Source organism: Chamaea fasciata, unplaced genomic scaffold, assembly GCF_029207755.1.
Source record: "Chamaea fasciata isolate MVZ Bird 193981 ecotype frontalis unplaced genomic scaffold, bChaFas1.0.hap1 SCAF_9, whole genome shotgun sequence".
Classification (NCBI taxonomy): domain Eukaryota; kingdom Metazoa; phylum Chordata; class Aves; order Passeriformes; family Sylviidae; genus Chamaea; species Chamaea fasciata.
Genome location: NW_027094094.1, coordinates 92,292 through 203,670, shown reverse-complemented (window position 1 = coordinate 203,670; position 111,379 = coordinate 92,292). Strand labels below are relative to the sequence as shown.

The following is a 111,379-nucleotide window of genomic DNA, read 5'->3' as shown; positions in this document are numbered from 1 at the left end:
CGGGCACGGGGCTCACCTGGGCAACGACTGGTGCCTTCCTGCAGAGGAAAGTAGCTAAGAAATGCTGTCACCGGTAACTTTTGTCCGCGTGTTGAGAGCTTCTAACTTGAAATCTTTTGAAATAAAGCATACACCACCAGTGGCTAAACCTTTGGACCAAAGCAGAACAAAATGCCCAAGAACATTGGGGTCCTATCTGCCGGTGCGGGAAGAAGTCGGAGGGGAGGGGAGGGGAGGGGAGGGGAGGGGAGGGGAGGGGAGGGGAGGGGAGGGGAGGGGAGGGGAGGGGAGGGGAGGGGAGGGGAGGGGAGGGGAGGGGAGGGGAAGAGGAGAAAGATGCTTTACTGCACTGACATCAACACATACCAAATGAAGTGTTTTAGAGTGTCACCACTCCCCCTCAACTACTGAGTCATACTAGATTCTTTGAGGGAAATCATTGAGGTCATGAGGACAATTCAAAGGCTTACAGACATAAATTCTATTTTAAACCTAAACCCTTTGCACTTCGAACTGGACTGCAACTCTATACCAGTAGGCTGTTCCAGTACAAGGGTCTGTAAAGAATTCAGGACCCGACTCAGTTCCCACCTGTACTACATAACCCCTCCCTGGCCACAGTGCCCATTTAAATCAAGTAACTGTCTTGCTTCTATGAATATCAAGGAAGAGAAATAAAACTAATCTGAAATTAGGTGGGCAAGGAATAAACCCCGATTGCAAACTTGTGTTGATTTCTGAAGTAGAAAGCGATATATTTGTCTTGTGTAATCATATTAGATAATAGTAATAATGACTTACTGTGGCATACCATGAGATATATATATATATATGATATTTGTATCCAAACTTTGCAGCGCTCACTTGGCTATAGCCCGGACACTTCTGGATGTCTGTTTGCAGAATCCCACACTAAGGTAAGACTAGTGTCTCCTCATATACAAATAAGTATGTGAAAGCTCAGCTGACTCAACTGTCTTCTGTAATGTAGATAGTAGCCAAAATGGCACAACCATAATATAAACATCCAAAATTTTTCTATTTATTATTCATCCTCATGAAATATCTGGGTGATATGATCCGATTTGAACCCAGAAGAGCAACGAAAATTAAGCCTCTGTGTATAAAATGGAAAGAACTTTGAAGGTTCAAAATATACCCAAAAAATGTGACTAAAACCAAATGAGGTCAAATGTTATTGCCAAAAAAGTGATCTTTTATTTAATAGTAAAAGAGAGGTGAAGAAGGAAGGAAGGAAGGAAGGAAGGAAGGAAGGAAGGAAGGAAGGAAGGAAGGAAGGAAGGAAGGAAGGAAGGAAGGAAGGAAGGAGGGAAGGAGGGAAGGAGGGAAGGAGGGAAGGAAGGAAGGAAGGAAGGAAGGAAGGAAGGAAGGAAGGAAGGAAGGAAGGAAGGAAGGAGGGAAGGAGGGAAGGAGGGAAGGAGGGAAGGAGGGAAGGAAGGAAGGAAGGAAGGAAGGAAGGAAGGAAGGAAGGAAGGAAGGAAGGAAGGAAGGAAGGAAGGAAGGAAGGAAGGAAGGAAGGAATGTGCATGGGGGGTCGTGGGGGACAGGGGGAGACTGACAGGGGTTAGGTGGAAGCATGTTACCCATGTGAGGGTCGTAATGATGTCTTGTTGTCCCCTTCCATCTGGTCCTCTTGCTGGTGAGGATCCCCTGTCACTGCCACGCTGCACCATGCTGCGCCACGCCGAAGAGTAAAGAATCCCATGGATTAATATACGAATAAATAAATGGATAAATTTGGGCCAGGTGGGAACACCCACTTGCCTCCCGTGCAGGGGGCCAGTTTGACACCGTCCCATGCAAGGCTCTGGGTTGGTTGCATCGTGCTGCAGTGCTCTGGTGCAGGGTCTGGGGACCCTTTTGGGGGTCCTTTGATGGGCCACGACGCCCCTTCTGCTGTCCTTCACATGGATGCGGCTTTTTCCCCGAGTGAAGGGGCTCCTCAGCTGGACTCCTCTGCCCAGTGGGCGGTCACCGCGCCTCTGACCAGAGGATTTTCCAACACACGCAAAGCCTTTTTCCTCCCACCCTTTGGTGTTAGGGCTCATGCGAAGCCTGGCAGCTGGTAGCCCTGGGGCTGCGATCTCCATCCTGAAAGTGTTAAGCTTGTGCTTTCTGAATGCCCCCAGCCCTGAGTTGTTACTTTGTCTTATCTTCATCATCGAGCCCTGTAAAGCCTCTGTCAGGACCCCACTCAGGGCGTGGTGTTCTTCCCTGCAGCTTTTGTAAAACAATTCAGCTACAATGGGCAAAAGTCTTTCATGAAAATGTTTAAGTCATAAATTAATAAATTATAAAGTTCAGTCTCTGACACTGTGCTAAGAGTCTGGCTGTATTATCTCCAATTTCAATGGAAAATTATTGGTTGCTATATAATGAAAAATGGTTACATGGTTTGTAACTGTCAAAACCATCTAATTATGTCATGGTAAAATGACCAGGAAAATATAGAAAGGGAGCAAACAAGACCAAGTTAAAATCAGTCATTTGAATTAATTTTAAAATTAACTGAAAGGAATTAAATCAAGGAACTAACAACAACAACAACAACAACAACAAAAAATAATTGTATATTTGGGTGATGGTAATATATCACCTCACTAAGCTTTCTGACTTCTAAAATCATAACCTAGTATAGAATGACTGGTATTCAAATCTGGAAACTTAAGAAATAGGTATTCATCCTCCCAGTTGTTACCCAAAACCAGTTATGATCTCTTGATACTTTATAAAATAGAAAATAGTGGCAAATTGCTGTAGCTTTTGCTAAAAGGTCTGTGTCTTTTACTGCCACTAAAGTCACCTGTCTCTACAAATAAGAGATTAAAGTGGTCATGTTAACCCACACAGTAAAAATTTTTAAAATAGAACATCTCTTGTAAATGGTAGAAAGAAAATGCACCAGGGAGATTACTTTACAGTCCATTTGCCTTCTATAGGATGTCTTTTATTTTCCTTGAATAGATGAGGTACTAGATAGCATGCCTGATTCCAGTCCTCCTACAGGCAAGGTGAGTCTAGAGCATATGAGAAATACTGCAGACCAAATACTCTCTAGAGAGAATTACATAGATGTCAAAGGAACCACTGGTTGGTCCATATGCTTTTTTATTATACTTACCTCCTGATTCTTTTGCACTCTGCTTTGTAGGTTCTGACATCTCATTCACGTGTTACATGTTCGTCCTTCTCAGTGGGCTTTGTTTCAGTGTGCTTTTTTAACATGTAAGAGAATACAAAAATGGTTTTCCATGACATTTTTTCACCTGTTGCTCCTTTCTTTCTGTTATGTCCCAAGGCAGCTTAAGGCCAGCTTCATTATCTGTGCTGTGGATGCTGTCCCTTCTCATTGCATACCGTGGAATTCATGTGTGACCCTCAGAAGACTGGACATATAGATTCTGTATATTCCCAAGCAGCATATTAGTGTAGAGCCATGAATGCACATAAAGAGCAATGACGGGGAGAAACAAAAGTTTTAGGCCACAAGGAGATTTAGACAAACTGGAAGCATTATCTGCAGACATTATGCATCTTATTCTCTTTGTTCAGAAATTGATCATGATCACATGACTTGTATTATTAAATTATTTTCCATTGTCAATTCTCTGAATAAAAGCTTAAATCAATCTGTTTTTGTTCAAGTTTAATTAGTTGTTCCTAGAAAGCACTTTCAACCAAATCACTGAAGCAGTTAATCTACTCAGGAGTGGGTGTATTTTCTATAGAATGAACGACAGCAAATGATAAGTAAATATCCAATGACACAATGCCTCTGTTGTCTGTGCTGTCCTTGCTTGTCAAGAAAATAATGGCTTAAGGTATCTCTTCTCCATCTTGGCTTCTGATGCAAATCTAGTGCACATTAAACGCAGGAATGGAACTGGATCAGAACAAAAGCCAGTGAGCTTTCCTTTGACAGAGATGAGCAGTAGAAGGCTATGGAAGAGTTTCGAACAGGGTATTGCAATGTTTCCAGATAAGAATCCCTGAAGCCTCCAACAGCTCAAAACCAGCAAACTTGAGCGGGCCGTGTTACAGTACCTGCATTTTTATTGCCCTTGACATGCTTCCTTTCATGAATTTGCCTTATTTGACTCTATGAACACATAAGAATTTTTTAATCTCCACTATATTGTGCAGGTCAGATTCAGATGTTAAATAAATACTGCATGAAAAAGAACCTCACAAAAAGTACCTCGAAAAACATTTTTATTTAAAAGATACAACTATAAAAGCCAAACTCTCCAAGGACATATCTGTGTGGGATTTTAACTAAGCTCTGGCATTTGTTTGGGAAAGATTTTCAAAATTAAGAATCTTCTCCCATCTGGTCCACTGTGTAGAAATGCTTGTGACACAGGATCTAGAATTAGTGAAACACTGTGTTTTTATACAGGTAACTCTGCAGACCAATTTATGTGCTCTACCATAATCTAAAGCAGTGATTGCTTAATGATCCACTCAATTTATATCACTTAAGTGACAGCAGAATAGGGTAGCTCATGTTGCAAGGTAGACACAACTGCTCTTAACGCAATCATTATGCCATAATATGAATTCATTAACAGAGGATGATTTCTAGTAGCTGTCAACAGAGTAGCTACAATTACCTGAAATTAACTCCTTGAAACGTGCTTTTTCAGTGGAGCGTGACCCCGCCTCGCCCGGCGCGGCCCGGCCCCGCCCCGCCCCCTCCGGCCCGGCCCCGCCCCACCCCGCCCCCTCAGGCCCGGCCCCGCCCCACCCCGCTCGGCCCCGCCCCCTCCGGCCGCGCAGGCGCTGCGGCTCCGCGGTGTCCCCGGGGCCGGTGTGCGGCCATGGGCGGCTGCCGTGCGCTGCGCCTGGCGCTGCTGTTGGCGGCGCTGCCCGCCCTCTGCCCCGCGGGCGCGTCCCGTCGCTCCGGCGGCAGCAGGTGGGTAGGGACGGGCTTCTGCCGCCGCTGGCGCCGGAGCGGGCCGAGGCGGGCCGGGAGGCCGAGCCGGGCTCCCGGCGGGAACCGTGGCTTGGCCGCCGCCTGTGTTTCGCGGTGGCGTTGCCGCGCCCCGGGCCCAGGACGGCTTAGCGCTGGGCCGGGGTCCGGGCAAGGCTTCCCGCGGCCGACAGCCCGGTGGGCGAGATGAAGCGAGGCTTGGTCACTCCGTGAGGAGGCAGCTGGCGGTGGGAGCTGGGAAGTCTGGGTTTAAGAAAAAGGAGCCTTGGAATGCTCTGAGGAGACGGGCAAACAATTACAGACCGCGAGATGCTGTTAGTGAGGAAGACGGTCTCAGCCATTGGAGAGTAAAATCTGTTTTTGCAGATTTCGCTTGAAATGAGGACCTAGAGGAGCTGCAATATGTGGGCACTGATTTTGTTTTTAATCACTTTTTCTTCCAGGAAACGTCAAGAGTGATTTCTAATTGCACTAACCGAGTGTCCACAAAATTACTACAATGATAAGAGAGGCTTTCTGTAATTGATTATCAATGCGGATTGTGCAACAGCTCATCTAAACTGATGAAAAGTAATACTGTGTTGTGTTGTTGGCATTATTTAATGTGAAATGCGAAATTATGCAAGTGTGGTCCATTTTACAGTTTGCTGAGCGGGCGGGGCTTGTCTTTACAGGTCTGTGAGTCAAATGTGTGTGGAAAAATCACTGATATTCAGAAGTAACACCCCTTACTCTACAGACATCGTTTCTGATCCTGGTGGACGTGATCTGCTGTTCTGTGTGCAGCTGGATGACAGTAAGCAATCTTTGCACATATTTTGTTCATAGATTGCTTCTGCTTAGGGAATTTTGGTTTTGATCTGCACGTTTTAATTGTTTTTAATTATTTTGGCTGTTACAGGTTCAGAGAGACCATAGTGAATCAGGGTATAATCACCAAAGACAAAACAAAGAAAAATATTATTGCCCTATTAAATAAGGGCAGGGTTTCTGGCTGATCACAAATAAGTCTTTATCAATTGCTTATGTATCTGAGATACCTTACATAGTTGGCTACACATAGAGCAGCAGATAAGGGTTGACATTTGAAGTATCCCACTACTATAGTTTTCAGAAAGTGTTTTCTTATTGTGTCTTGGATTCTTTATTAAATATGCTTATTTTCATCCTTTCTTCTCTGCTGGTGATGATTTTTTTTCACTGGTAATCATATATCCTTTAGGATGTGCCGTTACCATTCTTTTCTCTTTCTGCTTTCCACGTTGTGCTTCATTTGAGTGATTCAATATCCAGTTCCTGGATATGGAATGCAATTGCTGAATGCAAATACATTCAGTGCAATTGCTGTGGTCTCACATTTGAACACTTACAATTTTCTCTTATGAGTTATTTGTCTGGGAGTTGTGACCCACAGTTCCATCTGTTTCTGACCTAAATCTTTGAGTATGTTAAGTTGGGAGTGACTCAGGAGATTAACAGGTACAACAGCTAGTCAAAACAAGATTATTTTTTTATTATCTTGTCCTCCTTTCAGCTCTTTACAGATTTTGCCTGAGTGCTTTGCATACAGGGAAGAACAAAAATTATGAGAGCATCATAATATGATAGGTAGTAGCATTAGAACTTTACCCATTCCAATTTTTAGTAGGTCTCACAGTAAAGATGAATTTAGATTAGGGTGTAACCACAGCTTAAAGTGGTGTCAGGCTCCTAGGCTTTTCAGCCTGTTACTTGGAATCTAAATTTTCCCCTTTTCCCACACCACTCATAATATTCTAAAAGTAAGATTAAAAAAATTCTGAATTTTTAATATTATGCACAGAAAGAATCATCTGTGTCCAGATTGATGGCACTAGATTTTTTTAGTCATTGATATTTGGGCCCTGTATCTTATCACGTGACTAGGCCCACTGAAGAGGCCTAAACATTTGACTGTATGTGTATGTTAGGGGTACACCTGGGAGCAGATCCACTGTTCACACAGCCTTTTCCTTTTCTGTGCTTGTTGGAAGAATGTATGGGTAGGACTTGATTTGGGATCACCTGAAGGATCATTGTGTTTTCTGGGAGAAACAGCCTTCTCCCATCTGGCCTTTCCCATGGAAATACAGGAACACACATATTTTCTTCTACTAATTGTGGCAGCAGCTTTTCCAGGATGGTGTGACGAGCTACCCCTGCCTGAGGTATAATTGAGCCTTAATGAATTATCGTGGCTGGTGAAAGTGATGCACAGATTGACTTCACCTTGTTGAAACCATTGCTAACTGATTAAATCTTATTTTACCTTTTCCTACAAGATTAAATAGCCTTTAGTATCTAAACTTAAGCAGTTTGAATATCTAAGGTTTTGCTGCAGAAAGTATTTCCTTCCAGTTTTCAGGTATGTTTTGCATTATGTAATGTTGTTAACCTGTGGTAGAAAGTATTCAGCTTTGATAGTGGAAGAGTATGTGATGAACTGGATCCCAGATAAATTAGATGGCTGTGAGTAGCACAACTGCAAATATTTTCTTTTTTGGTCTAATGATGGTACTCTCAAGTGATTATTTAGCGAGCTGCTCTGTGCACCTGTTTTTGTGAATCTTGTAGGAGCTTAATATTCCTTCGACTTTTACCTCCTTGAAAGATTTGACTGCTTGATTAATGGTGTATTTGGGTATTAAAAAGCTTTTGTTTCTGCTAGCTGTGCTGTACCTTTGAGCATCTGCTCTGCCCTTGAACAGCAGAATTACATTGAGAGCTTAAGGTTCTTTTTTTACTGTTCTTTTTCTTTCCCCCAAATCTACTGGATTACATAAATTCTTTTTGATACTACTGTAATTGAGAATACTGCTGCTTGTTCCTGTTGTCAGTAGGATATGGAATCCTTGAATCTTCTAAGGTGCTTTATTTGAATACATTGAAAAATTATCCGTATTAGGATGAGTCTATGTAGCATGTCTTTAATAATTTGTCATTTTATAACTGTGCTTTAGCAGTAATGAATTAATACATATTAAAAATAAATAATAGCATCATAATAAATTATTATTAATTAATAAATTATAGGATCATGACCATACCATTAAATACCACCAGATCAGGAAGGTATCACTGTAGGATACCAATAGAAAATCTGGATTTTTAGGATGACTATTGTCTATTCATACTTATCTTGAGCTTTACCAATTACCAGTTTTACTTAATTATCTTAAATCCATTTAATGTGGCTTTTAGTGAACTCATAAATGGGTAGTGCTTTGTAATTAAAATTTCATGTGTGTCTAATTTGGGCATCTCACAGAAGTTACAGCACATTTTAAGATAGCTGTTAAGGAGTCTCATGCTTTTTGGAAAGTCACTTTGTGTATCAATATCCGTTTCCCATGAACCCTACTCATGATATCATCCTGTTTACAGATCATATTAGCCTATTAGAAGCGCTACCATGGATTACTTCATATAAGGCATCAGCTAGCTTACAATTGCTTAAGTTATTCCTTTTAAAAATATTGGCACAGTATTTACTGTTATCTTTTCTAGTAACTTAATATTGGTGGATTTCTTTTCTTTCTCTTTTCAAACTCTAGCAAAGCTGAACTATTTTCCACAGCCGCAGGATATCAAAGAATCGGATTTTGTGGAGGTCTTAGAGAAGTATGGCAGGGACTCTTTCTTAGCACCATCACAAGTTCAGCCATCATTCTCTGCTTTTTACCGTGTGAGTTGAAAAAAATAGCAGTCAATTTGCACGTATGCTTTTACTAAAGCTGTCTGTAATGTCATCTAATGAGAGCAGATCGAAAGGCTTTTATTTTGTACCTAAATGCCATATTATCACAGGATCATAGCATATCATGAGTTGGATGGGACCCACAAAGATCATCGAGTCCAGCTGCTGGCACTGCACAGGGGAGCCCCAGCAATCCCACCCTGTGCCTGAGAGTGTTGTCCAAATGCTTCTGGTGCTCTGTCAGCCTTGGGACTGTGTCCATTCCCTGAGGAGCCTGTTCAGTGCCCAGCCACCCTCTGGTGGAAGAATCTTCCTGTATCTAGCCAAAGGCTCCCCTGACACACTTCAGCAATTTCCTTGGGTCCTGTCCCTCATCACAGAGAGCAGAAATCAGCGTCTGCCCCTTGGGAGGAAGCTGCGGAGTACAGTGAGATCTCCCCTCAGTCTCCTCCAGACTGAACAACCCAAGTGACTTTAGCCATTCCTTGTTTGGCTTCCCCTGGAGACCCTTCACCGTCTTTGTAAGCCTCTTTTGGATGCTCTCCAATAGGTTTCTGGCTTAAAAGTGCCCTCAGGGCTCAAGGTGAGGCCATACCAGCATGCAGAGCAGAGTGGAACAACTGCCTCCCCCTGGCAGCTGGTGATGCTGAGGCAGGTGCACCCCAGGACAAAGATGGCCCTCCTGGTTACCAGAGCACATTGTTGATCTGTTTATCTCTCAGTACTTCCAGTCTATAAAAAGTTTCGGGTCAGTTGCCTTATGTTTAAGAGGTTGGACAACCATTTAGACAAAACTGGGTGTACACAAAGAAGTATAGCTTTGTCTCTTGCCTTTGGCCTTTGTATTCCACTGTAACTTTGTGATTTCTCCAAATTGTCTTTCCAGGCTGGTGATCCAATCCTTATCTACTTTGATTCGTCATCTGTATTGAGCATGCTTAGGCAGCCTGTAAAAATGGGAGCCAGTGGACTTTGTGTTGATGGAAATCCTGCTGGTAAGTAAAAGGGGAACAATATCTTAGGGTGGTTTGTTTCTGTTTTATCTGTTGTCATGTCTTAACTCACCCAGGCTTCCTGGACAGTAAAAGCACAAGCTGTACTCGGATTTTTGCCAACTTGAGCAAGAGCTGCATGAGTGACCCTGCCCTAAATGCTGCTTCCTACTACCGTGACTTCACTGTGCTAAAGGTGCATTTCGTATTTCTTGCTTTTGTTCAAAATCTTAGTTGTTTGCCTTCTACTGGGACTTCAGGTAACTGTACAACTGAAGGTCATCTGATACGTCATCCCTGTGTGTCCCCATGGCTGAGACCTTCTTGCTGGAAAACCTGTTAAAAATGTCATGACTGGTGATAATCCTTCAGTTCAACTACTTTCCAGTAAATTTCTGTTATTAGCAAATTCTTAACATATTTAATAGGTACTTCATTGATAATTCATAGTTCTAGTGGTTTATCTAAAATGCTCTCACATTTGAAATGGATTGTTTATCAGAGTATTCCTGTCTGTTCCGTCAGCTTGATCAGTCAAGCAGTACATGTTCTCAGTAAAGAATTAGGGTGGGGTTTCTTGTACATAAGGTGTTATCTCTAAAATCATACTGATGGCCCCTTATTGATAGTAGCTCTATTTATATCGGTATCAATTTCTCTACTATTCAGCCTGACAACAAATTTAAAGTAACCAATTTACTGTTCTGGGTTCCTCCTACTGGTCTTACTGAATGCTTACATGAAAGTGTCTCCTCTCACCTTGTAGAATTTTTCTGCTTTTCCAAGGGAAAACAACATTGTAAATAGAAGTACTTATTAAGGCTGATGACTCAGTTCCCCCTTATACTGGAAATCTAAATCTTCGTAATTAGTAGAGAATATTTTATCGATCAGATTTAACTCATGTTTTCAGGGCTTTCTTTGTCACTGTTTCCAAAATTCAGTTTTTCCTTAACTGGACACTGAAGTACTTACTTGATTGCAGAAGATGGAGTTTCAGGAATGGATCAGAAATGTGACACTTTAAAGTACCTGCATTCTGCAGGACATTAGCTAGGCCAAGCTTAAATTTGTCTTTTGGTATTTTAAAATGCCTTATGTGGACTATGTCTGTGATTCATAGATTACAAAATGATGACAAGTTTTCACATATGGAATAAACAAAAGTAATTTTGTCAATATAATAATGCTCAGGTTCTTTTGTAATGATTTTAGGCTTTAGTCACTTGCAAACACAGCAATTTACTCAGCTTTTTATTGATATTGTAAAATGGTTTACTTATTTTCCCCAGGTCCCAATTAATGACACGGTTATGCAGTCCATGAAGGTCAGTCTGTTGCCAATGAAAAGAACTTCTGCTTCTGAAAGGAAAATGGGAATGTGCTGTGTCTGAGACAAGATTTTTCTTGACAAAAGTAGGACGTTATAGGAAAAAAAGGACATAAGTAAAGGTGTATTTTTAAATGAATGGGCATAAATAGGACTGAAGTCAGGGAGGTGGCTTATTTTCCTGGGAAAAGATTGGGGATCTGGAGCAGTGTGATGTGCCCCCCAGATCACAGCAGGGAGGTAAATCTGACTTGGATGGAAAAGCAGTGAAAAATAAAAATGCACTCTCCTTTTAAACAATTACCAATTGTTGATATGCCTACTGTTTCCAGGTAAATGTCACTGCAGTCTCACCACCTGGAGCTCCCCACATGAAAGACAACATATGCACCGATGTTGTTTCTGAGGTACGTGAATCTTCTTTCCTTTTAGAGCAGCTTAACACAAGCTTAAAATCATTGCCCTATTACCTTACTCTGGCTCCTGTTATTCTCTAAATTTGACTTCCAGGTGATCTATGAGATAGAATATAGTGGCACAAGTGGGATTCAGAGTGTTTCTGTCCAGTTCATAGTGACCAACATCTCTGAGAGCTCCAGATCCTCTCTGCAGCAGCACTTCACCATGCACTTCTGGGTTAGTATCCCCATCCTCCCTGGAATTGTACCGAGTTTGTGGTCTGTAGCTTGTGACTCATTTTTGTTCAGATGAGACCTGAAAAGGTTAGAGCAGTGTCACTGTGATACAGTAGTGACAGAACCCTGGGGTGCACATGGTTGAAGACAGGAGGGGAGACATTTCTGGTCTCAAATAAACTGTGCTAGTAGAAAAATCCAGGCTCAGCACAAGCATGCGGTCTTTCATTGCACAAATTTCATGGAGCTGATTATTTTTATACGACTATTTTTGCTCTTGGTTTGGTTTGGTGGTTTGGTTTTAGGTGGGTTTTTTTGTTTGTTTAGGGGGTTTTGGTGGTTTTTTTGAGAGTGGGTTTTTTGGTTGGTTGGTTTGGATTTGGGCTTTTTGACGTTTTTTCATTTTCTTTGGGGTTTTTTTTCTTTGTTTTGGGTTTTTTGGGGGTGATGTTTTTTGTTTTGTTTTGTTTGGGGTTTGGGGGGCGGGGGGTTGCTGGATTTTTTGGTTTTGTTTGTTTGTTGGGGTAGAAGGGAAGAGGATGAGATAAGTCAGCAGCCTGGCCTTGTGAAGTAAAGGGTTGATGCTAGGGCTGTATCTGACGTGTTCAGTGTTTGTGAACAAAGTTACTAAATTTATTCCAGGTACTTACTTAACTTTGCTTGTGCAGCAGGAAAGAAAGTTACTTTGAAGGGGGTGGAAATCTGGGAAATACTAATGTGTGTTAAGTTCACATAAATCATGTCCCACAGAGGTAATGTAAAATTGGCTAAGTGGTGACCTCAGGGGTTGGTAAGTGTGCAGTACAACCTTGTTGAAGTTATGCCCAGAGGCTCTTGACATACAACCATTTTGAACTGGAATGGTCCTCTAAGAGTCAGGGTCAAGGCAGGAAGGCTTTTCTGCAGTTCTTCTGTAGAATTGCCCTGACTTATCTGTTCACTTCCTCAGAGACAAATGTTAAGCAATAGCAATTCATTATATTGAGAGTATTCCTGGTATTATCCACATTTCAGGATACTTACGTTTAGTTTTTTACCTCCTGGACTGCAAATGAAATTGGCTAGGTAAGAAAGAGTCCTTGGAAACAAATAGTTCAAGTAGTGTATAATAATCGGTCATTCAAAAAAAAAGCTTACATTTACATTTTTGGGAATGTGAATTTGATCTTTGGAGATGAATGGATGTCATCGGTGCTAAGATTTTCCTCTTTCTGTATTTCTTCCCTTTGCATCTTTGTAGACCAGGACTCTTTCTCATATGTTGCCTAGAAGTGGAAACCCTGGCTATATCACTGGAGCACCACTGTTGATTGCAAACAGTGGTGCCATGCAACATGTATCCTTTTTCTGCTGTGAGTTTTTATTTATCTCGGGGGAAGTTGTTTGGTTGTGTTGTTTTGGTTTTTTTTTTTTATTTCTGCACTGTCTGGACTTTTATAGTGCCCTGATAGGGATAAGGAGGAATATGGGATGAGTGGATTGTTAAGTACAAGATGAGTGTTGTATGTTGTCTGTTTATACTTTTGTTTGGCTTCTTGACGTGCAGTCTGTCAGATGAGCATATTAAGGAGTGAAAGTGATGGAAGCTGTTCACGGTTCCACAGACACACAGTACAATTTGGAAGGAATATGAGAACAGGCTGCAAAGTAAGGTAACAACACACTCTGCAATCATCCGTTCTGACGGTTAGAAGTTGTGGACTCAGCATGTTTTTCTGTAGTCTCTCACGTACTGCTGTGGAGCCTAGGTCCTTCCCTGAGATCACCACTGGGTCTCTACAGATCTTTCATATACTCCTAAAAAGAACTTGAATATAGGAAAGATGGTGGACTGCTAGAATAATCTGAACATTGTGAAGGTCTTCCGGGACATTTTGGGGCTCTAGTCTGGCAATATGTCATGGGCAAGAGTAGAGTTGAGGAGCGAATCTTAAAAAGTCGTTGTTTTGATGACTTGGATCGTTCTTTTGACAGGGCAAGTATAGGATCACTGATGCGATAAGATGTCTAAAGAGCTGTCAGTTTTCCTTATCATGCATTACCCTGCCATAGTTTTCTCCTTTCTCATTGCAGAGAGGATTGAAACTGCATCTTCTTAATACAAATATTTGTTGACTCATTGTAAGAGAAGAAGAAATACCTATTGTAAAGAAAGAATGTTGATAGTGGTTCAGGTTTGTTTGGGTGGGTTTGTTTGGGTTTTTTTTGTCTTGGAAATCACTTTTTAAAGGATGTTCTTTTCTCATTTCCAGCCTATCTCCAATACTGGAATATAGTAACTGTAGTTACATGCAGCAGAAGTTATACAAGGCTTTTCAGGGGGTAAACAGAGCAGAAGACTTTGCTATAACTGGCAATGCTCATTCAACCCAGGCAGAAGAGTGGATGACCATTCTGATTCAGAACTGCAGTGTGCAAGTAATATGAATGCAAAAAGACCATCTGTGAATATTTTGCCTTTCATATCTTTGTATTGCCTCGAAGAGGTGGGGATATCTGTACTTTTTTTGTATAATGATCCTATGATTCACAGGGGTCTTGATACGTGAAAGCAGTCATTAGGGTTCATATTACTAGAGTACTTAACAAAAAAACCCCAACAAACCCTGACAGATTTCCTATCTCTTAAATCCTGTTCCTGCTATTTAAGTGGGCTTAAAGAGTTAAATACTGAATCCAGTGTTATATTAGGCTGTGTTATAATCCAGTGTTATATTATAAAAGCTGTTTTCTGACAGCCTTTAGGAACTGATAGTAGCTGGTTACTTCCTATTAATTATTATTATAATCTTTTCTGCTTTCCCAGAATAGGAAATATTTTTGTAGGAATATTTATATCCTATCATATCACCTAATAAGGTTAAAGTTTGTGACCCAATTGTATTGTAATTATTGTTAATCTGTGGGGGGATGGCTAAGTGGAATGTGAAGTCCAAGTGGGAAAGCTGAGACAAATTCTAATTGGAACTGAGATGACAGTGAGAAGGATGTAGCTCCAAAATGGGTGGTTGACCTGACCAGAAGTTATGGAGTTAGTGCTGACGTGATTGATTCAGGTTCTGGGACCTGCATTATCCAAAATATTAGACTTTGACCATAATGGTCCTTTATCACTTAAAATACTATATTAAGTTGATTAGGGTATATTTTATTTTCAGGCTGTGAATTGCACTTCCTGTTGTATGGTTCCTGTGACCCTGGAGATACAGATACTGTGGACGAAAGTGGGCCTCCTGTCCAACCCACAAGCTCAAATATTGGGTGCACGGCACTTTTACCAGTGTCACCCCCTCAAGGTACAGAACTAAAAACCCTCCCTCACACACAAAGGTAATTAAAGGGGGTTTACAGGTTATTTAAGAACCGAGGAATTGGATGGTCTTGAAACTAAGTAAGTTGAGATTTACTGAATGTTAGCAGTTGTCTGGCTGCAATGGTAGCCTTCTCAAGAGGAAGGTTGTTTTGTGGTCTTTTCAGTACTGTCCTCACTCAGTTGCATAACTGGGAAAGGTACCTTCTTTCCAACCCTAAACCACTTTCTGCCACTTAAGGACTCAATCTTTAAACTTCCAGTTATGGTTGGTATGAAGTTGTAGTTACAAACATTCAGTAACTCCATGTTTATTTAGTTGTCTCTTAAAGCCTTGATATGGAATTTGAGTTGAGTAGTATTTCACAGACTCCACAGAATGCTGATAGTCTGTGCAGGAAGGTATTTCTGTTCCTCTAGAGCTTCTGAAATCACCAGCAGGTAGCTGAGGAAGTGACTGATGCTGATGGCAGCAAATTTGGAGAACGGGGGAGCAAGGCTGTAAGCCAGAAAGAAGGTATTCAAGGCCAGGTCGGATGGAGTTCTGAACAGCCTGATCTAGTTGAAGGCATCCTTGCTCATTACAGAAGGCTTGAACTAGGTGACCTTTAAAGGCCCCTTCCAGCCCAGACCATTCTGTGATGTCAGCAGGAATGTGTCAGCGAACATGTCCACAGAGGACAATGAGCAGTCTTTTTCAAGCATGTCTCAGTGAATCCCATTCTGAATTTTTTTTTGACATCATGTAGTCTTTTGTGCAGCAGATCCATTTCAAGGCTTACGCTTCTCTGAAAGGGCTTTAGGGGGAGCAGCTGACACCCACCTGTGCATCTTCATGGCAGTGAGGTATGACACATAAAGTGTCTGTCTGATCTGTTAACACTTTGAACTTCACTCAGTCTAAGTGAGATTTTACACACTTGTTTGCATCTTGTGGTACCCCTTTGTTCTCCCTTCTTGCAAAATACATGAAGAGAAGAGGATAGAGGATATTAACCATGTAAGACTCATATTGCCCTGAGGCGAACTGTTACCGCCACCACATGAAAATATTTTTTAAATCAGCTGTTACATGGCTTCATTAACAAAATTCCTTCTTGAAGAAGAAGATTTGCATTTCTAGTAAAAATTCAGGGGGCAAATCCTTCAGGATTAGCTAATCAAGAAGAATGAGACTCAGTTTTGATTTGCTTGAGCAACTGGTGCTAATTATGTTAGAGCTTTGAGGTACATTGCAAAGCTAATTATAAGAAAGGAAGTTTCTGGCAGCAAAAGAACCCCATGCCAGTAAAATCAGTACTGACTTCATCAGTGACAATCCACCAATTAGGATTGCTAGTAAAGGCATTTTATCAAAGGACCAACTTGCTCTATAGCCAGTAGTTATGAATTGCAGCTATTTGTAAGCATACTGGGCTGCACGTTACTTTCAACTGATGTCAGTTCCCAGCTTTAGCCTACAGATACTCTATCTGAGAACTATTCCTTTAATTATTCTTCAGAGAAATCTTTTTTTTTATTTAGATAATGCTGCATCACTGCAAAGTTGCCTAAGTGACCAGAAAATTAAAAACCCAGGGAAGACATCCCAATTTCCACGCCCATCCACAATATCTAATCACAGTTGTATTTGGGCTGCATGAAAACACAGGACATTTTAATATTATGGTTGCCTTCTCCCAGGTGTTCAGGAGGGGTTGTGTATGGGGTGATTTTCCCTGCACTAATCTCTGATTTTAAGGCAGTTTTTGAAGGTTCAGATGCTTAAATCAATCATCTTAAGGCTTCCTCTTGACTAGGGTGACATGGCCTATCATGTGTTTACTCATTGATAGGAGAACTTATATCCATCAGAAGTGTTGGGAAAATTCTACTTTTAACTGCTCAGCGGTGGTAAGTTGTGATCAAGGACTGATCTGGCATGGAGGGCAAGAAGGTGTTAAACTCTCTGGAAGCAGGAATGTTAGGACACCTTGCAAGTGAGTGAAGTTTCGAGATGATGAGAGAGTAAATAGCCTCAGCATTGTCTTGTAGCCATTCTGGAATGGGAACTGCTCAGAGGCCACCTTTGGGCAGCAGAACAGGCCTGGGGGATGGACCCAGAGCTGGCTCAAGTGCCCCATGCTGATGCTCTCAGGATTGATGCTGCAGGTGCAAAGGTGCGCAAGGAATCTGCACATGATGCGTCTTTGCAGACTCTGTGCAGCACCAGGACTGTACCCAATGCATTGTTAATTTTTTTTTTTTTTTTATTTAAGCACAGAAGTGTTTTTTAATTCACCTTGAGGGATTCCACAAAAATTCCCCAATAGGAGTCATAGTATTTTTGTCTTAAGAGTCATGAACTCTATCTTACAAATTTTTTGAAGGCTTCCTACGGAATTTTGCTCTAAAGGCAATCTTTGACATTCTTCTCAGGGAAGTGAATGATGTGGTAATTTCACAGGTTGGCTTAAAGCAGTGCAAGCACAGAAGGCATGCTGCCAGTAAATGCCCTCTCAATGTTAGAATGCAGAGCTGGGAAGTGGGGCAGGGAATGAGGTTGCCCTTTTGGCAGCAGCATGGTCTTAAATCAGTCCAAGATAGCCATGAAACTCCATGTAGCTTAAAGAGCTAGTGTATTAGTTTTCTTGCAGCACTCTGTTAAAACAGAAAAGAACTGAGGCCTTAGAGGTTCAGTCCTCTGTTTGATCTTCACTGATCTGTCTCCTTCCTGAGACAACACCCTAAAATGTGAGCAATGAATTTATTATTGTATTGGGTCCCTGCTTTAGTTTATTGATATTTGTTGATAAGATTGCATCTTGTGGCAGTTCTTTCTGGTAGCAAGCACTTGTCCAAAGAGCCTGGTGGTCTTCTATAAAAAATAAAGCTAGCTTGCATCTGTTCTTATTACTAACCAGCTGGTATGTCTTTCCTCTAAGTAGAAGGCTTACTGTAGCAGAGCTTGAGTCACTGCTGCCATTTTGGAGATCTGTAGCATACGATGTGCAGTAGCTGCTGATCTTTACTACACCCTCAATTTACCTCCTAAGTATCAATTTTGGGAAAGAGGGCTTACTCTGCTGGAAACTTAAGACATTTAACTCCTACCACCCCAAAGACATCATGCTTGCCAGTCATCTACAGTACGTCCCCATTAGAAAGTTGAGGAGGGGTAAGCCTTTTGTATTAAGACTGCTAAATTCTTCTTGCTTTCCTTCTTGTTGCAGTTTCTAAACACAAGCATGGTACCTGTGACAACTGTCGTTACCTTCACTGACATGACGGATTGGCCAGAACCTCCACGAGGCCAGCCCCAAATGCACTGGAAGCTCCCATTTGACGTCTTTTTCCCATTCAAGGTAGCCATGAATGTAGAAGGAAGTTACAGAGGTGATCTGGCTGGGTATTTCTTGTTGATTTTAATCATATCTAGTGTTTTCTACTTTTGAAAGTAGATGAAGCCTGTATTTAAAGTTTGGTGAGTGAATTAATGTATTCAGGATATGGACTTTTGTCATCAGGTGTTGATACTGTGTCTGTGATATCTGTGTGCCTTCTGTTCTTGGATTAAGCCATGCAGACAGCTTGTCCTCTCGTGTCCCTATTCTCTGTATGTGAACCATCTGTAAATGTCACTGCAGTGACACACTTGAGAAATGTAGAGATCCAGGGACATTGCATTAATGAAGGACAAGGAAGAACATTAAAATGATTAGTCCGTGTCCCCAGGAACCAAGAATGCTTTCTAAACCAAGGAGTATGGAGAGAGAAGCAAAGTTCAATCAAAGCATTTTGGAGCTGCTTTCAGTTTGCTCCCTGTTGGAGAAGCACCTGATTTTTCTATATGGAACTAAATGAACATTTAAAATACAGGAGCTCTCCCGGGTGGCCTGAATTCTTATTTTATGAGTAGACATGTGTGCCAGTCACCCCTAACCTGTCCTTTTTAAGTGATGACAACCACACCTCTGTGACATTTTTTGAATCTTGCTTTTTTGTGTCTTTTCAAATACAGATACTCAATTGAAATTTTCATGGTTTAATCACTGTTTACGTTCGCAACAGTGTTGCACAGAGCAAAGTAATGGTAAATGCCACATATTCTGAAATACAGCTGAATTTTAGTGGTTCGTCAAAATATCTTCCTTCCTGATCCTTTTTTTTTCCCTGGAAGAAATGGGCCTGAATAGAGTTTTTTCTAGATAAGAAACATTCTCTTGTTCAGATAGGAACTGAACTGGAAATTGTAAACACTAGAATTCTAGTAGCACATCAGAGGGACTTATGAATAGTTCTGAAACTGAAACATTGAATATTTTAGAAAAATTTGTAGGTATATTATGAGACTGAAGCTTGCTGCAATACCTTACCTCTGGCTCAGTCTCTGGGACCAGGAAATCAGTTTATTGTTTTTGAAGTTAAAGGTGGTGTTCTGGTTATCTAGTCTGCCCTCTACTATCACACAGGAAATCTTCTTGATTGTTCCAAGAAGCTGTTGGATGAAAGTATATTTTTTTAGCAAAAGATTTTATTATTGCCTTCTTCAGATGATGGAAAAATCTGCCCCATCTAATGCCAAGTACTCCAGTGGAATCAATAAGAGCAAAAAATATCAGAGCCTACTTTTAATAAAATGTATTTGTTGCATTTGTACATATACTGTGCATAGCAACCCTGTTGCTCCTCCTCATTACAAGCTTAAAGAGTGCAAAAATAAACTGAAAAACTTGTAATTAGTCAGGATATCAATGCAGATTACACAAATAAAAGTACAACACACCTAAAAACTTCTGGGTTAATGTCACGTATTTATCTTTGTGATTGTTTGCATGGTTTATTAGCTGGGAACGAATTCTGTGCAAGTTCTGCAGCTTCCATGCCTATTCTGGGGCAGCCCAACCAAGCAGGTGTGAACATTCAGAGCTGTGTGCATTCCAGTATTACACAGGACTGTACTGTTACACAGTACAGCAACAATCTTTGATTTTTAGATAGATGTGTCTTCTCAGATCTGCCTGTAATACCTTTGAAGAGTTTTCCTCAGAACACACTTGTGGTGTGTCCCGCATCCTCTCATGTCCGTAATTTGTGGAAACCGGGAAATGAATTTAATCCAGGAATTTATTTTAGTAACTGAATTACAAAGGGTTAGCTCGAGAACCTTCCCAAATGTCACATGTCAATGCTAAATGTGTTGGGATAGCGCTTGAATGAAAAGGATCTGGTATCCTTGTTTTCTGCGTTTTTGAGGTAATTCACTTAGGTATAACCACTGCAAATACATGAAGTGCTGAAGAATACATCACTTTATATTGTAATTTTCTGCCATAATTATCTATTCTTTTCTAGCTTATGTTTGGCTCCTTTCACATTTTGTCATGGCAAGAAATAGAGCTGGAAAGAGCCTTGTGCATAACCTGGTCTAGCATGAATTAAGGCATATTCAGGTTTTAGCCGTATGACAACAGTGCTTGCAGGTTTAGAATCTGGAGTTTGCTATGATGGTGCATTTTCCTGTCTATTTTGCCATGTTGTGTTTTTCCCTCCTGCCTGGTCTGAAATAGCCTCTGTTGCAATTCGGTATCAGGCAACATTATGACAGTGTCACACACAAGGCAGACTCAGACTGTCAGATGTCCGGGAACGGAGTGTTTGTACTCCATGTCACAGGGCTGCGACAAAACTCTTCATTTCTCTGCTGCCAGCATTCTAGGTAGAGCCATCTTTCCGACATCTCCGTTTTTGGAGGCAGTAGGTCTATTTTTACATTGTCCGGGTGAAGACGATCTTTACTAGATATTTTTTAAGTCCGTTCCAAACCCACCTCGATCGTTCGGAAGACATTGTTTTCGGTTTCCAAGCAGGAGCAATGGTAGAAGCGGCGGGCGGGGCGGGGCCGGAAGCGACGGGCCGCGGCGGTGACTGCGGCAGCGGGGAGCCGAGCCGCGCCGTGCGGAGCCGCGCCGGTGAGTGGGGACGTGCCGAGGCAGGCGGAGCAGCGCCGAGCTGAGCTGGTCGCGGCAGCCTCGGCCGTGCCCGGGGCGGAGAGGTGGGCTGGGCTGCGGACGCGGAGGTGCTGCTCAGCCCGGCCCGAGGTGGGCTTCGCGGAGGGGCGGCCCCGTGCTGGGTTGTGCCGCCGGTCCTGCCCGTTCCCCGCCAGTGCTGGGAGCCGGGAGCGGCTGCTCGGTTGCTCGTGATAGAAGGTTGAGGGCTCTGGAGGGAAAGAAGCGAGCTCAGAACCCTTAGAACTGCCGGGGTGCGCCTGCACACCGCCGGTCTCTCGGACCCCGCAGGCTTTCCGGATCCGTACAGATTCGGGGTCACCGTTTCTCGGCGGTCTCAGGGCGTTACTGCTGCGGGGAGTTACCGGCAGTGTGAAATTGCAGTTTGATCCCTTGCGAGCCCCAGACCAACTGCTAAGAGCTGCACGGGCCTCGTCCATCCGGACATGTGAGAGCAGAGCTGTTGCTCCTTTTGAGGTTTCTTTTTCCTTGCCGGTCTCTTGTGCCTACTTACGAGATTTCTCCATACCCAAGGAAAATATTTAAACCCTCCTGACAGTTGCATGATAGCTAGCAGTCACTCCCTAGGTTTTGACCCGACTTTGTGATAACCCTGTGTTCTTCACATACTGTTTCTTCACAGCAGACAGAACAGGATCAGATGAGAGGTTTTTTAAAGTAACCTGATAGCCCTCTGAAGACAGTCATCAAACTCTAGATAATGGAGACTTAGGCAAAGCTTGCGTGCTTTACCAAAATTATTTGCCAACTGTTTTTATACTACGAAGTCAGGGGTTTTATTTTTTTCAAATGAAAAATAACTCAAATATTTCTATCGGCTTATAAAAATTTTCCACGTGCTTATACCTGTGCCGACTCTGTACCCTAAAATTGATGGATACTTGGAGTGTTTACCACCTTCTTCCCAGATTTGCTCTTGAGGATGCTGAGAAGTAATTTACAGAGGGTTAAAATAAACTTTTCTTCTTTTCTGTTCTGTAGTGTTTATGTATAGTCACTTCAGAAGCAATATTACCTGTTCCATATTTGTGTCAGTGAATACCTTTTGTTGTGTAAACTGCTTTGCTGATTCATTGTTTTGCTGTATTTCCTTGCTCTTCTAAGCTACTATTTTGTCATGGTTGTCATAAAAATTGTATTCAATAGCAAAGTAAGCATCTTTCAGGTTTAGCTTCAGTAAGTCTTCAGCTGTTCTTACTGCATGTTGTGTTACTAGGAATACAAAAGCAATGGTATTTTTATGTTTTTCTGTAGCATTTGGGAAGAAATCGTGTGAGGGTCACTGTGCATGATACTCTGAAAAGTCAGTTCAAGATGTAGTGAAAAAAAAAGTAAATAGAATGGAAGAAATTACCACTTAAGGACTGAAGTGCAGAATAAAAGACCATATTATGCCAGTATATTAATCCTTTCTTCGTCCAAATTTGAGTACTTTGTTCTCTGCTGCAGTTCTGGACTCTCCTTTGGCTAGCATGTGGCACTGTGTTTGGGCTAATCAGGGAGGTGGAGGAAGAGCAATGGAGATCATTATTTATATATGAAATAGCCTTGATATATGGAAAGCAAGAGCGTCCTATACTGATGTATAAGTGGCAGTGTAGTCTAAGGAATTGCTGTGCTTCTCTCTTGCTGGTGCTAATATTCATCTGTATAGATGAGTGGGTCAGTCAGTCTCTGACCAGAATATTACCATGATCAAGCTGTCTTGCTTAGGGACAGAAATTGCAGCTTTGATCAGAAGGGGCAGCAAAACTGGTGCACCTCTGGTGCTGGAATTGTTCAGGGACAACTCAAGCATGACAGCAGATGGAGAAATGAGGAGGTAGGTGCACTGCAAATCTGTGAAATCATCAGTCGTGTGAAGGGGAATAACCCCAGTCTCCACGAAGCTGGAAACTAGGAGAGTATTCAACTAGTTTTGATTGCTTTCTTGTCCTACCCATTTACTTTATCTGGGCATCTGACAGACTGCTGTTCTACCTATGAGTTTTATTTTATTTGTTTTCCTGAGAGGTGTCTGGAAATTGTACAACCTTCATTTGATAGATTTAGGAAAACTGGAACAGAACTAGTTGTAGATGCTAGAACTAGATGCTAGTTGTATCATCTGTATCTTAACTGCTGGTGGAACCTGATGTTTTGCTGCTCAGTGCTCAAAACAGGTGGTAGAAGAAAGTTGCAAGATTTGATTGAGGGAAGAGTAAAGAGATGGCAGGAGGAAGGAAATGCTTGAAAGAGCTAACTAGTCCTGTGTAATGGATTAATGCTAATTAAACCTTGAGTAGTTATGCCTTGAGGATTAAACGTTTATTAGTGATTTAATCATACTTGAATAAATTAACCTTTCCTTATATTCTTCACTTAGAAAGTTTGATAAAAGCAGCTACTCTGTGATTTGTTTCTTTCTTCCTTTGTCTTTTAAATTGGCTGGGGAATAAAATGTTTGCACAGAGATGTACTTGTGTTTCTTGCAATTACGTCTGAGATGCAGGTAGGTGGACTGGAATGTGTGCCTGCACATATGGTTATTACCATCAGGATAGTTCCATGCTTTTTCTTGAGGATGGAACTCTCTTTACGATTACTGAAGGTTCACTACCTTTAACTGTCTGAAACCTCAGTTTTCCATTGCTCACTTCTTAGTATGGTTGCGAACTACACTGAGGTAAGTAACTGCTGGTCATGTAAGAAATCTACCATTCCCTGCCACTAACAAGGATCCTTCTATAAAAACTACTAGTTTAGTGTGGCAAATGAAACTACTGGTTTATTTTGTATGCATTTTCTCTTACTAATTCGACATCTATTTGAGTATCTGAAAAAGAAAAGCAGCTCGTCAGTATCTGCAAATGGTTATGGGAAACCTGTTGCTTTTTATTTGGAAGCCCAATTTAAAGAAGTTGCATAAGCTAAAAATTGGCCAGGTGGGCTTAAAATGAGCATAAGCTAAAAATTGGCCAGGTGGGCTTAAAATGAGCATTTCCGTTTCTTGTTAACTATTCAAAATGAAACACAGAATATTCTGGGTTGGAAGGGACCCACAAGGATCAGCAAAGCCCACCTCCTGGAAGACTTGACTTACTATAAAAAAAGGCTTGTCTTAATTTAAAAAAAAAAATCAACTGCTGTGATATACCTTTAATCACCATTCTGTTTTCTTTTGTGAGTGACCAACATTCTGGTGTTGTCATTGGTTTTATTCTGCAATTGCTAATAATTGGAGTGGGGAGGAGGGGAGAGCAGGGCTTGATATGATAATTAAACCAAATTCTACTTCTGGCAAAGTAAAGATCTCCAAATAGTCTTCTAACAAAGTGATGACCTTATTTTTGGGGTATGGTTTTTTTGTTTGTTTGGGGGTTTTGGGGGGAAGGATGGGGAGGATCTTGTGGTTTTGATATTTTTTCTTCTTTTTAGGGGGAGCTGGGGGAGTTAATTTCTCTTGTTTGGAGAGACCGATATGTAAATGTCAAATAATTGGATTATGTGAATTGGATTTTCTGTTATTTCTTGAGACACTGAAGTTTTTCCAAATGTCTTTAACTCCACTTCCCACCACATGAATATTTGTGAAGTTTTCTCCACAATTTTGAGACCTTTGTTTAAGATTGTTTCCTGATCCCAGAAGGTGATGTGTTAACAATTTAAAAAAACAAAACAAAACTAAAAAATAAACAGCCCCTCAAACAAATAAAAATAGCCCACAGAACAACTCCCTTGCAACAATATGGGAATTGATACTCTTGGGATTTGTTTGAATTCTAGTAGGAATATAACTGGTGTTATAGGTGAGGACAGTAAACAGTGTAACTAGTGTCTGAGTTAAATTGGGGGACTACTGTGGATTTTGTGGTGTCTTTGAAGATGAAAAACTGTAGATTTGTGATTTCTGCGACTTGCAGTGATGAGTGCTTGCAGATTACACTGAGTTGAGCCGGAATGTTTATCTGTTGTGCAGGAAGGCTCTGCAGAAGGATCTGGACAGGCTGGATTGATAGGCCAAGGCCAGTGGTATGAGGGTCAACAAGGTGAAGTGCTGCTCCTGCTCGTGGGTGACAACAACCCCATGGAGTGCTCCAGGCTGGGCTAGGAATGACAGGAAAGTGCCCAGTGGGAAAGGACCACGGGGTGCTGGTCAACACTGACTGAATATGAGCCCAGGTGATGAAGCACCAGTGGTACCTGGCTGGTATCAGCCATGGTGTGGCCACATGCCCAGGGTGGTGACTGTTGCCCTTTACTGGGCATTGGTGAGGCTTGCAGCTTTAATCTTGAAGTCAGTTTTGGGGCCCTTCACTGTAAGAACGACAGGGAGGGACTAGAGTGTGTCCAGAGATGAGAATGGAGCTGGGGAAGGCTGTGGAGCACTCCTCTATGAGGAGCAGCTGAAGTAGCTGAGGGGGTTCAGCCTGAAGAAAAGGAGGCTCAGGGAGAAACCTTCTTGCTCTATGCAACTCCATGACGGGAGGATGCAGCCAGGTGGGAGTCTGGCTCTGCTCCTCAGGAACCAGTGGTGGGATGAGAGGAAATGGCCTCAAGAAGTGCCAAGGGAGGTGTAGGTTGGATATTGGGAAAAACATCATAGAAAGGGTGGTCAGGCACTGGACCCTTTCACTGCTCACAGCAGAGGTAGAGTCACCATCCCTGGAGGGATCTAAAACACCTGACAAGTGCCTGTGGCAGCTGACAGTGCTCTTCCTGGCTGTGTAGATGTGACACTTAGGGTTGGATTAGGGCCACCAAAGTTGTGGATTGGCTGCATCCGAGGTTGCTGCAGACAGGGATTGGTGGACTTGATGGTGTTAGGCTTGTGGTTGCACTCAATGATCTTATGGGTGTTTTCCAAATTCCTAAATGTGTGCAGTTCACACCTAGTGTGTGCAATTCTCGTGCCATAATGTAAGGAAGATACAGAGCTATTGGAGAGCATCCAAAGAGGGCTGCAAAGGTGGTGAAGGGTCTCCAGGGAAAGCCATACAAGGAGCTGTTGAGGCCTCTTGGGTTGTTCAGTCTGGAGGAGACTGAGGGGAGACCTCATTGCACTCTGCAGCTTCCTCCTGAGGGGCAGTGGAGGGATGGGCAAGGACCTCTGCTCTCTGTGACCAGTGACAGGATCTGAGGAAATTGCTAGAGCTCTGTCAAGGGAGGCTTGGGCTGGACATCAGGAAAAGGTTCTTCCCCCAGAGGGTGATCGGGCACTGGAACAGGCTCCCCAGGGCAGTGGCCCCAAGGCTGACAGACCTCAAGGCGCATTTGGACAATAGTCTCAGACACGTGGTGTGGTGGTTGAGACTGTCTTGTGCAGGGCCGAGAGCTGGACTTGATGATCGCTGTGGGTCCTTCTGTGCTCAGGATATTCTGTGGTTCTAGATTACCCCGATTCCCTTAGTTTAGAAGTGAATTCAAATGGGATATGGGAGGTAAGTGGAAGGCAAGCCAGCACTCTTGCACTTGTGAAGAGGTTTGGGCTGCAGTGGAGAAAAGAAAGGATGTAAACGGCCTAAGGAGCTAAAGCCACTCTCGTCTGCTGTCAGCACCAGACTGCAAACATGGGAGAGCGAGGAGAATCCAGGTTAAGGGAGGCCGCTGTGGGAGATGGCTCAGCACCTTGTGCTGTGGGTAGGGCTGTCTGGACTAGTCTGGGGCTAGACTAAACAGTTGTTAATGGTGTAATTTACAAAGGCCAGGATTTTGTGCTGCAACGTGGCGTGGAGTTACATCATCTGCCGGTAGCGCGGGGTGGGGAAGGAGCGCGGGCGGGGACGGCGAGGCGGCGGTCGGTGACTTGACGTGGCTGCTGCCACCGCGGCCGCGGATTGGCTGCGGCCGATGCCGCTCCGGGCGGGGATTGGCTGCCGCGGGCCAGCGGGGCCGCGGTGGCGGGAGCGCGCCCGCGCGTGGCCCGGGTCCCCGCGCCGCTGCTCCGCGGGCCCGCGGCGGGAGGCGGTGCGGGGCGTGCGGGGTTCGCGGCGCTCGGAGGGGCCGGGGGACCGCCGAGGGCCCGGCCCTGCCGCCTGTGCTGCTGCTGTGCGGCCCCTCTTGTGCGGCAGAACTGATTTCTAGACTGGGCCTGGCAAAACGGAGTGACGCCGAGCTCCTGCACGTACTGCCCTGCGAGGCGCTCGGGAGGGTTCCGAGGCCAGGACGAGGTGCTGCTCCGCCGCGCCAGGCGGTGCTGCCGTGACCGCGCTGTGCTGCTGGGATGCGTTCTTGAGAGAAAGGAGTCGCATGGTACTTGCTGCTTTGAATTGCCTCTTCTCTGTACGTATACCATCTGCAGAACCCGGGTGAACCTATATACAAGCTGCTCTAAAGACCATTTATTTGAAGTTTTCCTTTATTTTAGTCAGTTCTTCTGAACTGGCTTCCCTCTGAGAATATTTCTAGGGTTAAAGTTTGCACGAAGAACTGCAGATCGATTTTTTTCCCCTTATAGAAGTTTCAGTTGTTAAGGTAATGAAGCGGTTTAAATAGTAAAAACCTCTGAATGTTACAGAGTACTTAAAATTTGTGTTGTGGGAAAGACTTACTTAATTGAAATTGTGTGCATTTCCTAAGTGTTTTGCAAAATAGTTCTATTGATCTATCTATAGATTTTGATTTCCAGATTTTCACTTATGGAATGTCTTAACACTCAGATATTTGCCTTTATATCTAAAACTGTGAAAACAATTTTTTTTAGTTTAATTTATTCAGTTCCCTGCAAATAATTGTGGGCATGCTCTGCAGCCAACATACTAAAAAACTGTTATAGACTGTTGTTTTTCAAGGCACAAGTTATAGGATATGAGATCGCCGATTGCCTTGGAAGGTAACTAAGTCTCTTTACACTGATCTGGAACAGCATGTAAATGTACTGTGCTACCTAACAGCTGTTTTTATGATAATAAATACATGAAAACTAGGTCATGGTATTGCTTTCTATGAGCAATAATACAAGGATAAGTTTCATTATTTAAAGAGATAATAGGAAAATTATGTTTTTAAAAGTCATGTTTTTGGAGACTAGTTTGGAAGAACTGGGTTTTTCTGGTTGTGAAAAAGCTGATGCTAGGAGGAGTACTTGAATAATGCATTTTGGGGTTTTTTTTAATTGCTTACTTCAAGTAAGGCAGGAAAGTTACTTTTTAAAAAATTATTTTTAATTATACACCTTTTTAAATTTGTTTGTCACTGAATGTCAGAACCATTTTAGCTGTGGAAGTGGTGGAAATATGAGTGGAATGGAAAATGAGGATTGAAATTAACTTCAAATCCTTGATTCAGTGAGAGAAGGGAAGGAAGTTTGATTCTCCTGTAGTTTATATCATACCATAAACTGTGCTCTGTTTGTGCTTTCTGGCAGCATCCATTTCCATTTCATATACTGATACCTGCTGCCACTTTAAACTCTGTTTTCTTGTTAACTTGGTCTCTTTGCCATTTCTCACAGGCTAGTTTCAAAAATATGCTATTTTTTCTAATCTTTTTCCTTCAAAAGATCCACACTGTCTGACAGTTCTCACTCTTCATTGCCTGCTTTTAGCAAAGTTGACTCTGGCAAAGGGAAACAGGAGACAGTCTTCCAGAAGGACATGGGTGCTCTTAGTTGCAAGCAGCCTGTAGTGAGAATATGAAGTGATTCTCCAGCAGATCAGTAGGAGCAGCCAAGGAGACAGCGCAGCTTGATCTGGCCAATGTGGGTCTGTATTGTGTGACATCAGGGTGCCAGGTGAGGTTATTACTATAGCAGGAGTTGAAGGTTTGACGGGAGAAGTAACAGGAAGTGTCTGGAGGTGAAACTTTAGGTAGAGGGCCTATTTCTGTCCCTTAAGGAGCATAGTCTGTAGAGGGAGCTGAAGGGGAGCGGGCAGTTCCACTCAGGTATTTGTGGTGGAAGGGGTTCTGGTTAAAAAACCTGGTGTTTGCCATGTCAGCTCATGTCAGAAGCTGCTGGATTTTGACCATCTCTGGGACCCAGCTAAGACCCTCTTGAGAAGACAGTGTCTGACAGTAGAGGTCAAGGTGGAAGGCTGAAACATGAATAGTGGGAATTGTGCAACCCTGGAGGCAGGCGCTTGAGGTGTCTGGTGAGGGTTCAAAAGGGGAATGTCTAGTTAGTACTGTTCCCCAGCTTCTTTAAGCTTGCCCTGTTAGGAGAAGAAAACTTTGACAGCTTGTTTAGTTGCATGATCTGCTCAGAGTCCTTTGTCTGCCTCATCCTGGCAGTGGTCAGTATTGCCATTTCAGATGAAATACAGAACTGGAGGACATTGCAGATTAATATAATTAAAATGCCATGCAATGTAAGCTTTACTAGACAAAAGAGGAGAAGCATTATGTGCTGGTGGCTGCCTTGTCTACTGTAGAGGTGTATATTTTGGTAAGGATTATAATGAGGGATAATAATACACTGATGCAGGGTAATCAAGGCCCCTTCAGGTGTTCATGTACACGTATGCCAGAACTGTCAGTGCTGTAAATGTCCTGGTATTTTGTAATAGCAGTCTTCCAGTGCAGTTACTGTAAGGTCTCCTTGTCTTCTTTTCAGTGCTTTCTCTGTACCATAATTTGTGCGGTTTTGTTTGCTTTATTTCAATGGTGCTGGAAAATGGATTGAAAGCAAGCAAAGGAAGCAAAGCTTTGTAAAAGAGGAAGGAGAGGTTTTGTGGTTGAAATACTGTCTGGGAGAACTGGATTCTTCTTAATCTCATTTGTTCCCTTGGTGAGATTAAATGCACTGCTTGAACTAGACCTGTCATAGGAAATGACTGTGTGTCCCTTGATTGCTATGTACTTGCTCTAGTGAATTTTAGAGTTAGAAGAATCCTGAGTGTTTACAGGTTCAGTCAAGGGAAATTAATGCCAAGTGCTTGGAAAGTTGTGTCCTTACTTGTAATCATGGATAAGATCCTATGATTTGATAGTGCTCGGGGAAAAGTGAATGAACATATTTTCTATAGGGCTGAGATTCATGAGAAGTATAGAAGATGTTCTGTTGTGGGGTGTACAGAGAAGTCTGTATGATACAACCTCTCTACTTTTTCTTTTTGTTACAGACTTCCTTGTGAAAAAAAAAATACTACTTTTAAAAATAATACTACTGTCTATTGTAGGTACATTCACTAATAGTGTTTTCCCTTCTCAGGGAGCCATGTTTTATTCTTTAACAAAGATCTGGCAGCAGGCAGGGAAGATGGGCCTTTGGTTCTTCTATATCATAGTCTGTGCAAATTCTGGAAAATGGAGAGTGAGCATGAGGAAATTGTATTAAGATGGTACAGGAAAAGAGGAGCTGGACTGGAGGAGTGGACAATGAAAGAAATATAGATGGAAAGTCATTGATATTTAACCAGTTTTCCCCTTCCTCCCTTTGTTTTAACTCGCAGATATCCTGATTTGCAGAAGGCGTCTCACAATGTTGTGTCGAGCTGCTCTGAGCCCTCTTGTCCGTCCCCCTGGATGGTGCTTTGTGTTACCGCCGCATGCCATCGCAGCCATTTCCCGTTTATGTATGTATGAGAGAAAACACACATTTCTGAAATGTTGGTCAGTATGTGTCTGGGCATGCCTATGCTCTTTCCTGTGTTGAAAGGAAAATCATCTCATTAACATCATTCAAAACTCACAGCCTCTGAAGTGAGCTGTAGTTGAGGCTCTACTTTCTCAATGTCACTTTATCCCTTAATTCAATAATAGTCAGCTGGATGTCTGAGTTTGTGTATTTTTCATTCTGACGTACATTTCAAGGAAAAAAATTGTTGTAAAAGTACTGCTGCTGTAAGAGTTCTTTATTTCAACCTCATACATTCCTGGAAAGCAAGATCATGTCTGTTCCCCCATCTGCATTTTCAGATGTCTTGAGTAAAGCAAAGAGCAAAACTCAAATTTACTTGGATTAAATTCAAGTGGAAAGATGCATGGAGGAAACTTGAGTGTAAATACGTAGGTGCTCTGTGCAGTTCTTCCCTGAAAACCTTATTTAAGAGAACCATTTGGTGTCTGCTTGATTAGTGGTCTGAAATACAAAAGGCAAGGATAGATAAACTCTGTTAGATCAAGAGAGTAGCTGTTTACCGTTGTGTGCAAAATTAATTTCCCACTGGTCTGTGTATTAGCAGCTCTCTTTTATAAATAACTATATGAATAAGATGTTAAAATCTTGAAAATTGTAAACTTTTTATTTATGAGATACAGCTCTGTTACTTCTGCATTTGTAGTATTTCTAAATATTCCTCATTTTGTTAAGTCAGTAATTTTCACAGTGCTAACTGTGAGAAGTTTTTTCCCAAGTATTGACAGTATCCAGCAGTGGAGCAACTCTTGTCACTTCATCAGTTGTGATCTAAAGCTGGAGTGATCATTTATCACAGGGATTTTTTTTTTTTTTTTTTTTTTTTTTTTTGTTCTCCACTGTTTTCTGTTTGTTCTCCACGTTTTTTTTCTATTCAGCCTGTGTATTTTGAAATTCTGCTTCTTTACTCCTGAGAAGCAAGCCTTGTGGAGGCTACATAGAAGGATCTGCAGTGCCAAATACTTCAGTGTGTTTCATATGTGTCCCTTTCTTTATTAAGGAAGTTAAACTGTTGACATGTATGGGATATAAAAACTGGAATGCCTTTAACCCTATTTGTCCAAAACCTGGACTGGATGGCTATGTCAGTTCCTCCCTAATTGCATGTGGAGCAAGTTAATGGGCTTGCATCTCCAGAAATGTTTTGCATGTGTAACGTAGGAGCTGATTTCATATCTCAGTCCAATGTAAATTAACTAAAAAAGGTAGATTTATGCAGCCATAGAGCAAGATTAATGATTAGGGCTTTAGTTGGGATGAATTGAACTCTCTGCTTGTTCTAGAACTGTTGTCTTTTCCCTCATTTTTCTTAAGTAAATGTTTTCTTTTCAGATGCTGGTTATCTCACAGTAGCTACCTTCTTGGAACCTTCTAGACCCTAAAGCCAAGAGAACTGGAAATAAACTCCTTTCTGGTTATACTGTGTAGGTTAGGCAAACACGAAATAGTAGTAGTAAATAGTGAGGTGTAATGCTGAAAACAGCAAATTGTACTCCTTTGCCCCGTCTTTCCTATGTATTGTAGACTTTATTTAGGGTCACAAGTGTTCCCTCGTGAAAATTGGGGCAAATGAAACTCCTCTCTAAATTCCAGTTTCTGTTTTAATATGTGACATGTTAGTGCAGCCTTCACTTACGATTAGTCACTTAAACTTCTTCTGTGTGTGTAATGAGTGAAAGATTTATTTAACTAAAGCATTGTTAAATTGGAAGGGGTATTTTTAATGTTTATTCCTGTCTTTCTCCAGTAACGCCAAGAACAGTCGCTTTAACTTATAAATGGATCTACTGTGTATTACAAAGCACCAAAATTAGAGATACTGAACATATGAAATGTAATTGGGTAGCTCTGACCCTGGCATAGGATTCAGTTCACTGATTTGTAAAGAAGCCTCTGGAACTTCAGATGATACATTGGTTAGGATTGACCAGAGTAGAATAGCTAGTTGTACGACTCTTAGAGTGGTCACCTAGTCTCACAGCCTGATGCTTTAGAACTGCCCAAAGCTAAAGCACACTATGGACATTGTCCAAATACCTCCTGAACATTGACAGGCTTGGAGCACAAACACACATTCAGGAGGCCTGTTCCAGGGCTTAATGTATGTCTGTCATGCCCCTTCAATTTTCCCTAGTTGAGCAATGTGCAAAAATACCTGGCTTAGAGATGTTGTAAAAGCGGTGTTTCTTTTCTAACAGTTAGGCTTTCTGCGCTACTTCAGACAAGAAAACTCTTAGCTGTATCTAATGAGGCAAAGCAAAGGAGATTGTTTTTAAAAGTAGTCCTTGAGATGTGAGCTATATAGGATATTGTCTTCTACACCTTAGGGATGGTTAGTGCTCCTCAGATATTTCCTGTTTTGGTGAATTGAAAGCTAGCTTCTCATTCTCAGTTACTGGGAAGTGTGTATTGTGAAGGGTTAAAAGTCTGAATGAAACACTTAAAACTGGGGTTTTTTCCTTTCTTTCTTTATCCACAGATCTCCCTTGTCATAAGCAAAGATTAAGGAATGAATCCATCCGTTGTTGGAGCAACATTCCATTTATCACCGTGCCACTCAGCCGTGCACATGGAAAATCATTTGCGCACCGCAGTGAGCTGAAGCATGCAAAACGGATTGTAGTAAAGCTGGGTAGTGCTGTTGTTACTCGAGGGGATGAGTGTGGCTTGGCCCTTGGGAGGCTGGCTTCTATTGTAGAGCAGGTAATTCTGTGACAACATTTGTGTTAACTTCAGGTACTCTGTGATTGTTGGATGCTACAGAAGATTGTAGTAAACCATCATAAAATATTGATACTCTGTAAAACAATGTGTTAGCCTTTCCCTTTTCAGCCCCTTGTGCTGCAGTACTATAAACCATGTAACTCAGTAAATTGTTTTTGAAGGTGTGGTGGGTTGATCGTGACTATCAGCTAAGCATCCACACAGGTTCTTGTTTGCTCCCCTCACCTCTGCCTAACATCTGTGGTATTGGGAAGAAAATGGGAAGAGCAAAAGTAAGAAAACTCATGGATTAAATTCAAGAGTTTAATAAGTCAAGGAGAGGGGAAAAGAAATCTGATGGCAATCACTACCTCACAGAAGCAGACCGATGTTCTGCTAGTTCTTGAGTGATGGCCACCTTGGAAGACAACGTTCTGTGTTTTGTGGTTCTGCAATGCTGTTACTGTGCGTGACATATGGTGTGGAAGGTCCCTCTGGCCAGCTTAAGGTCAGCTGTCTCAAATGTGTTCTCTCTGAACTTTGTGCCCAGCTGCTAGCCTGCCTGCTGGGATGGGACACAGTGGAACAAGGAAAGCCTTGATGGCTGTGCAAATGCTGCTCAGCATGAGGGAAAGATAAGGCTTTGATGCTGTGCAAGCACTATTTAGCAATAGGCAAAACATTGGAATGTTATCAAAACTGTTTTCGAACTGAAATCCAAAACACAGTATCATACAGACCCATATAAAGAACATTAACTCCGTCTTGGCCAAACCCAGTATAGAGGGAGAGATTTGCACAGTGAGGTTTTTGTGCAGTAAGTAAGACATGGCTGGGGCGCTAATTGTCTCTAGTGGGAAAGTGGCACTGAAGTATGTGAACTCTGCAGAACAAGTCAACCCTTCCTGATCACCTGAGCATTTGCAAAGTTCCTCCAGAGAAAAGCCTAAAACCTCATTAATTGTAGGAAAAACTGATGGGATCAACTCCTATATTTCTTCTCCAAAATGAAAGGATTGTCTTGGACACTGATCATGTCCTTTCTGGGAAGTATAGTTAATATATGAAATTAATGTAAGACATTTAGCTGTCAGGCTTTGAAAGGAATCTTGCCAGATACATGTAAGGAGGAAGTAATTGAAAACTTTATTATTGAGAGTTGGCCTCTTCACTTTCAGAGTTCAAAGTTACTGTATAATGGTAGCTTTGGGAATGGATGGATTCGAGCATTTTTCTGTCACAAAAGCTGGTATTGTGAAAAGAAGGTTTATGTGAAGTTATAGATTGCATGCAGTCCTTGGCACAGCTCCCAGGTGGCTAGGCAGGTGTGCAGAAGTATCATGAAGGGTGATTGGCTTGCTTTGCGCATCCACAGAGAGATCAAAATGCTTGTGTCAGCAGGAATTGGTGAGCATTAGGCTGTAGTAGCCAGGGCTGTCTTGTTCTCACTGATCATACGCCAGGCCCTATTTCTTGTTCCCTTTACTCACAGGTCTCAATGCTGCAAAATCAGGGCCGAGAGATGATGATCGTCACCAGTGGGGCTGTAGCTTTTGGAAAGCAGCGGTTGCGTCATGAGATCTTGCTTTCTCAGAGTGTGAGGCAAGCACTCCATTCAGGCCAGAGTCAGCTGAAAGATGTGGTGAGAGGCTGGTGGCACTCCTGCTTTTCCTTGAGTGTTGGGTACTACCTGTTCAAGTCACTGCCTGACAGCTGCTCTTTGTCCTTGTAGGCTATTCCAGTCTTGGAGGCCCGAGCCTGTGCAGCAGCTGGGCAGAGTGGACTAATGGCTCTGTATGAAGCCATGTTTACACAGTACAGCATCTGTGCAGCTCAAGTAAGGCGTTCTTTCTTTCCGAGACTACCTTGTTGCTTTTGGAGTTTATTATTGTCACATAAGTGGTAGCTTATACAAGAGTGCCTTGCTAAATATTCCTGAAACGGAGTTATCTGTTGTCAAGATAAAATGAATATGCTTTTTCTCTTTGGAGTTCAGGTGTGTGCTGCTCTTTTATAGCAGGAAGAGTCTGTTAAGATCTCTTCACAAAAGCTGAAGTTGGTGGTCCAAAGTGAGAGTTTAAAAACTGCAAGTGACTGAACTGCAACACATTCTGTGAAGTTGACGGAAGTGCATATCCACACTTCAGAATTGGCTGTCCGTCTGCTCTTTGAGCCTTTCCAACTTGTGGGTGATAGTATCCCTGGCCTGGGTCTTTTACTGAAGGCTGCAATTGTGTCAGCTGAACTACACTAAGCGGACTTTGCTGATCTTTGATACTCTGAAAATACAGAATTGCTTTAACTGTAAGGCCTTATTTGTGTAAATGCTTGTAATGAATGTAGGAGTCTAGTATGAAGTCTTCTTGGAGGAACTTCTTACTGTAATATGGTAGAGCCAATATAGCAAATTGTGTATAATATAGCTAAAAATCACTATAGGTTGTTCTGGATTGTAATCTTGTTCAAATAGTTATCTGTAGATAACTATCATTCCTTTGATACAAAAGAATCAATTGCCCATGCCAAAAAGCTTAGCATACACATTGGTTCCAAGTGCAGTGGTACATTTGAGAGGTGGAATTGTTTGCTTAGTTCTCAAATGTCCAATGACAGAGTAAAAACAAAAAAAGTCTCTCCAGAGCAGACATTGAGGGTGTTTTTTGTCTTAAAATACTAAAAGAAAGGGGTGCTATCTGCATGCAGGAGGCAGGATTGTTTCAGAAGAGCAAGTGAATTCTAGTGAGTGGAAGAAAAATCTTGATATGAAGCATCCCTTCTGCTCACCACAAGTAGGAGCATTAAAGTGGGAGAAAAAACTGGAAAGGCAGTGTCTTGAGCCATCTGTTGAAATTGTCTAGGGTCTTAGTAGTTATTATGAGCATCTGCGTTCTGATGACGATATTTTTTTTGAAGTTCATTCTTAGAGTGTGTGACCTACCAGCTTGAGATAGGCTATTACAGGCTTCAGTGGAATAAACCTGATAATACTGTGGAAAGAACATTTCTCACTTTTATTTTATATCTTTTAAATGTCATTTCTCACTTGTATTTTATATCTTTTAAATGTGGCTTTTGTTTCTTTAGTGACCCAAAAGGCATGGCTGTTCTGTTAATACATAAGTTTATATGATGTTCTCATAGGAAAGGTTATTGTTACGATTCAGGACGGCTCATGTAATGACACATAGAACTCTGATTTCTTCAGAGGCCTTATAGCAAAGTTTATGGAAAGACAGATTCTTTTTATACTGGGTTTCGGTGCAATTAATAGGATTGGTCCTGTAGGGCACCACCTTTTTGTAAACATCTCTACCAGTAAACAAGTTGGAAAAACACCAGGTGTCAGGAGGAGGATACCTACAAGGTTGTTTTGGGTTCCTCCTTATGATTTCCCAGGCCAGACTGAAAGAGTTCTGTACTTGGCTTTCCCACAGGCTTCAAGATTTTGCCCGGAGCCTAAGAATCCATGTTCTGACCACTGTCAGTTCGCACAAAAGGTGGTAGGCTAAGTAGTTTCTTTCTTCCTTTTAGATTTTAGTCACCAATCTGGATTTCCACGATGAACAGAAGCGTCGCAACTTAAATGGAACATTACATGAGCTTTTAAGGATGAATATCGTCCCTATAATTAACACTAATGATGCGGTTGTTCCACCTCCAGAGCCCAACAGTGATCTGCAGGGGGTAAATGTGGGTAAAGTATTGCAAGGGGCTGGCGGTCCTGCTCGCAGATGGTGCAGTGCTAATGTGTACTTGACTAATGCCATAACTGGGGACCTCTGAAGTCTGCAGCAGAGGAACAAAGATACAGAATTAGTACATGGACAGAGGGTACTGGAAGACCGAGTTGACTTGTCTGTATTTGGCATGATACAGTGTTGTGGGGTGAAACCAGGGCAAATATTGTCTGCTCTACCAAAAGCAAGCATGCCTGTGCAGGTCATCTAATCCAGCACCCCTTCGTACAGCAGTGTCAGTTAGTGCCTCTTGCCCTGTCAGTGGGCACTAAGGTGGAGAATGCAGGTACTGATGACACTGCATATCATTTGGATACCACTTTACTGAGGCATGTGTACTTTCACACAAAGATCACCTTTGAAGTTTCCAGTGGGTGTGAAAAAAGTAGCTCAGAAGGACTTGTTAGTGCTGAGGTAGATTGCTTTTTTATGTTGGCACCAAATATTTCTTAGTTCCTCACACTATTCACTGCTTCTGATATGCATGTGTATTGCAGGTAATTAGTGTGAAGGATAACGACAGTCTGGCAGCACGACTGGCTGTGGAAATGAAAACTGATCTCCTGATTGTTCTTTCAGATGTAGAAGGTTTGTGAGTAATTTCTTTAATTTCTGGTTTTAGTGAAGCACATCAGATTGTCAAACCAACCTCTTTTCCTGTTTTACTGATTTCTTCAGTTCATCTCTTTTACAAGGAGAGTTGTAATGTACTACAGTAACTCCTTAAGGCCTATACCCAATGTCAATGCTGTGGCATAAGCCAGACAGTGTCTGACACTGTTGAATCTGGGTGGGTGAGAATGCATGTGAACCTGAGACCTGTTCCACATCCCGGAACACCACATGTACTGTGGTACTTCTGCTAGCTTCTCAGAGTTGTATGACAGTCAGGAATAGTACGCGGGATAAAAGCTATGTGTCCTGAATTAGGAGTATAAACCAATTATTCTACAATAGTTTGTTTCTTCTGGCAGCAGGTTCTGTCTGAATTATCAGCCTGTTGTAAATCCTGGTCATTGCTTTCCAGATACCTGGGTCTTGCTAGCTTTTTCTGTTTCCCTTACTTATGGCTTACACTGCTCTAGTCCTTCCGAGCTGTGCTGTTGTGACATAAGCCTGTCACCCACGGATGTTGAACTTCCTTTTCTAGAGCGAGGAGGGTAGTGGGTACAGTTTCAGATCAATGCAGTCCACGCCACCCTAAGTCACATCTTCTTTTCATCTTCTCCAGATGGGTTTCTTTCAGTAGATCCTGGCCTTCAGCACATGCTCGAGGCCCTGAGGAGGAAAGAGGTGTCTTTCCATAAGCACAGTTTCTTTTAGCAGATGCAGCCAGGTTTCCTGATTAATTCTAGTCAAAATGACTGTCTTAGAACAATTCGTAAAAGCAATAGTCAAAAGAGTTTGTAAAAAAACCCAAAAAACCAGCACACCTGTCCTCCAAGTTTATTCATTCAATGTGACAGCTTGTTTATGGAAAGATGTCCTCCATTTCCCAAGTTATCAAGGGCTGGGCACAGATAGACTGCACTTGTGCTCTCTAATTTGTTGTGGCAGTATTTGTGCACATAGAATTTCTGGGAAATGCAGTGGTAGAGTTGAAATGTAATATGTTAGGTCAACCATAGCGTCATTCAACTCCAAGCATAGTGACATTAAATGACTTGATATTAAAAAATGGTATATAAGAGGATGTCTCTGTAGTGTTGTGTTCCTTCCTTTTTAGTAGATTTCAAAAGGTACCCTTTTTACGTGTTTCTGAATTGCCTGTTTTCTCACTGTGCAACCCACCATTCAAGAATATCATGAGTCTTTGGTGAGGAGGACTATTCTTTGCCCAGTCAGATGGGGGTTCATGTATGTAAGCCCTGATTTTGAACATTTAAAAACTGTCTCAAATCTCAACCCAATGTCATTACCTCCCAGCTCGCTTGCTGCTATTCAGCGTGTGGGTTTTTGGTTTCTTATTTTTCGGGCTTTGAATCAACCCATACTTTTTGGGTCTGCCATTTAAGAATTTTGTGCTTGCAGTCCCACAAAAAGAAGGGTTCAGTGGAAGTTTTCAATCCTATGAAGTAGAACGCAGCTTTTTAGCCCCACGTTGGTTGGTTTGTTTGTTTTTCTGTGTTTATGTGTGTCTTTTGGTGGGGTTTTTTGGTTGGTTGGTTTTTTTTCCCATGGATGAGCTTTGGACCTGAGGGTGTATGACTAATTTTTATTATTTATTTCAGGACTCTTTGACAGCCCTCCAGGGTCTGATGACGCAAAGCTTATTGACATATTCTACCCGGGAGACCAGCAGTCTGTAACATTTGGAACTAAATCCCGAGTGGGAATGGGTGGCATGGAAGCCAAGGTAGAAATACGGAACATTTGCTTCATAACCGGGAAGGAAAGGGAGCTACATGAGATGATTGTGCTTTATGCTGCTTTTCAGATGGATCTTGGCAGGCTGCAGGAATGGGCAGGCAGGAACCTTAGGAGTTCGGTAAAAGGAAATGCTGAGTCTTGTGCCTAGGGACACTGGTATGGGCTGGAGAATTGACTGCCCTGAATGCAGGTTCAGTGAAAATGGTATAGGGGTCCTGGTAGACACCAAATGGAATGTACACCAGCAGTATGGCCTTTGGGCAAAGCAGGCCAACAGTGTCCTGCTTTGTATGGAAAAGAACACAGCCAGCAGGTCCAGGAAAATGATGATTTTCGTCCACTCAGCTCTAGTGAAACATCCACTCAGTGAAACTACATCTGTAGAGTTGTGTCTGGTTCTAGACACTGCAGTACAGGAAGGACATGGCAGGCTACAGTGAAACCAACGGAGAGCCATGAATATGATAGAAGAATTGGAGCACTGTCACACTAAGAGAGGCTGAGAGCTAGGATTGTTTACACCAGAAAAGAGAAGGTTTGCGTATAAGTAGCTGAAGGAAGAGTTTAAAGAAGGCAGAACCAGATTCTTCTCAGTGGTGTCCAGGGAACAGACAAGAGGCCATGGGCACAGAATGAAATACCAGTGATTAAACTGAAATGTAACAATTTTACTGTGAGGTTGCTGAAGCGCTGGAGCAGGTTGCCAGGAGAGCCTGTGGATTCTCTGGAGATGTTCAAAACCTGACCGGATGGTGTCTTGAGTAACTTGCTGTAGTTGACCCTGCTTTGAGCAGCCAGTTGGACTATATGATTTCCAGGGATCCTTTCCAGCCTCAGCTATTCTTTGAGTACCGTAAAATAGTTTATGGGATCCTTTGGTTTTCTTTTAGGTCCATGCAAATTGAAAAGAGCAAGTAAAGAATTACACTCCAGTAGATTTTAAAAGGTGACATTTGGAATTGTATTTTAATGTTTTAAATTAAAATAAGTCAGTCCTCAATTCTTTATTATGTGATAATTCAAAGAGTTTGGGAATCCCTGTCTCTTAAATCTGGTATGGTACCTCCCTCTCCTTTCTGAGTTTTTACAATATACTGTTAGCTTTTGAAGGATATATTGGTGGAGACCAAGGTGCTTCAGTTTTTGAGTGCAAGATTAGTAGAGGTGGGAGGGCTAATGGGTTGTAGTGCTGTGTGCAGTCAGGTGGTCTCAGTATTCATTGCTGCGGGTACATAAATACGGGTGTGTTGTCAACTTCAGCATATGTCTCTCATAAGGCTGAGATATGCACTGCTGTAGTATTAATTGCTGCAGGTTTCTCTGGGACGTATCTGGAAAGTTGTCTGTAAAAACCAAAGCAGATCTTGACTAAGTAGGAAAAGACCAAAGTAAAATTCTCCACCAGTTACGTTATTGATTATTCCCATTTCTAAAGAATCAGGTAAGGTACACTCTTAAGTATCAGAGCATGGACTGGAAGATGGCAAAAGGAGGAGGCATTTGTAACTATGGGATGAACAAAGCTTATTCAGAAACATCTTTTTCTTATCTGGCTTCTAGGATAGTTTAAACAATTCCATGTATTGAAGGTAAAGCTGCCAAGGTCAGAGACTACTTTCATTGTAGAATTATCAGAGTTACTTGGTGTCTTTTGAGCCACCTGAAGGCAAACCTTGATGCAGGTGTTGTAACAAAAATTTGCTACAGTTGAGAAGGTAGGTGACATTTTTTGAAAACTGTAGCATCAATAATAGAAAACACATAGTGGCTCAAAGGACAAATCTCGATTTTCAGCATGAAATTTGAGCAATAATGAAGCAGCTGATGATTTTTTGGTAGCCAAGTTTGATGTGATAGGCCTATCTGACATTTGTGTCTCATAGTGAGACTGTAATACTGAATTGTAGAACCATAGTGATACCAATTTGTAGAACCGTATTAGGAAAGCATAGAAGTGAGTAAGCAGAGAAGCTTTTGCAATTAAATAAATTACACATAATTAAATATAGTAGTGGATAATATTGCCCATACCTTGACTGGCAAAAGAAATGAAGGACACCACTGGCAGTACCTCTTCAGCAGGTAGCATCTGGGATTTGAGAGAAATCGTATTCTGCTCAAAAATGTGCAAAGAGGCTAATCTTAGGACCAATCTGTACACAGCGATTTCAAAGGACCCTTATTAATTAGTTAATCCTGATGTAAATTTAACATACTGTAGAAGGATTAAGCAAATGCCAGTATTCCAACAGTGAAGTTCAGAGATTCCTGAGGTGGGTTGAATGCTCTTTGAAAGCATAAGTGATCAATCTGGACATCAGAGTGGACCGAGAAGTCTGGTTGAGAGTGGTGATTCAAATACCCAGTGAATCTCTTGCAACTGGCTCTGTCCTTTCCTGTAGGTGAAAGCAGCTCTGTGGGCCCTGCAAGGAGGCACTTCAGTAGTGATTGCCAATGGAACCCACCCAAAGATCTCAGGTCATGTCATCACAGATATTGTAGAAGGGAAAAAAGTTGGAACTTTTTTTTCAGAGGTAAAACCTGCAGGTGAGTACAGAGTTAATGTGTACCTTCAGAGTTGTAGAGATTTCCTGAAAAATGTAAGTTAAAATTTGTCTAGAGCTGTGCAATAACTGGGAAACCAACCTCTGCTTGCAAAATGGATTCTGAAAGGTATTTTCTAAAGTAGGGATATAAACTGCTGAATTCCTTGCTCTTCTTCCCTCCAGCTGATAAACTGGTGCATCAGACTTTCATTTGAAGAATGCAATGAGTAGAGTAGAAGTTTTATGTTTTGTAGTCTTAAGAATTATCATCAAGTATCCATGATTTCAGTGTGAAAATATGGATATAGAATGTGCTACTGAACTGAGGTAGTGTTTAGGTTTATTTTGCATCATTCATTTATTTTACGACTCAGTCTTCTGGTATGGTAGGTAGGTCTGTTTTCCTGCCACTGCATTGCTGGAACTGTGTAATAATTGCTGGATAAAATTGGACCAAAGATCCATGACCTTAGCAGAATAGATACTGGAGTGATACTTGGGACTTACACTTCAAGCCAAGTGAATTTCTTTGTGTCTAGTAATCCGTAATGGATTTCTTGTATAAATATGTCAAATCATCTTTTAAACGCACTCGGTGTCATTATACTTGAGTGCCTTTTTGTTTAGCCGCACTATAAGAAGTTGGTATCAGCAGTAAAGCGTTTAATCTTGTGATCCCATTCCGAGTCGCAACTATGGTAAGTAGCAAAAGTCCGTCCCTGTGGACTGTGGTGGTGTTTACTCCAATAGTCTCTTTGTCTTCTATCTTCCAAAACCCACACTTTGGAAATTCAAGTGACTTTTAGAAACCAATTATATCTGCTTACCTACATAATTTTTCTCCAAGAAAATTTTTCTCCAAGTTTTGTAAAGTATGATATTGCTTCAGATAGCAGGTTTAAGAAGTCTTAGTCTAGTTAATCTCATGTCCACAAGTTCTTTTCTTACACTTCCCACTACTCTATAATTTCTACTCTAGCAATTTCATGGGACTCTTCTTAGATGGAAGTTGGGTTCAAGTCACCTGGTTTACAGGCTATTTCAGGAGAGTTAAAAATGGCAGTTTTTCCATGAGCTACTTGTGAATTCTTTGCAGAAGTGCTACCTGAACATGGAGACTTGAAACAGAAACGTAATGTGTTTTATATAATTTCAGCACCTTGCTTCTAAAATGCATACAAAGAAAGACAGGGAAAGTAATTTTTCTGCAAGTTGTTACTAGGGTTTTGGCTTCCATTGTTGTTTGTGTGTTCCCATGCATGCATTCCTCAGCTGGATACTTAAACTTTTCAAAGTTTGTCTCTTTTCTTTCAGTAGCCTACCATGCGCTAAAGACTTAGCTATCCTGTTGTCTTTTGCCCTTTGTCAAGTCTTTTTGATATGTGCTGCACACTTGCTGTGACACAGAGACAGAATCTTTGTGATGATTTTTTATGTAGGGACCATAACAGTATTTTTCTGTCAGGTACAGACTTTTCTGTCATAGGATACGTTTTTCTTGTATTTGTTAAAAACTGTACTAGCTTTCGTGCTCTAAACATTAAGAATTGAAAGGCAAATGGGCTAGTGCTCACTTCTGCCTATGGCGTTACTTTGTTTGCATAGCATAATCTTGGGTTTTTTGCAGGCCCTACTGTAGAGCAGCAGGCTGAAATGGCTCGAGCTGGTGGCAGGACCTTGGCGGCTCTACAGCCTGAGCAGGTGACAGAACAATATGGCCAAATTGTTAATACTGTCCATGTGTGGCAGGTTTTACAACATAAATGGGCCCCTTGGGACAAGAATCTATTATTTCTGTGCCAGATCCATTGTTTGTATTGTAGCTTGTTTAAGAGGAGAAAAGCAAAAAGATTGTGTTCCTTGGGGCTGTGAAGTAATATGGGCTTTCATGTGGGGTTTATAAAAATTTTGATAGCATCAAGTAACACACAGAAGTGAATTGTGATCAGAATTGCTGAAGAATTGACTGGAATAACTTGCTCCTTTCACACCCGTGTGAAGTTTGGCATACAACATGTATACAAAAGTGGAGCTGTAGACAATTACTACTCTGCAGCTGGGTCGGTATGATGTGTTACAAGGTGCTCTTAAAGGAAGGACATGTGAGTTTGGTGAAGAAGACTGGGCAAGAAAAGAAAGATAATAAAAAGCAAGGTAAAGGCTGAAGCAGCGTTCGGTCTTCTTTTTCGACTTGATGCAGGCTGGAAAAATCAGCTGGCCAAGTATCAGGAGAGTTAAGATAGTGAGACGATGCAGTCAGCATAAATGGACCATAGGAACTAAATGTCAAATAGCATGGACTTTGTGTAAGAAGTCAGTTCAGAAACTCTTTTCTCTTTCAGAGAGCAGAGATTATTTATCGTCTTGCTGATTTACTAACAGACCAGAGAGAAGAAATTCTCTTGGCAAACAAAAAGGACTTAGAGGAGGCTGAAAATAAAGGTACTGTTCCAAATCCTTCCATAGTAATACTATCATCTTGGACCTCCCTGGGCATCAAGACAAATGAGTAGAATTAGAATTTTCTGTCACCTGGGATTGGGCAGTATGGCTGACACAGATTTTTGGACCTATGACTTTGGAAGCTTGTCATTCTAAACAGCTGCAGCCTCTTCCATTGCATGCAACAGATGCCTTCTTAAGAGAAGATACTGAGGCAGTGCAAAACACCAAGTGCTGTATTGTAAAAAAAAAAAAAAAAAAAAAAAATGGAACAAATATGTCTGTTACTGCCATGCATACAGTGAGTATGTTTGGGCTGGTTAATGGAACATTTGGTTCCTGAAGGGAAGGGTATCATCTCTGCACTTAAACTGATGCTTACCAAAGCATCAGTTTTCCTCTTCTGTTTGAGGAAGGTTCTCTTTAGGTGGCTCAGATGAAACCCATTCTTCTGTGTTAGACTGATTTGTTCATTGAGAAGCTGGAATTGAGATGTGTTCATGTGGGCATAGCAAATACACGAAAAGGACACATCATGAATTGTAATACTCTCTGGAAGGCACCACTGACCAGATTATTTGTGGAGACATTTCTGTTTAACTGTTTGAACGTGTTCAGACTAGAAAATTCAAGTTGTTCTTGCCCAGTCTGCACAGAAACGCTATGCATGTGTCTGTGCTCTGGTGTTTCTGTTTCTAAGACAGAAAGATGAAATTACTGCCTGGACCTTCCAGAAATATTGCAAGGGTAGAAATCTCTAAGAAATTCAGTCATGCATTCAGTACATGAAATAGAACACACCTTATCTTTCTGGATGTTGGTGGTTTGTGTGGTTGCTTCATGTACAAAGCACTTAAAGCTCATTAATTGAAAATGTGATGGGTGAAATGATAATCATATTTGAGGGGTTTTATTGTGACTACCAGACTTGATGGTGTACATTTTTAATCTCAGGTAGGTTACTTGCTAGGGTGTGGGAAATATCATAATTTTCCTTAGCTTTAGCACTCATTCAGGTCACTTCTGCTTGAGCCCAGAAGAGCAATCTATCTTCAGCACAACTTTTTCTTTCTTTTAGGGAGATTAGCACTCCCTTTGTTAAAACGCTTAAGTCTGTCTACTTCAAAGCTGAACAGCTTGGCTATTGGTCTGCGTCAGATTGCAGCATCCTCGCAGGACAGCGTCGGCCGTGTAATTCGACGAACTCGAATAGCAAAAGACCTGGATTTGGAGCAAGTGACTGTGCCAATTGGTGTCCTTCTCGTGATCTTTGAATCTCGTCCTGACTGTCTTCCACAGGTTTGTAAGGAAGGTAGATTACACTGTTGGGTATTTCTGTTGGTGAGCAAGCAAGAGAGTACAAAAAGTATTGTTTCAAAGGACTCTTGCTTGGATTCATTGACAAGTGATTTTGTTGGCATCCCTATTTTTTATGCAGAGATGTTCTCAGAACTTGCTTCTGCAGCATTCAGTTAATCATTTGTTTTATGCCCGGAATAAGGCAGGTATGTTAAGGGCAAATGCCTTCCCCTGCAGCACTGTGTGGAAGTGTTACTGTAAGTAAATGCTGTTATAAAATGCATGAAATTATGGGTGCTGAAGCAATGTTGCAGAGGCAACCTTGGTCTTACTTTCTAACTCCCAACTGCTTTACTGAGCAATTGGAGTAGATTTTAAAATGAAAACAAAATACCCTGTTTAGCAACATTTCTTCCCACAATTAACATTAGGGATCTAGGAAGCTTGATTGAGAAGTTCTGTAATATATGAGCGGACTTGAGTTGAAATTGATGGGTACAGCCACTTTAAGAGGATGTGAGGCTCTACCAGTGGACTGCTGTGTACTTCATGCCAGATGTTTGTGAGTAGTCCCCATTTCACAGTGAAAAGGAGTATGCTGTAGGAAAAGTTCCTGTGAAACAAGAAGGCACTAGTCTCCCTTGACTTCCAGCTCTGTTTGTTACAGATAAACAGTATGTTACTTTGTTGAATTTGCATCTGTCTTCCTGGACTTCAACCCAGGTCTCTTGCCTTGCATAGCTGATGTCTTCGTCTTTCTCTTTGCTGTATCTTAAAACTTACACCAGACTACTCCTGCTGGCTTTCCTGCCCTGCCCTCCCTTCCCCTGCTTTGTTTTAGAGACTTAGGATGGCTTGTCTTGGTAGTTGCTTTGCTTCTTGCCGACCTCCTGTCCTCATACTCACATCAGGCTTCCTGATTGTCTTAGTTTGAAAGATAGGTATGTGCTAGGGAAGGCAGGAGCTTCCCTTGGAATGGAGAATGTAAACCTCCTCCCTCCGAATGATTATAATTTTGAAATTAAGGGGTTCTCGGCAAGGATATGAGGGTGGGAATAACAGTTCGTTACTAGTACGTATAACAAGGCAAACAAACAACAATAACTATGGCATTAACAACAAAACAGAAACCAAGAAACTCATGACAGCCTTCTTGGCCAAGACGGGAAGGGATGGATGAGAGGCTTTGCTTCACAAAACCCTGGGGCAGTCTGATCCAGGTTCCCCTGCAGGACTCTGAGGAGCACCGAGCTGGAACGGCAGGAATGAGCAGAAATCCTGGGCTGGTGGATGAGATGTATCAGAAGCTCCGCGGTGGTAGCTGGAACTGCAGGAGGTCCCAATAGGGCAAGGTGTGTGGAGCCACAGCGTAGCGAACACCCAGGGCAGTGCCGGAGAAGCCGCGGGTGTGGGACAGCAGCGGCCCCACTCCAGCAGGGTGGGGAAAGGCGAGCTCAGGATTCCCAGGCACACGAGCAGATAGTGGTAGGTCCCTAGGACTGGGCTCCAGTGATCGCAGTGAATTCTCTCCGCAGTAAGCAGTGGCTTGACCCTCCTCTTTCAGATGCCGAGAGGAGAGAGAGAACAGCTGGCCCCAAAACTCTGCGGTATCTTCCCCCTCCAAGAGAAACTCCCAGAGACCAAAAGAGGTGAAGCCAGGTGCTACACTCCTCTCCTTTGGCCACTTCTTTGTTTTTTCTTAAGTACCAATAAGTACTCAGTAGTTAGTTTCCTAGCAGCTTATGGGAAAACCCTCAACTCTGATGCAACTTCAGAGGACCATCTTTGATAACTCTGTGCTTGAATTGCATGATTTCTGTCCCATCCTGTACCTGATAGTAGGGGGGTCTCTGATTGAGGAGCAGTTCCCTCCTCTTAGTTTACTACTGCATCTCATGCTTGTTTGGGTTAAGATTTAATAAGCTTCTAGTCAGTGTATACAAACCGCATGTTTGCCTCTACTACTTACAGGGCAAAATTGCCAGCATCCTTCAAGAGACTGTTTTGTGTAGATTCCACCAACTGCAGTTGTTGCTCTGAAGAAAGGTCATGTTCTACTAGTCTTTGAGACTGAACCATTTTGAAACCCCTTACCTTGTGTTCTGCTTTTAATCACACAAGTTTTTGGTTTTTCTGTCTTAATTCTTTGTATTCTTTTCATTTTTTCAAACCAGGTCAAAACCTTTCTTTTAATCTTGTGCCTGTTTACTTAAATATGCTTATTTGTTTAGTTTTCCTTTGTGATACTGATCTGGAGGGGCAGATACTTAGAAGGTACTTCTAAAATACAGTCAGATGGCTTTTTAATGTCTAGTTCTATGAGTTAAAAAGACACATGATAGTTCTGTAAGGCAGACTTCCCAGAGGGTTATTCTTCATTGTGTTTTTCTAAAGTGTTTCTTATTTTTTAATATTCTTTTCAAATGAGGTAGAATATCAAGCATTGTGATTAATAGTACCTCTTTGATACTAGAAGGGGAAAGATGTATCTGGCTGGTTATTTTATGAATCAGGATCTGAAGTGTGCCACCGAGCTAATTTCTTGTTAGGTGTGAGCCTGGCTAATTTTGGCATCAGCATCTCAACAACATACAATAGATGTTCTCCCTAATGAGTGTAGGTTTGGTGATGATATATACAGGTGGTGATAATGATACGTATAATCTTTCCCAGAAGATAGTAATACAGCAAAATAACTTAAAATACTGAGTTTGTTTATTCTAAAGGTTCTGGACAGGAGGTAATTTTGTTTTCCAAAGGAGTGCGTGCTTTTCTAAGTAGGTGGACAAATTGTGAGACCATTGTCAATGAAGTTGGGATGAGGAATACAAAAAAGGATACCAGGAAAAAAAAAGTTTTGAAAACAAGCTTTATGGCATCTGACATACTCCTTGAAAGAAAAGAACACAAACCCTCTTGCATTGCTGGACTTGAATGGTGCAGCCTGACACCTTAAACAGAAGGGCAGCAATATCTATCGGTTTCTTCTGGTGATAAACATGGAAGCAAAGATGATGCTGGGCCTATTGTCTCAATTTTTTTTTTCTCCACACTTAGAGCAAGTGTTGTCTGTTTATGACTGCTGTTTTAAACAGCATGATGAAAATGTTTTTCCTGTTCATAGGAAGAACTTACTTGCCACTCTCTGCTGGAATGGTGTTAGGGACAAGAGTTCTTGCTCCTAAGATTATTTTCCTTGGGGTAATTGCCCACACAGCTATCCAGTTCATATGAAGCCCAGTGTCCATAGTTTCCTCTGACTTGTTCACTCTAGTTTCCCCATGGCAATAGTACCCTGAAAACTCAAGTTTGTTCCTGAAACTGGCACATTTAATTTCTGGACTTAAATGTGCTGCTACTTGGTTTTTCAGAGCCATGAAAAGGAGAACTGTAGATTGAGTAAGTCAACTGAACAAAAAAATCCTGTTTTTATTTTTTGGGTGTTATTCTGACAGAGGAACCAGATTACATTTAAGATTTTCTTTCCCCCATAATAAACTCCTTTGACAGGTGTCTGCTTTGGCCATTGCCAGTGGAAATGGCTTACTACTTAAAGGAGGGAAAGAGGCAGCACATAGCAATCAAATCCTTCATCATCTGACACAAGAAGCACTCTCTATTCACGGAGTCAGAGATGCAGTGCAACTGGTAGGCACCTAGAGTTAAATCAACTATTTCTTTGCTATGGTATATATAAAAAGTGTGGGCACGATTTGAGAGTTCAAACTGTAAACTGTTTGTATTGCAACTACCACAGGTGAATACAAGAGAGGAAGTAGAAGACCTCTGCCGTTTGGATAAGCTGATAGATCTCATCATTCCACGTGGTTCATCACAGCTAGTCAGGAATATCCAGAAAGCTGCTAAGGGAATTCCAGTGATGGGACACAGTGAAGGGATCTGTCATGTGTATGTTGACACGGATGCCAGTGTTGAGAAGGTCACACGAATAAGTAAGCTGTGGGAGGGTGGCTTGAATTTCATGGGTGTAATCGAACTTTGGAGTATGCAATGTAGTTACAGTAATTTATAATTTATATAATATCCAAAATCTTTGTTGTAAATGTTATGTAACCAATTATCTACTCTTAAACCTCAGTCAGAGACTCAAAATGTGAATATCCTGCTGCCTGTAATGCTCTGGAAACTCTCTTAATTCATCGAGACTTGCTGAGAACGCCATTGTTTGATCAGATCATAGACATGTTGAGAGTAGAACAGGTTAGTCACTCATAGTTGTGTTTTATTTTGTGGTTTTTGTCTGTTTTTTTGCTAAAACTTCAGAAGCATTTGGTCTGGCTGCTGTAGCCATGTTTTCATGGCGTAACATTTCAGTTACCCATATGTGTCTTTGTACATGTCAATGAACTTTGCTTCTCTACACAACGTCAAGTGTTTCTATAGAAATTGTCTGAAAGCAGCTTATTCATGACAGCTACAGGCTGTTACTGGGATACCTTTGCTATATACTTCCTTGTATATAGCAAAAACAATCTTCTGCCATAAAAGCATATACACAACCCATTCTCTACCTTTTCAGATTTGGCCAGGTGCAAAGCCTCGTCTTCCTGAATCTATTCATTTAGCTTCTTACCCAAGTGAATTCCCTTCCTGTTTTTATCCTTTCTGAATTTGCTTCGTATATGTGTTTTTTGAAATTTTCCTCTTGCATGCCCTTTATTCCTACCAATTTTCCCTCCTGATATGTGAAAGGATATCAAAAGGCTAGCATACTAATTAGTTGTCCAGACACAAGCAATGTTTTTTCAGTAAAGCAGAGATGCATCAAGAAGAAATATCCATGAAGTAGTATGGATTGCACATAAATCAAGGGTTTTCACACAGCACTGTGTATTTGACAAATAGAGTGCACAGGCAGTGATTAATGCAGGATAGAGAGGTCATAGATTTTGAGGATGTTAACAGGGTTATAGTAAAAGAAGCTGGTAAGCAGTCAAGGAGCAAGTTCTTAATGTTTAGGGCTTTTTAAGGTCTTGTTTAGTTGGTTATTGGGAAGGGTAGAGTGTGGGGTACATGTTTTTATTTTGGATGGGAGGAATACGAGTACTAGTGCATTTCCACCTTCTACAGTGGGGAGGATATTATCTCTGTCTAATCTGACCTGACAACAAGAAACAAATGTTGGGCAGGATTATGCAGTTAAAGTAATTTATAATTGCACAAGTAAATGCTGGTTTACAGGTGTCGTCTTAAAAGCCTTCACATTTAGTAGACTTATGCCTTATTTCCCATTTATGCTTGTCTTGTCAAAATGTCTTGTGTTTCATTTGTATGGATTTTCTGTGCTGTATCTGTTCTAAATTATCTCTCATTGTTTAGGTGTTTTGGCAGAGGTTGATAATGTGTTTAAATGTTCTTTATAACAAAGGGAAAATATCTGTGTCAGGTTTTTTGAGTTTGGACCCACAAACTCCTTTGTGTCTGAGAAGTGCTTCAGAGAGGGCTGGTATCAATTTATAAAGTAAAAGGATAAAAGTCATTCAAGGTCTTAAGACTTCTGTTGGTGCAAACTTGGAAGCATTCCTTTCATTATTCTCTGCATTGCAGTTGCTGTCTTGAAACAAAGGCTGGCATCAGTATCTTAGCTGTTTTCTTAGCAGTGCTGTATTGGCCTTTTCTGCCTGGTGACTGAGTGATACAATTGCTTTAAATAATTTCAAATGAGTCCTGAATTAGGAGCTTGTCGTGGTAGGTAGCCAACCTAGCATGTCAGTTATTGTACCTTGTACCTAATTCACTTAATGTGCCAAGTTTCTCAAAGTATAGGTGTTTTTTTCTTACACTGCATGCATGTTGTGGATTAACTCCACTCAGTGACTAAGCACCATCCAGCTGCCTGCTTACTCTGCCCTCCTCCAAGTGCGACAGGAGAAGAAAATTAGAGCAAAAGCAAGGAACCTTGTCAGTTGAGAGATTGCTTGATAAGTGAAGGAAAGAGGAAGAAGAAAGGGGATAAAGAGGAGGAAACAACCCAATAAAAAAGTAAACTCCAAAACAAAACTAAAACCCCCAGTCCCCCAAAACACCCACAAGATAAAGCTACTTGCTGTCTTCCACAAAAAAATCAATGCCCAGCCAGTCTCTTGAGCAATACCTATCTTCTTCAAAACCTCCCTACCCTCCGTTTGTATTGCTGCACATGATATTATATGGCATGGAACACCCCTTTGGTCAGTTCTGGTCAGCTGTTGGCTGTGTCACCTCCCAACTTCCTGCACTCTCCCAATCTTCTTGCTAGGGGCACAGAGATGGAGCGGGGGGGGAAGAGAGAACCGTGATGCTGTGCAAGCTCTGTTCAGCAACAGCCAGAACATTGGTGTGTTTTTAACATTGTTTTTGTCAGAAGTCCAAAACACAGCACCACAGGGACAGCTATCCATCCCATATTGAGTGTAAGGAGCTACACTTTCACCTGAAAGGCTCTGGTATAGTCAGTAGCCACAAACAATGTTTCTGGTGTTTACAGGTGAAGATTCATGCTGGACCAAAGTTTGCATCTTACTTGACATTCAGTCCTTCAGAAGTGAAATCTCTGCGCACAGAATATGGGGACCTGGAGTGCTGCATTGAGGTGGTGGACAGCGTTCAAGAGGCTGTTGAACATATCCACAAGTATGGAAGTTCCCACACGGATGTTATTGTCACAGAGAATGGTTAGTGACCAGGCTCCTTTAAGCTGCTGTTTTGGTTTGACTGCTAATTCCTGGTGTTAGTGCAACTAACTGCATTGTAGTAGTTAATCTCTTGGGTCTGTGCCAGTTCAGAACCTTACTTAGAGCTGTGCCAAGACAAAGGTTGACTCTCCAACCAAACCAAGCCCAGAACTTCTGAGAATCAGCTGCACTTTAGGTCATGTTGATCTGCAGCTGGCTAGCGTGAGTCAAGTAGACTTCTGTTTCTGTACCTCTTGCTGAACTTAAATGCATGTCACTAAAAGGTATGCATTTGATACCATAACCACTGTCACAGGACCTCGTGAACTAGTGATTTGTACTGGAAAGAGAGTTGCTCTTGAATGTCTGTCTTGTTGCTAAGAGCTACTGGCCTCCAAATTCACACCTTGGATGTGGCATTTCTGCATTGTAGTTCTCCAATATTACCTGCAATAGCACTTGAGTTTAGGATTTCTCAGTATTTGGAACAATTCCATGTGTGAGACTAACAGAGAGCTGACTGTATCTTAACTGTCTCAGTTTGAATGACAAATGCTGTTTGGGGCAGCTATTCTTTCTTCTCGGTCATGCAACTAAATCTCTCTGACTAAACTGAAGGGAGTTAGAATTGCTTTTTGCTTTCTTCTAATCTTCGTGAGCTTCTTCTCTAAGATTTCAGTTGATAAGCATAAGCATTCAGTTGATAAGCTACTTGATAAGCATACTGTGAAGAAGGTAAAAATGAGTGTCGCTTAGCCCAGGCTATTTACGTACTGTCTGATAAGGTTGCATGTTAAAATTGTATTGTTACATATGTTACTGTTTTATGCTGTGTTTATGGGAATACATGATCATTGGGTAGGTAATGGATTTTATTTTTGTCTCTGCCTCTTTCCCAGAGAAAACAGCAGAGTTCTTCCTCCAACATGTGGACAGTGCTTGTGTTTTCTGGAATGCCAGTACCCGATTCTCTGATGGCTATAGGTTTGGACTTGGTAAGAGAGAAGATATTGCAGGGTTGTGACTGCAGAATTTTCTGGTGTGTGAAAAGTGTGACAGGGTGAACCCTGAAAGATAGAATTAGTCTCTTATCTTACTGTCTAATAAAAGGTTTTCAGGAAAGGTACTGTACAAAAAGTTGAAGAAATTTCATTCACATAAAGATGTTTTGGCTCCTTTGAAGCTCTGTTTCAATTGCAATAAAGTATGCTGCATGCATATAGTGATAGAACAATGCAATACAGGATGTGAAACCTCCGAGCACCTTTCATTTTGTTTCTCTTTCTAATGATGCTGTAAAGAATGCAATGCTTCAATCCTGCTGGGCAGATTGAGATCCTGTCCAGTGTGCCAGTCCCGCAGTGTGAAGGAATGAAGGGCAGGAACCAAACTGAGTATCAACTGGTTAAATAAACAGGTGCACCTACTGTGAATTGCAGAAGACAAGGGAAACATTCCTTGATGAGGTAGAAAATCAGAAGTCTCCGCTACATGCGGTTACTGTGTCAGCTGGAACAGTGTTCCCTGTGACTAAAAAATTGCAGTTAAGGTCTTCCAGTATCTCCACAATGTCTTAAAAAGGACATTAAGATCATAATCTTTACTAGTTCAGCTTTTTTTCTTTTTTTAAGGATTATGCCTTTAGATCAGTTTAAGAGCAATATAAGGGATACCTCTCTCTCTCTTTTGTGTCTTTCTTTCTGAAAGTTACTGTAGCAGCCAGAAGTATAAACATTACAATTTATAATGTAATAGTTGATCTCCTCAAGCTTCTCTGTCAGGTAAATGGAACTGACATTTGGAGAGGAGCAGAGAATGGCAGGTCCCTGAAAGGCAGGCAGCTTTTTGACTTAGAGGTGCAAAAACATTTAGTATGAAGTAAACATCATCGGAGGATTAACTACCTTTATCTTGGGTGTTTCCTACAGGTGCTGAAGTGGGAATTAGCACTTCGCGTATCCATGCACGTGGACCAGTGGGAATTGAAGGACTCTTAACTACGAAGTGGTTGCTGAGGGGGGACAATCATGTTGTTTCTGACTTTGCAGAGCATGGAAGCATGAAGTATCTTCATGAAAGCCTCCCTCTTCCTCAGAGAAATGCCAGCTAAAAACGTTAGGGAGAAAACCCAGGGGTGTAATTATTTCCTGAGATGTTCAAGCTTCAGGATAATCTCTGGTGAAGGAGTTTGTTTTTCAGAATCTTCAATCTTCAGAAACATTGTCCTTGGTCATTTTGCAGTACATTGAATACAAAATGATCCCATCAGTGAGAATCCCCTCCCCCTCCCTTTCAGTTTCCTTAGACAGTATCTGCAAACTGACCTCACTTCTCCCAAAGAAAGATTTTTTCAAATCATACAGGTAACATAAGGAAGGGTTTCAGTATCGACTACATTCCTTTTTTTATCCCAGTGCTCCCTGTAGCAAATATAGTGGTGGAGCTTAATTTTTTTTTTCCTAAGTTTTGTTTTATTCAGGTATCTGTTTGGGAGAGCACACTCAGTACTTTTGGTTTTGAGGGTTTTTTTCTTCAGTCTTAGGATCATGGCATCTCTTGAGAGCCAGAAAGCTTTATGCTTCATTTCTTTGTATTTGATCAGTCTGGAGATAGGGGACAGATGTTTCAAATGTATAGTAAGCTTTTGACCAAAAAACCTTTTATATCTAATTCTTTGTATTGTTGACTATTGTAGATAAATAACGTAATTTTCTGCTACATTAATTTTGTTACTTAATTGTATCAAAAGCTTTCTTTTCTTCAGTTTTATATAAAACTTACTCCAACAGCAGTTCGATGATGGTTTGTCCGGAATGAAGCTCTCCACCTACATGAACGCCTCCCGTGGTGCACTGCAGCCCTGCCGCACGCACGGCTGGCGGCCAGAGCTCCCCGCCGGCTGCAGCACATCCTGTTATCAGCTCGGTGCTGCTGGGGGGTCCCGGTGTGCTACCGCCCCGTCAGGGCACTGTTTCCTGCCTGCTGCTCTCCGCTGCTGTCCTGGCATGGGTGGGCAGATGTGCTGTGCTTGGGATCCGGTGCTGCTGCACCCTTTTTTTGGTCACAGGGGCATCACGACGGGCGTGGGGTGTGTCTCCCCTCTGAGCAGATGCCGAGGGCCAGAGGACATGGGTGAGGCAAGTGGGATGCCTTGGTAGGTGTGGATGACTCCTGTTCGCTGAAGGGGGCATGGCAGGGGAGCTCAGATCAGCACCAGGGGGTTGCAGCGCAGAGATCATATAAGGGGGCTTTGCCTGGTTGTGAGGGCCATGGTGCTGTTGCGACCACGGGCAGTGCCTGCGCTCAGCCCCGGGTTCACGGACATCCAGCCGCGGGCATGCCCCAGAGCAGGGCGCTGGTACTGAGGCTCCCCTGCCTGGGCTTGCTGGTGAGTATCAAGGAAGATGGCTTCAGAACCCCGTTCCTCCGAAGTGAAGGTGAAGGAAGGATGCTGAGGGGGGAGGACGGAAAGTTGGGAATTGCAAGGAGGGGTTTAAAGTCAGTGTAGGGTTTAAAGTCACTGTCAGGAGCAGTTCCCTTGGAGCAGGTCAAAGAAGCATGTTAGTTCTCAGCATGATGTAAGGACTGTGCCTAGGAAGGCAGTTCCAGCATGTGTCTGTGTTGTATAAACTCTTTTAGTCTGTCTTCTGCATTGTACACTGTACCTTCCTCGGGTCTTGATGTCTCCATAGCTCTTAGTGATCACTAGGCACCTTGGTAGCCCTTTCACGAGCCACAAGTGCATTGCCACATCAGGATAGTGCCTGTCAAGCATTTCTTTTCTTGCAATTCCAGCTTAAGGTATGGATCTATCTGGTGTATATCATATTGCAGATGTTTCTGAGCAGTCAACTCTCACAGTGGTGAGCCAGGTGGCGCCTTCAGTTCCTCTTCTGTAAGTTCTCTTTTGACAGAGTTGTTTCTGGGAACTGCATCCCCATGTCCGTAACAGCCTTTTGTCTTAAAGCGTGGCTTCTTGCTCATTCATCATTCTGCTTTTGATGGCTCTCATCCACATCTCTGATGGCTGCAGCAGTCACCACTTTCCAGGGCTGCTGTAGAGCACCTGCACTGTCTTGGCACTGTTGGGCCTCTCTGCGGGTGGGTGCCATATTCCCTGTGGAAGCCATTGTCACTCATGCGCTTGTCGCATCTCAGAGTCACAGTGCTTGTGGTGTTGGGTGTCCGTGTCACACTTGGAGCTGCCCTGCCCAGGGGTGTAGCAGTGCTAAAGGTGGCACAGCCTCAGGGTGGTGTGGTAGTACATTGATCTGTCTAAATACTTCTGGCAAAGACCATACAGTTCATCTCTGGGCTGGCACAGTTATCTTCATTGTCTTTTGAGGGTGCCAGGCTCTGGACTTCAGGGAGCAGTAGTTTGGTAGTGGAGGGGGCTGGGTCTTGAATGTGCCTTGGCTTTTACAGGTGAGGCTCAATATCTGGGTTCTTTTAGCTGTGTTAGTGTAGAGTGAGCTAGAACTGGAAAAGTCAGTATTTGATAGACCTTAACTTGTCATGAATTTAAAAACAAAATGTAAATTTTAATGCTCGAGCATTTCTGATGAATTTTTAAAGCCTACAGGCTTTTGGATAAGGTAAAAACTCTACTTCTTTTAACTGCCCACTTGCCTGATGAATTCTTTGGTCAAAGTCTGAAATTTTATTTTTCAAGGTTTGGAAAAAATTTACAATAAAAAGCCTTACAAAAAAAAGGCTTTGTGTTGAGTGTGAGGGAATGAGAGCACTGATCATGTTTTATTTAACTGTAAAGGTTAACAAAAAAGATTTGAAGTTTTTTGTTTGTTTGTCCATTATGGTTTCTTTTGCAAGTGCACTTCTTTTCATCCAGGAAAACACTGTTTAGTAGATAGAAACTTGCTATTTTTCCATGTTCTGTAGACAAAATGGTACTGTCTTCAGAGTTTCTAGTCTCTTACAGACTGAGACAGCCTGGGAATTAGTTTGTGGGTGATATTGCATAGCAGTGTAGAACACTTCACTTTAGATCGAAATCCTGTTAATATGATTGGAATTCTCTGATGGAAGTTTGCTCAATGTAATTTCCCAAGTCAGTTGTGGTTTCTAAAGATCTTGTAAGATTAGAAGTTAAAAATGTGTGAGTATATGGAGTGTTTTATAATGCAGGTGTGTTTAGTGCCAGAGACAAAATTGTGCCTAGTCAAAATGTGAATGGAAGCGTTTTAATGGTGTATGTTACATGATGCTAATATACAAAGCAGTGTTAGCACTAAAACATTCTTACAAGCACGTGTTCAAGACAACTATAGAGGTAAACAAGCATTTGGGTTACGTCGGGGATCTTCTTGTATCCAAACTCCTGAGCAGGAAGAAAACATTGCTGAAGTTCCTCCTAAAACAGTCTGAATGGTGAAGAATTAATGCAGGGTAAGTTATGTTTAAATGCAGCACTCCTGCTTTAAAGAGCAGAGCAAGCACTTTCCTTGCGTGTTTGTAATGCGAGCCGTTGCAGGGCCAGCAGCTCTGTGCAGCGCCGAAGCATTCACAGCCGCAGCTCGGCGGCTTTCACCGGCGGGGCCCGTCCCGGAGTGCGGGGCCCGTCCCGGAGTGCGGGGCCCGTCCCGGAGTGCGGGGCCCGTCCCGGAGTGCGGGGCCCGTCCCGGAGTGCGGGGCCGGGCCCGGTGGGCGCCTCAGCGCCGGGCCCGGTGGGCGCCTCAGCGCCGGGCCCGGTGGGCGCCGCCATTGCCGCGCCGGGCGCCGGGCGCGGGCCGGGGGCGATGCTGAGGCGTTGCACCATGGCGGGCGCGGGCGGGCGGCCGGCCGCCGCGGCCACCTCGGAGTCTTACACGGGCCGCGGCTCTTCCACGCCGGGCGTGGGCGGGCGGGCGGAGCAGAGTCCCCGCTACACCCTGGGGCTTCTGCGGACGCCGCAGAGCTCAGCGAGCCCCGGGGGCTCCTCCAGCGGCGGGGCGCGGCCGGGCGGCTCCAGCGGCGGAGGCCTCACGGCCGGCCGGGCCGCCAGGAGCAGCGCGCTGAAGCCGGCGGGTTCCGAAAGGGGAGGTACGCTCTCTGCCCGAGCCTTTATCTGTTTCTTTATCCTCCTGCTCTCTTTGCTCGGGTCGCGTTCCTGTTAAAGGTGGCCCTTACTGAGATGGGGCAGCAGCAATTAGCCGTCATAACGACCTTTTTTATTTAGCCGGCCGGAACAATGGAAATCGTTCCTTGCACTTCTTTGAAGAAATCTCTCTTATTTTCTTTAGATAGTAGTAGCTGAGTTTTCTGGCGGGATCAATAAACGTGTTTTATTTACTTCATAGTGTTGGGTTTTGTTTTTATTTTTATTTTTTTGCCCGGCCTTTGGAATAGTTTTAGGTGCCTGTCGGTCTCGATGTGTGGTAAGAATGTTGTGCACCTGTAATGCGATACTGCTATTTGCCATCCTTTACAAAAATCTGCTATCAAAGTCTGTATCTTGACAGACAGCAAAAAAAAGTTAAAAAATTACGGTATTTTCAGACAAAAAGAAACTATGAAAAGAGTTGGAAATTATTTTAACACTTTATGCAGTGAATACTGATGTACATGTGTATAAATGATGTATAAATTGGAAATTAGGTAAAATGGGTTTTGGTAATATATATTATTACTGTAGGAATCCTAAAAAGAACCCAGGCAGAATGGTAATTCGAATGGGGCATGACTTAAATGTTGGGTTTGAGAAGTACCTGTATAGGATTTGGTTCATCTGGTCTTTAAAATTACTGTTTTCCCCCTGTTATGCCAGATTTGGTACCTTCTCCAGGAAGTCTCTTCCACCAAAATTCTGACTGAACTTACACCAAAATCTAAGTGAATGGTATTTTTAAAAAATTATCAGTATGCATTGCAATGCTTATGTGTCCACTCTTTAAGAAGTCCCTAAGCAAAGAGTCTGAGCTAATATTTTTATTGCTTGTCACAGTTTTAAGATTAAAAAAACTCCCAACCAAACAAACAGAAAGAAAATCCCACCTCACCCTCCAAAAAACCCAAACTCCAGAACCCCAGTACTGTAGATAGTTTGGTACCAGTGACCTTTCATAGTCATGCAGTTAGTTGATCATCTATAAACAATACTTAAGTATTTTGTCTTATGTGTCAGTTTTTAATGTAATATGAGGAACAGAAATATTTGTGTTTGCATGTTTTATAACACTTGGAGTTTTTTAAGTGGATCTGCTGTTTATATTTTCTTTTTTTTTTTTAATCTTAAAAAGCAGTTATCTAAACTAGGTTGAGGATGTCGTCAGTAATCTCAGGAGAATAAAAAAAACGAGTAAATTACTTAAATAATTTATTGGAACTTAAAAGTGTTCTGAGACAAATATATTTTGCAGGACTTAAAAACATGGCTAGATCTTAAATGCATGTGTAAAAGAAACTGCTGTTACCAAATACATCCCAGATTACTGTATGATTTCTGAGAGTTGATCCCCATCAATTCAAAGGGTTATCATTCCCAAGTGGTTCTTTGTTATATTTTATTGTCCTGTTTTTTAGAAGGAATGCTCAGTTTTAAAAAAAGAGTTTGCATAAACACTTGTGCAGTTTTAGGTAATGATTTTTCAAATGATGGGCAAATGTGAGATAAAGTTAATTTATTGCATTCTTTCATAAATCTAGAATCCATTAGAATATGAAATGATACTTAGTAAATTGATTTCTGTTGTATTATTTCAGTTCAACAATGTAAATCATTGGGTTTTTATTGGTACTGCAGGTAATCTCTTTGTAGAAAATAATCGTATTAATGCAAGCTTGTTTTCAAAGCAGCCGGTCTTTTATTTCATTTTATATTCTGGAGACCTTTTATAGAATGACATTTTTTGATATCTCTCCTAATAAAAAATGAAGATTTGTAAGCTGTCTTTTGTATATTGCTTTCTAGATAAAAGTTCGTTGTGGCTGTTTTCATAATTTACTTATTTCTCTCTCCCCTCAGAATCATATTTTGGGGACAAAAGTTCTTGTGTAGAAAATGTCGACACATTGAATCTCACGAGTTCTTCTTCTGTGCGAGGTCTGAATAGCACATATATAGGGAAAACACCTCTCTCTTCTGGTAGGTCTGATTGCAGAAGCCATACCCCTCTTATGGGATATTCAGGTAAGATTAACAGCTCTTAGAGGAAGTAGTCCAACTGACATTTCTGAGTTAATTTTATTAAACACTTTAATTTTTAATGTGATACATTAAGATACTATAATGAACTCAAACCACAATGTGTTTTGTACCGCAGAGGATGCTGCCAAGGAACAATACACCAACAAGAAAATACTGCTTTACATACTGAGAAGATGTTTTAGTGTTGCAGGCTCTCGCTGCTTACTTTGCATTCATGTATGAATTATCAGTGTAGTTAGAATTCAGACGTTTTTCAAATTGTCCAAAATCAAATTGTATTTGTGGACATCTAGTGTGGTTACTGAAGAGCCCAAATTCGTGCACATCTCTAATCAGGCTTTATTTTCAGGCTTGTAATGCATTGGACATAATATACAATGTAGTTCTCAAGTTTCTTGATGCAAGTTTTATATGTTTTTTGTTGGCATGTTCAGAGGTGTAGAACAGTAGTTCTTTGGAGCACTTACACATTAGCTGATGGTACGTTTTGCAGTGCTTTGTATGAGCAAAACGGTGTTACAGGGTAATGATGCCTAATGCCATGTTATGTGTATCATGTGCTCTGGTAATGCAGAAGTTAGTTCTTTCACAGTCTGACTAAACATTATCAATTCAGTCTTTAGTGTTCTTAAAGACAGAACTGGTAATGATTCTTTCATGTATCTGTATATTTGTTTATCCTTGCTCTATCATTTGGGATGCTCCTTGATCAATCTTTCATTGATCTGTTTTAAATGTAACTGAATATATATGTCTGTTTTACAGCTACATCTTCATCTGCAGTTTCTGCTCATACTGTTGCATCAGTTATTGTAGCTGTAGTAGAAGGAAGAGGACTTGCCAGAGGTGAAGTAGGAATGGCCAGTATAGATTTAAAAAATCCTGAGATAATATTATCACAATTTGCAGACAATGCAACTTATGCCAAGGTATTTTATGGGCTAATTATTGTGACTTACTTTCTTGAAAAAAGCTTATGACTTATGGGAAATCAAGTTTCTAGTTTGTGAAAGAGATTTCTCAAAAGTGGAAGTAACAAGTTCTAGAAAATGCAGTGTTGAAAAGACTGCTATTTTCCATACTGTGCCTCAGATATTAAAAAAGAATGTTTTTCAAAAGAAAAATAGCCTTTCTGCAAAATATATTGACTGTGGGACTGAGATTCCTCATTTTGAAGAGCACTGGGCAGTATATGGTAGTGGAACTTGCAAGTATTCTTCATCAGGCAAAAGAACTCTGAGAACAGAACTGCATAAATGTGTGTGTGTGTGATAATTATAGTTCTGCCATTGGTTACATAAATATTCCATCTCAGTTTGAAATGAATTTCTCTCAATTTACAGGCAGCACTGCATATTCTACATTAATTTGATGAGTAATCTCTGGTTTATGCTGCAACAGCATTAGTGGAACATGTTATTTCATGGTTTTGTTGTAGTTAAGCATGCTAGAAAATAATGTGCATCTTTACAATATTCAAAGAAACAAAAGCTCTATTAGGACAGTAAGTAGCTCTGACTCAGGATATAAACAACCATCAAATCTGTTTACTAAAACAGATGTTGTAATGTGTCCTTGTACAATGTATATTGTACAACGTTGTACATTGCAGTTGTTGTATAGTGTACAATGTTGCATAATGGGTTTCTTTGTTTTGTTTTATTTTTAAGCATTAGTACTTTTAGAGCCTGTTCTTGTCTTAACAAACTACGTATTGAACCTTCTTTATAACTGCCTGTCAGGCCATTAGATTGTTCATTGTTTTTCCATCTTACCATTATAAAAGCTGGCGTTTTTATTTGTACACATATGTTCCTCATTTTCCATTTAGATTACTGAGTTCTCTGTTGTGCTCATACCTGATACTGCATTCACCATCCCATCCAAAAAAGAGACATGCTCGTGTACAGCTACTTTTCCCCTAACGTGGGAAATGTCCTAACAGCCTGATTTCTTGCCTTAATCTTCAACACCTTTAACAATGTGTGAAAAAATACATGTCACCAGAGGTTTATGTCCACAGAGGAGACAGGAGTCCTGTACCTTTTTTTTTTTTGAACAAAGGGAGAGGCCATGGGGCATTTCCCCATGGGGTCTCCCAAATTGTTGGAGGACTGCAGCCTCCTTTTTATTCTGACCTTCCCGGCTGCAGAACCTTTGCCCACTCCCTATTGGCTGAGGTACTCGGGAGGTACAGACTTCCTGATCTGCCTGCTAAATGTGCCCCTTAACATGCTCCCCCATGTATAGCATATGATACATGACTATTAAAATTAGCTTTAAGTCCACCCTGGGTGGGGAAGTTAAATATTCATAAACCTTTCTTCTTATCAAAGTTCGGGAGTTGAGCATGACCTTGGCTAAGCAGCAGTCTGTGTCAATTAGTAACATTTTTTGAAACTGATGGTTTGTCCTGTTACTTCCTTATCTACAAGTCTCTGGCCCTATCTGCAAGCAGATTCACACAATCTGTTTGTAAAGACATATTCATCTTATTCCTTTCAACAATTCTGTCTGATCTGTTGATCGGCTGTTTTCTTACACTCTCAGAATCCGTGCTTTGCCTAGTGATTGGTATCCACCCTGCTATATTTTCTCTTTCTTGTGCATACTTTTGTTTTTGAATGTTCTGCAAATACATTCAGGGAAGTTTTCTTGTATTCTTTAAATTCTTCAAGATTTGCTGAACTGTGATGCCACTGGAAAAAACCTTCCTAGTGGTTAGCCGATATGAAGGGCAGTGACAGCCCTCCCATCCCAAATGCCCTTAGATGATTTATTTTGTGATTTTTTTATGCTTGCTTACCTTTTCATTGGGACGTCATCTGTCCCTTCTTGCACATCTTAACTTCTAAGCAGTTAAAATATAGTCTGTTTTTTTCATGTTTCTCCCTTGAGAATTTGTGAGTACTGAAATAAATGAACGTAAATACATAATGTTTGTCCTTTTTTATACGGTAGAAGCACATATAACATAACATAAAGCTGGTAAAATATGCACATATTTGGCCATGTTAATACTGAGATAAATGTTACTAGAGGAGGTTAAAACAAAATAAAAAATTAGTGTCAATCAAAAATTAGTAGTATTCAGACATGTTGAATTTCTTCATCATCCAGAGCACCATTAAGCTTCTAGCTGCAAGGCCAGAAAGCTGCCATCTGTTAAAATAAGTCCTTCTCCCCCATCATAGCCATGGAATATAGTTTTGAATATTTATCTCTTGCTTCAATAGCAGGAATGGTTCTGTGTTCAAACAACAGGGGATAAGCTCTAAATTTCATTTGTTTTTAATTTAATTTTGTATATGTTTAGATACATAGGAATTTGATTCATTAGTGTAGCTGTAAGCAGAAAATTTCAAACTTGAGCTGATTCTAAAATACAAGGGTTTTATATTTTTATTGCTGTTCATTATCATCTAAAATATTGTAGATTATATAATTTTTTATTGAATATTTTTTATTTTTTTTGTTCAGGTTATTACTAAACTCAAGATTTTAACGCCACTAGAAATAATAATGTCAAACACTGCTTGTGATCCAGGGAATATAACAAAATTGTTCAATCTGATAGCAGAACATTTCAAGGTAAGATCTAAGATTTCATTCAATGTTTTAGAGTTCTTGTTGATCACTTTTATATGATGGTCGATTTGAGAGTTTTGCGCAGCTTTTAAATAAGTGCAGACAGGTTTTGTTTTGTATGATTTTCAGGTCTAATTTTAGAATGATAGTGAATAAACTAAATGGAGCTCCCAGGCTGCCACTTATAATACTGACAGGTACAGAGATAGGTATATTGCTGATAAAAGCTGAAAGTTTTGAATTTGTGGCATTGGGTAATTTGAGTAATACCAAAAGTAGAAAAGATACAGAAATTAAAAAATAAGCACTCTCCTTTGTTTCTCCCTTGTTCTCTCAACCTGATAAATCAATGGGACTTATGTATCATAGAATAGGGAAAAGAGCACTGTCAGGGTAAAAGAGGATGAGATGAACTAGTATTAGTAATTTATGAGTATTAAAGCCTCAGAACCTTTAAAAAACTATTAATGACTACCTGAATTACTTCATGCCTACAGAGCTGATGGTTTCTTCATGAGTGCTCTTCTGCTTCCTGACCTCTCTTCTCTTTTTCTCAAATAAATCACTTGTGCATCATGCACCTTCAGTTACATTTACCTACTTATGCTAGTAAGCTGGAATAAATACTTCAGTGAAGACAGATTGTAGAATCAGTTGATAGATTTCTTGGAAACATATCACTAGAAAAATACAGAAGTCTCTCTGATGTAACTTTTAAAACTATTTGCTTTTATCCCCATTTTCACAGAATGTGACTTTTACAACTGTCCAGAGAAAATACTTCAATGAAACAAAGGGTTTGGAGTACATAGAACAATTGTGTGCATCTGAATTTAGCACCGTTTTCATGGAAGTCCAATCAAAGTATGTTTAAATAAGGAAAAGCATATTGTATCCATATGAGTTTTATATACTCATGTCTGTTATGTTGCAAAAGTTAGAAAATCATAACAGAGCTGTCTTTTTATTTTGCCCTCCAGGGTTTCTGATGTATCTAGAAATGAAAATAGAAAGCTTGTTACATAGTGGGATGGTTTTTTGAGTTTTCACAGCTTTCTGCTTCATATTTTTCCTTAAAGGTACCTTCCAATAGCTATCATTTTCTGTGTATCAACAATTTTAAGTGTTGATACTTGGTGACCAGGGTTTTCAAATCACATGTGTCTGTTGAAATATGTATCTTCAATTTATCAGTAATATAGCATAGGTTGTCAAGTGTACAGAGACTCAAACATTTATGAATATTTGTTTTGTATGAATATATGTTCACTAGACATGGGTTTGTGCATATTTGAAAAATACTTCCTTTTCAGTGCTATCAATCACAGTAGTTGCCAAGCCACAGTAGTATGAATGTTATTTCTGTAGTGCACTACTTTTGTGGTATTTCAATAGCAGTATTCAACATTCATAAAAGATTGTTTCTTTCCAAGGTATTACTGTCTTGCAGCTGCTGCAGCTTTGCTAAAATATGTTGAATTTATTCAAAACGCCGTTTTTGCTCCTAAATCACTAAAGGTGCGTTTCCAGGGGAGTGAGAAAACAGCTATGATAGATTCATCATCAGCACAAAATCTTGAACTAGTGATTAATAACAGAGATCCTCGGTAAGAATAATTTTTCCAAGTTACGTTTTCATAAAGATGGATTTCGCTAAGTTTCCCTGACATTTGTGTCAAAGAGCTGACCATTGTATTTATTTCTATATGAGATAACTTGCATACCAGTCAGAGCTTTTAAAAAAAATGTTTTGACAGGGAAATACATTACAATTCAGCACAAAATTTCTAGCGCAGGAGATCCTAAAGTGAATTGTAGAAAGAGATGATGCATAATCTTCTTTCCATTGATATGTATGCTTTATTCAGACTTTAAAATTTTATTTATGCAAAATTTCGCAGAGTATGAAATGAAATAGGCAAGATTTCTGCAAGTTTCTTATGTTGATTAAAACACCTACATTTTACTCATTTTACTTAAGATACATGTTTCAGCCTTGAAAGGTTATTTTGTTTTCTTTTGGATCTAACAGTGGGAAAGAGAGTAATTTCTATAATGATGGGAATGTGCAATGTGGTATTGATTACATGGTAGTTTTCCACATTGAGATCAATGCTTGGAACACTTCCTTCATCGGGAGTTAGTTGCCTCGTAGGCAGAAGCTTCGAGGCTTCCCTTCTCCAGACTGTTACACTTCTGGTTTTAGCAAGAGAAGTACTTGCAACTTGTGTTTTGCTGCCTGTCAGGTTCTGAGTTCCACCTCTGTTTAGATGTCCACTTAATGACCCTGATGTAAAAAGAGCTTTCCCCTTGGGGAGATACAATAGAATCACAGAATGCCTTGCATAGTAAAGTACTTTTGGAGCAATATTTTTCTGAAGAAATACTTCTCTGTTCCTAATTTCACAGATGGTTTTGAGAGGAAGGAGGAACTGAGCAATAGTAAACTGCTCTAAGTTTCTTTGGGGTTTTTATTGATTGATTTATCATTGATGCAGAAATTTTGCTGATCCATTGGCAATTTTGAATCAGTCAAACATAGCTATTTTTATTACACAGATCTTACCCCCAAAGCCTGGTTAGATATCTTTGTATTAGGTATCAGCAAGTAAAAGTTAATAGTACAGGCTAACCAGAAATATCTAAGTCAAATTGTGTGCTAGTCTTAATTCTGGAGGGACTTGTCTTTCTTCGTTTAACTGTGGAGGGAAATAAGTCCTTAGTTGTCTAAAGACAGGCACTGTGGATACTCTCCCAAATGTAGAGTTCCACTTAAGTATTGTACATTAAAGGCACCCTTAGTACACCCTTAGTAATTTAAGCTGAGTTTAAATTTCCTTTTTTTAAAAAAAATTCTTTTGACTATTTCTTTGCTTTTTTATACCATGGTATTTCAAGGTGTTTCTGCTCATTCTGTCTATCCTACTTACCTACCTACTTACGTAACTACATACCTATCTTCATGATGTTTGTTTTGTGTACTTGTATCTTCTTATTCAAGTTCTGGTTTAAATCAATGTGTTGTTATGGCTCCAGTATTTCACGGGTCTTCTTCCAGCCAATAGCATAGAAGATTTCAGGTTTTTTAAACTGTTTAACTGTGTAGCAGGTGTAAATACTATACATGGCTTATTCTACATAGCTGCAATCACCCTTAAGTGTGAGACCCTGGGAAATGTAAAAGCCATAAAGATGAAACTAATACTTACAAATTATAAGCATGTTATTTAGCTCCTGTATTGACTGAAATATGTTCTTTAAAAGAATAAAACCAAAAATTATTTCTCTTTTTGACTTCTAAGTATTTCAAATTATTATTAAAATATATAGAAATGTATTTCAAGTAAATTGTTCTGATTAGTATTTGATCTCTGATTATAACTTGATAATTTGCCTCCTTGTGTAGGGTTGATTTGTTCATTTTTAATTAGCTTAATTAAGAGAGAAAATTTCAATTTTACCACTGCAGTAGCAATGGAATTCTACTATGAGTACAATACTAGGTACAAATGTATTTCTATACTTATATAATTGAAGGCTAGTATTATATTAAATTACATTGAATTACCTAGCTTCCTAAACTGCTGTAGTTCATATAATATACATGGCAAACAGGGAGATGATAAGCATGCCAAAGCACGCCTCAAATTTGTAGGATACTCTTGCATGTAAATGTCTCCTGACACTTGACATCTCTTTTTTTGGTGCATGTATTCTTCACATCTGTTTTATTTTTAAAGGAATGGTCACACACTTCTTGGTGTTCTAAATTATACTAAAACTCCTGGTGGAAGTCGAAGACTTAGATCCAATATCCTGGAGCCTCTAGTTGATGCTGAAACAATTAACACAAGACTGGACTGTGTTCAGGAGTTACTCCAGAGTGAGGAGCTCTTTTTTGGTCTTCAAGCAGGTAATAGTTGATTTGGGAACATCTAATACTATATGTTCTTTTTAAACATTTTTTCTAATATAGGAAAGTATGTAGTGTGACTCAGTATGTTTGAAAAGTACTTTTTAATGGTTTGTTAGGTAACATAGTGAACATTTAATTTATTATCATAGTGATACTTTTCTCAAGTATTTTGCTTAGAGAAGTTGAATTTCTCTGATAAAGTGTATAGAAGTCTGTGACCCAACAGCTTTTTAAAAGAGTTGGAATTTGTCTGTTTACCTCTGTGGCTGGATATGCATTATGTTTGATGTGTACATGAAAAAGCAAACACATTGCTTAAGTAATACTAGCCTGTAAATATATTTTCCTATTGCTTCCTAAGACATATGCTCCAGAGAAAGGTAAAATACAATACCAGAATTAGTCCACTTGAAGCTGGATTATATAATCTTTGTCTGTGTCACAAGATAATTATGATTCAATCTAAGAAAAAAAAGTATTTCCGAATTGACAGATGTCTACCTATACAATAATCACTGCATGCTTAGGTATAGCAAGTTGTAAGTATAGTTACAACAAAATACTTCAGATACTAGCTATTTTAAAGCTAGTTTTTACCCTGTAAGTAATTTGTGGCAATAGAATGTAAGGAAAAGATTAGCATTAGTATAGCTAAGTGATTCTGTGCTTTCAAAGAAAATACATCTTCTAAAAATTTTCACTTTAATTTCTGATGTGTATACTTTTTGTTTTACAGTTATCTCAAAATTCTTGGATACAGAACAACTGCTTTCAGTTTTGGTACAGATTCCAAAGCAGGATACAGTATGTTTCAAAATACACCTTGGAAAATCAATTATCTGTCTATAGCATACAGTATATAAATGTGATGTCTATAATTCATCTTAAATTATGCAAATGTACTTCCAAAAATGTTTGCTCTTCCATCACTCCCCACCTTTATTCTTCACAAGTGTACATTTTATTCAACAGTACTCAGACGAGAGTGATTTTCTTCACATAAATGAAAAATGTATTTGGTGACTTACAGTCCTAGTCACTGTTATGTCTAAAAGCAAGATTATTTTTCATCAGATCATGTTTCATATATCAGTCTGTATTTTAACACATGTAATAAAAATACCAAAATTGAATAAATACATGTAGTTCACCAGTGGATCTTGGTTGAGACCAGACCCAGCAGTTAACTACAGTGAGCTTGAAGTTACTGAACCTCAACTTTGTTTCCACTAAGCATACTGAAACCGTGGTGTTAAAAGTTACATTGCCCTACTGTACTTGAGTTGGATATTTCTGCCACTGCTTCTGATGATTCCTTATGTTAATGCTTGTGTGCTGGCATTTTAGATACTCACAACTCTTTCACCTCTCAGTGTCTTCTCACATGCTGATTTACCTGCTTAGATAAAGGATTTGTCTAATTCTAGTTAAAGAAATCAGGTACAGACTCAAACAGGACAGTAATAAATGCAGATAAATCTCTTTAATGACATAATCAAAACACAGAATGTTTATTGCTCCCAGATTTCCTTGTAGAAATGTGTAACATGAATTCATGAGTTCATGTGTATGGCTAAAACTGTCACACAGGATGCTTTTTTGTAGGCATAGGACCATGTACACTAAACATTTTTACTGCAGTGTTTTCACCGTTGACTGGTTCCAGTATAGCAGAGTTTGGTATTCATGCAACAGACATGCTTATTCAGGTGCTAGCTCAGTTGCTTCTATCAAATGCTAGATTAGATAATTCAGTGTGTTTCATTTGTACTCTCCATAGAAGTTTTCATTGTAAACCTTCAACCAGTGAGCAGATGAGATGCACGTCTGAGAAGCCTACAGTTCCAATTGCTAGATGTATTGGTGTGTTCATCATGAGCATTCTCTCATCCTAAGGAGGCTGTCAGTCTCACAGAATCACTAGGTTGGAAGAGACCTTCAAGATCATCCAACTCATCCCCTAACACCTCGACTAAACCATGGCGCTGAGTGCCACATCCAGTCTTTTTTTAAACACATCTGGGGATAGTGACTCCACTACCTCCCCAGGCAGACAGTTCCAGTACTTTAGAAAATAGGTTTGGAAAGGTCAACTTTTTTTTAATAACTGCTCTCTCTCTAGGTTATGCCATGCAGTTACAAAGTAGTTAGGAAAAAGCATGAGTTTCTGGGAGGGACCGATTGTCTTTTTAAGAAAAAACATTCATATTCATTACATAAATAACATCTAGCACTTCAAGGGGACTCCAAGGGACAAAAGCCTTACATTTCAAAAACTATGTTTGATCCAGTCTTGCTGAGATGTGGTACTTGAAAAATTGTGTCAGTGGTGAAATCATTTACTGCCTTTGGGCTTAAGTGTATCATGTGCAGAGATTCCCTTTTAACCCTAGTTTAGTTAAAATTCCTTAAGAACTACTTAGTCAAAGATCCATTCCACTACCACTTTTTAATGTATGGCCACATCAGTTCTTTTGATCTCTGATTCCTTCATGGGACTGAGAGCCCATATTTATTTGGAGATTAGCATTCTTCCATTCATGCATTTAGTACTGTTTAGTTCTATCTTTTACAGAAAAACCCTTTATATGACTGTAAGATAGGAGATGCCCTCAGTCACAAAAGTAAAGAGATATTATATATGAATTATATATGAATGAGAAAAGATTTCACATGGGGTCATGCTCCTGTATTCATGGGCAATCTATGTTTATCTGTGTTATTTCCTTAATGGCCTGTTACTGTTAAGAATATGAGTTCTGCTAGCTCTTAGGTACCTTTTAGAACAGTCATACAAATGCCTCCAATACTGGAAAAATTTTTCAACAGGTTAAAACTGCTGAATCAAAAATAACTAATTTAATCCACCTGAAGCATACCTTAGAACTTGTGGAGCCTCTGAAAGTAAGCAGTCTTTTTTTTCTTTTTTCTTTCTTTTTTTTTTTTTGATAAATACAGACCATTTTGTCCTTGTTTTTATGAAGTGCAGTTTATTAAATTTCATAGGATATCTCAAGTCAGAAGGGATCGATAAAGTAAAAAAAGAACATAATTATAGAACCCAATACTGCCAACATAGTACGTTGACTCTTAACACCAGTCGGAAATACACATTTGTGTCTATACTGTGAAAAGCAGGATTCCTGCCATTACCTGAATAATTGATTATATAGCAAACATTTAACTGAAACTCCTGCTCAGATTCCACAGACTATTTACACAACTGCTAATTAGCCTCACTAAATCTGAAAACTTTCAGTCCTTTAAAAAGGCTGCAAAAAGTAGTAACTGCCATGTCCATATTTTAATCTTGAACAGGCTGCTTTAAGAAGCTGCAATGCACAACTGCTAAAGGCTTATTACAATTCTCTTGAAGATACAAGGTATTTATCATAATACTTAGCTACTGTGTTAGAAACTGTCATCTCAAAAGTGCCTGTAAGATAAAAGATGTTGCTTTGTTGTCTTTGTTTGTTTATAGTTATGGGTGTAGCTCAATCCTTTTGCTTAAAGCTGATTTTAATTGTCAGAAAATCTAATTTTCAACTAATGAATATAGGGACAAAAGCAAGAGAGCTAGCTATGATAGTGGAGCTGCTGCGGAACTGAACTCCCTTAGAAATAGTTCTGAAAAGACAAGAGTAGTGGTTTCCTAGAGTCTCCATAATAATGCAAAAATCAAGTGTTGTGTATTTTAAAAAAATGTCTTTTTGTGAAATAATCTGTATTTCCCAAAGATATGAATAGTGTTTTTAGTCAGACTTTGGTACAGTCAGCGGTTTATTCTGAAGTGAAAATAGAAATGAAATGTAGTGTTTTGTTTTAACAGTAGAAAGTTTAAAAGTAGCTTAACTTATTTGCAATACTGCTACTTGTAATTTGGGGATGATACTGCAAGTAACAATCATAAAGTATTGTGTATCTAATTAGTGATACAACTGATATTGCAGATTTGGAATTATGCTTGAAAAGATTACAACTGTAATTAATGATGATACAAGATACATGAAAGGATGTCTGAGTATGAGGACCCAGAAGTGCTATGCTGTTAAGCCTAACGTCAGTGAATTCCTTGACATAGCTCGTAGAACATACACAGAAATTGTTGATGACATAGCAGGTATTTCTAAACTAAAATTTGTATTTATTTGGAGTTTAAAGTACATTGACATACAGAAGCCATGTAATTATATGTGTTATAACCTTCTCATATGTAAAAAATATTTAGTGTTGGTATGAATCGATTGTCATTGATGAGCAACTGAGATTCTCCATTTCTGGATAAAAACTCAGTTTTATTTTAATAAAATTGAATAATTACATGGTGATTCCTATATTCAATGGTCTCTTTGTCCATGTCCTCTTGAAGTGCAAAAAAGTTGAAGTAATAGAATTACTCCACCTAAAACATTCTGCTTAAAACACGTAAATCCTTGGTTTAGCTTCATTTAAAGTATCTGAGTTCTTTGTTCTTTATATTTTAGGCAGTCTTGATCTATCTGTGGACTAAGGCATTAAGAATTGGAAAATATGAACAAAAGGAGTTTTAGCATGACCTGCATTATTTTGTTTAGGAACCTTCCTGTTTATCATTCTGTGGAAATAAAGAAAAAATTTCTTCTGAAACTGATTTCCTTTTTTTAGTATAAATTGTTGATTTCTAGCTAAAGGACCGTCCTAGTTTAGTATATAGTCAGAAATATAAAAGAGCATCAGAAACTTTAGCACCTGTCTTCCTGTTTTATTCTAATTCCACATTCAGACATAGTGAAAAATACAGATGGTACAGGGCTTGTATTTCTGAAACCTTGCATTAAGTTTCCAGTTTCCATTTTTGTACCAGCACAGGGCGTGGCGGGATGTACATGAACGTATATGATTTGGGTTAAATCTTTGTATGTGGTGTGTAGGTATGATAACACAACTTGCAGAAAAATACAGCCTACCAATGAAAACAGGTTTCAGCTCTGCTCGTGGATTTTTTATCCGGATGAATGCTGATTGTTCAACATTACCTAATGGCCAGCTTCCTTCAGAATTTACAAAGGTATCTGTACAAAAGATGTTTTAGCATAATATATTTGAATACTTTATTTGCAATATGTAATACATTAATAAAGTACATATTATACAGTAAACAACAATAAAAATAATTTCAGTGAAGATATTTAGAAGTAAATGAAGTTTTAATTGGGATGTTTTTATAACTACCCTATACTCAGTTATATAATCAAAAGTGTGCAAGTACATGCAATTATGTTTTGTGTAGGAATAAAGCTGTATATCTCGTTAATTGTTATCTTAAGTGGAATCTTCGTAAAAAATTGTATAGGAAAAATGAAACTGGGCATTGCTTTTTCTCTTTTATTTCCCCATATGGTTCCCAATTTGGTTTTTAGAAGCTGTTTTTCCTTGTGATAACAAGGCAAGCTCTTATTGTTGGTTTCAATTCCCCATAGATCACGAAAATGAAAAACACATATAGCTTCACTTCAGCAGATTTAATAAAAATGAATGAAAGATGTCAGGAGTCCCTGAGAGAAATATATCACATGACCTACTTGTAAGACCTGTTAAAACTATTTAATATTTGCTAAGTACATTTATTTTCTCCAATTATCTGCTAATTACTTGGGGTTTTAAAGCTATCTTTCTGTTAAGTTATGGCTACTTACAGAAATAGTCTAAAGCTATACTGTTCAAGTATACTTCCCGAGACAAAAAACCCTCCATGAATTGTCTATTGTATTAAACATGATTGCAAGTATATTGGTATTTATTAATAGAAGTGGTCATCCTGTAAAATTTTTATGGGTGAATTATCTGCACAAAATGGCACAATGAATGCATTAGTTTTGCATCAGTAATGCAGAATTGTTACTTTTAGTCAGTTCCTTATATTTAGAGTAGAACTATTTCTGTATCTTGTCCTTGCTGCATGTCATGTTGCTCTCCTCTCTGATTCACAATTTAGTAAGTATAAAGTTACCTGTCAGTTGAATGGCAATTGTTTCTAGCAGCCACGTAGGGTTTTCCTAACATGAAAGTCTAAGGGAATAAAAGTCGCATTTCACAAGTTAATAAAACTTACTTGATCCCATAGCTATATTTTTAGTTCGTTCTCTGTGTGAAGCTTTCATATGAGCTGTTGGTATTTGAGGTATGTGTCTTGTGTCTGATCAGCAGAATGTTAGTTGAGATGATGGTACAAGACCTTAATTTACTTCAAAGAAATTTATACATTTGATTGTATCTGGTAGACACGATTGCGATTTATGAGTGACTTTTTATCCTAATGTACGCATTATGAACATTATAGTTCCATTATTTCTGTAAGTTGTATAAAGTGACAGGATGTGCTGTGCAACAGCTAAATCAGTGTCTTATTTCAGAATAGTGTGTAAACTACTGAATGAGATCTATGAACACATTCATTGCTTATACAAGCTGTCTGACATTGTGTCTATGCTGGATATGCTGCTTTCATTTGCCCATGCCTGCACTCTTTCCGATTATGGTAAGTTTCTTCTTTGATTCTGTTATGGGCCAGATAAAGACCCTTCTGATAGAGAATAACCAGGCTGTTTTGTCTGGTTCCATTTCTTTTTCTGTGTCTCAGTGGTCTTTAGGTGAGAGTCTCTGGTCTGTCTTTGCCAGTTTTATGCCAATGTTCTTTCTGCTTCCATTCATTGAAATTAAATTCTGCTAGTTGGCTGCCATAAGTCTTCCCAGTCGCTCTTCTCAAAATAGGCAGTTTAAGCATATTGTGTTCAAAAGCATGAAGTGTGTGGACATTTTCTGTTTATGCTTTTTTTCTGCTCCATTAATGCTGGTAGATAAAGAGGAGCCATGTGTAATCGGTTCAGAAAATAACTGTATTCTGACAGAAATCCAGAGGTAGTTTCCAGCATCAAATGGACCTTTGTAGGCATGGTGCATTGCCAAGTAATCAGTATGGTAACATATGACAAAAATAGTAGGAATGCTACTTTCTTGTTTATCATGCAAATACAGGGTACATATGTAGAAGTAACAGGAGTCCACAACCCTTGTACTTTATAAAAATACTTCGGCTCTTTGCGTTTTTATTACTAGAGTCCAGCCCTACTTAATAGGGAACAAAACCACAGAACATTAATTTAGAAATAAAGTTTTAGTTACGAGTTTCTTTCTGTAGTCTTAAATCATGAAGGCTTGCATGGTAGTCAGAATCTGTACCTGAAAGTGGCTGGTAATTCTTCCCAAGAGCTCTGCTCTGGAAGAATTAACTTTATTTCAAAACATACTAGTTTAATAATGGAAAAGTTCGCACACTAATTCCTCAGTGCTTTACATCTTTTTTTCTCATTTAGTTCGTCCAGAATTTACCGATACTTTAGCAATCAAGCAGGGATGGCATCCCATTCTTGAAAAGATAGCCATGGAAAAACCTGTGTCTAACAACACATACCTGACAGAGGGCAACAATTTTGTCATTATTACAGGACCAAATATGAGTGGAAAATCAACATACCTGAAACAAATTGCTCTCTGTCAAATTATGGCACAGATTGGTGAGTAAGAGTGTACAATATTAATCATCTTCTGCAGCACATTTTCCCTCTCCCCTTAAAAATATTTATAAAGTTGAATGATTTAGCTTCCAGAATAACATTATATCTAAATAAAATAACAGGTAATTTGTAGTCCGTTTTCTTCTGTCAGCTCTTGTGTCGCTGACAGAGGGAACTGTAAGGTTTTTCATCTGCCATTGGAAACCTGTGGGGCCCCATCTGTGCATCTTGAAGCCTCCCCGGTCTATCTTCAGAGGAGGACAGTTGCATGCCCTAGTTCTTTGGAGCACTATAACCCAATCTAGCACCTTATGCTAGATTGATAGTGGATGTCCTTCAAGTATGCTGGTCAGAGACGTGTTAGTCATCCAAAAGAAACACTTGACCTTGAGCATACCTAAATTACATGGAGAAACATGTTTCCAGACAAATACAATGAATAGATAAATAGTCAACAACTTCAAATAAAAGTAGTAACAATACTGCAAGGTTCTGTTACAAAGACTATAAAAGGAAACCAAATATTTGTAAAGTCTAACTGAGACTCATTCCTATATTCAGGAATTCCTCATGACTATTTTCTTAAAAGTGAGTCTGGTAGCACAAGTCAGAGACCTAACTCTATAGAATGAAGGTACTTAGCAGTGGTGAATAAAATGTATCCATCATGCATTTGTGGCTTCAGTTCCCAATAACTGCAAGTTCTCGAGTAATTGCTCTCAAGAACATGAGTTTAATATGAATAAAGCAGACTGAAGTTACTGGCAAAAGGTTCCTATTCTTTCCTATTTGGTAGAACTACTATGCTTTGAAGTCAGATAAAGGCAACATAATCTTTATTTTAAGAAACTAACATTTCTCTGGATTAGTAAATCGGTGGCCACAGAAATGTACAACAGTCCTAGAGTTCATTGTTTCCTCTGCATCCCTTTAGACTGACCAACAGCTTCAGGCATATGATTTCTTACAAGTTTCACTAATAAGCTTCTTTAATTATCATATCTATATATAACTTTTTTCTTATAAATTAACGGTAGAATGTAATCTTACCAAACTTTATCAAGTAAGACGCATTCTCTGCTGTGCACAAAAGCCAAGTGTAAAAGTAATTTTTTTTTTTTTCCCAGTGACGTATTCAGGCAAATATCATAGTGATGAGAGAAACTGGTATTTTACTTGCTTTGTAGGTTCTTATGTGCCAGCAGAGTATTGTTCTTTTCGAATTGCAGAGCAGATTTTTACCAGAATAGGTATGGATGATGATATTGAAACAAATGCATCAACATTCATGAAGGAAATGAAAGAGGTATGAAATACAGCTGTCAAGGTCCAAAGCCCTTTTTTACTGTTAAGCTTATAGAAATTGTACTAGTATATTTCCACTGAAAGAGTATACTTTGAAAAACACTCAAAAATTCAGCCTTCATCTCTTTTGTGATAAACCATAGAAACCCAGCCATCCCTTAAATAGAAAGGTATTCCAGTGTGAGTAAAAATCAGTGCTTTGTTGGATAGTACTTTCAACATTTTTGGGTTTGCTTAGACTTTAAGGTATCATTTGTAGGGGAAGAAGCTCTCTGAAGTTCCTCTCACAAACTCATACCATTTTGAGGGTAAGTTCAGTGGCAAAGAGAAAGAGTGCTGTAGTGTGAGTCTTTGGTTAGAATTGACAGCTGTTTAAAAGCTTTGAAAAGGTAAAATTGCTGTATCTCAAGAGATTTTTAAAAAAATTTCTGCATTATGTTCCACCTGAATAAAATTTAAAATTCCTTTTTAAATAAAACACATAGGAATGATAACACTTCTATTTTTCTAGATAACGTACATCATACAAAATGCTAATGATAAATCCCTCATCATTATTGATGAACTGGGCAGAGGTACCAGTGCCGAAGAAGGTATTGGCATTTGTTATGCTGCCTGTGAATATCTGTTGAACTTAAAGGTAATTCTGTTTTGAAAGAAATTTAAGCCTTAGAATTGTTTTGTCATCTTGAAAGTAAATACAGTATTTTCTCATAATTTAAAATCAGTTTTGCAAAGATTTCTTGGCTAAATATGGTATTTTTTATAACGGGTGTATAGTAAGAATTACGGTGGTAGGGGAAACATGCTGAATAAACTGCAGTTCTGTTCACTGGTTGTTGTGATTTAACCCATCAAACACCACCTAACTCCTCGCTTGCTCCCCACAGTGAGATGGGGGAGAGATCAGCAAGGTAAAAGTACTAGAACTTGTAGGCTGAGATAAAGACAGTTTAGTAAAGAAAGCCACATGCAGAAGCAAAATAAGAAATTCATTTACTGCTTCCTATTGGCAGGCAGATGTTCAGTTGTTTCCTGCAACGCCTTGTTTCCTCACAGTGACTATTACCAGAATGCTGAATGTCCCTCCTTCCTCCTCCTTCCTCACAGTTCTTATTGTGGTGGTGTAGTATGGTGTGAGATATCCTGGGGTTGGTTTGGGTCGGCCATCCTGGCTGTGTCCCTTCCCAGCTCCTTAAACACCCCCAGCCTGCCTGCTGGTGGGGCAGGGTGAGGAGCAGAACAGCCTTTGGTGCTGTGCGAACGCTGCTCTGCAGTGGCTAAAACAGGGTGAGTTATCAGTAGTCTCGGTCACAAATCCAAAACAGCATAACACAAGCTACTGAAGAAAACTAACTCTAGTCCATCTAAAACCAGTACACTGGTCACAATATCTTTCCATCCCGTCTATTCAGTTTTGCTTATTTAGTTTAGTTTTAGTTTTGCTTTATGCTTGAATATTGAAAGTGAACCTCTTTACCTGGTGGTTACTTTTCAAAGTACAGTGGTAGTTTGCACAACTTATGAATTGGTCACAGAAGTTACAAACTTGTTTAGAAAAGTGGAAGACAATTTTAGATGGATTGCAAATTTCACCTCTGTTGCTAGTTATGTGATCAACCTCAGGTGGCTGTTACATACCTTTTGAGTACAGGTGTTTGTTTCTCCTCGGAGTTGATTCACAGTACTTTTGTGGGTTTTTTGGTTTGAAAAGCTCAGATACTTTCTGTCACTTGTACTTTCGATAAAGAATTCCTTGAGAGAATTAAGCTACCATTTGACAGTCATTCCAATCCACACCAGTCAGATTTTGTAAGCATCATGGATTTTCTTTTGTTTCTGATACTGTTTTCCTTCTACTGAGAAATGAGCAGGAGAGTCGCCAGTTGGAAAAGATCTAATTCTTACTATATTCTTACTTGCCAGTGGTCGAGCACATCCCAGAAGGATTTTCATTTGCTTTAGTAATGAAAAGACAGCTTTTCAGTGTTTTGGAGGAAAACCTGGACATCTGTGAGATTATTTAATGTTTCCTATTTATTATAATTTCTTTCTGGATGATTGCCAAAATAAATTTTCTTTCTTGTTTCCTTATTTAGGCATTTATACTGTTTGCTACACATTTCCTGGAACTATGTCATATAGACGCTTTGTATCCCAACGTGGAAAACTACCATTTTGAAGTGCAACATGTGAGAAGCAGTGTTGGAAATAAGGAGAAAATTGCTTACACTTACACACTTTCTAAAGGATACACAGAGGAAAAGAACTACGGTATTGGATTCCACTGTGACTAACAGTTGGGAAAAGTTACACAAGATAGTATTTCAGTTATTAGGCATCTAACAGTATTTTTTCTGATGACAGATTTTTCTTGAGTTTGTGTCTCTCTCAAAGAGAGAGAGACAGAAATCTCCAGATCAATAATTTGCTCCAAATAATTGTGTGTTTTAAGTAACCATGTAGTGAGATAGTAGTTTCGGGTAGTATGAAGAACTTACGTGATATTTTGTTGTGAAAAAAACATCTTACTGATGTTGGTATCTCCTTGGTTCATGTGTGTTTGAATGAGTTGAGTCATTCTGGGCATATGCTACTTGAGTTCATTTAATCTGCATTTACAGAAGTGAATGAATGTTCTGGAGAGACTTCAAGATGTGTCTGCCATAAGCAGTGATATGACTGGTTAACAGCAGGTTGGCCCTTTTTGATTAGCAAAAAGGAATCAAGTTTCTTTAAAAAAGGAGAAGAATTTTACAATGTATTAGGCTAAGACAATTTTGAACGGGTCTAAAAAGCATCAGTGTTCACTGAAAAGTGGATTTACTTCTCCTTTAACTTTAGAAGAAATTATAATGTAGATTGTATAGATAGATTAATTGTGGGTCAATAAAGAAAAGAGTGAGTGACAAAGATTTAAAGAAATCTGTATGTTTCCAAATACTAGATTCGAATGCTGGCTCCTTGATTTAGGTAACATTTAATCAAGAGGAAATTAGCTACACGTGACTTTTGCAAGCTATTGGTAACCTAAGACTAGAAATTATTCCAGTTAAACTTCAAGTAATAGGACTTAAAACTTTTCTTAATTCGAATGTCAGAATAAGTTTAACTTGGGCAGCACAAGCTCAATTTTAGATGCTACAACTAACTCCAAAGAATTGTATGTTTGGAGAGTAATCTCTGAGAACGGGAGACCTTTAGAAACTCAGCGTTTGTGTCTTGGCTTTACCTTACTCGAGCAAAGTCACATTCTAAGAAAGGGTGCAAGGGCTTTTCATGACCCTTTTTCATGTTTGAACCTACAGTATTAAACCACCCAATGAACCAAAGACTTTCCAGGGGTACAGACAAAGCTTAAAAATCATGTTAGGGCAGGAAAAATATTTACATCTCTTTCTTACCCCAAGTATCTGAAAGTTTGGCTGTTGGCAACAAAGAAGTTGAAAAATTACCTCCATGTCCACTGGACATCTGGATATAATTGAGAGTGCAGTTAGCAAAACCTCTGTATTTTCTGTCAGATTGAAAAACTGAACCGAGAAAACTGTAAAAACTATGGTGCCCTTTTTTTCCTTTTAACCCCCTTACAGTTCTCATTCAACCCTTGTGCAGTATTACCAGCAGTAACTTGATGTCGAGGTGTATTTCAGAGATAATATTAAAACAAAGTGGACATTTTATTTTGTAACTTAGCGAACCTTAATGTTTCTTAACAAAAAAAAAAAAAAAAAACCAAAAACAACCACCACCCCACAAACAAACAAAAAACTGCACAAACAGAAAATATACCAAAATTATTTTAATAAAAATTAAATCTTTACCCCTTAGAAAAACAGGCTAAGTTAATTCTGGAAGACATAAAATGGCAGATAGGGATAAAAATCACATTAAAAAATCCTGATTTCTGTTTTATATGTTTAGGACTAAAAGCTGCAGAAATGTCCTCCCTACCATCATCCATAATTTTGGATGCAAAGGAAATCAAAAATCACATTGCAAAACAAATTTCGGTACGTAATAGAAAATTATAATGCTGTATTTCACAGTTTTTTATACAACTCAAATGTGTTTTCAGTTTCTGAAATGATACAGGATAAGTATTGCCTATGTTTTAGTGAAAATAGATTTCATTAAACTTTGTATTTCTGGAACCAGTTCTGAAAGATTATACTGAAGGTCACTGTTGGCTGACAACACAAAATGACCCTTAGGGTAAGGTAGTATTGGATGCAATGTTTGTATGCAAAGCAAGAATTGTGAGATCAAAACCAGACTGAAAAATAGCTAATACTGGTATAATAGAACATAATTTATTTCCTATTTTAATGTATATATATTTTTAAGAACAGCACAGGCAGAAAAGCACTCCTGAGATGATGAAACAGAGAGCTGCATACCAGTTAGCAATGAGATTGGTTCAGACTGCCAGAAATTCTCGACTGGACCCTGACAGTTTGCGTGTATATTTGAAAGCCCTGAAGAAAAAGTATGAAGCCAGTTGTCCCACACCCGGAAAAAATGATGAGCAACAGTAATTATGTGTAACATAGGCTGTTATTCTAATTGTTATGACTGCAAGATGATTCTGTTTTTTCCCACAGTATTAGTACTGTCTTTTCACATGGTGTTACGTTTTTAATTTGTACTCTAAATTACACTCAGTAATGGAGGATCATATCCTTTATGGGTTCCCCCCTCCCCCAACATACCTGGAATAAAAGCATTTACCTTCTATGAGGAACACAGTTCTTTTTGACAAAAAATTGTATCATTTTCATCATTTTAGAGCAGCACTGAGAGGAGAGGGAAGGACTGGGGCAGAGTACTAAGGAACTCAGAACTTCAGGCGTGGCACAAAAGAAAGCTCAGATTGCAAAAAGGGAAATGTGTCCAAATTGCCTTGAAGCAGTTTTTGCTGTCTGTTCTCATTCAATTGTGTCTTCTGAAAATGAGACCATTTTATTCATTGTTCTGTGCAAAACACTTCTCACAATGCCAGGAAACAGACGATACTAAAACTTGAAGGAATTCGGGTGTGAAAACAAGTTGTTGTCTCTTCTCCAGAGAAGAGTTTGATGTTAGTTGGCAGTAAACGTTCCAGGTTTTCTCATACTCCTCTTGCTCAGTCTCCAAGTCACTGTAGGATTTCCAAAGAACCTGCAGCAGAGAAGCCTCTCATCATGTTCATCCTGATCACACAGATACCAGGAGGGGAAGAGAACAGAAAAAGGTGAAATTTCCCTGAGAAAAGGTTCGGAGGTGTTCACTGGCGCACGGGCTGGGAATAGGGCTGAGCACTACCAAAGCTGGAGTACATCAACCATTCAGTTTCACCTCATGTTTTATCAGAGGCTTTATGGTCCTGCCAAGAGACAGATGTTAATTAATGAGTCCCAGGCCAAGCTGTGACAGTAACCAGTTGTGTTTGAGCTGGTGGGTTTTTGACACGTTCATCAGCCACATTCTCTAATAATTAGTCCTGGGGTTTGTTCCTGGTTTTCTTTCAGCCTTATATCCAACTTTCCACCCCTTTTCTCTGTCAGGTGTGTCTTTTTGTCCTGTGTGCTCCCCATCCCGTTCCATTTCACTACTTCACTCTCTCTTGTTCTTGTTTTTCTTTTATGAAATAAATACTCAACATTTATTTAATATATGTTACTCAATCCCTCTCCCTGTTCTGTCCTGCTTTTTGTCTCTCTGGCTCACTTCCTGCCTGCATCTTTATTTCTCCATCTTTCTTCCTCTCCTTTTTCCTTTGTCCTGCACCATTACTGTATTTCTTTGTCCCTCTTGCTGTCCTTTTTCCCTGTACCTGTCTGCAGCTGCTGCCCAGTCCTTCGCACTCATTGTACCCTTCTCTTGGTAAGCATCTGCCTTGCTGGCCGTGCCTCTACGTCTCCATGACTGCGCCGCGCCTCGCCCGTCTTGCCGTGGTCATTGTCCCTCTCTGTCCTTGTTTCCCTCTTTGTTTCCCTGTCTTCGCTGTGTGTCTGGCACTCTGTCTTTTTCTCCGTCCTTCTCCATGCCTCACTCGTGTTCCTGTTTTATTTTCGGTGGTCCTTTGGTGCTCCCCGTGTCCTTGTTTCCCACTGGATTCTTGTTTCCCGTTCCCTGCGCCTGTTCTTATTTTATCCCTCTCTGTCGTGGTGCCCATCTCAGTTTCGTTTTGTTTTGATTTGGTTTTTTTATCATTTTCGTCCTGCACCCCGTTCTTCCTTTTCTTCCTGTGTCCTCTCTGCTCCCACTCCCTCTTTCTGCCTCTCGTCGTCTGTCCCTGGTGCTCCCATCCCTCTGCCGGACGGGTCCGTGAGCGCAGGTCGGGATGCCGGTGCTGCAGCCTCCCGGGAGCGGCAGCAGCAGCATCGTAGGGAAGGGAGGAGCCACGGGCTGCAGCGCAGGAACGGAGCGGAGCCGGAGCCGCGGCCGCGTCCTGGGCCACGCCGCTCCCGTGCCGTGGGCCGGCCACTGGCCTGTGCCAGCGGGGCAGGCGAGGAACTTCGGGCCTTCTGGGAGCTGTCCCCCTTTCTTGTTGCAGCAGAGCCCCTTTTTGGGGGGATGTACAGCTGGGAAGGGCTTGAATAAAGCGCCGCGCTGCTGCCCAGGGCAGTTTGACTCGTTCTGTGTGTGCCTTCTTTGGGGATGAGGAAAAAAGGCTGAGGGGGAGGGGATGGAGGTTCGGGGGCTCTGGTGTCATTTGGGGTACCGTTTGGGGATCCCTAGGGGAGGGAGCCACGCTGCGGTGGAGGCGCAGGTGACTGTGGAATGAGGAGGGGTCATGCTGGATGCCCTCTCCCAGAGGGACCCGAAGTTGCCAGAAAATTCACAGGCGCGGGTGGTTGTAGAATAGTAAAGCCTGTAAAGTTTTTCCATTTTATAGGTATCGCTAAAGAATAGGAATTTATCTCTCAAATCGCTAGGAAAAAAACCCTCTCTCTATCCACTCTATTGTATACAGGAATGTAGGAAACTCTGACCAGAGATGGGCAGTAGTTTTGAAAATAATGCCATAACGTTTTTATCTAGGAACGAACCAGTCAAGTGCCTTGAAACCATAAGAACAGGTGCTGGGGCTGAAGGGAATAGAAAGGGCTCTCTGGCAACTTTTGCCTCCGTTCTCTGCTTGCCCCCGAAATGCATCACAGTCCTGGAAGAGACATTTGTCATCAAGACTGCCAAAATGAGGACCTGTAAAATCCTAGCTCTGCCTTGTGCAGTATTACCAGCAGTAACATGATGTCGAGGTGTATTTCAGAGGTAGGCAATAAAACAAAGTGGACATTTTATTTTGTAAATCTCCAAACTTCATTGTTGCTCATAACTCTCTGAACCTCATAACAAAAAAAATCCAAAGCAAACATATACACCGAAGCCAACCCCCAACAAACAACAAAAAACACACATAAAGAAAAACATACCAGTATTATTTTAATAAAAATTAAATCTTTACCTCTTTGAAAGGCAGCCTAATTTAATTCTAACTAATTGTGATTCTGATGTGTTAGGTTAATGAATTCATAAAGTTTAATATATAATTTAAAATACAAACAAAAACAAATGTAAAAAATAAATACAAAAGTAGAAAAAATATAAATAGAAATACACAATAAAAAGAGGAAGTATATAAATATATAATTTATATAATATATAAATATAAAAACACGAAATATAGAATATAAAACTGTAAAAATATATTTTAGTGTATTATATATAATACACGTAGATATGAATGTAAAGTATAAGTGGTAATGATAAAATATAAAAATAAATACAAAAAATATTGGAACATCGTTTAAAGTAAAGGCTTTTTTGGTTTCAATTTGGTTAGTGGCAGGGTTCTTGTAGTTGTGGTTGGGAGTCTTTTGGGCTATTTATTTTAGAGGATTTTTGGAAGGGCATTTTTGGCCACGTTCTTTTTTGCCTCCGCTCTGCGCCGCCGCCCGGAGCGCGTGGCAGCCCCGGGCCGAGCTGTGCGGCAGTTCTGCCACCGTGTGGACAGAGCGCGGCAGTGCAGCTCTCCCCCGTGCCCGTCCCCGACGCGCGTGGTCGCCCCGGCCCGTGAGCCCGGGGGCGGCGCTGCAGCCCGCCCGCACAAAGCAGGTGGCAAAAAGGGGGGAAAGATGCAGGACCCCGGGCGCGTGGCCGCCGGCTGCCTGCGCGCGATCCCGGCCACGGCGCCGCCCGGCCGCGATTTTCCGCGGCGTGTCCGGGTGCGCGGCCACGGGCTGTGGGCTCGGCGGCGCCGCGGGCGGGCGGGCGGGAGCCGGGCCCGCGCCGGCAGGCAGCGGCGGCGGCGCCTCTCTCTGCCGAGGTTCTGCCGCGGCCGGCGGCCTGGGCTTGGCTGCCGTGCCGGGCGGCCGGCTCGCTCCGCACGTTCCCGCTGTTCCCCTCTGGCCCCAGTTACCACCCCTGCTCCCCTCTGGCCCCGGGGAAATAGGGGAAAACACAGAAGAATCGGGGCAGAACAGTCGGCGGAGCTGCCCCCAGCCGTCCCCCTCCCGCAGCCGGCAGCAGCCAGCAGCAGGAGGCGGCTGCTCTCTGCCACAAAGCTGAGCGCTGCGTAGGGAGCGGAGGGGCTGGGGGGGGACACCCCGGTTTTCCGGGCAGGGCTTCCCGGGGACAGTTTCGGCTCCCCGCAGCTCTGGCTGAGTGTACTCAGTTGTACTCATTAATTAGCACGCAGGAAAACACGTGGCATTTGTGTTTCCTTTCGGCAGGACTCATGTAGATCTGGCCAGGCTGACCGAGTTCTTCGGCCCCCTCAGCTCTGTGCAGGAACACCGTGCTGTTGCTGTTGAAGCTTTTAGGGAGATGAGGTGAACGACAGCGTCCTCTCCAGCAGGGAGCTGCTGCTCCCGCTGCTCCTGCTGCTCCTGCTGCTCCTGCTCCTCCTGCTCCTCCTGCTGCACAAGTGGAGCCTTGTCAGCAAAGACCTGCATCTGCAGGAGGACCCGCAGGCCCTGGCTGAGAAGTGCCAAAACAAAGAAGTGATCAGTAAGTGCTGAACTGCTTCCAGGAGGGCGTATTTTGTTGCAGCCGTTACAGACCAACAGTCCAAGTGAGGCCAACTGCTCTGGAAACAGTACTAATGCCTTCTGCCAGCCTGGTGGAGCTTGAGGGAGGAGGAAAGGAAATGGCAAGGCATTTTTCAGGTCTTCCTTGTGGTGAATTCTAACTTTAACACAATTTGGAAGCTTTGAGGAAACACAGTTTAAAAGGGAGAAGAGCTTTAAAATGAAACTTAGTTGCAAATCTCATGTCAGGCTTTGAAAAATGGTATTCTTTAATGAAATCGGAAAAGAAAAAGCGGTGCCTGGAGGCTCTGTGCTCAAAGGTTTGAAAGATTCTGAGTGTGGATGGGGATCTGAAAGTGATGTGTAAGTAAAAACAATAAATAAATAAAGCAAGCAGAAATTAAATAGTTGACATTTCTTGATGTTGTCATTTTTGAAGAAAGGAAAAATATATCAGGACATGTGTGACTTCTCTGTGAACAAAAAGTGCAAGGAATTTGGGAGGGGGAGGTCTTAAAACAACACTGGTTTCCTACCAAAAGCAACTGCTTTTGGTGCACATTAAAGCTTCTGTAGGTTTGTTTCAACGTTCTGTATCAGTTAAAAAAGTATCTTGTATTTAGGGGATACTGTAAAAGCTTTAGCTTTTCTAAATTTTTTCTCACCCTTTAAAACTTTTCAGAAAGACCTGAAAGGAGTTTATGGAGTGATAGCTATAACTTCTGTGTGTGGGTTGTGTTGCTCCAGGCTTGAGGAGCTTCTCTCATCTCCAGGCTGGGTGATCCAGTTTGGAATAGCGTTCCAGCCTGGAGTCCCTGGGAGCTCCCGGAGCCCCTTGGAACAGCACAGGCTCCATGAGGCTGCTTAACGAGGCTGGTGCTTACCATGGTAACAACTGAATCAACACAGGACAGCACCTTACTTGCACAATTTTGTACCAGGAAAATCCTTTGGAGTATCTGATGTTTGTTTTGATGGTGGTTTTCTTCTTACAGAAAATACTAAAGACAAGCACAAAGCTCAAACCTCATTGGAAAAATCATCACACTCGGAAAAAGAACGAGGTGGAAGAAGATGACGCCACTGCAGATGTGGAAGTGTCCGAGCTGGAGAAATGCAGAGAACACCTGAATTCCATCCTTGCCCATGGGGAGCCTGTTTTCCCAGCACCACCCTCCACACAGGGAGGGGAGACCCTCAGAGCCGGTGAACCTGGGGGCGAGGCAGTGGCCGTCACCTGTGCGTCCACTCACGTGGTCACCGAGGGGCTGCTGAGGTCCCTGGCCAGGCAGAGCCTCCTCAGGGAGCAGGACGTGTCCCCAGCCCTGAGGTGGCTGCGGAACCACGTCCCACCATGCCTGCCTGCCACGCACGAGATTCTCAGGGATGAGACACTGAGGAACGACCTCTTCAGGCTTTACACCCGGCTCAGCCAGGCCAGCAGCGCCTCAGCTGGGCTCTCCAGGGAGCTTGGAGTGCTCAGTTCCATCGTGCTGCAGCTCCTGGAGGAGCAGGGCCTGGCCAGCACCTTCCACGAGCCTGTGAAATCCCTGCGCCTGTGGGGGCATTTTTGGGGGATTTTTTCGGGGATTTTTGGAGGGGTTTGAGGGGATTTTGGGGGATTGTGGAGGGATTTTTTGTGGATTTTGGGGGGATTTTTTGGAGAATTTTTGGGGGATTTTTGGGAGGATTTTGGAGGGATTTTTAGGGGGATTTGAGGGGATTTTTGGAGTGTATTTGGAGGATTTTTGGGGATTTTTCAGGGATTTTTGGAGGGATATTTGGGGGATTTTCAGAGTATATTTGGAGGATTTTTGGCGGATTTTTGGGGAATTTCTGCAAGATTTTTGGGGAAGTTTTGGGGGATTTTGGGGGGATTTTTAGAGCATATTTGGAGGATTTTTTGGGGATTTGGGGGGAATTTTTGCGGGATTTTTGGGGAAGTTTGGGGGAATTTTTTGGGGTCTTTGGGGGATTTTTGGAGGATTTTGGGGGATTTTGGAAGGATTTTGTGGGGTTTTTTGGGGGGGTTTGGAGGATTTTTGTAGGGTTTTTTTTTAATTTTTTTGAGGATTTTTGGAGCATTTTTAGAGGATTTTTGTGTGATGTTTGGAGGATTTTGGAAGATTTTTCGAGTAGTTTTGGGAGATTTTTGGAGGATTTAGGGGGTGTTTTGGGGGATTTTTTGGCGGATTTTTAGGGAATTTCTGCGAGACTTTTGGGGATGTTTTGGGGGATTTGGGGGGATTTAAGGGGTATGTTTTCAGGATGTTTGGGGAATTTGGGGGGGATTTTTGGAATAGAGCCTGAACGAAAGGCTTTTTTGTTTCGGTCTGGTTGCTGGCAGGGCTCTCGCAGGTGTGCTCGGGGGTCTTTTGGGCCATTTATTCCGGAGGCTGTTCGCCAGGGCATTCCTGGGCACGTTCGTTTATGGCTCCGCTCCGCGCCGCCGCGCGGCAGTGCTGCCACCCTGTGGGCGGAGAGCGGTAGTGCAGCTCCCCCCCCCGCCCGTCCCGCCTGATCTGTGCGGCAATGCTGCCACCGTGTGGGCAGAGAGCGGTAGTGCAGCTGTCCCCCCCCGCCCGTCCCGTCTGATCTGTGCGGCAATGCTGCCACCGTGTGGGCAGAGAGCGGTAGTGCAGCTTCCCCCCCGCCCGTCCCGTCTGATCTGTGCGGCAATGCTGCCACCGTGTGGGCAGAGAGCGGTAGTGCAGCTGTCCCCCCCCGCCCGTCCCGTCTGATCTGTGCGGCAATGCTGCCACCGTGTGGGCAGAGAGCGGTAGTGCAGCTCCCCCCCCGCCCGTCCCGTCTGATATGTGCGGCAATGCTGCCACCCTGTGGGCAAAGAGCGGTAGTGCAGCTGTCCCCCCCGCCCGTCCCCGAGGCGCGTGGCAGCCCCGCATTGTGAGCTCGGGGGCGGCACTGCCGCCCGCCCGCCCGCAGCTCGGGGCCGAAAGGGAGGGAAAAAGGCAAGGAGCCCGGGCGCGTGGCCGCCGGCTGCCTGCGCGCGCCACCCGGACCCCGGAGCCGTCCGGGCGCGATTTTCCGCGGCGTTTGCGGGTGTGCGGACACGGGATGGGGGCGCAGCGGCGCCGCTGCCGGCGGTCCATTGAGCCAGGCGCCTGTGCCAGCAGCGGGGGGGCACCCCAGCGAGTGCCCGCACCAAAGATGACGGTTCGACCGGAAGTGGCTTCAGCCTCAACCAGTATGGCGGCGAGGACGGGCGGAAGTCCTGGCACGCTGCTCGCAACCTATTGTAACCGAGTGCAGCCGAAAATAGCCGAGGCTTGACGAAAATCGCCGACTTTCGGCCAGCAGTCGGACTCAGCCGAGGGCAGTTCGGGGTGATCCCGGACCGGTGCCCGCCCTCCCTGTCGCTTCCTCGGCCGGCGGTTCGAAGGCGATGTCGGGGGCCGCTGTGCCCGGAGCGGGAGCACTCGCTGTCGCTGCTGGAGCCGGGCGGCGGCCGGCCCGACCAGCAGCAGCGGCTGCTTTCTGTTCACACCCAGAAAGTCATTCCTCACCCCAGTTATGCAATCACAATTACTTCATTTTTGATCTGCAGTTACAGCCACATTTCTTGAAAGCTGCCCGGAAAACCTGGCTGGGACTCAGGTAAAGAAAGGGAGACTGACCGGTAACACCCCGCGGGGCCGCCGGCAGCGGCTCGGGAGCGCCGGGCGCGGGCCCCGGCTGCGGCAGTGGCGGCCGTGAGGGCTGTGCTGACAATGGAGGAGGGCGGGAGCTGCCGCAGCGCGGTTGAAGCGGAGCGGAGAACGGCCGGTCCCGGGAGAAGCCCCGAGGACGGCGGTGGCAGCCGCGGGGGGCGGCCCCGAGCGGAGCCGGGCCGGGAGCGGGCGGCCGGGGCTGCGTGGGGCGAAGGCGGTCCCGACGCGGGCACGGAGCCGGGGAGGAGCAGCGGGGCCGGCTGGGGCCGCCCGGCGGAGCCTTTCCTGGGAAGCAAAACCTGCGGTTTCTCCCACCTCGGCCCCGTGGCGAGGGGCAGCGCAGCAGAAGGGAGCAGCACCTGAGCGGGTGGGGCAGTGCTGGGGCGCAGGGAAGATGCGGCTGGGGCAGAGCTTGCAGGCTTCTTACATTTAAATGAACGTGGAAAGCTGAGAGAGAGGTAGTATAAAAGCTCTGTGGGTGCTCGGACAGGTGAGACGTGACTCAGGGGAGGGAGTCGCTTTCCTGAGCTCCTGAAGTTCCATTTGTCTCTCTCAGGAGCAGATGTGAGAAGTTTCCTGTTTGGAATTGGGCTCCAAAAGGAAGGAACCTGCAGCTGCTTCTTTTGATAAATCCAAAAGCATGGGAGGCTGTATGAAGCACACTGTTTTAAGTAGCCAGTAACTTCCATGGATATTTTAACTATTAAAAATGGTGACTTTTAATTCCTCTGCACACTGATGTCCCACACAGGTTTCACTGAGGCTGTGAATTGCAATCCCGACCATCTTCCGGTTTCTGGTGCTTAGGGCTGTGGCATTTGGTGTGCAGAAAACATCCCAGGCTGTCCACCTAGGGACTGTATGGGCATTTCCACAGGTCCTCAGAGTGGGAAAAGGCCAAGAGGGTCGTAGTGGGACCTCTCTTTCTCCCAGGCCTGGCCATCCTCAAGACACCTCTAGATTGGTTTTTAAGTGTTTGTTGTTTTTTGTTTTCCAGCCCAGGACTAAGCTGGAGAAAAGGTGGAGAGTAGCAAGTGGGACTGCCATGTTAAGATCCATCCTTGGATTCCAGGTTCTCCCAATGGGTTTGTCCAAAGAAAGGAGGTGTTTGCGGTACCTGTTTGTTCACCTGTTGAGCTTGGAAGAGATGCTGAGCATGAAATTCCAGGGAAGCTGCACTTGTGTAGTGGCTGGAGTGAGAAGCATCTTGCCTGTCTTTCCCCACTGGTGTGCTGTGGTCATTTCCTCTCTGGGTCCTTGTTTCCCTCTTTGTCTCTGTATCCCTCTGTCCTTGCCATGTGTTTGGCACTCTCTCTTTTTCTCCATCTTTCTCCACGCCTCGTGTTCATGCTTATTCTCTGTGGCTTTGTGGTGCTCCCCGTGCCACTGTTTCCCATGGGATCCTTGTGTCCTGTTTGCTGTCCCTGTTCTTTTTTAATCCCTCTCCGTCGTGCAGCCCATCAGTGTACAGAGGCTGACTGGAGGGAGGTTCTTGTGCTGCAGGTTCCGTTCAGGAGGCTGGTGTGATTCAGCAAGCCCACAGTTTGAATTGCCCCCTCCATGTGGTCCAGCCAGCTGTGCCCAGTGCCCATCCTGGAGTGCCTTTTCTGTCAGCTCACCTGCCATCGTGCTGGAGACTGTCAGGCAGGTGCTGGGGTGGACGAGGGGAGGGCAGGGGGGCTGAGGTGCTGTTGTTGGGCAGGGCTTGCTCTTTCACCCACACCGAGTGGTGGCCAGGCTCAGCTGAGCACAGCAACTGGTGTTGGAGAGATGATGCCTGTCTCGTCTGTCTGAGCTGCCCCAAAGGCCGAGGAAAGGGCTGAGGCTCTGGTGGTTTGGCTGTACGAGGCCCATGGCAGCACAGTCACCGCCCGGCTCCAGGCCTCCCTCCCCGTTACGGAGGCGATGCTGTGAGTCCCTGCAGAAGGGCTGGGGCATGTGGCGATGGAGATCAGTCCCTTCAGCCCTGTGCTTTGTCCCCCAGCTGTGACCTCCTGGAGCATCTGGCTGTGTGGGGCCACCTGCTGCTGGAGCCACAGGGCCTGAGGCTTTCCTTTGCAGCCTTCGTGTGCTCTCTGACCTCCTGGTCCTCCTGCAGCCACCCAGGCCAACACTGTGAGCTCAAATCACAGACTGAGCTGTTCCCCATCCCGAGCGTTGTGCAAGGCAGCAGTTCCAGGGAACAGCAGTGTCCCCATGTCCTGCACCCAAGTGTTGCAGAGACGCGCTTGAACAACCCTGCTCCTCAGGGAAGGAGGACAGCTGCCCACTGCCCAGCCAGGGTAGGTGGTCTTGAGCAAGTTCTGAGTTCTTTAAGTGTGGACAAAGGTGCAGAAAGGCTGGTGTGCACAAGTTCTGCTCCAGCCATAGAGGTTTGGGGAGCAGCAGATTCCACAGTGACTCCTGTGTTGCAGCCTTCATCTTGCCTAGCAGTGAGTGTAGAGACACACTCTACTCCCTTCCTTCTCCCTCTGCCTGTCCCTTGCACCACCCTTGCAGAAGAGGAAACACAAAAAAATCAAGAGGATTATGTAAAAACAAGCTGGAGCCTGTTTTTTTAACTTGTTTCCAGGTAACTGCACTGACCTTCCTCCTCCCAGGGGCTTTGTTGTAGTTGCTCTTTTAGTGTCTGCCTCTGAGCAGTATCTCACTCCTGGGACTGGGGAGGCTGAGCTTACCTTTATTTTTTGGGGATGAGGTGGAGGGGAAGTCTGCTTCAGCCCCTGTGGGGAAGAGACTGGGCACAGGGATTTATCCTTCCCATGAAAAGGCACGCACGGTGATTTCTACACAAAATACTTTATTAGTCAACTAAAAGCAGTGGATCAGCAGCCGGAAAGGGAAGAGGGAGAGGAAAGAGTCAGAGTCCAGCACAGCATGTGGTTTTCACCCTTTTCCCCTGAAATGCCTGTGGCCGGCCATAAAAAGCCCCACCACCAGGCTCAGCTTCTCCCTCCCACACTGGCAGGGTGCAACAGTAGCAAAGAAGCGTGAGCACAGGTACAGGGCAGCTCCGTCTGTGGCCAGGCCCTGCCTGAGCTCCTCTTGGCCCCTTAAATGTCCCTCAGGAGGTGGCAGCAGGTGACACTCACATGGCAGGGGCTGCACCTGGAGAAGGAAGAGGGAAATGAGGAGTCAGAGGGCATATCTGGCTCTGCCCCATGGGCTGTGGGAGAGCTCCCCACAGCCCCCACAGGGACTGCCAGTCTCACCTTTGGCCCTGCGAGCAGATGTCCAGCAGCTTCTTCTGACACTTGGAGGCACCTCAGGCAAGGCTGGAGCAGCAGTCACTTTCCTCCTCCCACGAGCACGTCCCTTCCTTGGCCCTTCAGCTACTGGCGATTGAAGGAGACACAGGAAGACTGATTCAGTGATCAGAATTTGGTTTCACTGAGGTTTTCCAAAAGCTTGTATACCATTTCAGGAAGGTTAATAGTTTCTACTACAATAATTAGGTTAAAAGATCATACAAACAGCTCATGCATTTTACAGCATCTTTTTCGTAGGGGGTTGATTGAATCTCTCCTCTTCCCATAAACAGGTTTAATCCCATCTTCTGTAATCTCAAAGTTCTGTTTGTTCCTGCCATGGCATCCTGGTTATCAAACCAAGCCTGCAAATGAATGGTGAGCGGTCTGGGGCAGATGGAGGGAATGGCAGGGCTGTTTCAGAACTGCAGAGAGAGGACGGAGATGTGGGGGAGCTGCTGGTATTGCAGCATCCCTTCCAGCATCCCCTTCCCAGCGTGCCTCCCACAGCACCTTCCCCTGCAGAATCCTCCCTGCTGCCACCCCTCCGGGCGCCTCACCTGCCAGCAGCACCTGGAACTTGTTGGCCGAGAGCATTGCAGGGACAGCTGTCATTTTCTCACACTCTGTCCCGCACACTGAAGGTCAGGTGCACCACGGGCTCATTGACCTCCTGCAACTCGCTGGAGCTGAGGGTGTAATCCACGTGCCAGCACACTGAGCCCAGCTGGGTCAGTACGGTGGGGAGTGGGATGGTGTCAGCACCCCGGTTCACTCCAGCATGGTGATTTACACTGACCCCCACACTCCTGTTAAGACCCAACACCCCGCTCACACCTCAGGCTGCAGGCACTGAGCCAGTCCTGGAAGGGGCTCTGCTTCTCCTCAAAGGAATGGCACAAGGCGCTGGCATGCTCTGCTCTTGAGGGGAGACAAGAGAAGAACCCCTCTGCTCACACCAGACCTGAAGCTGCCAAACTCCACCAAAGCACCTGGGGAGGCCCCAGGGACTGATGGACAGAAGGGAGGTGACAGAGGACAGCACAGCAGCCAGCCTGCCCTCCATCTGGATGTGAAGGCAAGGCTGGGAACTGTCAGCAACATCCCAGCACGCCTGAGGAACCTTTGGGCAGTCCCAGCTGCTGCAGGTCACCTGACAGAGACTCACCATCTACCCAGTGCTTGGCCGCGCTGGAGAGGATGAAGCCGAGGACAGCAATGGTCGCCTTCAAATCCCCCGACTCTGCAGACGGGAGGGGGGGTGAGCTCTGTCACCTTGGAAAGGCATCCCCAGACACACTGCTGCCCATGCCTGGAGCATGGCTCCATCAGGGGATCGTGGTAAGGACAGCAGTGCTCACCTAACTTTGCATCTAAGGGCAGCTTCGGGATCTTGTCATACTGTGGGAGAGCAGAGCACCACGGTAAACACCAGCTAACACACTCACTATCAGTGTTAACACTAACAATTCTTACCTAAATATTAATACTAATAACATATGCATAATATACGCATATTATTACTACTAGAAGAGGCCGGTAGTGTTCTTAACGCTGAGGCTTGCATGAAGAACACGAGATTAAATAATGTTGCTGATTATGCCATTGTAGTGTTGAAACGCTTGGCCCCCACCGCGGTGAGCAGCGGGCCCGCAGCAGGCGGGGGGCGGGCACTTGAGTATCTTGGCCAGGGTGCTGATCCTCCCAGCGCTGATCTCGGCCAGCACCCAGTCGGGGCGGCCCAAGTCCCCGCAGAAGCGGAACCGCTGCGGGGAAAGAGGCGCCCACAGCCGGCAGCGGGCTCTGCACGCGCCCCCGCTCCCCGCCGCCGACCCCCCTCCCCCCCACGTCGCCGCCGCTCCCTGGCCCGCGCTGCTACCGCAGAGTCCGCCTTGGCGACTCGGAACCGCTCCCGGCCGGGCTGCCGGCTACGCCCCTCCCTGCCCCGAGTGCCGACGGGCGCTCCGGTGGGGGCTCTGCAGGGGCCTTTCAGCCGGGACCGGGGCACAGGGAGGGTCGGAGAAGGGGACGGGGGTCTCGGGAGCGGGACCCCGGGCAACCGCGGACCCCCGAGCGCCCCTGGCTCCGCCCGCCTGAGCGCTCGCGCTCCCATTGGCTGCAGCCTCAGCTGCCAAGCCCCGCCAATCCCGGCCCGCCTTTCTCCGCCCCGTCCAATCACAGCCGCCCTTTCAATCCGGGCGCGGTCCCGCCCAGATCAGCCCGCTCAGTCGCGGCCCGGCCCCTCAGCCCGGTCCCGGTCCCCCGTTCGCCTGAGGCGTCCCTCCCGCCGCCCCGGCTTTGGGAACGAGCGGAGCCGTGCCTCCGCTGCCGCAGCCTCGGCAGGTGCTGCCGGGACCCGGGAAGGGCGGCGGGAGCTCCCCGTTGAGGTCCCGGCCGGGAGTTCTCCCAGGGAAACGGGGAGACGGCGGGGAGCGGGCGGAATGGCGGGAGCGGGGCGTGAGGGGACAGCGGGGGGTCGCGGAGCCGAGGGGGGCGGGAACGGGCGGGCCGGGATTGGCGGGCCGACACTGCGCTGTGATAGGTTGGGCTGGCCCGGCCGCCGCTGCCTCAGGTTGTGATTGGCTGGGGTGGCCCGGCCCTGGGGCATAAATAGCGTGCCCTGAGGGGTCTCGGCGCTAGTTCGGGGCGGCGCGGAGAGCGACGGGTGGGACTGGGCGGTCGGAGGAGCGCCGCCGGAGGAGCGCGGCTGCGCCAGGACGGGATCTTTGCGGCTTCCGGTCAGGGGAGCGCCGGTGAGCCCGCACGCGACTCCCGCGTCTGTCTGTGCTAGCGTGTGGGGACTGGCGGTGTCCTGGGGCAGCGCTGCCGGCCGTGCCCGGTTCTTTCCGCCGCGCCCTGCGTGACTCGGACGGCCGGAGGCTGGTGCGGGGCTTGGTGCGGCGCAGGGAGACCGGCTGGGGCTACCAGGGGAGAAGTGCTTCCGTGGTTTCTGGATACAAAGTAACGCTTAAGATATCAAAAATAAAGCTGCATTTTTTTTCAGTTTTAATGTTTTATTTTGTTTTATTCGAAATAATTATGATTTTTTTCTTTATTACTCCGTTTCATTAATTTCGTCGCTTTATTACATTATTTTGGTTTATTTTTGTTTTCTTTTGCTAGATAGTTGTTGTTACTTCAGTAAAGGTTGTAGGGCTAGGGCTGAAACACCGGTTGCGAGGCCAGTGGAGGCATAAAGCCCCAGGGTGTGGAATAAGGATCTTGGCACTAGAGGCCGGCCCAAAACAATGAGGAGCAATGGGAATGCTGGGGCTGGAGTGGATAAATGCCACGGGAGAAGGGGATGGAGCTGCAGCTCAGGGCCTGCAGGAGATGCCTGGGGGGTTGCCAGCCCTTGCCCTGTGGTACCAAGCAGAGGCTGAGGGTGTGGGGGTTCGGAGGGCACCAGGGCCCGAGAACCAACACAAGGGCACTTTGGGATGGGGGAGCAGGGGCCCAGTGGCTCTTCCCAGCCCCCGGTGCTGCCTGGGGGAGGTGAGGGGAGCCTTTGGGCAAGTGCTGGGCTGAGACCCAGCGAGAGGGGGAAGACAGATGTTGGGCTTCAGGTGCCAAGTGTTCCCAGGGCTGGGAACCCAGGAGGATGGGTGGTAGAGCTCCTAAGGACATTGAAGCGATGATAATAACTGACTTGTGGCCTTATCAACAGTCCTGGGCTGCAGGGAGAAGCAGTAGCGGCTTTTAGCGGCAAGCAGTGGGACGCTGAGGAGCTGGAGCTGAGACAGCAGAGCTGGAGGAGACACAAAGATGGTAGGGTTTGGGGTGAAACCCCTGTGGGGCTGGTCTAGGGAATATGGAGCCGGGACGGGAACTGCGTGACTGGAGCTGAAATTACTGTAAGGGGGGGATAGGGATGGTAGAGCTGTTGCTGCAGTAAGGATTAGTAGGTTGGGGCTGGAATGTGGGTACAAGAGCTGTGCTGAAACAACACAGAGTTAGACCTAAAACAACAACCATACTCTGAGAACCAAAAGCAACGTTATTATGTGCCAGTGCTGGGAAGACATGGAGACAAAAGTGAAACAAGAGCTGGCAGTGAAATAAAGCCTGTGGGTCAAGAGCTGAAATCACTGGGGCAGGGAAGGGGACTCTCCAGGGCTCGAGCTCAAATCACTTTTAGAGTAACATAGGAACTTTAGGGCTGACGAACTGACTGTGAGATTGGTGCGCTGAAATGACTGTAGGCCTGTGATACTGATGTTGTAGCTGGGTACTGAGCCCAGAAATGGGAGAGAGGGTGGAGAGCTTAAAAGGGATTGCTGTTAGCTCCTGAAATGCTGGTGCTGCTGGGATATTGCCCGTGTCAGGGATACCCACTGTAGGGCTGCGGCTGGGATGTTGACTGCGGGGTGGGCATAGACACGGTGGGGTCAGGGCTCAATGGCTGCTCAGCTGGGGCCAAGATGAAGACCCTGCCCCGTGGACGGTGGAGAATTTTCAGCTGCCAGAGTCGGAGAAATGCGCACGTGGAGCTGGAAGAACCGAGCTGGCCATGAAATAAAGCTTGTGGGTCAAGAGCTGAAATCACTGGGCTTGGGAAGGGGACACTCCATGGAGTGAGCTCACATCTCTAGAGGGGTGGCAGAGAGATTGCCAGCGCCATAGCAACTCTAGCGCTGACGTACAGACTGTAGGATTGGTGTGCTGAAATGACTGTAGGCGTGTGATACTGATGCTGGGGCTGGGTCTAGAGCCCGAAAATGGGAGAGGGTGTGGAGAGCTGAAAAGGGATTGCTGTAAGATTGCTCCTGAAACGCCGCCGCTGCCGGGATATTGCGTGGGTCTGGGACTGCCACTATAGGGCTGGGGCTGGGATATTGACTGCGGGCTGGGCATAGACAGTAGAGTGAGAGCTCAACTGCTGCTCAGCTGGGGCCAAGATGAAGACCCTGCCCCGTGGACGGTGGAGAGTTTTCAGCTGCCAGAGTCGGAGGAATGCGCACGTGGAGCTGGAAGAAGCGAGCTGGCCGTGAAATAAAGCTTGTGGGTCAAGAGCTGAAATCACTGGGCCTGGGAAGGGGATGCTCCAGGGCTCGAGCTCAAATCACTTTCAGCGTGACAGAGAAATTCTAGGGCTGACGTATGGTCTGTAGGATTCAGCCCGGCCCCACTCCCCTGGCCCGGGCTCTGCCCCAGTTCCCCAGCATCGGCACCGGCCCGGGCTCTGCCTGTGCGCGGCGTGGGCGCTGCCCCGCATCCCCGTCCCTCGTGGTGCGGGAGAGGGCGGCTCGGGGCGGGGGGCAGCCCCGCCGCTTCACATGGTGCGGCCGGTCCCGGCTGGCGCCCTCGGGGCTGCCCTTGCCCCGCGGGCGGAGGAGGAGAAGGGGCAGAAGGAGGGCGAGGGCGGAGCAGCCCTGCCAGCGGCCGCGGCGGGAGCGGGTCCGGCGGGCGCGGGCGCTCGGGACGCGGGGGCGGCGGGGAGGGGACGGGAAGGGACGCGGGCTCCCGGCGGCGCCGTGCCGGGCGCTGCCCTCCGCGCACATCGCGCCGCCGGGCTGACTCAGAGCCGGCTGCACCTCGCCCGCCCTCCCCGGCTCTCCCCACCCCTCTCCGAGCAGTTCGCGCCTCCCTCTGCTCTAGAGGCTCCATCTCACCGTCTCCCCCATCGTTCTCGCCTGGCAATGGTTGGAGGACTGTCACGGACTTGCACACACCGCGACTCGTGACCGCGTTTCCCCGCTTGTGTTTTTCCCGAGGCAGGTGCGAGGTGCTCCCCACCACTCCCCGTCCCCCGCAGCCCAACTTCCCTGCCTTGCCTGCTCCAGGCGCCCTCGGCCCTCGTGCCCGACCCTGCCAAGTCTGCCGCTGCAGCCCTTACACCTCGGCTCACGGGTCTCTGAGGGGACCCAGCTGGGACCTACGCCTGGCAGGATCTCTGGGTGAGGGATTTCAGTGGGCAAACAGCACTGACTCTTCCAGGCTGCAAAAGGACCTTCTCTCTTTCCTCACACCGGTGGCACCTCCTTGCCTCATCCCCGCAGCGTTCCGACTCCAGCGGGTCTTGAGTTTGAAGTGTGTAGGCTTGGCTTAAAACCTTCACTGCAAAGTGGGGAAACATCTTAAAGTTACTTTGAGAGAGTCCAAGTTGTTCCCTGTAATCTTTTGTGATACAGAAAAGTGAACCGGTGAGAAGTTCCAACAAATTGTCATTACTACCTGCTAAACTACCTTCAAATGTCATTTGGTGCTTCTTTTAAGGTATGAGGGACTCAAGGGGATAAATCAGGACACTCATTTCCCAGTTCCTGTAAGAGCTGTCCTCAGGAAAGAGAGCTTAGAACCAACTCTGGAAATGGGGAATGAAAGCATCTTTTCTTCCTGGGGCTGTGCTGGGGTGTAAAGTGGGTAAACATGAATATCCAACTGTTTACATCCTGCCATGCATGTTCACACTGATCTTTCTCCTGAAAAAAAAAAAAAAAACCAAAAAAAAAACCAAAAAAAAACAACCCATGAGTGAGTAGGTGAAAGATGATGGAACTGTGAAAAACGAGATTTTTTTTAAAATGTAAAATTTAAAAATAAATTTAATAAAGTTATAAGGGAGATTAAAAAAGCAAAATAGGGTTGGTTGGGTGACTTGGCACTCAGCTAAGTCTACACTTTGCTATATTAAAGTTATACTTTAGATACTTTTTTATTGCATTAGTTTGTTGAATATTCATTTTTTTATAAATTAGTTTTTATATTTTAGGAATTGTTTTGTATGGCTTTTTTGGGGGGTTGCTTTTTTAGAGTATGTGGTTTTTGTTTGTGTTTTTGTTATTACTTTTAATTTGGGCTTTGGTTTGTGCTTTTTTTAGATGGTAGATGTTTGATAGTTGGTATATTAATAGTAGAGGGGTTTTTTTGTATGTTTACTGGATGTTGTTTTGACCAAACAGACAGTTTAAGCAAATAGCAGAGTCTTTTTTATATGTTTATTGGATGTTATTTTGGCTAAATAGACAGTTTAAGCATACTATATTAGCGAATATTAATATGCTTAGTTTTCTTTACTAATAGAAGAAATAAAAGAAAAACTTATATTTTTACTACAACATTATTACTTATATAACATACATTTTGCGGAAAGCCAACCCTATAATATAGATTTCTAACAGGACCAAACTAATTGTGTTAAAACTATTCCTCTCCTCCTGTTCCAACTGAAGTTGGAATGCATCCAGATTTGAATTTCCAAAGTCTGGCCTCTCTTTTCAGAGGTTACACTGAACTTTGACCAACTTGGTCATCATGTTTGAATCTGAACCCACTTTTATTCCTCACCTTGTCCCTCTTCACACCCAGAAAAACAACGGGGTATCACATATATCAGACTATGCCTCCGTAGTCTTGGGCAGATAAGAGCAAAACAGGTTTCACATGAACCTGTCTGAGGTCAGGGACGTTCCATCAAATGTTAGTGAACTCAGATAAATGGGATCAAAGATTCCCAAATAACAGTATAAAATCACTCTGAAACATCTGCAACTGCAAACACAGATGGGCAGAGAAAACAGTAGATCTGCAGGTGAAACCGTTGCCTCAGATAAGGACAGTGTTTGCCTTTGAACTCAGCCAGTTACCCTCTGCCTTCCACCTGGGGAACTGGAAGGAGACTTGTGGTTGTCTCCCCCTACTCTCCTTCTTTTTCCCCTGGACCTTGCCTTCAGGGTGATCATTCAGCTGGACACTTCCTGCACTTGCTGTCTCAGGTCAGTCCCGCCAAAGGCAGAAATGAATGCCGGGGTGTGGGAACACGCAAGACAGAGAGGAAGGCATCTTTAATTAGCACAGCTGGTTTGATAACCAGGATGCCATGGCAGGGACAAACAGAATTTTGAGATTATGAGAAGATGGGATTAAACCTGCTTAGGGGAAGAGGACGTGCTGTGTCACATCTCAGCATCCCACATGACAACACAAAGTGACTCTGCAAGGCAAAGACTTAATTTTAACAGGTCTCATTGATACTAGGCAAGCCTGATTGTTATCTCAAAAAGCCATTGCCTAATGATTGGCCGTTAATGCCCGTCTCCCAGGCTCTTTCAGGGGTGGGTGGAAATAGTCAAAGCCTGCAAAGGACACTTAATGCAAATTGCTGCAGTCAAACCTTTTCTACTGTCTGTCCCCCGGTTTTGTGGGGGAAGATTCTCTTAACACAGCGGGGTTTTAAAATTCAAACAAATTTTGTGGGCAGTCATTGAAGCGCAATCAATGCAGAAGAATATAGACAGCATCCAAAATCACTGGGAAGTATCCCATTCTTGTGCTTGAAAGGCTTTGAATCAGAAGGTCTGCCAGGGCTGTTGCCTGATGAGTATTTGTGAATCTTCCCAGTGAGATAACGTAACTTTTTCTAGCCTGGTGATGCTGTAAGCAAAAGACCATCCCAAAGCGCAGGAATGAGCCTGGCATTCTTTTGGCAGTGTGCAAGTATAACCCGAAGGCAAAGGCAGTTTCCAAGTGGAATGACTGAACTGGGAGAGGTTTGAAATGCAGGTAACCTCCAGGGAGGTGAAGCGGGGAGGGCTGAAAGACAGCACAGCGCAAGAGGCAGCTGGGTGCTCCGGCTTGTACACATCTTCCAGGGAAGCCTTCCTGTGGAGAAGGAAAACTCACGGACACTGTGGCTGACAGGAACTGAAGACATGCTTTCAGTAGAATGGCACTGAGATATATGTATACACTTTCTTTTTCTTTTCCCGCTGAATGGGGGCTACTTTGCTATTCAACATTAACCTAAAAACCAAGTACCCTAAAATATAAAAAGTATTTTTGCGAATCTCTGCTATCCCCCGTGATGGGTAGTGTGTGAATAGAAAACTTGGAGACAGTAGCATAAAACACAAAGGCAGGAAGGGAGTAAGTGTTTATCACGATGTGCAGAATGCACCTCTCTGCTACAGCCTTGAAAGCTGCTTCTACAAGCTGGCAATATTCAGTTGCTGGAAGACAATATAACTAATCCAGACATGTTCAGCATGTAGAATTCCAGAATCTCAGCCTTGTCCTTCCCTCACGAGCAACAGGAATTGGATTCATTTTTTCCCCAAAGAAAAAAATCACTTGAAAGTCTAGAAGTTAGAATCCAAGAAAGATATCACATCTGCTTCAGTGAGTTTCTCTCTTTTGAACTTGGGGAGGAATTATTTTACTGTGCCAGAAATGCAGGAATTGTGTTGTTACATGGAAGCTTTAAAAAAGCAAAGACAAAATTTGAGCACTTCACTTCTTTTTCTCCTTGATATTCATTTTCCCCTGAATTTCAGCCAAACTGCCAATTCAAAACTCATATCATTGCTTAGTGTATGGAAATTCCGATAAAATTAGTGTGTCAGTTAAGAAGAAAACAATGTGAAATAAAGAAAGTGAATGTGAAAATAGTAATTTGAAATAAAATAGTTCAGTTAGATGGTCTAAAATCTTCTATTAGTGAAAAAAAATCACTAGATCTAATGTAGAATAACAAGAGTTGTCAGAAAAATATCTCAGAAATACTTTTACACACACACACACACATTCCTCTGTGTGTGTGTGTACACTTCTCCCCATCCTACTGCTTTTTCTTCCTGCTTTCTCCCCTGTAATTTTTTAAGAGCTGGTATTTGTCATTTTCATTCTATTCGCCCAGAATAAAATTTCCAAGAAGTTCCCTAATGTTCTTTTTGGCTTTTGAGAATTAAAACAAAGAAAAAAAAAAAAAAAAAACAAAAAACCACCCCCATAATTAAGAACAAAACCCCAGGCCTTTCCCACATTTTTAAAAGCTTTATATTCCTGCATTCTGACACAGACAGAATCCACAGGACAGTTCAAACAAGTGGGCTGTTATCCTCTCTCTGTTTCTATGGAAATGAGTGTCAGACCACTTAAAACAAAGCACATACCTTACAGTAATCACTACATTTTGATTATTTAAAATAACAGAGCGCAGTTTTCCCAATCCAACCTCTATTTCTATGGATACAAGCTGAAAATCGTTGTAGAGAAGCCTGTTCCATAGTTTTTTCCAATTCTGAATTTGTTTTGGATGCTGTAAGTTCTCACAAGGCGCTATGGATGATACGATCTAACAAGAGCTTCAAGTGTGCTGTAATTTGAACTGGAGAGGACCAATTCTGTGAGCCAGAGTTAGGAAACATTCTTGTGTGTGTAAATAGAAATTGGAATGAATACTGAGTGAAGTACTCCACCCAGCAGGTTTAGAAGGAGGGGAATGATTTGCTGTTTTCTGCTATTTTTTGACTTGCTTCAGAGAGAGTGAGCTGAGCTAAGCAAGTTCTGAGTTTGGTGATCATGAGCTGCTCCTTGGCCAAACTAGTCAAAACACCATAGAGACCCCCACCACTTCACGAGACAGAAGATGTGACCCATTAAGTTTGCAAAGCCAGTCTCCTCACGTTTCATTTGGAATGAAACCTCACTCCATTTCCTCAGGAGAGGCAGCAGAAGGTCCCCGCTCCCCACCCCCCTGAATGCTGCCAGTCTTGCTGGCACTTCTCCTGTACGCAGATTGTTTTTTCTAGCAGTGCACCTGGCACTTGTATAGACATGAAGTGAGAGGCATGTCCCATCTCAGAGAGCTTACTGCTGCAAACAAGAGAATGTCCCTGGTCACTTCCCGACATGATGTTTCAAAGACACAGTGGGAAAGACTGTGTGTCCTGCCCCTCAGTTAGGAAGGACATTAGGCCACAGTTACTGGGTGGAGCACGGTCAGGGAAATCACCCTCTTTGTCAAAGTGCTTTACTACGGTTTTATGAGCCTGCCTCTGATGGGTCGTTATCATGACACTGTTCCCCTTCCGTAAGTATTTAAGACAAGATTTTCCAAAATGACCAATGACTACGTACTTGAAATTCAAGACAGAAGCTTTTCAAAGCCACAGAATCAATGTCAAAACACTGAAAAAACTGTGGCTTTTCCAAGAGCCTTGAAAAAATCGGGCTTCCAGATGTCTCAAGTTAGGTATGCAAAGGCATGCAAAACTGATGGTGTTTCAGAAAAGAATAGCCCGTATCAATATCTAATCAGTGAGAGTTAATAGTTTTGAGATCCAGACCTCAGGCTAATTCGACCTGAGCACAGTGAAATTAGAAGCATATAACAAAAATTTAAAATGATATTGCAGTGCTTATAAGTGCCTGCTTTTCCCATCAAGACTGTAAGGGCTCCCTGGTAAATTCTGTGACTCAGTGACTTTGTCAAACTCAGACTGGGTGATGCTTGAAGATTATTCCATGTGTATAAGGTGGGAAGGATTTCAGTACACAGAAATACCCGAGAATCGCAGTAGATACTCAGAGGTGCTCTCAGCAAATGCCTCCTCTGGCTATGCACAGCCTGCTCATTGACACTTTTCTGTCCTCTTCCCTCTTTTTCTGATCTTTCCACCCATCTTCAGCACCTGGGCATGCGGCCCAGTTCCAGAGTCTCACCATGCTCTGACTCAAACCCCTGATGCTCATAATGCCTGGTCGGCAGATCCTCCCATATCGACAGGCTCTAATATTCCTCGTGGGAGGAAGATAAATTGCCATTAGTCAGGCTTAAAATGCACTCCTTGCACTCCAGCTGAAATAACTACGGGATTGGAGGAGGAGGAAGAAGAGGAGGAGAGATGATTTTGTTTTACAGCATCTAGAGTAAAAAAAGTTGTGGTTTTACCTCAGCCTTGCCAGCCCACTCATCTCCTGGGTCCATACACGGACCTTGCACATACCCTGGACTCCTCGATGCCGAACTCCTGGAATTCAAGCTCTGCAATGACTGTGTCCAAGTGTGTGAGCTGGCACTGGGCTGATCCCAGCAAGGATCATGGAGGTGCAGGGCACAGGGCATTTGGACATGTGATGACAAAGAAGAGATAGTGTTGGGAGCATTCCCTTCTTGGGAGGCTGTGCCGAGGAGGTGGTCCTGTCAGCCCATCCCTGGGCAGCGTCACCCTCTCTCCTTCTGTCATCCCATGCCTCAGGGTGCCAAAGGCTGGAAAGCAGGAAGATTTGACAAAGAGCTCTATATCACACATGAAATTTGGGGAAAAACTGAAGGAAACTTTTCTGTGTAATAGTTGTGTAAACTGAGAGCGAACACTGAGAGCTACAGTTTTAAGGTGCGATTTTGGATTAAATGTATTCCCTCTGAATGCTTTCTATACTTAATTTATACATAAAAAGAAACATTTATTTTAAGACACTAATGCGTTTCTTACCAAAGGAGTGAAGGGTGGGAGATTGCAACTCACAGATGAAGTGAAGTGAAACCACCACAGGGGTTACTGTAACTGTAAGTGGGGTATCCCAACAGCAGGACAGGTTTGGGCTGGGATTAGCATGGGCTGTATAGCTGGGGTCATGCAAAGGTCTGTCTGCAGCCCTTCTCATAGTCCCTCATCTGCAGGGAGAGGCTGTAGGCCTGGAGATCAGGCTGAGTTTGGGAAGGGTCAGGAGGACACGGTTACGGAGTGATGTAAATGCGTATCAAGAGACTTGAGGGGTGGCAATGTCAGCTATAGAACAGCAAGGATCCATGGCTAACGGCTGGAGATAGGGGCTGCCTGAGAAGGACAGGAGTGCTTAAGGCTGAAATCAGAAGAGAAACCTCGGTGAAGATTTCGTGTTAGAAATGGTCTCATCTGCCAAATCAGATATTTGTCTTCAGGATTGCACGAGTAAGGAATCCCACAGCAAAGAAAAAGGTTCAGGTTTGGGAGCAAAGGCAAGTTGGGCAGGACTGCGGGGCTGGGGCTTGGCTGTTTACCTTCTGTTCAGGACAGTAAAGGCCTCAGAGGTCGTAACTGAGGCAGGAAAGGGTCGCTTGGCTCAGTTAGTCTTGTATCTAGAACTGTTCCTTTAACAAGGGGGGGAGCTGAGGTTCATGCAAGGGACCAGGAATTGCTTTTTAGCCTTGAAAATGCCAGAGGGGTGTGTGTAACTTGGATATGATGATAAGTTCATCTGGCAAGAATCACAGAATATTTTGATTTACTGAAAAACCGGGCAGCTCAGAAGTTACTACTCGACTCATTGCTGCTCCCATCTGTTGCACACGTAAGCACAGCAGAACAGATGATTTTTTTCTGAGCCTGAGGTCTTCGACTGACCCTCCGTAAATGCGTCTTGCCAAAAAGCAGACTCGGGGGAGGAAAGTTGTCAGATATAATAGAGAAAGAAAAGGACACAGGCTTCAAAGTCCACTCCAGCAGAACATGGAAGTGACCTGGCTGGAAATGAAACCCGTAGTCTGCTTCCCCAGCCTCCTGGAAGCCTCTAACAGCTCCACAGGCAGTGAGGGGAGAGAATAATTGAACTTCAAGTTGAAATAAAAATAATTTTCAGTAGCATTCTGCAGTACTTTTAAAATACTAGAACCATGAAATATGGTGTGATGATAACTATCAGGCTTGTAAGCCTGGTAACTAGGACTTTTACCTTGAAGATCTCAGTATGGGTACTTTAAGCCTTTTAAAACAGAGTTAAATCAATTTTTTTTTCCCTAGTTCTGCTAGCACTAGCCTTTCTTTTCACCCCCTCAAAAACAGAGCAACTCCCTCTTGAGGATGTTATTTACTTTCCATATTATGTGCTTACCGATTTCTGGAATTGCCAATGTATTTGGATACCTGCATAAATTTAAGTTTCAAGAAAACTGTAAGGCTGAAACAAAAGAGAGAGACCGCTGCAGATGGGATACTGGGAAGGAATTCTCGTCTGTGAGGGTGCTGAGGCCCTGGCACAGGGCCCAGAGAAGCTGTGGCTGCCCCGGATCCCTGTGGCCTGACTGAACTAGAGGTAAAGCCGCCTGGGTGTCCTGCCCACGGCAGGGGGTGGGAAGGGATGGTGGAACGAGATTGAGGTGAATGTTTTGAGATTAATTCGTGGGTTTTTTAATAATATACTTTATAAGCCTGTGTAGTAGATATTTTAGAGTTAGTTTGTGTTTTACTGGATAACATCACTTTCTTAAGCGTAAAGGAATGCGGGGTTCCTGGAAGACATTCCTCTGCCGAGAGGGAAGATAATCACCCATCGCGGAGAGAAAGGAGGGTGTGACCCCTGGCTGATGGAGCTGAGCACCGCCATCAGCCACCGTCAGCCGAGTGCTCAGCGCCCCACAGCCATCATCCCGACTGTCGTCAAGGACATACATCTCAATACCCGGTTCCAGCAAACCCGGACAAAAGCTTCTGTCTCCCCGGAAAAAACTATTCACCTGACTTGCAACCGTAAAAGACCCTAGATGAATATGAATCAAGAATCATACACACAAAGAACCCATGACGTAATCGGTTGCCCAAGCCCAAAAACTGTATAAAAACGGGCTCTGCACACTCTGAATTTGTGAACCGGAGGGGGACTCTGTGCCGTTCCATGGTAACTATTTTTAACTCTTTTTGCTCACCTGAGCACCGGTCGCTGGGCAGGCCCGACAACTCGGCCGGGGCGGGACCGCGGGAGCACCACCCTGCCCGGGCCTCGATATCTCCGGGCCGCTGCCGCTCCCGCTCCGCCCGCCCCTGCCTGCGGGAGCAGCGGCGATTCCGGGGTGCCGCCGTGCCGGCTCCGAACCGGGCATGGCCGGGAAGCGGAGCGGGGAGCCTGCGGCCCGCGGGACGAGGAGTTCGATGGCGCCCGCCTCACGGCGCTGCTGCGGGACCCCGCGGCCGCCGCCAAAGGTGAGGGGCTCTGCGTGGCGGGAAAGGCGCGCCCTGAGGCGGCCGCGCTGGGCGGAGGCGGCCGCGCCGTCCCGGGCTGAGGCGGCCGCGCCGTCCCGGGCTGAGGCGGCCGCGCCGTCCCGGGCGGAGGGGGCCGCGCTGGACAAAGGCGGCCGCGCCGTCCCGGGCTGAGGCGGCCGCGCCGTCCCGGGCTGAGGCGGCTGCGCTGGACAAAGGCGGCCGCGCCGTCCCGGGCTGCGGGGGGCCGCGCCGTCCCGGGCTGCGGGGGCCGCGCCGTCCCGGGCTGAGGCGGCCGCGCCGCGCCGTCCCGGGCAGAGGCGGCCGCGCCGTCCCGGGCGGAGGCGGCCGCGCCGCGCCGCGCCGTCCCGGGCGGAGGCGGCCGCGCCGCGCCGCGCCGTCCCGGGCGGAGGCGGCTGCGCTGGGCAGAGGCGGCCGCGCCGCGCCGTCCCGGGCGGAGGCGGCCGCGCCGTCCCGGGCGGAGGCGGCCGCGCCGTCCCGGGCGGAGGCGGCCGCGCCGTCCCGGGCTGAGGCGGCCGCGCCGTCCCGGGCGGAGGGGGCCGCGCTGGACAAAGGCGGCCGCGCCGTCCCGGGCTGAGGCGGCCGCGCCGCGCCGTCCCGGGCGGAGGCGGCCGCGCCGCGCCGTCCCGGGCTGAGGCGGCCGCGCCGCGCCGTCCCGGGCTGAGGCGGCCGCGCCGCGCCGTCCCGGGCTGAGGCGGCCGCGCCGTCCCGGGCTGAGGCGGCCGCGCCGCGCCGTCCCGGGCTGAGGCGGCCGCGCCGTCCCGGGCTGAGGCGGCCGCGCCGCGCCGTCCCGGGCTGAGGCGGCCGCGCCGTCCCGGGCGGAGGCGGCCGCGCCGCGCCGTCCCGGGCGGAGGCGGCCGCGCCGCGCCGTCCTGGGTGGAGGCGGCCGCGCCGTCCCGGGCGGAGGCGGCCGCGCCGCGCCGTCCCGGGCTGAGGCGGCTGCGCTGGGCAGAGGCGGCCGCGCCGTCCCGGGCGGAGGCGGCCGCGCCGTCCCGGGCGGAGGCGGCTTTCCCGGGGCACGTCGCAGGGGGTGGGTGGCACCGGTGCTGCTGCTGGCGGGGCTGGCGCACATGGCACCGCTCGGCCCCTCAGGGTCGCGGCCGGGCCGGAGCGGGCCCTGCACGGGGCGCCGGTGCCCCGGGTTGACGCTGCGCCTTTGCAGGGCTGGAGACGTTCGTGTCCGTCGCCAGGACGCTGCCATCGGCCCAAGTGTACGATGTCGTGGAGGGATACGTGAAAATTTCCATGGAGTGTGCTGAGATATTCAAGCTTCTCGATGGAGAAAGGAAGCCTGAAAGTGAAGTAAGTTGGACAGGGGGCTTGTAATTCAGGGACTGGCGGCTGCAGTCCCAACAATCCCACCCTGGAGAAGAAGCGACAAAAGGTTGCCAGAAAATGGTCACAGTGGCCAAGGCTGCCAGAGCTCCAGGAAGGTTTGGGCAGCGCTGTCAGGCGTGGGACTGTTGGGGTGGCTGTGCAGGACCAGGAGTTGGACTGGATGATCCTTGTGGGTCCAGCTCAAGATACTCTGTGGTTCTGTGAATAAATGCTTTGTGGTGTAGATAACTCTGATAATTGATTATGGCTTTGGTTTGGTTTTTTTCTTTTTTTTCTGGAAGTAGCAGTGGCAGAAGCACCTACCGAGTGGGAGATGCTCTTTTCAGTTCATAGATGTTCCTGGATTTAATGACACACACAGCCAATCGTCCCGTCCAAATCAAGCTGTTAAGGTTCTTTAAATGTTATCAAAAGATCTTTTAGGAAATAAGGGGATCAATAAAAGCAGTTAAGTAAGCAAAACAATAGTCTGGTGAAAGTAAATGTTCTTAGGTATCTCCCTGATATATCAGTATTTCTAGGAAGCCGCTGGTAAAGTTGACCTCATTTTTCTTATTTTAGCTGGACACAATTTATCCTCATCAGAATATGACGAATGAACAAAGAGTTCAATAATTTTTCACTCTGAATGCTGGTGCAGCATTGCTGACTGCTTACAACATAGTACTGTATTGTGTGGCTTTTTAACCATCGCCTGCTATTCTTTGTCTTCCAGTATCATTTTTATCTGTGTCGTGTTCAGTGACAGCCTTCCCTCAATATCCCATTGCTCACAGGGGCTGGTGTTTGTAATGGGCGCAGCCCAGTGCTGTGTGGTTTCTGGATTCCTCTGCAGGGAAATAATTGCAAGACCGGAACAGCCCCAGTGTTTTTCTTGGGGACATTTTGTTTTTCGTCGTCCACTTAGGAGCAGGCGTCTCTTAAAGCAATGATTCCTTGAAACTACATGCTCTCCAAAGTGATCTTTTCCGAGAGGAAGCATTAATTTGGGAGAGAATCTAAAAGTTAATGTCACTTTCGTGTGTGGAAGCTTTCCTCTTGGGGTGGGGTTACCCTTTATCGATGGTGGTTATTACTATTTGCTCAGCTAATAATTTCAAGTCTTACCTGATATTGTCAGATACTAACATACTTTTTTATCCGGCAGATGCTGTTAGTCTTTCAAGCCCTAGAAGCCATTTTACTGAGGACAGCCAGCGACCGCCCACATTTGTGGGAATGAACATCGTCAGAAAGTTGATTCATTCCTATATGAGACTGGTCTATGCTGCTTTGTATTCTGAAAATCACAAGTAAGTCTTCTTGGTGCTCTGCTGGAGAATCTCTGTCAGTTGATCTGGAGGGACTGTACGGGACGTTTCAAAATTCATCTTGAGTTATTGCTAATAATCCACCTTTATTTAATAATCCTTTTCCACTTGTCATAAAATAATTGCCTGTGGAAGTCTTTGCAAAGTGAAAGCTCTGATGCATCATACAATCCAGTGCTGTAGGATAATTTCCTGAAGGTGTAGTTTTCATCGGTTGGGCCTGCCCTGGTGAGAGCTAACACTGGTGGTACCTTGAGTCCTCTTACTTTATTGCTGCTTGATTTGTGGGGTGGAATGTACTGCGTGGAACAGGGCTGGGCAGTCTTCCTGTGACAGCAAAAAGAGCTGCTCTTGAGTTCTTTGTTTTCCTGTATTTTTTTTGGAGTCAGGTTGCCATGTTTATAATAGATTTTTCTCTTTCAGACTGGCTTTTTCTGTAATTTTTTCAGTCTCCTAAAACTGAGGTCATTTTAGGTTGCTCAATAACTGTTGTTATTTAGTCCAGACCAAACAATTTCTCATGCTCCTGTGGATGGGGAAAAAAGTTGCAAATGCCAGAGACATTTCAGTACAGACCTGGGAGGAAGAGGGAAGCAGAGAAAAAATCAGACTGAAATTGACTTGGCCGAGGCAAATGACTCATCTTTCAGTCTTTGAGCAGAACTGGAAAACCTTTTCTCTGCTTGCCTAGTTCATAGGCACAGCTGTGCTTCCTGAGCTGTGCAGTTGATCTTATTGCAGCAGGCTTTTTAACCTGACAAAGAATCTCAAATGTGTAAACTGGAAACAAATTTTGAGGCTGTGCAAGATGTGCACTTCTGATGAAATGTTTAAAGATTGCAGGTTCTGGAGGAATCCTTCTAGAACCTGCACAGAGGGGGCTGCAGATTTCTGGTGGGAGATGCTCTGCATTTTCTGTGCAACCTCTTTGCTGTGCAGAGGGATTTTCTTTATTGCATGTCTAGATGGGATCTCTGCTTGAACCACACGGCTTTTTACAGATTGTCCATGACAGATGCACGATGGACAGGTTACAAATCTGTTCATGGTAGTGGCTGTTCAGATGATGGAGGTCTGCTGTCCTCTTATGTATTCCTGTTGAAATAAATGGCAGACCTCTATGAATTTAGGAGTTCATAGAATCATAATTAAGGCTTGCGTAGTCCAGCCCCACTGCCATGAACAGGTCATCTTAGAGTTGTTCGTTTTGGCACTTTCACCCTTTTAAACTACTTGATAAAGGGAATATCCAGCCTCACCTTATGGCCTAATTTTGGGGAAGAATATGAAAAGGCATTTCCTTCTCCCTTCCTCCCTCACCCCTCTTTCCCA

General features: G+C 43.5%; 3 protein-coding genes and 2 long non-coding RNA genes across 18 annotated transcripts; 4 read left to right on the top strand and 1 right to left on the bottom strand.

Moving 5' to 3' along the window:
* Positions 1–4,827: 4,827 nt before the first annotated feature.
* Positions 4,828–18,944, top strand: TCTN3 (tectonic family member 3). 5 transcript variants are annotated; one of them, XM_066190670.1, is made up of 13 exons: positions 4,828–4,936; positions 5,629–5,750; positions 8,527–8,657; positions 9,556–9,664; positions 9,739–9,857; positions 10,954–10,989; positions 11,324–11,398; positions 11,502–11,627; positions 12,867–12,962; positions 13,181–13,278; positions 13,879–14,044; positions 14,785–14,922; positions 18,149–18,944. In XM_066190670.1, the coding sequence occupies exons 1-13, from the start codon at positions 4,842–4,844 to the stop codon at positions 18,368–18,370; spliced, it is 1,533 nt and encodes a 510-aa protein (XP_066046767.1). In that variant the 5' UTR covers positions 4,828–4,841; the 3' UTR covers positions 18,371–18,944. The 5 variants fall into 5 exon arrangements, with proteins under 5 accessions (XP_066046767.1, XP_066046769.1, XP_066046768.1 ...); XM_066190671.1 differs by lacking the exon at positions 4,828–4,936 and adding an exon at positions 5,414–5,524; XM_066190672.1 differs by lacking the exon at positions 13,879–14,044 and having other exon boundaries at positions 13,181–13,273.
* Positions 18,945–19,037: 93 nt separating this feature from the next.
* On the top strand, positions 19,038–54,986 carry ALDH18A1 (aldehyde dehydrogenase 18 family member A1). Of its 4 annotated transcripts, none has more exons than XM_066190667.1 (18): positions 19,038–20,887; positions 30,313–30,435; positions 32,977–33,200; positions 34,693–34,842; positions 34,933–35,037; positions 36,732–36,884; positions 37,435–37,525; positions 39,169–39,293; positions 41,710–41,854; positions 43,481–43,554; positions 44,196–44,295; positions 45,374–45,594; positions 49,105–49,242; positions 49,352–49,547; positions 49,694–49,815; positions 52,082–52,268; positions 53,168–53,263; positions 54,197–54,986. In XM_066190667.1, exons 1-18 carry the CDS (start codon positions 20,791–20,793, stop codon positions 54,376–54,378), a joined length of 2,529 nt encoding a protein of 842 aa, XP_066046764.1. In that variant the 5' UTR covers positions 19,038–20,790; the 3' UTR covers positions 54,379–54,986. The 4 variants fall into 4 exon arrangements, with proteins under 4 accessions (XP_066046764.1, XP_066046763.1, XP_066046766.1 ...); XM_066190666.1 differs by having other exon boundaries at positions 36,732–36,890; XM_066190669.1 differs by lacking the exon at positions 19,038–20,887 and adding an exon at positions 26,891–27,175 and having other exon boundaries at positions 36,732–36,890.
* A 2,140-nt stretch (positions 54,987–57,126) lies between these two features.
* MSH4 (mutS homolog 4) lies at positions 57,127–81,994 on the top strand. Of its 5 annotated transcripts, none has more exons than XM_066190665.1 (20): positions 57,127–57,674; positions 60,229–60,393; positions 61,177–61,340; positions 63,892–64,002; positions 64,748–64,863; positions 65,433–65,606; positions 67,740–67,912; positions 68,652–68,719; positions 70,745–70,819; positions 71,234–71,298; positions 71,866–72,035; positions 72,826–72,962; positions 73,375–73,478; positions 74,308–74,432; positions 75,268–75,468; positions 76,656–76,774; positions 77,285–77,413; positions 78,873–79,047; positions 80,698–80,786; positions 81,126–81,994. In XM_066190665.1, the coding sequence occupies exons 1-20, from the start codon at positions 57,668–57,670 to the stop codon at positions 81,309–81,311; spliced, it is 2,553 nt and encodes an 850-aa protein (XP_066046762.1). In that variant the 5' UTR covers positions 57,127–57,667; the 3' UTR covers positions 81,312–81,994. The 5 variants fall into 5 exon arrangements, with proteins under 5 accessions (XP_066046762.1, XP_066046759.1, XP_066046760.1 ...); XM_066190662.1 differs by lacking the exon at positions 57,127–57,674 and adding an exon at positions 58,043–58,307 and having other exon boundaries at positions 72,874–72,962; XM_066190663.1 differs by lacking the exon at positions 57,127–57,674 and adding an exon at positions 58,043–58,307 and having other exon boundaries at positions 75,400–75,468.
* A 7,133-nt stretch (positions 81,995–89,127) lies between these two features.
* Positions 89,128–93,083, top strand: LOC136293742 (uncharacterized). Its single transcript, XR_010722255.1, has 3 exons — positions 89,128–89,402; positions 90,453–91,099; positions 92,997–93,083. It is a non-coding gene; the product is annotated as an uncharacterized lncRNA (long non-coding RNA).
* LOC136293740 (uncharacterized) lies at positions 92,159–93,336 on the bottom strand. 3 transcript variants are annotated; one of them, XR_010722254.1, is made up of 3 exons: positions 93,264–93,336; positions 92,668–93,068; positions 92,159–92,563 (listed from the first exon to the last, which is right to left on the bottom strand). It is a non-coding gene; the product is annotated as an uncharacterized lncRNA (long non-coding RNA). The 3 variants fall into 3 exon arrangements; XR_010722253.1 differs by lacking the exon at positions 93,264–93,336 and having other exon boundaries at positions 92,668–92,790; positions 92,930–93,014; XR_010722252.1 differs by lacking the exon at positions 93,264–93,336 and having other exon boundaries at positions 92,668–92,790; positions 92,926–93,012.
* Between the last annotated feature and the right edge of the window lie 18,043 nt (positions 93,337–111,379).

Excerpts from the sequence above, each read along its gene's own strand:
- TCTN3 (XM_066190670.1), top strand. The coding sequence starts at position 4,842 with ATGGGCGGCTGCCGTGCGCTGCGCCTGGCGCTGCTGTTGGCGGCGCTG. Across the intron at positions 9,858-10,953 it reads GTGACTTCACTGTGCTAAAG|GTCCCAATTAATGACACGGT; the intron begins GTGCATTTCGTA and ends TATTTTCCCCAG. Across the intron at positions 14,045-14,784 it reads TTCAGAACTGCAGTGTGCAA|GCTGTGAATTGCACTTCCTG; the intron begins GTAATATGAATG and ends TTTTATTTTCAG.
- MSH4 (XM_066190661.1), top strand. The coding sequence starts at position 58,043 with ATGGCGGGCGCGGGCGGGCGGCCGGCCGCCGCGGCCACCTCGGAGTCT. Across the intron at positions 65,607-67,739 it reads ATTAATAACAGAGATCCTCG|GAATGGTCACACACTTCTTG; the intron begins GTAAGAATAATT and ends TTATTTTTAAAG. Across the intron at positions 73,479-74,307 it reads ATATATCACATGACCTACTT|AATAGTGTGTAAACTACTGA; the intron begins GTAAGACCTGTT and ends GTCTTATTTCAG.
- ALDH18A1 (XM_066190666.1), top strand. The coding sequence starts at position 20,791 with ATGGTAGAAGCGGCGGGCGGGGCGGGGCCGGAAGCGACGGGCCGCGGC. Across the intron at positions 35,038-36,731 it reads ACAGCATCTGTGCAGCTCAA|ATTTTAGTCACCAATCTGGA; the intron begins GTAAGGCGTTCT and ends TCTTCCTTTTAG. Across the intron at positions 49,548-49,693 it reads TGAGAAGGTCACACGAATAA|TCAGAGACTCAAAATGTGAA; the intron begins GTAAGCTGTGGG and ends CTTAAACCTCAG.